Source organism: Silene latifolia, chromosome 7, assembly GCF_048544455.1.
Source record: "Silene latifolia isolate original U9 population chromosome 7, ASM4854445v1, whole genome shotgun sequence".
Classification (NCBI taxonomy): Eukaryota; Viridiplantae; Streptophyta; class Magnoliopsida; order Caryophyllales; family Caryophyllaceae; genus Silene; species Silene latifolia.
In genome coordinates, this window is record NC_133532.1 from 58,714,861 (window position 1) to 58,836,756 (window position 121,896).

Consider the following 121,896-nt stretch of genomic DNA (forward strand, 5'->3'; position numbering starts at 1 on the left):
GAGAACTTCTTTTTGAAAATGCAGGTCGCGCCGTCTCGGTTCGTGGCGTTATGGAGGGTGGCCAACCGGCTGCGAGCTACTGCCGTCGAGGCACTTATCGGCGGTCGAGGTCGTCAGGTATGAACCTTGTGCCTATTCTATTTTTGAATTTTGATTTTCCGATTTTTCTTGAAACGATTGACATGAGCCAATTTTGTTGTTTACAGGGTGACCGCGAGCTGGAGCGAGAGTTGACCCAGTCTCGGGAGGAGACAGCTCGCTTGTTGAGGGAGCTCGAGGTTCGAGATGCCGATATTGCTGCTCTTGCGGCAAGGGTTGCGGAGCTGGAGGGCGACCAGCAGTAGTTTTGTGTAGTTTTTTGTTTGTTTGTTGGCTGTATTTTACACAGTTGTACATTTGGACCTTCATTTTGAACATTCTGGACTTTGTTTGGGGCTCGAGCCCCCAGTTTGTTGTACATTTCCCTTTTTGTTGTATATACGATGGCCTGAGTGCCTTTGCTGCTGGGTTGCGTTGCTTGTACCTGCAGGTTAGCTTTGAACAGGTTTGGTAGATGACGGTTTACGCCGTCATGCTGCCGAAATTTACATAGAAATCACGCAAAACGTACGTTTGTATATACATATGGCCTTAATTAGCGCAAAATGGGTGACTCAAAAGAATGCAAAAAGCAAAAAAATCTGCCGGAAAATGACCGGACGGTAGGGAGGGTTACCCCCTAAAAAAAGGAAAAAACAGAAATCTATAAGTTAGAAGAAATGAAATAAATGTAAATCGAAATGAGAATTATTTCCTAAAATGAATTAATAAAAATGAAAATTATTTCCTAAAATGAAAATGAAAATTATTTCCTAAAATGAAAATGTGCAAGTGTGGTAAAATGACGAAAATGTCGACGTCGCCTCGAAATGCGTTTCCGCGGAATTAGGAAACCTGAAACATGGTAAATTTCGCGTATTTACCAAAATAATAACCCGTAGGAATAGGAAATTATTCGTCATGGAATTAGGAAAGATCCAACACGGAAAATCACAGAAGTTGAGCTGAGGAAGAGGCGCAGCATGAGCTGCGTCCCTTTGAAGAGGCGCAGCAGGTGCTGCGCCTGTTCCCAAGTTGTTCTATTCTGGCAGATTTTTGGAAACAGAAATTAGTATAAATAGAAACGTCGATAGAGCTTTATTCACACAATTCTTCCGTCTCTTCTTCGTCTTATTACATAAAATTCTCAAAATAAACTCTTCATCATGAATACTTTGGAGATTCGCTTGAAGGAATGGACCAATGAATTTTCGAACATGGAGAAATATGACATGGGCGCCTATAATCTTGGGTCGTTGTTGAGTTTAAAACTCATCAAGGTTGTCAAACCGTTCTTGGATGCTTGTCTTGATTATTTGGACCCGAATTACCATGTTTTTGCGTTTCCTGGAGGCGATATTTGCCCATTTCCTGAAGAAATTGCCGCTATTGGTGGGTAGGACCCTGAACACTTGCCTGCCATTCCTTCTACTTCGCAAGGGTACAAGAGCAAATTTAGAGACTTGCTTGGGTTGACTAGACTTGAGGTGGACCGTCTAGTGACTTCGAAGGGAGTGCGAATGTTGGACTTCATAGATCGATTCATCAACAGGGCCGACCCCACCGTTTCTTATGTTGCTAGGCGGAGGGCATTTGGTTTTTGCTTGTTGCATGTGCATGTCTTCCAAGGGCATGTTGATGAAGACTTGAGAGGTGATCCCCGTTTTCTGGGCCTTGTTGAGCAAATGGAGCTGCGCAGGAGCCCAGCTTGTTTATGCTTAGGAGAGATCCTGTTGGGTTTGGATAATAGGAAAGTCAATCGTGACCTACCGTATTTGGGAAGTCCCGTCATTCTGCAGGTAAAAGACATTTCTTTCTCTTTTTTTTTTCTTCGTTTTCATTTTTTTGTTTTTTTTTTCGTTTTTTTTTTTTCGCGTTTTTCTTCTTTTTTTTCGTTTTTCTCTTTTTTTTTTTTTGATGTCTAATACCCGCTTTTGGTAGGTTTGGCTTATGGAACGGCTCCGATTGATCGAGCCCCCAGTTCATGTTCCTTCCTATCATGCTCGTTCAATTGCAATGAGGACTAGGCTTTACATGGTGGATTTCACCCGAGTCTACAATTATTGGGAGAACAAACTGAAGAGCGATGATGGTCCCTTGATTAGGTGGATTGTGCCGTGGTGGCATCTCAAATCTGTCACTGGAGTGTCTTCTTTGGATCCTACTCGGTCCGTGCGCATTCCTGGTTTGGAGTTTATGGTGTGCATCTTCCCGGAGAGGCTGATGAGACAGGTGGGACTAAAACAGACAATCCCGAAGCTTGACACTTTCCCGCAGACTGCTGTGGCGCTTACTACAGAGAGCCGAAGGGAGTGGGCTATTAAATGGGCTCAAAGAAATGTATGGTTCTTGAACTCTTCTGCAAATGCCTTGTGGGTGTCGGATTCTTATCTGCGATGGAGGAAAGCTACTACTCCGGAAGAGCGCGAGAGATTGAGGAAGCGCGAGCCCGTTGACTACAAGGTGCGCGAGGTAGAGAAAGAAAAAGAGAAGCATTTGACTGAGGGAGAGGAAGAAGCCGGGTTTCGAGTCGTTCATCCTTTGAAGAAACAGAGGACCTCTCCTGTCATAGAGATGGTGATTGGCAAGAATGGAAAATCTAGGCCTCGAGAAAGACCTTTGGTGATTAGGTCCGAAGTGGCGCAAGAGCGTCCGGCTCGAGGTCGTGACAAGAAATATGACAAGAATGACAAGGGCAAAGGGAAGATGGAGGAATAGCCCGAGTCTTTATTTATTATTTGTTATTATTATTATTATTTATTGTTGTAATAAAAAGGTGGGGTTTTTAGAATCCTAGCCTATTCTATTTTTATTATGTAGCGTACTATTATTATTAGAATGAATGAAATAAAAAAGGTTAAATGGTTATGAAACCGTTGTGATTTTTTATTTATTATTCTTGTCGAATTCCAAATGCAATGCAAATGTCCTTCTATTTACATTTTAAATATAATGGGTTGTATCCTTGTGAAGGATTGCCTACGTATTCACTTAAAAAAATGAAATTAAACCCTTGCGCGTAGTTCGAGTAAATGTAAAAGAATAATTGTTCTAAGCAAGAGCTTGTAATGAACTTAGAAAATAAGCATGAGCTTTTTGCTTACTCTGAAGGTGCAAATTTAGTTTATTTGATGACATGAGGATGACAAATTTGTCAAAATACAAGAGCACAGTGACATTAGCTTATTTCAGCTTGGACAGGGGCCGTTTATTTAGTGCCACAAGAGCGACACGTGGGGTTACGCGAGGCGCGTTTTTGTTCCTATTCTAGGCATAGTACCGTTTTAGTTGGTCAAGATTTGTTGGGTTTGAAAACTCATTCCCGTCTAGGTCTGTGATTCTAACCGCACCCCCTGGAAGTATGGATTTGACTAGAAATGGCCCGACCCAATTAGGTTTGAATTTTTCCCGCGGGTCGACAGGTAGAAGAGCTCTAACCGATTTAAGTACTAAGTCTCCTTCCTTGATGTTTCTTGGCCTAACCCTTTTGTTGAAGGCTCGTTTGATACGTGCTTGATATGTTTGGACATTATGCAAGGCGCGTAGCCTACGTTCATCCAGGAGGATGAGTTCTTCATATCTATCCCTCTTCCAATCGGCTTCTGGGATTTGACTTTCGAGTAGGATACGCAAGGATGGTATCTCTAGCTCGACTGGTTGTACGGCTTCCATGTCGTAGGTCAAATAGAGAGGAGTAGCCCCAGTGGGCGTCCTAACAGATGTACGATACCCCCACAAAGCAAAGGGTATCTTGCTTGGCCAATCTCGATAGTTGTCAATCATTTTCTTGAGAATCGTGACAACATTCTTGTTTGCCGCCTCTACCGCGTCGTTAGTCTGTGGTCTATAGGGCGAAGAGTGGTGATGCCTAATCTTGTATTTGGCTAGCAATTGCTCAGTCTCAGCTTGGAAATGTGATCCATTATCACTAATGACCTCATGTGGGCAACCGTATCGACAGATGATATTGTTTTGTATGAACTTTGCCACATTTTTAGCCGTGAGACTGGTGTAGGAAGCTGCTTCTACCCATTTGGTGAAATAGTCGATTGCCACTAGGATGACACAGTGACCTCCTGTTCCGGCTGGGGTTATCTTCCCGATTATGTCAATTCCACAAGCAGAAAACGGCCAAGGAGATGTCATCGTATAGAGTAATGAAGGAGGGACATGTTGTACATTCCCGAAGATTTGGCAATTGTGGCAATGTCTTACGTATTTGATGCAATCGGATTCCATTGTGGTCTAATAATACCCCAAACGTGTGATTTTCTTTGCCATCATAGGCCCACTCATGTGAGGACCGCATTCTCCATCGTGGACCTCTTCCATCACTTTCCGCGCCTGTGAATGATCAAGGCAACGTAGGATTACACCAAGAGGTGTTCTTTTGTATAATTCTCCTTGCATGAGAACGTATTGGGAAGCTAGCAAGCGTATAGCACGTTGTCCCCTCTTGTCCATATCGGGTGGATAGGTACCATTGAGCTTGAAATTCAGGACTGCTTGGAACCAGGGTTCCTGCGCGACCTCCTCTTCATCGGTGATTTGGTGGACATAAGCCGGCTCTGACCGTCGTTCGATGCACAAAGGCATTTCCACCATGTGATCTGGCATATTAATCAAAGATGCAAGTTTCGCAAGAGCGTCTGCGAATTGATTTTCTTCCCGAGGTAGGTGTAGATACGTCACGTGATCAAAGAATTGGGCAACTTGGTCTATTCTGGCTTGATAAGGTGCTAGGCTTTCGCTTCGAATTTTCCAAGATCCCGTAACTTGGTTGATGATCAAGGATGAATCTCCATGTACTCGGAGGTTTTTAATGCCTAAGCTCACTGCCGCTTGTAGTCCAATGAGACAAGCTTTGTATTCTGCAGCGTTATTTGTCACCTCGAAGTCGAGTTTGACAGCAATTGGTGTATGCTCGCCTTCAGGAGAAATGAGCAACACTCCTATTCCAAATCCTCTTAAGTTTGATGCTCCATCAAAATAAAGGTCCCAGGAGTCTACTTCAGTTTGGAGTATATCCTCGTCTGGAAATGACCAAGTATCTATCGTTTGTGCGTCATTGATGGGATTTTCTGCGAAGAATTCGGCAACGGCGCGCCCTTTTATAACTTTCAGAGGCACGTATTTGAGGTCAAATTCTGAGAGCATCAGAGTCCATCTTGCTAGGCGTCCGTTGAGGACGGGTTTCTCGAAGAGGTATTTGACTGGATCCATTTTGAAGTATATTTTGACGGAGTAGCTAAGCATGTAATGGCGTAGCTTCTTCGTTGCCCACACAAGAACGAGGCATGTCTTTTCGAGTTGTGAGTATTTGCACTCGTACTCCAAGAACTTCTTACTAAGGTAGTAGATAGCTCTTTCTTCGCTTCCTACAGTTTGAGCTAGCATGGCACCTATGGCTGTTTCGGTTACTGTGAGATATAAACCAAGAGGTTGATCTTGTTGTGGTGGCATGAGCACTGGTGGTTTAGCCAATATCTCTTTGATTCGGTCAAATGCCTTCTGACAATCATCATCCCACATTGTGTGGTCCGTTTTCTTGAGCTTCTTGAAGATAGGCTCACAAATCATGGTGAGTTTCGATATGAATCGACTTATATATTGCACTTTTCCCAGGAATCCTCTGACTTCTTTTTCTGTTTGGGGTTGTGGCATTTCGATCAGAGCCTTGATCTTGGAAGGGTCTATTTCTATACCTCGTTGGCTAACGACGTATCCCAGGAGTTTGCCAGATGTTACTCCGAATGTGCATTTCTGAGGATTGAGCCTCATGTTATACTTTCGTAGCCTTGTGAAAAATTTGCGAAGGTTCGCAATATATCCTTCTCTATCCTTGGATTTGACAATCATGTCGTCAACGTATACCTCAACTTCTTTGTGCATCATGTCATGTAAGAGTGTAGTTGCGGTACATTGATATGTAGCTCCGGCATTGATCAATCTGAATGGCATGACCGTATAGTAATAGGTTCCCCATTGAGTGACAAAGGCGGTCTTATGCATGTCTTCTATGGCCATCTTAATTTGATTATAACACGCATACCCATCCATGAAGGATAGTAACGCGTGGTCTGCAGTGTTGTCCACCAATATATCGATGTGTGGTAGAGGAAAGTCATCGTTAGGACTTGCTTTGTTTAAGTCCCTAAAGTCAACACAAACGCGGATTCTCCCATCCTTTTTGGGTACGGGTACTATGTTGGCTACCCAGTCAGAATACTCGGAAACTTTAATGAACCCGGCTTTGAATTGCTTGTCAACTTCTTCCTTAATCTTGAGAGCCCATTCTGTCCTCATTCGTCGAAGCTTCTGTTTTACAGGTTTGAAACCTGGCTTAATCGGGATTCTATGTTTGCCGATATCCCTGTCGATCCCTGGCATGTCTTTATAGGATCAAGCGAAAACATCTTTGAACTCGTTTAGGAGGTCTATGAAATCGGCCCTTTCGGTAGAGCTCAAGGTAGTCCCTATCCTAAGTTCTTGGGGTTCTAGTTCGGTTCCTACATTGATGGGTTCGGTGTCCTCTATTACTGGTCCCCCTTCCCCTTCCTGTAGTATTTCTTTGGCTACGTAGGGAGGTATTTTAATTGAGTCTGGGTCTTGGTCATCCTCAGTATCATCGTAAATGCACTGCACTCAAGATAACACAAAGAGTAAGCAGAACCTGATTTATTCATATTAAAATTTGAGTAAAGTTGAAACAAAGAAGCCAACTGATCCATGTTCAGTGGCGGCAAAGGGACAGTGGTTGGGACATTTCCCGAACTACTGTGACTACTCGAGGCTAAGCTAGGAGAAACAAAGGGAGTGGGGATGACGACGGGAGGAGACTCTCTAATGACTTCTCTAGACTCCGACTCCGACTCGAACTCATCATCTTCTGGTTCTCCGTTGAACATCTCTCCTTCCCCAGTGGTGAGCTTGAAGAGTCTTCCTTGATTGTTGGTCCACTTGATTGATTTTCTCCATCCTTTCTGCTGACTTGCGTTGGTTTCTGTGATTAACGCGGTGGGGTTGAAACAATCGTCTTGAAGTATCATGGTAATGATCTCATCCTGCGCGGCTCTAACAAATCGATCTTCTCTAAACAATAGGCTAACAGCTTGTTCGTCTAAGCAAGGTGCTTGACGGGTTTTGATGGTAGGAACCGTTTCTGGAGGGATGAAGTAGCAATCGTGAAAGATCTCGATTCCGGCTAGCTTCCTCTCGAGATAATGCCAAGGCTCGGGAAATCCGTGAAAGAGTTCTAGACTTCCTTCTTCAACAAAGTACCCATTTAGGGTAGGGAGATAGAGTCGCATTTGGACTCCTACATGCTTACGGTTTTGAACTTGAGCAAGCATTTCGAGAACCTCTTCTTTAGTGGGTTTATACCCTAGTCCAAGTGGTATCCTCTTTGAGTTGCCTTCCTTATATGGTGCGAAGGTATTTCTTCGGGTAGGGTTCAAAGGCATTCTAGGGAAGTATCCCTGGGTTTTGAGCATGTGGTTGACCACCAAGTTGGAGTAGGGATCATAGTATAAGGGTGCCAACTCACTTTCTATGACACTTATGCTTTGGAAGCCCCCAAGTTCGTATACGGGATCTGCAAGGACTTGATTGTTTGACTGTTTTTCGATTATTGCCTTGATGGGCGACGAAGTGATCGTCACCACTTTGTCATTTAGTGGGATCTTGATCTTTTGATGGAGGGTGGATGTTACCGCTTTGGAAGCGTGAATCCAAGGTCTTCCTAGAAGTATGTTGAAGGAAGCTTCGATGTCCACTATTTGGAAATTAACCTTTCGCTCAATTGGCCCTGTGGCTATGGTTAGGTTAACAAGTCCTACCACCTTTCGTCGTGTACCATCATATGCACGCACACCTTGATTGGTAGGGGTCCAATCCGACTCTTTCATGCCTAATTTGTATGCCGTTTTGAGGGGTATGACGTTGACCGCGGAGCCATCATCTACCAAGGTCATTGGCACGTTCTTCTTTGATGTAAAGAGCTTAATTGTGACTAGCGCCAAAAGGTGGCAAATCTTCGTCTGAGAAAGTAATAGGATTACTTAGCTTTGGTGACTCTTGGAAGACCAAGGCCCTGTTCTTTCTGGCTTTTTAGAGCTGAACTGAACTGAACTGAACTGAATGGAGCTGAGTTGAACTGAACTGAGCTGAATCGAATCAATGGAGCTGAATCAATCAATCAATCAATCAAATGGAGCTAAACTGAATCGAATCGAATCGAATGGAGCTGAGCTGAATCGAATCGAATCGAATAGAGCTGAATTGATCTGAATTGAACTGAAATAATCATATTAATAATAATAATATTATTCAATATTATTGTTATTATCAACTATAATATATTAATATTCATAGTATAATAGTAATACTAAAATTAATATTTATAAGAAAAAAATTATAATATTATATATGAATAATCATAAATTATAATAATGAAAAAATAGTATTTTTCTACTAATAATATTTTTATTAACAATAATAAATAATAAGGTCATATTAATAATGATATTAGTAAAATAATTGTTTAGAATAAAAACACTCAAGTAAGCGTTGCTCGAATTCAGGTCGAGTCAACGCCCTACTCTCATATGGCATCTCGAGCCTATGCTTGCTTTTTTCGGATGGATCTTTCACGCGTAACAAAGGCCTCATAGGGTATGCAAAAGGTCCTTCTCTGATGCCTTACGGTAATGGTGGATAGTCGGGACCTTGCTTGAAGCTAAGGTCTTTGTGCCCTCTTGTAGTAGCTCGAGTAGTCTTACTTCTAGAGAGAGGAAGTTGTTGGTGAGAAGTTTTTACCATTGATTGGTGAATAGTGAGATATTTATAGGTTTTATGTGTACCTCAAATGATGGTTTGGCAAGCACGGTTACTATATTCGCTATGAATACGCCTTACCGATTCGCGATTCGCTTATAGAAAATGTGTTACATGTATTTTCAATAATCAACTTAATAGAATTCGCTTTTAACGATTTGTGATTCGTAGGGTACCAAGCGAATTTGTAACCGTGTTGGTAAGCGTGTTGACTTGTAAGACCCCGTATTGGCAAGTGAGTCAAGTCGGTTCGGTGTGCCTCATTAATAATATTAATAATAAATGTAATGAATTTTAATAATAATACCAATAAATGTTATGAATTTTAATAATAATACCAATAATAATTATAATAACAACGACAATAATAATAATAATAATAATAACAACAACAACAACAACAACAACAACAACAACAACAACAACAACAACAACAACAACAACAACAACAACAACAACAACAACAACAACAACAACAACAACAACAACAACAACAACAACAACAACAACAACAACAACAACAACAACAACAACAACAACAACAACAACAACAACAACAACAACAACAACAACAACAACAACAACAACAACAACAACAACAACAACAACAACAACAACAACAACAACAACAACAACAACAACAACAACAACAACAACAACAACAACAACAACAACAACAACAACAACAACAACAACAACAACAACAACAACAACAACAACAACAACAACAACAACAACAACAACAACAACAACAACAACAACAACAACAACAACAACAACAACAACAACAACAACAACAACAACAACAACAACAACAACAACAACAACAACAACAACAACAACAACAACAACATTATTATTCATTTTAATAATAATATTCATCATCATCATCATTATCATCATCATCATAATAATAATAATAATAATAATAATAATAATAGTAATAATAATAGTAATAATAATAAATAAATAAATAAATTATTAACAATATTATTAATTATAATTAGCGTTTTTTGTCAGATAGCACCTAACATTTACACTTTCTGTAAAAATAGTACCTAAAGTTTTTTTTTTGCCCAATAACACCTAACATTTTCTATTTTTTGTCTAATGACACCAAAATCACTTTTCCGTCAAAAAAGGTCAAGAAACCGTCTTGACTAACGGAGGAAAGTTAACAAAATTAATAATAACTATTATTTAAATTAGTAAAGCTGAAATGAGCTGAATTTAATGGAGCTGAGCGAATCAATCGAATCGAGCCGAATCGAATCGAATGGAGCTGAATCAATCGAATCGAATCGAATGGAGCTTAATCAATCGAATCGAATCGAATGGAGTGAATCAATCAATCGAGCCGAATCGAATCGAGCCGAATCGAATCGAATAGAGCTGAGCTGAACTGAAATGGGCTGAAAATAAGCCAGAAAGAACAGGGCCCAAGTTGACTACATCTTCAGGTGTCGAGTTATGTGCTACATTTATTTTGGCCAAAGCTTGCAGTAAAGCTTGGCGATGTGGGAATGAGCTCGCTATTAATTGCCAGACTGAAAGATCAGCCTTTGTCTTCTGTAATTGCTTGAGCAAATGGTCAGTGGAGTCCTCTTCGTTATCATTTGGTGTGACAACGTTGGTTGGACCATTTTGAGCAGTGCTTTGATATGGACGACCCGAACGAGTTAGGTGGTCCACATCTTGGTCTTCACCATTTTGGACTATTTCTTTGACCAGGGAGTTTTCGATGAGATACTCGTCTTCATCATCGTCGGCCCAAACCCCCATTGATTGTAGCTAGTTTCCTCATTCTCATGATTTCATCCTCTAGTCGTATGATTTGGTCGACTAGTTTATCTACCACGGCGACTATTTCTTGCATAGTAGCGTCTTGAGAGAAGATTAGTGGCATACGCTCCTTGGGTGTTGCATTGGGATCACGTAGAGTTATCACCACATCTTCTAATTCCCAAACTTGCCTATCCACACTCCTTGCCCATGTGATGAAGTCGGAAATGGTAGGGGAGATGGTAGAGTAGAACCCCTCACTCTCTATTGCGTGGATATTATCTTCGACTGGAGAAATGAGATGTGAAAAATCTAAGGTAGATTCGTCACTTGTAATCACTAGAACTCCAAGAGGATTCTGAGTGTTGTTAGGTTTGCCTCTTGGTGGTATTGGTAGTCGACCATCTTCAATCATGTCTTGAAGCACATTTTTCAACTTGTAGCATTTTTCTGTGTCATGCCCCTTACCCCTATGGTATTCACAGTACGAGCTCTCGTCCCAGAACTTGGATTTCCTTTCGGGTTCGGGAGTAGGTCCAATGGGTTGAAGTTTGCCTTGCTTCATTAACCTTTTTAGAGCGTTGGAGTAAGTGTCCCCAAAATTTGTGAATTTCCTTGGTGGGGTACTTTTCTTGGATGGCTCGAGAAGGTTAACTTCATCTGTCTTGCTAGTGGAGCCGTATGAACGACTTGTTGAGCCTTGATATCCTCGACCTACCGTTTTGGACAAGAGTCCTTTACGGATGTCATCTTCAATCCTTGTCCCTAGTACGGTTAAGTCCTTGAAACTTTTGATATTTTGGTATCTCAAATGACTGGCATAGATGGGTTTGAGATTGTCCACAAACTTCTCCACAAGGGTAGTCTCATCCGGGCGTTCAACTAGTTGGATACTAGTCTTCCTCCACCTACTTAGGAAGTCGGTGAATCCTTCTTTGTCGTTTCGGGTAAGAACCTCTAGAGTGCGCATGTTAACTTGGATCTCGGCATTATCCGCATATTGTTTAGAAAACTCGATTGCGGCATCTTCCCAAGTAGCGACCTTCTTGTGTTCTAAGGAGTAGAACCATTGCTTCGGGATGGTGTCAAGAGATGAAGGAAAGATCCTTAAGAACATCTCGGGTTTGATGCCTTTGATAGATATGTAATCCTTGAAGGCACGGATGTGGTTCAAAGGGTTCTCGTGCCCCTTGAATTTAGGGATATCCGTCATATTGAAGTTGGTTGGCAATTTGGAATTGACGGCTTCATACTTGCGATTGTTCTCCCTATAAATGTCATCCCCTTTAAGGTACATCAATTGCTCCTCTAAGTATTGGAGTCTTTTCTCGGCTACAGTTAGTCCCATGGGAGGATTTTCATCCCTGGATTCATCCGCAGAGTCACCTATTACTTCACTTTCATGGGGAGGCAATCTTCCCTCTACGGCATAGATCCGTCCCTCGATGGTCTCAAGGCGATCATGGACTTGGTCTTGGGTAATTTGGATTTGGGCTAGCGCGGCTAGGATTCGATCATTACCATCTTGAAGTTGGTGGAGGTTTGTTTCGCTGGATCCAGGCATCTTGAAAAACTGGATAAGAGATCGATGACGAATCAAAACACGATCGACCATTCTAACACACTTGCTAAAAGAAGAAATGTTTTGACTTGTGAAGTGGGTGTGTGCCACTTGTGTTGAGTGAGCTTTGAAGAAAGACAAGGATTTTGAAAATGTGTATCCCAGTCAACTATAGTGTAGTTGTAGGAGTGGACTCGAAGTGAGGTTTTGAAATGGGCTTGTGACCCAGATTTTGACTCGATAAACGGACAGAGTTTCGACTGGGTTTTGCGCTAATCAATGGCCTATTTTTTCGAAATTTTCATTAAAAGAGGGTTTTGATTTTTTGCAAAATCGTCATGGTTTTGTTTAGAAATGGTGATCACGTAAGGTACAAACATTCATACAAGCATTATAACGGGATGCTGAGTACATTTAAAAGAGTTTTGGTTTAAAGGGTGGGTTGCCATACCGAACCATCAAACCCAAAGTCTGTGGAGAGGCTCGTACCAAACAAGAGTAAGGCCGATTCCTAGTCAATTTCCTCAAGTAGTGAAGGCCCTTGATACAAACAAGAGTAAGCATCATGGTATGGATGACGTCAATCGCTATCCATCCTTAGGCCCAAATAAGAATTAGGACCGTTTAGACGGGACGATTGGTCGAATGGGTTGGGTTGGGCCTAGGAAGGCCGAATAAAACGGTCTAGGAAGACCGAGTTATGAAAACCGACAATTGTCTTGTACAAACTATTCCCTAACCTTGTTCAAGTTTCACCCTTTTGGCTACACGTAAGTGTATTATCCCCAGCGGAGTCGCCAAACTGTGGACAGCGGGGGGCCCACGGGGGCGCTTGGGAAGAAGAGAACAAGCGTTTGCATTTTTGTGGAGTCGCCACCAATTTTATGGGAAATTGGAACCGTTCGAATACCTCATGTCATGTCAAGACACAAAGTAGAGACATGAACACTAAGCCATCGTTACCCTTAGCATTCTATGTCTAGAATGACTCTCGTGGATGCCAATGAACACGGATGTTCACAGAGATCTGGAGTAAGGGGTGAGGGTACGTATTAGGAAGTTCTTTTGATCGAACACCTAATCCCGCCCGCCTCGATAGCGGACTCTACTAATGATTAGGGACATCATCTATACTCGATATATCGTCGGCTATATGCATGCAATGCAACATCCAAGTTTTAATCCTAACATGTGAAAATTAGGCTAAGTCGGTTGACACGTAATTAGCAAACAATTGGGTCGAAGTAGAATTTAATGTTCAATTACATGTGAAAACATACAAATGATACAATAAATATGACAAATACAATAAAGAAAATTGCAATAACGCAAAATTACAATAATTACATCGGATTAGGCAATTTAAGTCGAAAATACCTTTAAAACGGATAATTTGAGAAAACGAATAAAAGAAAGAATCAACGAACAAAACAGAAGGTGATAATACGGTTAATAGTCAATTATATGTAAGCTAATTAAACTAGGTCAAGCAAAAACGGAGTTCAGAGGCAGAATTCAACCCGGAACAGGCGCAGCAGAACTGCGTCCTTTGGAATAGGCGCAGCAGTTGCTGCGTCTGTTCCTGACCTGAATTCTGGCTGTGAAGCCGGAATTGCGTGTTGTTAATACTCGTCGGTAAATTTAATGATTGATTAAATTATCTACTCGGATGAAAGTGGTTAATAGGTCATTTACATGTGATTAAAGGTCATAAAACAATAAAACACAGATGAGACGGAATCAAACGAATTATACATGAACGAACGATGGATTAGCGACATGGGTGAATGAAATAAACTAAACAAGATGAATTAACGACAAATTAATGACGCATATGACAATAGACAGATGAAAATATATCAAAGAATCGAATTACAGAAACTCAATTTGAACAAATCGAATTTCTACAACCCGGATTGAGTTTAATGACGAAAACCCGCAAATATGAGATTATAAGGGATTTAATTCGGATTTTAATGACGAATTGAACATGTTAATGATGATGATTAATGTGAAATTATTATGCTATATCAAAGAATTAAAGAACAAATGAAAACAAAATAAAAGACGAACGAATTACGAGAGATTTAAGGAAGAAGAAAGGAAGCGAGAATCGCGGCCTCACGAAGAGGCGCAGCAGAATCGCGCTCCTTCAAGAGGCGCAGCGATTCTTTGCGTCCTTTCTCGACGGTTTGTCTTCTGGAAATCCGTAAAAAGAGTTTTAAACGAGGTTTTAGAAATTGGTTTTAATTGGTATTTTTGACATAAACCTTACAATTGATGATACAAAAAGTAAATAACAATAATAAAAGAGAGATTTACACCCTCAGACTTACATGTTTGACGAAACGAGAAGGACTAAGATATCGATTAGTGATGCTCGACGCGAATGTAAAGAAAGTGCCCTCGTAAGAGGAAAACGATTAGATTAATTAAGTTGATTGATTGTGGAGTTGGTCAAATTGGTCGGTCATGCAAACGAGGCTGGTACTCAGAAGGATCCGAGCTTACGTGGTCGAAAGTTCAAGTACGTAGACGCCAAAAAGTAATAACAAAGGTCTAGAATGCAAAGGGAGAAGAGAAGGGCGGACACTCGCGTGAGAAATATGAGGAGCGAAGGCTCCTATTTATACTAATCACGTGGAGGAATTAGGGTTTCGGAGACTCTTTGGAAGTGAATCTCGGAAAGATATGAAAAATATACGAGAAATACGCAGAAAAGAACCTGGGAAGAGGCGCAAAGAACCATCGCGTCTCTTGGAAAAGGCGCAAAGACTGCTGCGTCTCTGTTCCCAAGTGGTTTCCTCCTGCGGAAGAAAGATTTCCGTGTTTAAGTTATGGTAGGACGGAATAATTTGGTTTTCCTTAATATTTTGTGTGAATATTACGGGAAATTGTTTACCAAAGGATAAAGATTATGAAATATTTATAAAATATGGAATAAAAATATCCGGAACATTCCAGAACATTCTGACTCGGGATTTAACGGTTATCAGAAAATGAAGACGGTTTTAGGCCCGAACTCCAAATGTACTCTAATTACTGTCAAAACGACCGTATCGGCACGTAGATGACAACTAAGAGGTAGACATTAATATTTGGGAAATCACTTGACGATAAACTTACGAACTGTCACAAATCGTTCCGCGTAGCAAACATGCGGCCCAATCATCACCGGGTGGTTTGCGAGAGGTGCAGAAATGAGGTATCTACACAAATCCCGGCACCATTGTCGCAATGCATTCTCAAAAGCGTCCATGAAATATTTTTGTGGAAGAAGAAGAAGAAGCTTTGTAGAGATGTTTTTTGTGTTTCGGATGATAAAACAATGAAGCGCAAACATCACTATTTGTAAAAAATGATCAGCGCATTTTTTCAGAAAAAGGGGAGAGCCGTCATCCATCGCCAGGCTGCTCGCGCCTCTTTGGGCCTTCCCCAGGATTCCCGCTGTTGACTTGTCTCTTTCAACTTGTGTTTTCTCCTGACACCTCAAACCTCCCACCAGGACGCTCGCGCCTCTTCGGGATGATACAGGACATTTTTGTGTTTCCTTACACTCACATTTCCTTGTTTCCGCGTTTTACGAAATCCGACACAGTTTCCATGACGCAGCTTTAAACATACGGAATTTTCTTTCTTTTTTTAAGGGGGGAAGGGCTAGTCGCCCCGATCCGCGACGGATCGTTTCCATGTCAGTCGAAATTCCGAAAATTTTTCGCTTTTTCGCAATTTTCCACCAAAATAAAAATCGAAAATTGATAACACGCCTTCAATTTCCCTCAAAATTTCAAGCACTCACAAAGTCGAGTCTTGACCTCAAAAATCAAATACACTCGTGAAAATCTCTTCTGAAATTCATCCATGACGGTTTGAGTTTGAATTTCTCGAGTCACAAATCAATTATTTCAACGCAATTTAATTCACGACACGAGTTAATTGCTCAATTTTCAAATTAAATCCTTTTGGAATCCAAACGTGATGACTTGTCACGGAATTTTTAAAATTCATTTCAATTTTCAAAAATCAATTTTTAACTTCAAGTCATCTTGGTTAAAATTTGTTTTCAATCAAATGCTTTTACGTGTTTACGTTTATGTATATGTGCTATCTGTTGCCTGTTTTCTACACTAACAATGCACGAACTGGTGCCAAGCAAATGGAGAATTGACAGCCGACAGCGCTCCTCCGAAACACAACACAAAAAAGACGCCAAAAATTACAAAATGAACCACAATCCAAAAATATATACAAACCGCCTCACGCAAAATACATCGACACCCGTTTGATACGGACAACTGATCGTACAAACAGGATCCAGTACAGACATCTATCATACAGACACTGGCCTAAAACAACTATCTATCATACAGACATTGGCCTAAGACAACGAACTGGGGGCTATCCGCCACCTACCGAACTAAGCACTCTCTATCCTCTCAAACAGAAAAGACAGAGGAGCAACAACGGAAGCAGAGGTGGTTACCATGATGGTAATACCTCGTTCCTGCTCCACGACAAAAAAAAATGGTGTCTGGCAGATTTTGGACGACGCAATAACCAAGGATCGTAACTCAGCGCGCTAGCCCGGCGTTGGCCTCCAATCGTCAAAATTCAAGGGTGAAAAGGGACCAGGACAACGGATACTACCCCGATGTTGAACCCCAATCAGCTGAATTCAACGGCGATTGAAATCGGCAACATGGGATAACACGCCCGTATTGAACCCCACTCATCGGTCATCCGAACCTCTGCAAACAACGACCAACGATCGATACCCGATCATTGGTCGGGCAAAGGCCGCCAGGAAGAAACACAACCAAGCCTGTAACAAAAAACAGTCGTCTCTTCCCTTCCAGGATCATCCTCCTCCTCCAGTGCCTCCGCAACGGACCCCATAGGTCCCAAATGGTACCCTGCGATCAAAAGAATAAACAAAGAACGTCAGCCGAAATTTTGGCATTACGACGGCATAAAATGGACAAATCCAAAAAAACACAACCTGCAAAGCAAAACAAGGGCAATCCCGCCCAAACCCAACCAAACAAAACAAAAACAATTCACAAAAAAAAACGCACAAAAAACGACTCGCCCCTCTTTTCAAACAAAAGACGAGTCAAAACAACAAACAGAAATGGCACCCCAAGACCCACACAAGGTCCACCAACAAGCCAAAAATACATTCCCAATGCAATGGGAAATTTTTCTACGGCTCAAAAAGGCAATTCATACGCTAAGTTGAGCGCAAACCGGTCAAAAATTCAAAACGACCGCAAAAAGGCAAACGTGATTTTATCACACCTCAAGGTGACCTAAACTACCAATAGGGTCCATTTCAAGGCAAACTGGCTCAATTCAAGCTCAAACAGACGTTTATTTTGTCAGACATAAGACCGTCGCAAAAGGCAAAAAATCCAATTTTGCCCACAATACCCAACAAAGGTCCATAATGGCAAATATGGTCTTTCTCGACTACAATGCAACCTAGTGGGACCCATTATCCAAGCAAATAAACTTGGCATTACGAGATGAGACGGTTTCTCACCTCACTCACGTTTTTCGAGCATAGGGAGCGAGAACGGGGACCAAAATGCAAACTAAAAGCACCCCTATACTCCTAAACAGGTTTTTAACCTAATGCAATCATCAATTTCAGTCGAAATGGGCTCAATCAAAAACGCCCAAATCGATTTTCTAGGGTAAAATTTCGCCCTAATTCAATTAAGCCAAAAGGCCAACAAATTTAAATGGATTCGAGAGGAAATGCATACCTTGAGATGACATAATTGTTGATGGCACGAATGGAAGCTAGCAAAAGTCCAACAATGGCTATTTTTTACGGGTTTTTGTGTCGAAGGTTGAAGATGAATGAGGAATGAAATGCAGCCAAACCTCGCGTCTTTTTACAGAAAAAAGGGAAGCCCCTGTGGTTCGCCAGGTGGCTCGCGCCTCAATCAGGCGTCCCTTACTCTTTCAGCGAATTTTGGGCTTTGGCCCAATTTCCACATAACAAACTTCAAATTTTCATTGATGATATTAAAGATCGTCATTTTCTCAAAGACAAAAACAAATAGTGAAAATTTAAATTCGCTATTTTCGAAAATTTCAAACAAACGGCGATCAAAACCGCCAATTTCAAAAATAATAGTGAAAATTCAAAATTCACTATTTTCTTCAATTTTCAAAAATAATAGTGAAAATTCAAATTCGCTATTTCTTCAAATTTCAAACGACGGTAACTAAAATCATCAAATGTTAAAATAATAGTGAAAATTCAAAATTCGCTATTTCTTCAAATTTTCAAACGACGGCAATTAAAACCGTCATTTCCAAAATAATGGTTGGAAATTAAATTCCACTATTTTCACCACACATGTCAACGGCGGCACATAAACCGTCACTTCAATTAATAAGTGAAGATTCCAAATTCACTATTTCCATCAAATGTCAACGGCGGCACATAAACCGTCACTTCAATTAATAGTGAAGATTCCAAATTCACTATTTCCATCAAATGTCAACGGCGGCACATAAACCGTCACTCCAAGCGTGATAGCAAAATTTAAAATTTGCTATTTCCGTCAAAATTCAAACAAACGGCGATCAAAACCGCCACTTCAAAATTCAAAAAAGAACAACGAATGGTGAAAATTCCAAATTCACTATTCCTTCAAATACCAGCAGGGGGCTTCCTCGCGGAACCCGCTCATTTCAAAAACAGTGATAGTGAAAATTCGACGTCACTATTTCCACGGCGGCATCACGAGTTCGCTACTTTCAAAACAAGCCCATTTGACGCGGCTATTCTCACGGTCCATTAACCGACCGCACCATGGTTGGCGAGCCTTACTACGCACCATGGTTGGCGAGACTTACTACGCGCCATGGCTGGCGAGCCTTACTACGCACCATGGCTGGCGAGCCCTACTACGCATCGCGGCTGGCGAACCCTCCTCATATACGCACCACAGCTGGCGATCCTTTGTCCGGAAACGTGCAAAAACATATCCGAAGATGCCTCAGTATGACTCCTTCCTATGGCTGGCGAGCCTTTATACGTAGTCTAACGGACTTTAAACGACCCGCACGGATAGTCGACAGACTCTAAACTGTTCCCGACGACAGGTCCTTGTCTCGTACCCTCGAGTCGCCTTGGCGTTGCCCTTCCCGACGGCAGGTCCTTGGCCCGAATCCTTTCGAGCCGCCTCGACGTCGCTTGGGTCTCCAGGTTGTAATCTTCGATTGACCTGGGGGCTCTACTTTGACTTTCGCCCTGTCCAAGCCTCAATCAAAGTGGGGGCTCAGAGATAACCGATCTCTATTTGAGACTCCAACAAACACCCGATGATTATCGGACTATAACATGTTTTGGAATCGCGGCGTTTGATCGACAATTCGTGTACAACTTTACGTCGGAAAACTTAAAACGATTTCGAAAATGAAACATTTCAAAACATTTCAAAAATACCTGGAGTGTTTAGTGCATGACGACGGGGTCGCAATGACACTAACTAGAGTCAAAACCGACACCGGACCAAAAACCGACTCAAAAATTCAAATCCCGACTCCAACAACGAGTCAAACCGAGTCAAACACCAAAAACAAAACATTTCAAACCTTCTACCTTAAGTTTTCCCGGATTTATGTTTGGTCAAATACCAAACACATGACTACAAAACCTAAGATAGAACAAATCATGATTGTTTTTATGTGAAAGCGACAACACACCTCGAAGACCCGCGACGTGGCTCGCGCCTCTTTGAGCAGCCCAAGTGGCCACGTCGCTCAAAACTCACACAACCACTCATTTCCCTATAAATACCCCTTAAATGCCCCCCCATTTGAGACTTACACGAGTGTCCGCCCCCTCTTTTCTCCCTTAAAATTCTCGACTCGACTTCTTAAATCACAATCCGACGCGTATTTACGACCTACCGATCGTAAATACAAGCCTTACACATTGTTCGGTACCGTCATCGTGCATTAAATCACTTGACTGACCACTTCAACCACTACACCGTCACTAATCTTAAAACACTATTTTTACTTACCAAAATGGTTTTAAACCGAGTCTTTTCCGACCAAACGAGTTGTTACACTTACGTCGGTCACTCGCCATAACCAAACATGTAAGTATAAGGGTGTAAAAATCCTCTATTTATCATGTTTTAATTTGTTTCATGACTATAACATGCTAAAACGTGCATAACCTGAACCAAAACATGGGATAAACGAGCCAAAACTGATTTTTGGCCTGAGACAGAAGCCCCTTGGTTCGCCGGCTTACCCGCGCCTAAATGGGGTGTCCAGGTCAGAGATCAACCGTGTTTGTTCTCGTCTTTCCCCTTTAATCCATTTTCATATTTATAATCGGTTTTTACCATTTCAAATATTTTCAAACCCTTTTTATTTTATTTCATTTGTTTTAACCATAAAACATTTTTCACCCTTGGTTCCATATACCATGACGGTTAAATCCGTATTTCGGTGATAATATTTGGTTAATGACATTTAAAAGGTATTTTAAAGCCTTTTAGTTTATTTTTGGGAGGTATTTTAATGTCTTTCATCATTTCTTTACATTTTCCAAACAAACATATTAGTCACCAACACAAAGTCATCCTTGGTTCTACATACCATGCTGGATTTTAACCCGGGTACGATGATGAGTATTGACTAATTATATTCAAATGAACTTAAAATAAGTAGTTCATAATTATTTTCAGAACTATTCATGTCAAGTTTTTCAAGTCGAACCCGACACCGAATATTATCAAAATAATGATGATTACTCGAGTCTAGTTCTTCAAATCAACAAATGCGGTCTAAACGACCCTTTCAAACCAAACAGGGTTCAAACACCCATTTCTCAACACGTTTTATAACGTTTTCAAAAGGTCAGAACACGGCATATAACCGTAGGCTTACCCGCGCCTCAAGCAGGCCTTTCAATTCTCATTTTCAAAACCAGGGGGAGGCCTTTTGTATCGTCGGCTGGCTCACTCCTTATATAGCCGTCTGGTACAGTGCCTGTTCCCTTTCCAGCATTAGTCTAGGACGATCCGGACTCCGGTTAGCCCGGATATAAGACGGATCAGATGACTATCTGTTTATTTCAAAATCACATTTGCAAAATGCCTTACTAAGACAAATGGATCGCATTATGCACCCTAAACCTAATTTGGTAAATGGATGTTTAATTTCCGTCTTGCATGCAAATCAATCATTAATCCAACTCGACATCTTATACTTTTTACTTGGATTAAATCAACCGACTTAAAAAGCTCTCACATGTTAGGTTTAAATTATTGGATGCGCATTCATGCATTTAAACCGTTTTATCAACTTTTGCATTCAACCAATCAAGATCGATCGAAGAGAGGCCGCTACACGCGGCGGGATTGGGTGTCCGATTAAAGGGCTTCCCAATACGTACCTTCACCTCTTACTCAGAAACTTTGGATAGTGGACGACCTTATCCAGGGCGTACGAGAGTCATTCTAGAGATAGGATGCTAAAGAGGGACGATTTCCTTATCTTTAGTACCTATGTCAAACGCTGCTTTGTGCTTCAATTTGACTGAGGTATAAAGTGGATTTCGAACAGGTTCCAAGCATCCCACAAATGCTTGGTGGCGATTCCGAACATCTCTAATCGTTTCGAGACCCTTACCGAGACGAAACCGACCGATCTAAAACGATCCGGTCGAAAGCATTTTTACGCCGCCGAGCGTGGCTTTCAATAGACCGCTGCATGTCCAACAGATTGGCTTGGCGTGCAGGTGGCCCGTGACTACAGACCGGTAGGTGGCCCAAATCCACAGACCGAGACGTGGCCCATGTCCACAAGCTCCAAGAGGCGACTTAAGCTTAAGACGGTCTCCCAACCATCTTACGTCTCCTCAGTAACCAAGTAACACCACCAAACAATCACAATCGTCATATTCTCCAATATACATGACAAATACAATAATGCAAGATACCACATATTATGCCAATTACCGACTCATCAAGTCATCTTAACCAATATCATGTTATAATGCAATTCAACCGACATACTTATCTCCTTAATGATGCTATTACCCACTAAGCATGTTATAATGTAATTACTCTAATTATGTGACACTAATTACAACATTAACCACAACATATGTAATGACCACATTATTAAAACCGAGTAGGATTAACCTACCTTTTAGCATTCTTCATAAGAAATTCGAAACCACCAAGCATCCATATCATAAAACCGTCTCATCCTAAATAATTCCATAATAACTATCACAACACATTCTACAACAACTAATACTACTAATTAACCCTTCATTACTACCCATTAATTACTCTTAATACTAATTAAAACACTAATTAACAACATCCATACAAATCCCCCAAATTCTAGGGTTTGAGTCTTAAAACGAATTATCCAAATTAAAGGGAAAAAGGTAGTATAATACTCACCAAGTGATAAGGAACAAGAATATGTGAATGAATCTTTCAAATTCTTCACCCATAGTTGTAAATGTAATACTCCGTATTTATGAGTCTTGGGGTACTCTATCGAGTAGACCTTACTCTGTCGAGTAAGGAAGTTTTGCGAAATAAAATAGTTTCTGACTTGATACTCGATCGAGTAGGGGGGTACTCGATCGAGTACCTGGGCTACTCGATCGAGTAGCCGGTTTACGGGGGTTGTTTTCTCGGGTTTTGTTAATTATGCGATTAAGGTATATAATCTTTTCGTCATTCATTCTAATTACTTTTCTAAAACCTAAATCACTGAGAGAAGAGAAAGCAAACTACGTTCATCACCTTAATCGCATTGTTAACAAATCCCGGAGCTTGGAAGGTCGGATTTCACTTGTCTTTACACCGTTGTAATCCTTGCGTCGAGGGTAAGACCTTTATACCGTTTTTATTGTATTTCGTCAAAGTTAGTTAAACCCTAATATTGGGAATTGGGGGATTATGTTGTGTTATGTGCATAGTAGTAATTATGTGCTTGTATAATTAGGAGGAGGATTCGTAGAGGAAGCTTTTTTACTTCAGCTGTGAGATCGTCTGACAATTGTGCTTTCCAGGTAGGGTTTTCCCTACTCAGTATTACTTACATGTGGTGTGGTGTTGTGCTGTAATTAGTATAATTGGTTGATTCAGACGATGTAGTGATTGTGATTGTGATTGTTTGTTTGTGGTTCTCGAGATGCGTTCTCGGTTGAGTGGAGTCACTTGCGGGAGTGGCTTCACGCCCTAGTTTCGCCCTTCGTGGAACCCGCCACGGAAGGGGATGTGCACATTAATGGGACAGGGTTATCGCTCGGTATGATGAGCGGGGCTTAGGTGGGAACGGCTGCGGTCCCCCACTGGCAGGGCTGGTCCAGTGGACAGTCGGAGACGGAGATGGAGTGGAGTGCTTGATCAGATATGATTGTTTGAGTTGTATTGGTTACTGTATTGTTGATTATATCTCTTGTGTAAATAGTACTGACCCCGGTGAATGTTTTGAAAACCTGCGGTGATCCATTTGGGGATGGTGAGCAGGTATGACGTGAGTACTGGGATAGCTGGGATTGCCACGATCAGATGATAGAAGTCTTCCGCTGTAGCTTAGCAGTTTTCATATACATTTCGATTAGTTCAAGATGAAAATGCTTTTTTGAGAACATGTATTAGTATTTGGTTTGGTTTTTGGATTGTAACCTTTCGCTAAAGTATTACTATTTAAATATCGTTTCATTATTGTTTATTTGATTATCATTGCCTCGGGTAACCGAGATGGTAACGTCCTTATACCTGAGTGGTCCTGGTAAGGCACTTGGAGTATGGGGGTGTTACAAAATGGTATCGAGCGACGATCCCGAAACTCGTAACCAATGAACCTAATGAATATAGGGAGTCAATTAAAATGAACCCGGGGTAAAAGTTGTAGGAGCTAATGCAAAGGCTTGGGAGACGTCCTAAAGTCGCGAACTCGCCCTAAAATTTTGAACCGGACACCTGGGGGGGAATATCTGTTAAGTCATATGCGTTGTTTGTTCGCTCGTGTGTGGATGTGATGAGGTGTGTTGTAAATGTTGGATGTTTGAAGTACAAGTTAAGAATATGAAAGAAATTGAAGAGAAATATATATATATATAACTGTGTTGGAATGAGAAGCATGTTGAGTGATTACTATGTGGCATTAATAACATGATATAATTGTTTGTTAATCGCATGAGCAGTTGAGTTGCATAGTATGCATAATGAAGAAGTAATATCGTGTTTATAAGTTGTTTTACATGTTGGAATATGTCATAGCATGCGGGTAGCATATTTGAATTAGCATGACTCGATCGAGTGGGACTGACTTGATCGGGTGGGTTTTTGACGTTTTTACGACCAGAATCGAGTTTTAGGGTACTCGATCGAGTAACTAGGGGTACTCGATCGAGTAACTAGGGGTACTCGATCGAGTAGGGGGTCACTCGATCGAGTAGCCTGGCTACTCGGTCGAGTATGTTAGAAGTCAGAAAGTCTGTTTGTGTTCTGAAGTCGAGGTACTCGATCGAGTATGGGAGGCACTCGATCGAGTAGCCTCTTACTCGATCGAGTAGGTTGGGACACTCGATCGAGTAGCACCTGGGTAGCCTGTTTTCGTGTTTTGAGGTTTAGTACATGTGTTTATGTCTACCCTTTCTTATATATAGCTTCAAGATGCCGCCTAAGAGAAATGCTTACTATGCGAGAGCTGAGTCCATGAATACGGATGATATTGTTAAGATGTTGGAGCACCAGGATGCTCTTACGGAGGCCTTAAAGAAGGTGAATAAGAATAAGGAGGTTGATCACTCTAAGATCAGCCTTTACATAGCTAGGTTCAACCCAAAAGAGTACAAAGGGACCGGGGAACCAAACCTTCTTGACAACTGGCATCGTGAGATGGAGAATATACTGGACCTGGTTCATTGTCCTGATGAGATGAGGGTAGAGCAAGCTGCGTTCTATCTGAGAGAGGCAGCTGGTGAGTGGTGGGATAAGGTGAAAGTGAGTGCCAGAGAGATGTATGCTAACCAAGGCTTACCTGCTATACCTTGGGATGAGTTCCGTAGGGCTATGAGAAAAGAGTTTGTGCCAAAGCATGTGAGAAGCAAGCTGAGGGAGGAGTTCGATGGGTTCAAGATGACATCTGACATGTCTGTGGCTGAGTACTATAAGCAGTTTAATGAGAAGTTTAGGTATGCTGAGGACATGGGATTGAGTGATGAGAATATGGCGCTGAGGTTTGAGAGGGGGTTGACCCCTAGGATCATGGATAAGCTACCTGTAGGAGTCCTTACTGATGTTAAGGACGCTTATGAGAGAGCTGGGAGGGCTGAGAGGTTAGTGGAGATGGCTCGGGGAGAGGTCCGGTGTTGAGAAAAGAAAGGTTGAGAGTGAGGGTGGTGGCCAATCTAGTCATAAGAAAGGCAACCACAATCAAGCTAAGGGTTTTCTGGCATTGGGTCGGGGTTTAGTGTTGGGGCTTCCTTCGGGCGTGGCCGTGGGGTAGCGATAAGAATTGGGGTATGACTTGCTTTGGGCGTGGCGGTGTCGACCCACAAGAGACATGAGTGCACGAGTGTGCCCGGAGCTTTTCGGGGGACGGGTCGGGAAGTTATTCTCGGGGACCGGCACGAGTTATGCGAGCAACGGACCAAGTGGGTCATGGCCCAACCGGGAGCCAGAGCTATCGAGTGGAGGTAACCGCAACGGCGGTAATTCTTATCGAAACCAGCTACGAACAACAACAACAATCGTGGGTCGGGTGCTAAGCCGGCCACATCGGCCAGATCTTGTCCGGGAGGTGGACGGAAGACCGATGGAAAGTCGTTTCATGATGGACAAGAAAGCAAACGAGGAGGATGCACATGTTATCACCGGTACCTTTCTTGTTAACGGTATTCATACCTTTGTTTTGTTTGATTCGGGGCTTCCCGGTCGTTTGTATCATCGAGTCATGTTAAAAGGTTGGGTTTGAGAGTATATGAGTCTGTGAGTGAGAAAGTTTTCATACCTTCGGAGAGTCTCGTATCTTGTGGGAGGTTGTTTAGAGATGTGTCTATGATAGTTGGGCAAGTTGATTTACCTGTAGACTTGCTCGAGTTTCCTTTTAACGGTTTTGAGATGATAGTCGGGATGGATTGGCTGGGAAAGTATAAAGCTAAGATAGACTGTCATCAAAAGAAAGTGTCTTTGAGAGGGCCTAAGGGTGTTAGTGTGTCTTATCGTGGGTTTTTAGTCAAACCCAAAGTTAAGTTGATTGCAGACTATCACGTTGAAGTCTTATCGAGGAAGGATGTCCCTTGATCTTGTGCCATGTGAGAGATGACCGGATAGAGAGTCCGACAGTTGACGAGATACCAGTGGTGGGAGAGTTTGCCGATGTTTTTCCTGACGAGATTCCGGGGTTGCCACCGAAGAGGGAGATAGATTTCACCGTTGAGTTGAAAACGGGGACGGGGCCAATCTCTAAGGCACCGTACCGGATGGGTCCTAAAGCGATGGAGGAGCTCAGGAAGCAGTTAGATGATCGATAGAGAAGGGATACATTAGACCTAGTGTATCGCCGTGGGAGCACCAAAGTCTTTGTTCGTGAAGAAGAAGGATGGGAGTTTGAGGTTATGCATAGATTACAGAGAGCTGAACCGAGTGACGGTGAAGAACAAGTATCCTTTGCCAAGGATAGATGACCTGTTTGATCAGTTGAGCGGTGCATCAGTCTTTTCCAAGATTGATTTGAGGTCGGGGTACCATCAGGTGAAGATTAGAGAGGTGGACATACCAAAGACAGCTTTCACGTCGAGGTATAGTCACTATGAGTATGTGGTGATGGCGTTTGGGTTATCTAATGCACCGGCCGTGTTTATGGATTTGATGAACAGAATCTTCAGACAGTTTTTGGACAAGTTCGTGGTGGTGTTCATCGATGACATCTTAGTCTACTCTAAGACTAAGGAGGAGCATGAGGAGCATCTGAGGATCGTGTTGCAGACGTTGTGGGACCATGAGTTGTATGCTAAACTGTCCAAGTGTGAGTTCTGGTTGGAGAAAGTTGCTTTTCTGGGGCATGTGATCTCTAAGGAGGGAGTAGCTGTGGATCCGGCAAAGATTGAGGCAGTGACAAAGTGGGAAGCACCAAAGAATGTCGCTGAGGTTAGGAGTTTCTTGGGTTTAGCTGGATATTACAGATGGTTCGTGAAAGATTTCTCCAAGATAGCTAGACCTATGACAGCGTTGATGAGGAAAGAGAACAGGTTTCGTTGGGATGAGAGTTGTGAAAAGGCGTTTTAAACATTAAAGGAGCGTTTGACCACAGCTCCTATCTTAACATTGCCTGAAGGGATCGAGAACTTTGAGGTTTATACAGATGCCTCAAAGAATGGGTTGGGATGTGTGTTGATGCAGAACAGTAAGGTGATTGCCTATGCTTCTAGGCAATTGAGGCCGTATGAGGAGAACTACCCTACACATGATCTAGAGTTGGGTGCGGTGGTGTTTGCTCTCAAGATTTGGAGACATTACCTTTATGGGGCGACCTTTAAGGTATTTTCTGATCACAAGAGTCTCAAGTACATCTTCACTCAAAAGGAGTTGAACATGAGACAGAGGAGGTGGATGGAGCTGATTGGCGATTATGACATGGATATTATCTACCATGAAGGGAAAGCCAATGTCGTTGCAGATGCTTTGAGTAGGAAGAGTGTACACTCCCTGTGTACAGCTCTATCTTTGATGAGGTGGAGAGATGAGGTGGGGAAGTTTGGAATACATATGATTCAGAGAGGAGATGCTGTGGGAGATTTGACAGTGCAGCCTGATCTTTATGATGATAGTCGAGGTAAACAAGCTTTAGATCCTAAGATGGTTGAGTGGAGAGCTGGAGTAGAGAAAGGGACAGTGTCCCGATTTTCTATTCACACAGATGGTAGTTTGAGGTTTGATGGTAGATGGTGTGTCCCTAATGATGAGGAGCTGAAAAAGACAATCATGACAGAGGCACATTGTACACCATATTTAGTACATCCAGGCGGAGACAAGCTATACAAGTATTTGAAGAACACGTTTTGGTGGCCTGGGATGAAGAAGGAAACAGCTGAGTTTGTGGCCCGTTGTTTGACATGCCAGAGAGTTAAAGGGGAGCAGCGACGACCACAAGGTAAGATTCAGTCTTTGGAGGTACCTGAGTGGAAGTGGGAATCCATTTCTATGGATTTTATCGTGGGTTTACCGAAGAGTCAACAAGGTAATAACATGATATGGGTGATAGTGGATCGACTGACGAAGTCAGCTCACTTTGTTCCAATGAAAGATACATGGACTAAAGCACAATTGGCTATGGCTTATCGAAAGAATGTGCTTAAGTTACATGGAGTCCCTAAGGACATAGTGTCCGACGAGAGATGCGAGGTTTATATCACGGTTACGGAAAGAGTTGCAGGAATCTTTGGGTACAACTTTGAAGATGAGTACAGCTTTTCATCCTGCGACAGACGGTCAGACTGAGAGAACAATCAAAACTCTTGAGGATATGTTACGAGCTTGTGTGATGGACTTTGGTGGTAGCTGGGAACAGAGGTTGGATTTGATAGAGTTTTCTTACAACAACAGCTACCACACTAGTATAGGCATGGCACCGTTTGAGGCGTTATATGGAAGGAGATGCAGGAGTCCGATTTGTTGGGACGACAGTGCTGAGGCAGTGGTTCTAGGACCAGAGATGGTACATGAGATGGTGGAACAGATTAAGATGATCAGGGAACGCATGAGAGCAGCTCAGGATCGACAAAAGAGTTATGCAGATCTACATCGCCGGGATATAGAGTTTCAGGTTGGGGATAAGGTTCTTCTGAAAGTGTCTCCTATGCGTGGTGTTATGAGATTTGGGAAGAAAGGCAAGCTGAGTCAGAAGTTCATCGGTCCTTATGAGATCTTAGAGCGAGTTGGGAGGTTGCTTACCGTCGGGCTTTACCTTTGCTTTAGAGAGAGTGCATAATGTGTTTCATGTATCGCAGCTGCGGAAGTATGTGAGTGACCCGTCACATATGTTAGAGGCAGAGAGCATAGAACTAGATGAGTCTTTATCATATCTTGAGGTACCTAAGCAGATCCTTGACCGGAAGGTTAGGAAGACTAGGAGTGGTGAGACAGTGTTGCTTAAGATCCTTTGGTCTAACCACGAGACAGAGGAAGCTACATGGGAAGCAGAGGAGATCATGAGAGAGCGCTACCCTTTCCTTTTTGATCAGGTATGTTTGGTTACGAGGACGTAACCTTGTTTATTTTAGGGGGGTAGGAGATGATCGTAAAGAGTTTTTAAGAGTTTTATACCCTCTTTATGTTTTGTCGGTATAGTTGTTGTCGTTGAGTCGGGTTGAGTTTGAATTAGTAACAAGTTTTTATATTGAGTTTGTTTCGATTGTTGAGTCGGGAGTGTGGTAGTGTGAGCCTTTGTTTTGTGTTGGTTTGAACTTCGGGGACGAAGTTCTTTTTAAGGAGGGAAGACTGTAATACTCCGTATTTATGAGTCTTGGGGTACTCTATCGAGTAGGCCTTACTCTGTCGAGTAAGGGAGTTTTGCGAAATAAAATAGTTTCTGACCTGTTGGGTACTCGATCGAGTAACTGCGATACTCGATCGAGTAGGGGGGTACTCGATCGAGTACCTGGGCTACTCGATCGAGTAGCCGGTTTACGGGGGTTGTTTTCTCGGGTTTTGTTAATTATGCGATTAAGGTATATAATCTTTTCGTCATTCATTCTAATTACTTTCCTAAAACCTAAATCAATGTGAGAAGAGAAAGCAAACTACGTTAATCACCTTAATCGCATTGTTAACAAATCCCAGAGCTTGGAAGGTCGGATTTCACTTGTCTTTACACCGTTGTAATCCTTGCGTCGAGGGTAATACCTTTATACCGTTTTTATTGTATTTCGTCAAAGTTAGTTAAACCCTAATATTGGGAATTGGGGGATTTTGTTGTGTTATGTGCATAGTAGTAATTATGTGCTTGTATAATTAGGTGGAGGATTCGTAGAGGAAGCTTTTTTACTTCAGCTGTGAGATCGTCTGATAATTGTGCTTTCCAGGTAGGGTTTTCCCTACTCAGTATTACTTACATGTGGTGTGGTGTTGTGCTGTAATTAGTATAATTGGTTGATTCAGACGATGTAGTGATTGTGATTGTAATTGTTTGTCTGTGGTTCTCGAGATGCGTTCTCGGCTGAGTGGAGTCACTTGCGGGAGTGGCTTCACGCCCTAGTTTTGCCCTTCGTGGAACCCGCCGCGGAAGGGGATGTGCACATTAATGGGACAGGGTTATCGCTCGGTATGATGAGCGGGGCTTAGGTGGGAATGGCTGCGGTCCCCCACTGGCAGGGCTGGTCCAGTGGACAGTCGGAGACGGAGATGGAGTGGAGTGCTTGATCAGATATGATTGTTTGAGTTGTATTGGTTACTGTATTGTTGATTATACCTCTTGTGTAAATAGTACTGACCCCGGTGAATGTTTTGAAAACCTGCGGTGATCCATTTGGGGATGGTGAGCAGATATTGAGCAGGTATGACGTGAGTACTGGGATAGCTGGGATTGCCACGATCAGATGATAGAAGTCTTCCGCTGTAGCTTAGCAGTTTTCATATACATTTCAGTTAGTTCAGTAGACAGCCGTTTTGAGAACATGTATTAGTATTTGGTTTGGTTTTTGGATTGTAACATTTCGCTAAAGTATTACTATTTAAATATCGTTTCATTATTGTTTATTTGATTATCATTGCCTCGGGTAACCGAGATGGTAACGTCCTTAGACCTGAGTGGTCCTGGTAAGGCACTCGGAGTATGGGGGTGTTACAGTAAATCTAGGATTTAGAGAAGGAGAGATTGTAGAGAGAGATAGGAGGGTTTAGAGAGAAGAAATTAGGGTTTGGAAATGGGAAAAATCAGAAAAATAGGGTATATATATGTCAAGGCCCATCAATAGAAAAGTCCACGCGTGAAAACTCAGCGGTTCCCGCAGCACTCGGCCGAGTGCTCGGTTCACTCGGGCGAGTGACGGCTCTACTCGGTCGAGTGAACCTTCACTCGATCGAGCGACCTACAAATTAGGAGCTTTAACAAATTTGTAGACTCGCTCGGTCCCTCACTCGGTCGAGTGAGGTTTACTCGGTTGAGTACTCGGCCACTCGACCGAGTACTAGCTTTAGAATTTACGAGGTATTACACCCAACCCAGGTCTGGTCCCAAACGAGTCACGGCTAAGGTGCTAAACCCGCATAAACCCATTATACAAACACCCACACGAAAACCAACAAAAACACCCCTTCCCCACCGGTCACTAGTGGTCAAACGGAGGTCCGGTCATACCCTGGTGGTCCATGGTCACTGTTATGGTACTAGGTAGTCCTATGGTGGTCTAAATAACGAGTTATAATAAGATAAAGATGTATACATGAGACGGTCTTAAATTATTACCTTGAGATGATAAAAAACGATAAATTCCTTGCTTTTCTCCTTCTTATTCTCCCTCTTTCTCTTTTTGTGAATTTGTGAATTATAAGGGTGGGTGATGACGTTTATATAGTGGTCTAAGGGATACAATTAGGAAAGTACTAGGAAACTACCAATTCTATTATATTATTATTATACATTATATTAGTCTTGCCATAAGTAGGATTACCATAATACTACCATTACTAATATTATTACCGTAATATTATTATTATTATTACGTAAACTTTATAAATAAAATATAATTTTAACAAATAAGAAATAAGAATAAGAAATATATTTTATAAAACAATTATGAAAATGAACTATATTTATTAAATAGCTTAATAGAATATTTTTATTCTACAACTATACTTATCAAAATACTTTTATAAAATACATGGTATTACAATTGTAACTTGTAATACACGGTAATTAGTGGTGTTTTGAATATATGCACCTATTGGAAAGACAACCAAATTTTAATTAGCATAGAGATATTGGAAAGACACTGGTTTAGGTTCGACTTTATTAAATAAAAATATGCTTTTATTTCCTTTCATTAAAAAAAGAGTTTTTTGATACTGCTCACAGGTAACCCACTTTTTGAGAACTGCTACCAAGGTAAAAAAAAAAGTTCAAAAACTACTACCTTAATCCTTGGTTAAGTTAAAAATCAGTACCACTTAACACCGATGCTCAATTTTTCAGTTGAAAAGACTGAAATCCCCCTTCTTTAACCTTTTTCTCTTCTTACCCTGTAATACCCTCATTTATCTAAGAGCCATAACTGGGCATTCCTAGATAAAGGAGCTGTTAGCATCTCGGATTGCCCGAGGTAGTGAATAACAAAGTAAAACAAACCACAATACTTTTAAGTAATATAAATGTTTAATGGCCTTATTACAATCTATTTAACCAAATAACTGAATAGAAATATTAAATACAATCTTACAGCGGAAATTAAATAAGTGAGTTATATAAATAAACTGTCTAAGTGTGCTAGACAACTAAATGGTCCATCGTCATCCATCCTCACGCCCCAAGCTCCCAGTCAGCTAATCTCCATTATTAATTAGTTATAATTTATTAATTATTAGCAAGTATAATTTATCGAAATAACCCGTCTCAATAATTAACCCAAAGTCCCCAATTACATGGGTTTCAATCCGTGTACTCACTCCTTGACCCAACACTCAAAACCCACGTCAACCCTTTTCAAATACACCACAAAAACCCTTCCTAGCACCACCTATACATGGCCAACCACCCCTACCTCACCGTGGTCAGCCACTCAACACCACGGTGAGCTCTGCCAGCCACTGGTCCCTCCGTCGAGTCCCAACAACCGCTCCAACCACCATCCCCTAGGACCCACATGAGTACGGACTAGCTTCAACACACCCACAACCACCATAGTCAAATCCCAAAACCACAACCACCACGAAGACCCACACCTCCACTGGCCACCACCATAGCCACCTCTGACTCACGGCGGTTCCAGTGGTGGTGTCCCTTTCCTGTCGAGGCAACAACCACGGTCCAAACACCTACACCAAACCCCCACATGTGCGATTTTAAAACAACAACCCAAACTCCCTCCTTTTTAGCAAATTCCGGCAACCACCACCACCAAGGTCCCACCTTTAACCACCCAGCACCACCCCTGACAATGACTCACCCACCCATGACCAACCAACCCCAAACCCAGGTCAGACGTGTCCAAATAAAAGGGTTAAAACCCGTGTCCCTCTTCTCACCACAACCACACAACCGCCCTTTAAAACAACCCAATTACCGGTCAAGAGTAGGTCCTGCTAGGTCACAGTGGTCCACGACCATACTAGGATCAAAGTCACGGTTTCAAGGCGGTCGTATAGTGGTCAATTTACACGGTCAATGTTAATAGTTTAACAATTGATTAAATTGTGAGACGGTCTTACTTCTGAGTCGATAATCGATCTAAATTCGCTTCTTCTTTCTCTTAGATCTCTTGCTCTCCTCTTTTGTGAATTATTTGTGTTTATGAGTGAATAAAAACTAGGCTAAGGTACTCTATTCTATATTTATAAATTATACTAGATTTAGTGCCCGTGCGTTGCACGCTTACTAAAAATTGTTTTTTTTAAAGTGAATTTGTGAAAAATGTAATTATATTGTCGTAAGTAACTAATGACTTCAAAATTATGTATAATGTACTTTGTAAGATCAATATTGTACTTTCTCCAATTTTTTATTATCTTCCTCCTTTTCTTTTGGCACAAAAAATAAGAGAGGGAAAAAAGAAAAAATAAAGTATTGTAATAGAAAATTAATGAAACTTACCAAAAAAAGAAAAGACGAAAGATAATCAAACTTGTTTGAAAAGAGAAAGAGAGAAGATAATAAAAAATTGGAGGGATGTTATATGAGTATTATTAGGAGTTGTACTAAAATTTTATCCTCGTGTACTCATATATTCGTAGAAGTATTTAAACTTGCGGAAATTATAGTGCTCCGTACGCAAATGAGATTGCGCATTTCGTGTTCCCACACTATATTTACCCGATTAAAATAGAAAGTGAAAAATAATGAAAAGATATATACTCCTTGAGATTGAGATTAGATATATTACTTTATATAATATTAAAAAGAGATAAATCACCTAACTAATACCCAAAGCTCGCATTGTTGTACTGTAGACACCTCATTTCTGCACCTCCCGCAAACCAACCGGTGATGATTGGGCCGCATGTTTGGTACACGGAACGATTTGTGACAGTTCATAAGTTTATCGTCAAGTGATTGCTCAAACACTAATGTCTACCTCTTAGTTGTCATCTACGCGCCGATACGGTCGTTTTGACAGTAATTAGAGTACATTTGGAGTCCAGGCCTAAAACCGTCTTCATTTTCTGATAACCGCTAAATCCCGAGTCAGAATGTTCTGGAATGTTCCGGATATTTCTATTCCATATTTTATAAATCTTTCACAATGTTTTATTCTTTGGTAAACAATTTCCCGTAATATTCATACAAAATATTAAGGAAAATAAGATTATCCCGTCATTCCATAAACCAAACACGGAAATCTTTCTTCCACAGGAGGAAACCACTTGGGAACAGACGCAGCAGGTGCTGCGTCTCTTCCAAGAGACGCAGTGACTGCTGCGCCTCTTCCCAAGTCCTTTTCTGCGTATTTTTCGTATCTTTTTCATATCTTTTCGAGATTCACTTCCAAAGTCTCTCCGAAAACCCTATTCCTTCACGTGATTAGTATAAATAGAAGCCTTTGGCCTCTCATATTTCTCACGCGAGTGTCCGCCCTTCTCTTCTCCCTTTTCATTCTAGACCACGTTCTTACTTTTTGGCGTCTACGTGCTTGAACATTCGACCACGTAAGCTCGGATCTTTCTGAGTACCAGCCTCGTTTGCATGACCGACCAATTTGACCAACTCCACAATTAATCAACTTAATTAATCTGTTCGTTTTCCTCTTACGAGGGCACTTTCGTTACATTCGAGTCGAGCATCACTAATCATAAACATAGTTTATCTCGTTTCGTCAAACATGTAAGTCTGAGGGTGTAAATCTCTCTTTTATTTATTGTTATTTACTTTTGTATCATTAATGTAAGGTTTATGTCGAAAATACTCGTTAAAACCGATTTCTAAAACCGTGCTTTAAAACCCTTTTTACGGATTACCAGAAGATAACCGTCGAGAAAAGACGCAGCAACTGCTGCGCCTCTTCGAAGGAGCGCAGTACCTGCTGCGCCTCTTCGTGAGGCTGCCGGAGTTCCGGCTTCCTTTCTTCTTCCTTCGTCCTCTGTCAATTCGTTAACTTTTTGTTTGATTTCGTTTATTCTTCAATTCTTTGACGTACAATCATAATAATTTCACATGTATATTGTTTAACATCATTAATACGTTTATTCATCATTAAATTCGACTTAAATCCTTTATAATCCAATATTTGCGGGTTTTCGTCATTAAACTCAATCCGGGTTGTAGAAATTCGATTTGTTCATATTGAGTTTCTGGAATTCGACCTTTGATATATTTCCATCTGTCTATTATCGTATTCGTCGTTAATTCGTCATTAATTCATCATGTGTATCCTATTTAGTTCACCTATGTCACTAATCAATCTTTCATTCACGTAATTAATTCGTTTGCATCCGTCTCATCCGTGTTTTATTGCTTTTATGACTCTTTCATATGTAATTAATCCATTAAATCACTTTCATCCGAGTCGAATATCGTAATCAATCCTTAAATTCGCCAATTAACATTAACGATTTGCAGTTCCGGCTTCACAGCCAGAACTCACCCTTGGAACAGACGCAGCAACTGCTGCGCCTCTTCCAAAGGGCGATCTTCTTTGCCGCTGTTCCGGGGTTGATTTACCTCGAACTCCCTTTCTGCCTAGACCTGTTTAATTAGTCTACGTATAATTAACTATTAACCGTATTATCACCTACTGATTTGTTCGTTGATTTATTCCTTTGTTCGTTTTCTCAACTTATCCGTTTTAGGAGTATTTTCGACATAAATCGCTAAACCGATGTAATTATTGTAATTTCCTTTATTGTATTTATCATTGTATTTTGTATCATTTGTATGTTTTCACATGTAATTGAACCTTAATCCCGATTCGACCCAATTGTATGTTAAACTACGTGTTTACCAACTTAGTCTAATTCTTCACATGTTAGGATTAAAACTTGGATGTTGCATTGCATGCATATAATCGACGATATATCAAGTACGAATAACTTCCCTAATCATTAGTAGAGGCCTCTATCGAGGCGGGCGGGATTAGGTGTTCGATCAAAAGAGCTTCCTAATACGTACCCTCACCCCTTACTCCAAATCTCTGTGAACATCCGTGTTCATTGGCATCCACGAGAGTCATTCTAGACATAGAATGCTAAGGGTAATGAGTTCTTGGTGTTCATGTCACTACTTTGTGTCTTGACATGACACGAGGTATTCGAACGGTTCCAATTTCCCATAAAAATTGGTGGCGACTCCACAAATGCAAACGCTTGTTTCCCAAGCGCCCCCGTGGCCCCATGTCCACATATACACATTGTACCCATTATACTTTTCCATAAATTTCTAAGAGAGAGAGTTTTTCATTAATTTTTGTGAAAAACCCCTCTCATTATAGATAGTTATTATTTTTATTTTTATTTTTAATTTTTATCATTTAATTTTTAGTTTATTTATTGGTTGTCTCTTATTGTTATTTTTATTTAATTTTTATCTTTTATCTTTTTAGTTAGTTTTTAGTTTATTTATTGGTTGTCTCTTATTAATGTAGTCAGAGACGGTTTATCAGGAGATTTACTGTTTTGGGTAGCAGCAACTATCGTATTTGTATTGTATTATTATTTTTGTTTCTTTCCGTTGTTCATAATTTCCTATCCTTCTACTGGACATTAATTTATTTATGATTCAGTATGATTAAATATCAAATAACATTCGTATTTATGATTCAGTAATACGCTGATTGACAAACACAAGAGAAGATGACATAATCTTCCACTCTCGTCATATAATTCTCAACAATTCGCCTCAATAAATCAGCCGGAAGCCGAGACCAATCAACCATTACCATTGTTATTTTCCGTTCCTTCTCTTGATTTCTAAAAGAATAACCAAACGTTTAATTCACTACTAAGGAAATTAATAACTTTGCATGTTGCTAATATAATACTTCGGTTTATGAGGTTTTTACCAAAATTCAGAGATATATTTTATACAAACATTACCTAATACAGCATCATACCATATTTTAAATAGGGTATACATATTAAAGCATCATACATATATTTTTGGTAGTTAAAGAATATAGTACTACGTTTTATTAGTAAAGAGAAACTAAGTGCAAGCATTGACCTCTTATCATTAGGGTTCATCGTCTCCATTATCATTGTTCTCGCTTCTCTACCGTATAACTCTTCATATTGTTATTATTAGTAGTAGTAATATTCTTATTACTATTATTATTGTTATTTACATCTTCCTTGCCTATGAAATTCCATTTAATTATCTCTTTTGTTTCTCCCTTTGCCATATTTTTATTTTAAGAGATAAAGTTTCCCTGAAACAAAAGTTATCTTTTAAAATTAATATTTACGAATTCTGTTATTTTTTTAGATCAATATTATTATTATAATTAGAGTGTTCAAAAAACTTGGAGTCTCTAGAATTGCCTGAAAAAAACCTCTTATATATATATATATATATATATATATATATATATATATATATATATATATATATATATTGATTGATTGGTAGGTTGAGTGATAAGGAACAATTAGCAAACTTCCAAATACTCCCTCTTATTCACTCATTTCTTCCCCTTCCATTTTGTAGAAGAAATAAGAAAATAATTTTGGACCACACAAAACCCTCTACCCCACATACAATTGAATTTGGACCACACAAAACCTTCCACAAAAGGAATGAAGGAAGAAAATCCGACTATCATGAAAACGGAAAGAGGGAAGGAATGAGTGAATATGAGGGAGTATATTATTATTATTATTATTCTTTTTTTTTTTGTAAGAAGTCAGAAGTTCTCATTAGAAAATAAAGAAAACTCGGATCTTACAAATAAAGAACAACTAGACTAAATGCGCAAAAAAACATTAGACCCAAAACCCAGAAGTTATCCTAAAAGCATTGAGAGCATTGGAGAGTTGTCTATCCCTCTGCTCCAAGCATACATCTGTTGGAAAATGTGTCCTCAACAATAGTGTGATCACATGATTTAATATCATAATTAAATCTCATATAAAGAATACGTAAGGGATGATTCAATTATATAGTCAATTGATCAACATTAATCGGTAACGATTGGCTTGCTAGAGTTTGACGTTACTGTCGTAGGACGGTGCTAGTCAGTTGATCCCTTAAGGTCACACCTAAAGGTTGATGCCCTTATCTGTAAAGTTGATTAATTGTATGACGATACAAGTTAATCAATTCCTTAAAATTGAACAATTCATTTGTGAGAGAGAATATATTTATCTTATTGTAATGGGATTAAATAAGATTTATTTTAGTAATAAAAATGCTTTATTACTGAAATTGTTTGAGAAACAATAGAGATAAGAATGAATTGTTAATTATAATTACAAGATGTTGTGAATTATAATTATATGACCCATTTTATATATGTGATCAAGTATCACTAGTCAATTTGTTGTATGTAATTTAATTAATTTATAAAATGATATTTATGTGATAAATATGCATTAAATTAATTAATAACATGTAACATACTACATGTGACATATTGTGTGACAAATGACAATTTGACAAAATAAAATGGTAGTCCATTTTATGTGATATGGACCGAAATATAGAGGGACAAGTGATGGATTGTGTTTGTTTTATTTTATAAAATAAAGTAGGTGTAATCATGCCTATGCATGATAGCCTTACACATCTACTCCTTGTGAAGACAAAAAGCATAAAGAAAAGATGTCATCCCTTGGCATATGCTCCCCCTCCCACCGGTTTTCATGTATAAAAAGAGGAGTTTTTCTTCTCTTATTTGTATTATTCATTTTTATTATTTCATTTACATGCAAATACCTTATCTCTCTCACTTAGTTCATCTTTTCTCTATCAAAACTTGAGAAATTTTGATTCAAATTTTTCATAAAGATTACTAATATTATTAGTATAATATATGAGTATTAGTAATTAATTTTAGGGTAGACAAATATCTAGCAAATATTATTTAGTAGAGATAAAGGCTAATCTTGGGTGCAATCAAGAGGAGTGGCTTCTATACTTGGAGTCTTTGGAGGATCATCCTAATACTCATCATAGCTCAAGAACAAGTGAAGGTAGGAGACCTTACTTGTGCCCACAAAACCGAAATTAACAATGTAAGGGACATTGTTTTCTTATAAATCTCTTATTTTGTTATGCATGCACTAGATCTAAAGAACAAATAATTAAGAAGTTAATTAGGTCATTTATTAGAGGAGTCTAATAAGAGGTAAACAAACCTAACAACATCCGCACACAAACATCATATTTAAGCTTATCCAAAAGGTGATCCACCCTCAGACTACCTCCATCAAATACTCGCTTGTTTCTCTCCTGCCAAATATAGTAAACAGCAGCAGCAAGAGAACAACAGGCAACCTTCCTTCTCCACCTGGTCCCTCGACAAAGATCAATCTTATAAAGCTCATGTTTGAGGCTCAGAACACCCTTAGTAATACCCTGCCAGACTAGGACCTACTGCATCAGACTCTTAGAGAAAGGGCATTGAAAAAAAGATGTTGGGCAGTTTCAGCAGCATTACAACACAAAACGCATCTATTGACAATGAGGAAACCCCTCCTACAGAGGTTATCAATAGTGGCAAGAGCCTGCTGGGAAGCAAGTGTGGCAACAACGGCATGCTTATTATTATTATTATTATTACTATTATTATTACTATTATTATTATTACTATTATTATTATTATTATTATTATTATTATTATTATTATTTAAATAATAATAATAATTATTATTATTATTTAAAAAAACGCAAACTTTTATTAATCAATCAAAAGTTTACAAGAAATTGGTGGGCAACCGAGATACAATTTGGGCAACCACTCCCTTATTATTATTATTATTATTATTATTATTATTATTATTATTATTATTATTATTATTATTATTATTATTATTATTATTATTATCATCATCATTGTTATAACAGAAGCAAGAAAGAACTGATAAAAACAATAAAGAGACAAACGCACAGATTTACGTGGTTCACTAACGGTGTGTTAGCTACGTCCACAGGGCAGAAGGGAGAGAGTTTTATTGATATGTGAGGAGTTTTCAGATTACAGATTCAGACGGTATGATAAGCATAACTGCTAGGTAGAGGCTTAGAGAGTTTATATAATACTCTCTAAGACCTAATACAGAATGACCTAATAAAGGCCCAAGACAGACTCTTTCATTATTCTATTTTATTATTCTGACTTACTCACGATTAGTAACTATAAATGTCATTATTACTTCATTAAAATGCTCAAGTTGAAATTATAAATGCCATCAAAATATGGGGTATCACATACCAAGTCATAAAACACATTTAACCTAACTTTTCAACTTAACATTCATACTCACTCTATCAAATCCACCTTTATCACCCCACTTTTCATCTTCATCACTTATACTCAATCAAATTAACATACTCATTTGAAGAATTTAACCTAACAAAATTCACCTTCATGTTAGAAATTTAGACCAGATTAATACTCATCTTATGATATCAAAATTACAAGTTAATTTTTGTGGTCTAAATTTACATGCATGCAAAGAAAAGTATTAAAGAGATGGTATAAAACCATCTTAAGACAAAAATTCCTTACAATGGTTTAAGGCAAATTTTGGGCACAACTCAAGGACTCCTTCCTTGAAGTTGTTCTTGAGCTATGGAAAATAGATGATCCTCCAAGATAACAAACCACCAAAAAGATGGTCTGCTAAGGATACACCCAAGAATCAACCCAAAATCTACTAAATTACTAACTAGGTAAATTTAGTAGTAAACCTTGTTTATTATATATTTGATGTACTAATAAATATTATTACTTTGATAATATTATTAGTTGATAATTATATTTGTTTTTAGATGAATAAGATGAACAAAATAAGAAGGAAAATTGGTCTCTAAAAGAGATGAAGGCAACCGGTTTTAGAGCTTAGAAATTGACCAATTTTACTTCAAATTTTTTCAACTTAAGAAATGAGGTGAATAGTGGGATATTTATAGCAAAATATGGGGAACAATTTTTAGTGGAAAATCCACTTAAATGGACACATGTATGCCCTCAAAAAAACCGGAACATGTGGACTACTTTTGGTCCATTTCGATTTTCGACATTTGCCCCACAAATGCTTATAAGTCTTATATTTAATTATCTTACATAATTAAATATTAATTTAATTATTTAACCCTTAAATAATATAAATTAAGTACCAATGACTACTTAACTATTAAGTAATCATAAGACCATTTTATCAACATACAATGTGTCAATATTAACCCATTTAGCTAATTTTACAACCTCTTGTAAAATTTAATTGCTAATTGATTCTACCTCAAAACATATACACATATCGTATAAAATTAATTAATTAATAAATTCTAATCATTTATTATTTAAACATCACATAATTAAATAATAAATCTCCTTAGCCCGAGTTCGTAACCCGTCATCAAATAATACATTTATGTGACTAACTAAAAGTCAAATAATACAAGGAATTAATTATCTCGTATCTCATAAAAATAATTAATTTATTCTATTTGGGCGTCATCCTATAGGTGTGACCTAAAGGGATCAGCTGATCACCGCCGTCACACGACAGTAATGTCAAACTCTAATCAGCCAATCATTACCGATTAACGATGACCAGTTGACAAATAAAAAGATAAATCCCTGATATTCCTTTTACGAGATTTAATATGTAAACGCACTCATTGTGGAGGACACTACTCCAACAATCTCCCACTTGTCTGACATAAGTGTGCGTTACCAATTCTCTTGTCCAATAATATCTCCCACTCAATGCAAGATGTCTTTCAGGTCGTTCTTGCACGTGATCATATCATAAAGTGGTTTACTCGATCAGGAGAATGACTGTCTGACCGGATAATCTACTATAGATCGCATCCGAGCATGGCCACGCATTCACAGTCATCTCTCCTCGAGTGGCCTTAAAATATGACTTAAAAGGACAATCCCGTTGACCTATTTTCTTCATTCGATACAGATCACAATGACCCAGTAAATGCTCATCGGCCTCCTTTTACGGTGCGACCTAGAACAAAAACCAAAGCCACCGGAAAATCGTACCAACTCAGACAAATAGTCACCAGTCTAAAGAATTGACTCAAAGGAATAAATAGAAATCCTTGCCACGACCTAGCAACAAAAGGACTCTATAAACGGTCACTGTCCGACAAATTGTTTCACAATATGCCTATGTAATCGACCAGTCATCACTATGACCATATGACAGTCGAACCTGTCATTTATCGCCTTACAATCTAGTCACTCCGTGACGTCACCTCATTAAGTAACTAGGGACAAAATACAATGTTAATCCAGTTCACTTAATAGGGTTCGACATTGTCTTTACAACCTATTTGGAGAAAATAAAGTATATAAATTCAGACATTAAACTGAATATAACGATAAATGCAACTTATCATATATGAAATAATAAATACAATATTTTGATTATTACATAATATCATGTAATTTACAACAGTTCTGGCATTCGTCTCAACCCCATCGAAACTATATGACTATCATGTTTAGCTGGAGACAAAGGTTTGGTTAAAGGATCAGCGATGTTGTCAGCTGTCCCAACCTTACAAACTGTAATTTCTTTCCTTTCGATTAAATCTCTAATTACATGAAATTTCCTAAGTACATGTCTAGATTTGTTACTAGACTTGGGCTTTTTTGCTTGAAAAATAGCCCCACTGTTATCACAATACAAAGTGATAGGATCCTCGACGGTTGGAACTACCTTCAGTCCCTCTAAAAATTGCCTAATCCAAATAGCTTCTTTTGCAACTTCAGAGGCTGCAATGTACTCAACTTCTGTTGTAGAATCAGCAGTCACAGACTCCTTGAAACTTCTCCAGCAAACCGCCCCTCCTTTCAACAAAAAGACAAAACCAGCCTGGGATTTTAAATCATCCCTATCGGTTTGGAAACTGGCATCCGTATAACCTCTTATACGTAATTCAGATTCTCCTCCAAACACTAAGAATGAATCTTTAGTCCTTCTCAAGTACTTTAGAATATTCTTGACAGCTATCCAGTGACTCTCACCTGGATTTTTCTGAAAACGACTCGTCATACTCAAAGTATACGAGATGTCAGGACGAGAACACATCATAGCATACATGATCGATCCAACAGCGGAAGCATAGGGAATCGATTTCATGCGTTCAATATCTTTAGGCTCAATAGGACAGTGTGACTTACTCAAAGTGATCCCACTGCCCATAGGTAGAAAACCTCTCTTGGAGTTTTTCATATTGAATCGGTCAAGAATCTTATCGATATAGGCTTCTTGACTCAATGCTAATATCCTTTTGGATCTATCCCTATAGATCCGGATACCCAAGATGCGCTGAGCTTCTCCCAAATCTTTTATTTGGAAGTGATTTCCCAACCACTTCTTAACAGAAGCAAGCATATCAACATCATTCCCAATGAGTAATATGTCGTCCACATAAAGAAGTAAGAAAACAACTCCACTCCCACTAAACTTCATGTATAAACATGGTTCCTCAACACTTCGAGAAAAACCATTATGTTTAATAACATGATCAAAACGATGATTCCAACTCCTTAACGCTTGCTTAAGACCATAAATGGATCTCTTAAGTTTGCATACTTTGTTAGGATTTTAGGATCCACAAAACCCTCGGGTTGTGTCATGAACACTTCCTCTTCCAGAAACCCGTTCAGGAAAGCGGTTTTGACATCCATTTGCCATATCTCATAATCATGAAATGCAGCAATCGCTAACATTATCCGAACATATCTAAGCATAGCAACTGGTGCAAAAGTTTCATCATAGTGTAAACCATGAACTTGAGTGAAACCTTTTGCAACCAATCTAGCTTTGTAGACATCTTTATGTCCATCCATTCCGATTTTAATCTTGATTATCCACTTACACTAAAGAGGTCGAACATCTTTAGGTAAGTCAACCAGGTCCCATACCTGATTATCGTACATGGAATCCATTTCGGATTGCATGGCCTCGAGCCATAGCTTAGAGTCAGAACTCGTAATAGCTGCTTTATAGGTCTTGGGTTCATCACTTTCTAAAATTAAAACCTCATAGTCACCATCTTCCTCGATAATACCAAGGTATCTATCAGGCTGGCGACTAACCCTTTTTGACCTCCTAGGTTCAGCAGGAACAATAACCGATTCTGACGTAGAAGGAACATCTTCCTGCACTGTCACATTAATTTGTGGCTCTTGAACTTCATCAAGTTCAAATTTTCTCCCACTCTGTCTTCTAGAAATAAACTCCTTTTCTAGAAAGACAGCTTCACGAGCAACAAACACTTTATTCTCGTTACTATTGTAGAAGTAAGATCCACAAGTTTCCTTAGGGTAGCCTACAAAAATACATTTTTCATAACGAGGTGCAAGTTTATCGTCAGACTTGCTCTTGACATAAGCATCACAACCCCATACTTTCATGTATCGCAGATTTGGGACTTTCTCTTTCCATATCTCATATGGAGTTTTGTCAGTTGCTTTAGTGGGACTTTTATTAAGTGATTGTACAGCAGATAAAATGGCAAAACCCCAGAATGACTTAGGTAACTCTGTTTGACTCATCATCGATCGAACCATATCTAATAAAGTTCAATTCCTCCTTTTAGCCACACCATATAATTGTGGAGTGCCAGGAGGAGTTAACTGAGATACAATACCTCAGTTTTTAAGGTGATCTTTGAAGTCATTGCTTAAATACTCCCCACCACGATCTGATCGTAATGTTTTAATCTTCTTATTTAATTGGTTTTGTACTTCATTTTAAAACTCTTTGAACTTGTCAAAGGCTTCACTTTTATACCTCATTAAGTAGATATACCCATATCTACTCATGTCATCGGTAAAAGTAATGAAATAGTCATAATTACCTCTAGCAGTGACTGTCATTGGACCACATACATCAGTATGTGTTAAACCCAATAACTCACTAGCTCGAGATCCTTTTCCTAGAAAAGGTGAACGAGTCATCTTGCCAAGAAGACAAGATTCGCATGTACCAAATGATTCGAAATCAAAAGGTTTAATTATACCAGTCGACACTAGTCTTTTAATGCGTTTCTCGTTAATGTGTCCTAATCGACAATTTCATAAATAAGATTGATCGGGATCACCTGTTTTGAGTCTTTTATTATCTAAATGATAAACATCATTGTAAGTGTCCAGAATATAAATACCGTTGATTGAAATAACTTGGCTATATACAATCCCATTAAGGGAAAAAGTACAACACTTTTCTTTAATTACAAAGGAAAACCCTTCTCTGTCTAACACAGATACGGATATTATATTTCTAGATAGCGTTGGTACAAAATAACAATTATTAAGATGCAACTCCAACCCCGAAGCTAAACTAAGTACATAAGTTCCTACTGAGACGGCAGCTACTTTAGACCCGTTTCCCATTCGGAGATCGACTTCACCCTTGTTTAGCTTTCTTATGCTTTTTAGGCCCTGCAAATGATTACACAAGTGAGAACCACAACCAGTATCTAATATCCAAGTTGTATTTGAAGCATAATTTATGTCTATCATAAAAGATTCGGTTGAGAAATTACATGTCGGTTTCATAATGCCAGCTTTTATGTCATCTAGGTACTTTGTACAATTACGTCTCCAATGTCCCTTGTTATTACAATAATTACAAGTATCTTTAAGAGGATTACCCTTTATAGGTTTAGGCTTGGTAGAGCAATTCGCAATTTCTTTACCTTTGCCCTCTACCTGAACGGGCTTCTTACCTGCGTTCCTCTTAAACTGCTTCTTCCCCTTCACGTTAATCGCAAGCACATCTTTCCTTGTACTCCCACTCAATCCGATGTCCTTCTCTGCTTACACAAGCAGAGAATGGAGCTCATGTAAACTCTTTCTCATGTTTGTCATATTATAATTTACCCTAAATTGGGTAAATCCTTTGACGTGAGAGAGAGAGAGAGAGAGTGGAGCACTCGGTCCACCACTAGTTCGTCATGGATCTTACATCCCAACCCCTCTAAAATTTCCACGTACTCAATCATTTTAAGTACGTGTGAACTTACAGGTTGACCATCTTTTAAGTTAGCCTCAAAGAAACGAACTGCGGTGTCATATTGAATTATTCTTGGGGCTTGAGAAAACATAGTTGAAAGCCTCGAGAATACTTCATGTGCATCACGAAACTTGACACATTGCCTTTGTAAAGCAGTATCCATTGAAAAAATCAAAACATTTTTTACTGCAGCGGATTCCTTTTGATAATTTGAAAAAGCCTCCCTTACATCGGCAGTGGCCCTAGTACTAGGCGAAGGGGGAGAGGGATCGACAAAGTAGCGTAATTTGCCATCACCTGCGGCAGCTAATTGAAGTTGTTCCTCCCAATCTTTAAAATTAATACCGTCGGATTTTAATACATATTTGTCCATAAAAGAACGTAGCCATGAATCTCTAGCTATGGTGCCGGTTTCACTAGTAGAAGTCATCGTGATTACTACAAAGGAAATAAAGGAAAGATTAACATTTATCGTCTAAAAAATTTTAACTTGTGAAACTATTTTAATAAGTTCCCATTTATATAATGATCTCCCACTGAATTATATAAATGATTCCAAGATCCAATTTTATATAAACACGGGCACGGTGGACCGATTCAACCCACTTTTATATAAATTTGGTGAGTCAACATTTTGACTGATTCTACTACTAGAACTCTTGGTTGACGGATTTTCTTAAAATCTATCTTTTTGCCCCAGAATAAATATTGGCACGGTGGACCGATTCAACCCATATTTATCCCGTTGAAGCAGGATCCATTGAAAAAATCAAAACATTTTTTATTGCAGCGGATTCCTTTTGATAATTTGAAAAAGCCCCCCTTACATCGGCAGTGGCCCTAGTACTAGGCGAAGGGGAAGAGGGATCGACAAGGTAGCGTAATTTGCCATCACCTGCGGCAGCTAATTGAAGTTGTTCCTCCCAATCTTTAAAATTAATACCGTCGATTTTTAATACATATTTGTCCATAAAAGAACGTAGCCATGAATCTCTAGCTATGGTGCCGGTTTCACTAGTAGAAGTCATCGTGATTACTACAAAGGAAATAAAGGAAAGATTAACATTTATCGTCTAAAAAATTTTAACTTGTGAAACTATTTTAATAAGTTCCCATTTATATAATGATCTCCCACTAAATTATATAAATGATTCCAAGATCCAATTTTATATAAACACGGGCACGGTGGACCGATTCAACCCACTTTTATATAAATTTGGTGAGTCAACATTTTGACTGATTCTACTACTAGAACTCTTGGTTGACGGATTTTCTTAAAATCTATCTTTTTGAACCAGAATAAATATTGGCACGGTGGACCGATTCAACCCATATTTATCCCGTTGAGTCCAACCAATTTTCACGCGTAATAACTTTTATTACCCTACTTACCCAACGTAAAAAGAGTGTACCTCGGTGATCCGAACCTACCTCTAATGAAGAAGGGATTCATAGGTGCTATTATTTGGTAAGGCTTAATCTCAATTTTAAACAAATGTGAGAGATCTTATCAATTTAATTGTCTATCACCTTTAAGTGAACAAAATTAGTGAATGCTAGACGATTAAATCGATAACAACAAAAAAATAAATATGTAGTGACGATTTGGCATGAATGCATAAATGTAAACAAGTAAGTGCTAATATGGCCACCTAGTTAATCTAATTAACTAAAATTATTACATATCGGAAACCAACTCCTTGGTCCCTTGAGTCTTCATAAATTGGCCTCCTTCTTTAGGATTTCGGAACGCCTTTCCGAAAACACCGTCTTCATGAAAGCTCCGTCTTTAGATGCTTCATCTAATTACTAATAATTAAATTACATAACAATACCCTATTATACAATTTGTAATAAAATTAAAATAAAAACTATTAATTAATTACAAATTAGGCGATACGAAATCGCAATTAATTACAAAACAAGTCGATATTCCCTTACATTACGGGAAATATCAACTTCTACCTATGGCCATATTAGGAAAATTACATAATTATAATGCTAAAAACCATTCATCTAAATGAATAATAAAATGCATTATGTAAAAAATGACATGCCAAATCGTCTTACTTACCAACAATGATCATTGAGCTTGCCTTGGCGGAATTTTTATCAATAAAAATTCATAATCAATTCTTAAAATAATTTTAAGACTTACTCATCATACTAATCTGGTCTAATATTAAAATAATCATTCTCAACAATTATCTTGAAGTTATATGGGATATGAAGCATAAATTATTACAAAAAGATATAATAATTCACAATTATTATGGAAAAATTCCATTTAATTATAAAATTTATGGAAAAATAAATTTTAAATTTTGTACATTCTGGTCTTTCACCAAAATGACATGCATGTGAAAATTTTTTATTTTAAAATTTATTTAAAACAATTTCATAATTTACTCGATAAAACCACAATTTTTATGATTTAATTCTAAATCAAACCATAAAAATTGAAATGACTTAAAATAAAAAATTTTACATTTTGGAATAATTTCCAGGAGCTAAAAATTCAAAAATTTCGAGCCCAAAAATTAAATCAATATTTATTTATAAAATAACCATTATTTACCAATTTTTATCAAATAAAAAATCAATAAACTACCTAAATTAATCACATTAATCTAAAGTATCTACTTATCTCATAAATAGAATATGTATGTAGTTATTTATAAATAAATATGCATAAAATTAACATGCAACCAAATTTAATTAACTCTTAATTAATTTTAATGCATTTTTACTCAATTTTATGCCATTTTAAGTTATAAAAAGTGGAAAAGACATCATGAGAGAGGAATTAGAGAGAGAAACCCTCTCTTTTACGTGAGTTTCTTCATCTTTACGCAATGGCTAAAGTAAATAAATCTACGATTAATCAACAAAATAATAGTAAATCAACTAATAATAGTAAACAAAAAAATCAAAAAACGTCAGATATTCAATCTGCTAGTACTAGTAAGCATAATAATAATAGTCTGAATTCGCCAAAATCGAATGGAAGACCTAGTCTTAGGGTTTCTCCGTTGCGTTTTGAGGCGGAATTAGAACCAATAGTAGAAGATGTGGAATCGGAAGAGGATGAAGTGAGTGCTGTTGCGGTACCTAACTCCAAACCAGTGCTGTAATTGCTTAAGGAGGATGTGGAAGGTGAGATTCAGTTTTGGTCAACTTCTGTGTTCTGTTATATTCTAGGAGCCAATCCGCCTAGTACGGTGGTGTCGGGGTTTGTGAATAGAGTTTGGCAGGCTAATGGTGTTGATAGAATCTATTTCTTACCTAATGGAATTTTTATGGTACGATTTAAGACTAAGGAGCAACAACAGATGGTTCTTAACAATGGGCACCTGTTGTTTGATAATAAGCCTGTAATTATCAAAGAGTGGGGGCCTGATGTTGCTCTAATAAAACATGATGTAAAGAAGGTCCCTATTTGGATGAAGTTGTATGGCTTAGAGGTGAAATTTTGGGGTTCTGGTAGTTTAAGGAAGATCAGTGAAGAGGTGGGAAGGTTCATCAGATGTGATGATGCGACGCCAATCGCATTCTTTGGATTTGCCGAGTGTTAATTGAGGTGACAATTGGGCGGGAGTTCCCTAAGGAAATCGTTTTTCGGGATGAATTGGGGTTACACAGAAGGTGAGGGTGGACTATGATTGGTTGCCCCTACCTTGCTCTAAATGTAAGGGTATTGGCCATGAAGAAGCTTTGTGCAGGAAATCTGATGCTCCTAAACCAGTTAAGAAGGTTTGGAGGGCAAAAAGACCTGCACCAGTGCCTGTGAGGCCACAAGTTCCTCAGAAACCAAAGGGTGCTGGACCTGTTAGGCAGACTAGTCCTCCTGTAGTGAGTACACCAGCTACTCAGGCTGTACCACTGCAGACACCTGTGGTGCCTGTGGCAAACGTGGTTGAAGGACCTTCTATGCCACGAAGGATTTTAACCAGGATGTTGAGGAGGGAAATACTTGAGAGTAAACAATACTCCCCTCAGGGTATTACTTTCCTGGATGCTTTAAACATGACTATATCCAAGAGTGTGAGTGCGGGCAAAAGGGGATTAAGGAGCCTGCAACTGGAGAATGGATAACATTGGGTTTTGGAACTGTTCCGGGTATAATTCCAGAGCAGTATTGTTTACCACGTAAGCTTGGTGAAATGATGTCTTTCCTTGTCTTGACTCTTCCTTTCGGTCTCTCCTGAAATGATGAACAAACTGAGGGCTCGGCTTTGCACCGAGCGTACTCACTCCGACGCTCAAGTCAGTAAACTTAAAGGGATTAAGTTGTGTGTTACTTGACAAAGTATATTGTAGAGAGATAAGGGAGTTTATACCAGATGAATAGTGAGCTTTTAGGTTAGATTGTGGATCCCCTTCTCAATGAGAGAAGTGGAGTATTTATAGACTTTCACCTTTTGTCACGTAGTGGCCAAGTGGGCCAAGTGGCGTAGCAGGTGGAAAGTCTGTTCTACCCTCGGCCGAGGGACCCATGGCAGGCCGGCGGGCCCTGTTGACTCCGTGCCGAGGGGTCTTGGATGTGAGTACGCGGATATGTCTCCCGGCTGGCTAGTTGTCAGGCCGAGACCCAAGGGACATGCCGACAGGCTGCGTCGGCTAGGCTGTCCAAGGTGTTGACTTGCTTTGGATATATTTGACCTTGCTCAATATGTTGACTCGGTCAGCGGGTGCAGAATATGCCCCATCAATTTGCCCCCAACGTAGTCTATGCCGTGGTATGGATCTTCGATGAGTGTTGAGCGTATTCTGCGCAAGTAAAAATTTCTGCCCCGGCTTCTTCGACCTCGGCTTGGTTCTGCTTAGGCCATACCGTATCCCCCCTCCACATGGATGTGTAAAGGGCATCAAATGTGGAAAAGAAAGTGGCGTTGGCCGAGACCGAGGTTGTGAGTGTCGTGTGCTTTTGATTGCCCCCAGCCGGTGCTGCCAAGCTTGGTTGAGTCAGCGGGCCGTTTGGCAAGTAGATACCAAGGAGCGTGTTGAAGAAGATACGTCGATTGGCATTCCGCCAAGTAGCGTGTCAAAGAAGATTGGTAACTGTTGTGACGATTGACATTCCGTGGCTGCATGCTTGACACGTGTCTCGGTTTTGATTGGTTGACTCTTCATGGGCTTTGCCCTGATTGGTCGGATTGAGTGGGCTTTGCCCTATAAATAGGGCAGTTAGCCCCTGAATTTGGCCTTCCAAATTCATTCTCTCAAAAAAATTTCTTCTTTTCGCTTGGTTTTCTTTGACGAAACTTCTCTCTAGTCTTTGAAGCGTTACTCGGCGTAACACTCTTCCCAAGGTAAACAAACAAATTTTCCAACTTTTAATTGTTAAGTTTTTGTTGTGAACATGTCTTCTCGATGCTTGGACCTAGTAATCCTGCGCCGGGGGGTTCCCCGTCGCGCCTTGATGAGGAGGAGGCACTGGCCGCCATCCCGATAAGGTCCGGGGGCCCTAGGTCTCCTTCTCCTGAGGTTGATGATCATTACTTGGAGGATTTCTCGGATGATGATGATGATGTTGATGATGACGGTGATGATGAGGAAAGTACTCATTCCGATGAGAGGCCGCATCTCTTGGATCACGGCGAAGCCTGTAAGATCAGTCCTGATCGTGCTTGGACCAACAAGTTCGCCAGTTGTTCTGGTCCTGATTTTTTCGAACATCATTTCTCCTTCGGCAGGGAGTATAGGATTGTTATCCCCAAGGAGGGTCAAGCGGTCTGTTGCCCTCCCAAGGGCTGTATCGGCGTATACATCAGACACCTGGAGTATGGGCTCCGGTTTCCTCTGAATGCATACGTCGCAGCCATCCTTAAAGCCATGAATGTCGCCGTGGCTCAACTGCATCCGTTGGCCATTAGGACTATAGTTGGCTTTGTGTGGCTCTGTCTCTTTAAAAAGGAGGCCCCAACGGTTAACTTATTCCGCCGGCTTCATCACCTTCGGCCGTCAGCCCCTGGTGGCGTGGGGTGGTACAGCGTGCAGACAGAGCCGGGTTACGTCTCCGTCTCTAAGCTTACTTCCTGCAAGGACTGGAAGGCGTGGTGGGTGTACATCGAGGTTCCGGAGGATTATCCACTGCCTCGGTCCTTTGAGCACCGTGTCAATTTGCGGTGTGAGAGCCGGGGGGAGCGTAAGAAATATGTCTCCCGGAGTAAGCTTAAGATGGATGCCATCAAGGTCCATCTTAATGAGGACGAAAAACGGGCAATGAAGCTGTTTGAGACTGAGAAGGATGGGACGCCAAAGGGATGGATGCCCCCGACGCAGATCATTCTTCAAGATGAGCCGCTCTGCCACGTCGGCCTCATACCGGCCCTAGCACAGGGTGAGTGGGGTCGGTGTGAGGCCCATCTCTGCTTTTAATGTTTCTGTTTTTGAACCTTGATTTATTTCTTTTATTTAACTCTTGCTTCGTTTCTTTTACAGACCGTTTTGGCCCGGATCTGTCTGAGGAAATCCTCAAGAAGATGGGACTTGACAAGGACAAGAATGTTGTTGAGTTGCGTCCGAAGGCCGATACACGTGATCGCAGACCGGCGCCGAACGACCTTATGGATCAGCAGTTGAAGGCCCTAGATGTGATGGCGGCCCAGGCGAAGGTTGCCGGTAACATTCCGCGCCGGAAGCGAAAAGCAACGTCTTCGGGGGCGACGGCGTCAACTTCAGTTCCACCTCCAATCCCTGCAGTCCAAAAGGAGACGGTGGTGGTCGTCGATATTACCGACGAGGAGACCACCGTGGCAGAGGAATCTCCTCTCTTACGTAAGAGAAAAGAGACTGCTGCTGCCGCTACTACTGCTATTGCCGGCAAAGAAATGGGGCCAGCCGGCCCTCTGTCTAAGAAGCCCGGGACTGGTACGGATCTAACCTGTGGCTCATATTTAGCTGGTTCATTAGGTGTTCCTGATGACAGGCTCTCCGGTATGTCAATGAATGTTGACATGGATGCTTTGTCCGCATTTTTTGTAGATCAACCGCCGCCGTCCACCGGTCCTACTGAACGGCGTATTGAGAAGCGACCTGCGCAGACGGGTGGTAAAGATGCCACCGTCGTCTCCTCCTCCCCGAAACCTTCCCCCGCTCAGATTAGGTCGGAGGGCATAAGGTTGTCCAAGATGATGGCGAAGTGGGCTGACGTGGCCGGTGCTCATATTATGGAGCAAGAAAAGGTCATGGCTGAAGCTGCCCCACAGCTTGAGCGACTCAGGCTCGAGCTCGCTGCTGCGAAGGAGGAAACTGAGAGGGCCAAGGCTGAGGCTGAAAAGGCGGTCCTTGCTAAGCGAAAACTTAGGGAGGACACTGAAAAGGCGGTCCTTGCTGAGAGAGCCAAGGTTGAGGCTGCGGGGGCTGAAGCCGCTAAGCTGCTGGAGGAGCGTGACAAGCTTCAGGCTGTCGTCGACTTCACTACTAAGAAGAGGGACGAATGGAAGTCCCTGTTTAAGGCCCAGGGGAAGGTGCTTCGGAATATGAAGGCTATCATCGCCCAGAGGGAGTTGGACATTGAGACGCTCCAAAGCGTCATCCTCCCTAACATGTGCGCCCAATACCGGGACCTGGCCGAAGAAGCCGCCAGGGAAGTGATCGAGGAGCTCTTTCCTGAAGGCTCCTTCCCGTGGCAGAGATTTGACGAGCTGTTTGATGACAAGCTTGATGCTAAGGCAAAGGCCGCGGAGGAGAAGGCTGCGGAGGAGGCAAGGGTGAAGAAGGAGGAAGAGGAGGCCGCGGAGAAGGCGGCCCATGCTGAAAAGGCGAAGGCGGCCAAGGAGGAAGCTGAGAAGGCAAGGGCAGCTGAAGCTGAAGCTGCCAAGTTGGATTCTGGGTCGCCCCCCGACGGTGATGCCATTGCTGCTGCTGATGTCGCCGGTGACGAGCAGCAATAGGCATAGGGAGACGGGCGGTCGTCACCAGATTCACCCGGCATCTCGGATAGCTCCAGCTGTTCGGGGGCCAATTATTAAGCCTTTCCTCCCTGCCATCTTTTGGCACTTCATGTCATATGTCTGTACCCTTTTGCTGTTCCTTCTTTTTTTGTAAACTTTGGTAGGTAGTGTTTAGGTTATCCCTATGGGGACGGCCGTCGACTTCTTCCTTGTAACCTGTAAACATTTTTAATAAGAGTTTGTTTACTTTGCCTCTGGCTTGGCCGAGGTCTTTTTCTCATTTTTGTCTGAGTTGTCTTCTTACGTTATTAATTGAGTGCTTCTTTTCTGTTTCTACCCTCGGCTTTGCCGGGGCAGTTAGAATGCGTATCTCAATTGTACTTAACGTTTTTAAACATGTTGGCTTGTCGGATGCTTCCTCCACCGCCCGAGGCGGTCAGATTTGCGTTTCCCAACCGCCGCTGTGAACATGTTAGCGTATCGGTCGTTGTGTCCCCGCTGCTTCCCGGCCTTGGCCGAGGGAATCGGGGTTACGGCGCGACAGCGTTCGTATCTATAGACGATATTGATCGCGTCCTCGTTCACGCTCGGTCTTAATTTGCCGAGGTGTCAGATTTGCGTCTCAACTGTACTTATACGTTCTTAAGCTCGGTCTTAATTAGCCGAGGGCAAGCCGTGGTTCCCTCGTTTCTTCCCGGCTTTGGCCGGGGCAACTGAGTTAACGTTTTGACTGTTGTTGCATATATGTTAGCATTTTGGCTCGTTCCCCCATCACTCCCGGTTAGCGGCCGAGGTGATCGAGGTTTTGGCGCTGTCTGCTGTGTACATATGTCTTCTTTTGTAGGACTATGAGAGGGACACTCCATTTTGATGGAAAACTTGGAACACTCTTTATTAGAAATAATCATGCGTTGGGGTGCCCACAACGGTCTCGGACACCTCCGCCGCTATATGAAGTATTTTCTAAGGTTGTCTGTGTTCCAGTGGCTCATTAGAGGCACTCCCTCCATGTCGGTTAGCCGGTATGTACCCGGCCTCATTTCCTCAACCACTTTGTAGGGTCCTTCCCAGTTGGCCGTCATTTTGCCATGGATGTTTCCTTTGTTGGTGGCGGCTGACTTTCTAAGGACTAGATCTCCTACTTTTAAGTCCCTTTTGTGGACCCTTCGGTTGTATGCTCTTCTCATTCTGTTTTGGTAAACGGCCAAGTTGAGCCGTGCCGTATCTCGACTTTCTTCAACCAGGTCTAGGGAGGCTTCGTGCCTTCCTCATTTTGGACTGGGTTAAAGGTTTGCGTTCTGAATGTAGGCACCGTTGCTTCAATTGGCAGGACGGCCTCAGACCCATAGACAAGGTGGAATGGACTGTACCCCGTTGCTTCTTTCTCTGTGGTTCGTAGTGACCATAGGACGCCGGGTAGTTCATCAGCCCATCTTCCCTTTAGATCTTCAACCTTCTTTTTCAAACCGTTCAAAATTGTCTTGTTAGCTGCCTCCGCCTGCCCGTTACTCTGAGGGTGGCAGACGGAGGAGTATGCGAACTTGATACCGAGCTCTTCTAGCCAGTTTGTAGATACCCGTATCCGTCGATATTGGAATTTATAGAGAACCCGACAAACACCCGATGATGATAGGACACATGTATTTATTAGTTGTCATTGTAATTATTTGGGTTCGTTTTACGATGTAGAATGAGCGTTGTCGACGGAGTATTTTATTAATTAAAATGATATTTAAATTAAATGTTTTTTTTAAAATGAATTCATTTTATTGCTTTATTTTGAATTTATTTTCTTAAGTTTATTTTATTGAAAATAAAATAAATATTTGATTTGAAAAATCATTTTTATGAGTATATTTGATTTGAAAAATCATTTATTTTAATATGTTAATCGATTTGAAAAATCGATTTTTAAAAGCGAAGAAAACTCGTTTTAAACATGTGTTTTGAAGCTCGGTTATAGCTCGGTTTTTGAGCCCGTTTTCTTTACGAGTTGGCATGAATCTCGAGTACACTAACCAACTTAAGCCTCTACCCATCCAACCCCAGTTCGAACCCCATAACCACGGCCCAAATCCCGTCCCAAATCACCCCCAAACAGCCCGCATACACAAAGCAGCCCCCCCCCCCCCCTGTTTTGCAGCTCAAACCCGAGTCCAAAACCCGCTCCAAACACCACCAAAACCCGTGCCCATTAACCCTAACCCATACCCTAATATCCTACCCATATTACTTTACCTTAACCGCCAAGAAAACCTCCCATACGAACCCTAGAAAACCCCCCAAAAGCTGCTGGACAGCAGCTATGCTCAGCCGAGCCCGTCTGCCTCTCCTCCCTTTTACCCTACTTTAACTCCTTATAAATACCCTCCCTTCACCATACATTCATTCCTCTAAGTTATCCACACATCCTACCGTAACTCACAAGCTTTAAACCCCAGAAACAAACCCTAATTGCCTCTCAAAAACCCTTCACAAAACCGACTTGCAAACTGGAACAGTTTGTGTGTCCTCTTCGAAATACAATTCGTTCCTCCTTCAAACATCCATTAAAATTCGAGTTTCTTGTTCCTAATTAACCATACAACATCCATCTACACATTAGACAAAGATTTACGAGCCAAATTGCCCTTGAGAGTACACGAATTCCCTCGAAAAACAGAGTGTTATACACTCTGTTTTCGCGGCTTTTCCTGTCTGTCCAGTTCTGTTTGTGCTCGTTTTTCGTGCCCAATAATTCAAAACGAGCAGGGTTTGTTTTAAGATCTCTGTTATCCTCTCTTTCTAGTTTTCAAAACATCTTTTAAATCGAATTTTCACCGTGAAACGAGAGAGAAATCGCTGTTTGAAAGTTGCTGTCCAGATTCGATAAAAACGTGTTGTTTGCTTTGTTTCTTCGTCGACGACGGCCTCTCGAGATAAAATCTACCATCGATTACGACCCAAGACGGTGTCAACGATACATGTAGGTTGAGGGTACATCAAATCCTCTTCTTTCTCCCTTTTATTTCGTTTTTTATGTTTGTTTTTTATAGTTTGTTTTTGTTTGTTTATCGTTTTTTTGTTTATCGATTGTTCTAATTAACTACGAAACTAGTTTAGTCCGAGTATGAGTTAAAGTACCACCATGAACACCCGCGTTGACTTGAGATGGGAAAGAAACCGCTACATCAGTCGGTCGTACACCCCCGTCTCATTTACATATCCTCGTGTTCAAGGTAGGGCATAAATAAAACGGATCTTTGACTTCGCTTTTCGCTTTTGACCCCTCTCTTCTCTCGTGTGATTCGACCTACCCCTGGACAATTTACATGTTAATACGACCTCTGATTGTTAACATATGACTTATTTAGACGACATTCGATCATTTAAATAACCTAATTAGACATGTTAGGGTGCTTCGACATAGCTTTTAAAATCAATCGACAATTCTGTAACTTAATGAACGCATCTCTCTCTTTCACCTAATTTCTCGCTAGTATAAGAGTGCGTGACTAGCACCTTCTTATTAAAATTCGACGAGTTAATTTAATTAGCGAACTTGACCTAATTTGACCCCTTAGGCCGTGTAGAACACCCGGTTTTAGGCGAAGCCTTCTGACCTCTTTTTGTCATCGATTTCTAATGTATTTTCCGCATCGCTTTGCAAATCCATCTAACCTAATGAATCTAACCTAGAAACTAGGATAGCCGTGTATGAGGTCGTGTTTGGCCGTGTCTTTTGTATCCCTTTTCTTGTTTTTTTATCTTAGTCTCATTGTTTGTATCTTGTAATCAATTTGTGTTTATCGAGTCGCGTTTTGTAACTTGTTTATAATTAGTTCTCCTTTATCGAGTCAAACGATTTCTAAAAACCTTAGTTTTGTTTAGTTAGATGGTTGTGCCCCAATGCTAGTGAGAGCGTAGTAAATCGCATGTTGTTTAAAGCAACATGGCCCGATTTATGTTAATGCATGCTTTGGTGTGTGACCCAATGTCTAATTCGATAAGATTAAGTGGAAGCACGCATTACGAGGAGTGACCCAAGGCCGTGAGTCATGTAGGCCGTGAGTCACCCCTTTGTGCACGTTTTCCTGGGCCGAATGGCCATGTGTCGTGTATGGTGTCGTATATAGCAATTGTATTTAGATCGAGTTGTATCTTTAATTTCTTGTTGTGTCGGCATGAAATGCCTGAGTTGTAATAGGGTAGATCCCAACGGCTCCCCCATTCCCATCAAGCCTTGTTTGTTTGCTTTACATGTTGTTAGATCAATCAACCCACATGCTAAATTACAACTTTGACAAAGTTAGTTTAGTTGCATCTAAAACGACATAGAAATTGTTGTCACATGTTAGGGTTTAAAACGATGTTTGCATATCATATATCGTAGTAGCTATGACCTTGTTTGAAATCCGACACTTGACTTAGTAGAGGCCGTTATTGACGGGCGGGGTTAGGTGTCCTTATGGGCTTCCTAACACGTACTCTCACCCCTTACTCAAGATCTATGGTTTGTGGATCCGCCTAAATACCATTGGATTACGAGAGTCATTCAAATCGAGTGATATAGGGTACAAGTCTTTATCTTTAATCACTCGTAGTCGATTGGCTTTATGCTTTTCGATGAAAGGTGTAAAGTTGACTTGAACGGTTCCAAGTTCCCAAAAAACTTGGTGGCGACTCTAATTTGTCTTAATTCGATTCGAAAGAACCTCGAGTCAATTATGCCTAGTGTGGATCCCGCGGACGCAGCCTTCCCGAGGGCCTTGTCCACGATTTGGCGACTCCACTGGGAAAAGAGGACTAGTTACACTTTGTTTCTAGGGTCTTTTCCTCCGAGGTGAAACTTGAAAAGAAAGTGTTGGAAAGTAAAACATTACTCATAGTGCTACGATTCATGCATAAACCCTTAAGGACTTTCCCGGGCCGTCCCAGCGTTTCTTTGTGATGCGTGGGGGGCGACGTCCCACTATGCTAGGAAGCTGCACATTGCTCGCTTCCACTTCACCTCGCGTGGTTCTTGATGGTGGGGACGCTCTTCTAGGTACTTTACCTTAAGGCCCTTGCTCTATAAGACCGCAAAAGGACGGAGGGCATAGACCTTCTTGTAGAAGACTTGCCGAGACTTAGAGATGTCTAGGAGCATACATCCTTATAACATGAGAATGACAATGTGCAAGGTGTTTTCCCGAGTCTTTTCAAAATTTTCCATGTCAATTTCAAAACCGAACTTTTGAACAACTTACTTTCAAATAGCGTGATTTTCAAAACGCGGAATGCTGCCCAAATAAGACTAGAATTTTCGGCCAAAATAAGCTTTTATAGCGGCATGCTTGCCCATTTCAAATCTCATTTTCAAATCGATCCTTCGTTTTTTTCAAATTCAATCCAAAATATTTCTCGAACCTTAACCAAGCATGAAATGCGTCGAGTCGTGTCCGGGTCATGGCCGTGTTAGGCCAGGCGTTTTTTCGTTCCAAGAGTCTAGAACACGACCCTGTTGGGTCACCCAAGCTCACCTCTTGGGCTTTGAGTCATGTTGGTCGACCGTTTGGTCTAGGATAGTCCACAGAAACGTCCAAGCTAGGCCCTTTAGGACGTTTCACTCGAACCTAAGGACTATGTTGGTTCAATCACGGGTTTAGTCACACCGAGTCCAGTTTAGAATCGAGCTATGACAACTTGAGTCATGTCGTTTGTCGAGTCTAAAATGAATCGAGGTCTAAATCCAACCGTGAGTCGAACCTTTGGTTAGTCAGTCTTAAGTCGAGTCTTGACTTGAGTCAAGTTGGTGTCGTGTCCTTAAGTGTGCAGGGGCTCTTACTTTAAATATTGACTCGGTTCGGGGTTTTCTTGTAGAGAGGTCGCCAAAAACCCGACTTTAAGCAATGGAAGATGTTGTTAACAAACTCACTGAGGTTGTGAACCTCATGATGACCAGAATGGATGCGATGGAATCCAAGCTGGGTGAAGATTCCTCTTCATCTACCCCACCTCTGACTGATCTGGAGAAACGGTTCAAATTCATTGAAGACCGTCTGAAACTCTCCCAGGGGAAGAACATCCACTACGAAAATGCTAGGGCCTATGCCCCAGTTTAGGATAAGTTGCCCACAAACATGGTACTCACTGATATCCCAAAGTTTAAGGGCACAGAAGATCCAATCCACCATGTTAAGGCCTATAAGGGGTACTTAGCACTGAAGGGAGTACCTGCTGACATGCTCTCGGAAATTTTCGCTCAATCTCTGAATGAACACCCGAAGGCGTGGTTCTACAATCTGGACCTTAAGAACTTCCCTACTTTCGAAGATATCACGGTGGAGTTTTGTAAGCACTATGCTGACAATGTCGAGATACGAACCAATATAAGAACGCTAGAGGTTATGACACAGAAAGAAAAGGAAGGCTTTACTGAGTTCCTTGCAAGATGGCGCGCTGAAAGCGTGAAGTTAGCCAAAAAGCCTGATGAAGTCGAAATGGTAGATAAGTTCGTAAAGAATCTACGACCTGTTTACCGCAATGCTCTGAAATACCAGAATTTCGGTTCTTTCAAAGAATTGATAAGAATTGGGATAAAGGTAGAAGATGACGTCCGAATGGCAGAAGCTGAGAAGCCAAAAGGATACCAAGGGGCCTCGTCATCTAAAGCAAAGGCCCCAGCAACGGCCCATATTGATGAAGCCATCAATCTCTTAGAAGGGCAATCGAAGAAACCGCAGCGCCAAGCTCCGAGGGCATTCACCGATATCGGATGCACTTATACATACGTTCTCCAAAGGCTCATAGCCCAAGGAAAGCTGAAGCCTATTGGTCCAACTCCGGACCCACCCGCTGAGCAACAAGGTAAATGGTATAAACCAAATGCCTATTGTGCCTTTCATCAAGGGAAAGGCCATGATACTGAACAGTGTTATCGACTGAAGCACGAAATTCAAGACATGATTGAGAGTGGAACACTCCCGATCCCAACTGTTAAACCCAATAACATCACCAATCCATTTGGCGATCACGCCAACTTTGTTTCTGTCGAAGACAATGTCGATTATTCCCATCTTATCCGCCTATGTCACTTTAAAGGGGTGTTTATCGGGAAGATATTTGTGGATTGCTTTGAATTCTTGCCAAACCCGAAGAATGAAATTCAAGTCGGGAGTCTTGCTCCAGAATGTACTCCTCTCATTAACGAAGTTAATAAAAGACAATTCGATTCACCAACCTTCATCACTGGCGTAGATCCTCAGAGGACTACCTCGGGATGGAGGCATACCATCAAAGGGATCAAGGATCAGAGCCGAGCATCTAAGCTGACAGCTGAACAAGAGAAAGCTCATGACCAGATTTGAAAATTATGAGTCGGGATCTGTTTCCTAATCTTAGTTGAGTCGAGTCTAGGACTTTCCTTTCTTGAATTTGAGTCGTTTGTTCCGCGATGTCCTAGGGTGTGTCCTAGGAATCGTTCCTTCGAGTCTGTTAAGCATTTGTCATTCCAATAAAAGTCGCAGTTTCGTTTCCAAATATGTCTTGTTTTCAATCCTCAATCATTCTGAAAGCATGATAAAATGCACAACACACTCAAAGAGATCCGTGGGGTAGAAATATGTCCCGTTTCATAATGTAAGGTGCACTAGGATCCTGTGTTTGATTCCTTTACCTATTCCATGTCTGGCGGTAGAAAACCTCCATCAAAACCAATGCTCAAGAAGAGCTTTTAGATGATTCTATGACGAACCCGGACTAGCTCCTTGTTTCCCCTATCGATGATGGAAGGCAAACCTTTTCCCCAACAAAATCATCCCATCTCGAAGAGAGAAGATATCAACCCGTTCTAACAAGGAATTGTTAGTTCCTACCCAAATTAGTTGGCGAAGCCCAGTTTTCAAGGTGTATCCATTTATGACTAAGAGAATGAATAGAAGATCATTTTCAAAGAGAAAAAAAAAAAGATGAAAAGGAATGAAAAGATGAAAAGATGAAAAAAGAATGAAAAATGAGAAAAAGAGAAAAATTGGAAAAATGAAAAAAAATGAAAAAAGAAAAGTGATGAAAGAAGAAAAGAAAAAAAAGGAAAAAAGATGTTATTGCGGAATGTTTTTTGGTTGGATGTCGAAGTTACGGAAGCCATAAGTCAAGTCAAGTACCCATAGTTGAAGTTCAATGGGCGAAGCCCAAAAGCTTAAGTAGTAACCTCTTTACCCTAAGTCCTTCCTGAGACAGTTACGAGGGAATAGTTAGGGATTCTGAGAATCAGTCTGCTTGTGTTAGTACACCCAAGCCTTTAGGGTCCAGACATGGAAATTTGAACCCACATCATTTTTCAACCCATTTGCACTCGTGGTTCATCAAACCCGAGACACCCATTCCAACCACATCAACAGCCATAGCCCTTGGCCTTAGCACCACAAAACAAACCTTCAGAATGATGGTTAACCATTCCAACTTGTTATTACCAAGCTCCACATCCCAAAAGATCCAAGCCTTTTACACCTAACCCCAAAGACAGGATTTAACGGTACCTTACAGGCTAGAATGGGATATGACATGATACCTTAGGTGAAACCTTCGAGTGTGTACACACAATTAAAATGCCAAGTTTATGCACCATGATCGAACTACGTCGGATTTGATTTCGCTCCACGCGAATACGTAGGCAGTCCTTCGGAATAAGGGATTCAATCCACTCATCAACCAAGTTGCCATCTTGTCGGTTTCTTACGGGTCTTAACCAAGTCCAAATGAAGCCACCTTTGTTTGAGTCGGTCTTAGCACTCGATGTAGGCTAGGATGAGGATATAGGTTCAGACGAATAGTATCAAGTCTCAGAATGAGCTTTATCGAACGGTGTAGGCAAAGATGCTGAGCCATATAGATGTGAGTTTGTGTTGGGAACAGAAAATATGAAAAACCCGCTAAAAAGAAAGAAGGCGTGGAAGAAAAATAGTAAAAGTCCGCTGAAAAGAAAGAAGGCGGTGGCAAGAAATGATGAATACTCGCTGAAAAGAAAGGAGGCGAGGAGAAGAGTGACAGAATGTTCCCAACAAGAGTGATGTGTGATGTCTAAGTGTTCTCATAAAGTCAGTCTGTGTTTAGTGTCTGGGCGAAGCCAACGTTTTTGCTCTGTGAGTTTAATCCACCCTGTCAATGCCAAGTGATCTTGATTCCCATGTGCCCTTGGGAGTACGCCCATGCCATACGGTATCTCCGTCTCAAGTCCGATGGCCTTGTGATTCCCATTTGCCATCTTTTGGCGCCAGAACGGCCAATTTACATTTCTACCCCCAACAAGTCCATAATTGAATTAAAACCCGTGCACACTTACGGTTTTATTTTCCTTTTTTGTTTTACGGTAGCGGGCTACGCCCACGTTGTTTACGAGTCATACAGAGTGTCTGAGTCGTATTTCCTGCTCACCCGTCAAGGTTCGATTTCAAAATGCCAAAGATTTCAGAATTCCGAAATTTCAAAAACTTTTTGCGAATTATGGATAGATGATCCAAGTAATGGTGCATATCAAGTCAAGGTTCAAATCTCAAAGTTCAAAATCAAATTTTGGGTCGACGACCCAACATCCAAATGATTCGTTTCAAATTCAAATTTCGGGTCGATGGCCCAACATCCAAGGGATTCATTTCAAATTCAAAATTTGGGTTGATGGCCCAATTATTCAAAATCTTCAACAGGTTCAAATTTCGGGTCGATGACCCAGTCTTTCAAATTCAATTTCAGGTCGACGACCCCACATTCCAATACTTCAGCTTCAAACCTCGGGTCGATGGCCCAACATACTAAATGATGTCAAAATTCAAAATTCGGGTCGATGACCCAATTATTCAAAATTTTCAAATTCAATTTTCGGATCGATGACCCAGTATTTCAAATGATCCAATTTTAAGATCGATGATCCAAATGTGCTTATGTGATGATTATTGCTAGTACATTTTCTATGTTTCAAATGTAGCAGGATATGCTTCAACTGGGGGCTCTAAAGTCTTCGACTTTAGAGCCATTGCAAACTGGGGGCTATGAAGCCGTTGGCTTCAGAGACCATTATCAAGATGTAAAGGATGACATCCACCAAGAATTCAATTCAATACAAGAGTATAAATTGGAAGAATTCCGTAGCTGAAAGCAAATGATGAAAAGCGGCGGCAACCTCCTTGGAAAGTCCCGTCCCATTCGGACAAGTGCCAGCAGATGATAAGCTTTGGGCAAGTGTCAACAGATGAACTTTGGACAAACGCCAGCAGATGATAAACTTTGGGCATGTGTCAGCAGTTGCCGAACTACGACGCGGGTTTGATTCCGTCAGAAACGGATACGTAGGCGCCTAAGGATAAGGCTCAACCCACCATATATGCAATTTATGGGTCGACGACCAATGATGATAATTTGACACAACAGAAGCAGAGTCAATCCCAGGCGAAGTTTCGGGTATGATCTCTTCTTATGGTCAAGTAGCTTATATACGCAAGTCTAATGGACTATAAACGACCCGCAGAATCCTCAGGTCGAGAGGGACCTGGGGTATACTTTGACTTTCGCCTTGTCCAAGCCTCAGTCAAAGTGGGGGCTCTGTAGATACCCGTATCCGTCGATATTGGAATTTATAGAGAACCCGACAAACACCCGATGATGATAGGACACATGTATTTATTAGTTGTCATTGTCATTATTTGTGTTCGTTTTACGATGTAGAATGAGCGTTGTCGACGGAGTATTTTATTAATTTAAATGATATTTAAATTAAATGTTTTTTTAAAGTGAATTCATATTATTGCTTTATTTTGAATTTATTTTCTTAAGTTTATTTTATTGAAAATAAAATAAATATTTGATTTGAAAAATCATTTTTATGAGTATATTTGATTTGAAAAATCATTTATTTTAATATGTTAATCGATTTGAAAAATCGATTTTTAAAAGCGAAGAAAACTCGTTTTAAACATGTGTTTTGAAGCTCGGTTATAGCTCGGTTTTTTAGCCCGTTTTCTTTACGAGTTGGCACGAATCTCGAGTACACTAACTAACCTAAGCCTCTACCCATCCAACCCCAGTTCGAACCCTATAACCACAGCCCAAATCCCGTCCCAAATCACCCCCAAACAGCCCGCATACACAAAGCAGCCCCCCCTGTTTTGCAGCTCAAACCCGAGTCCAAAACCCGCTCCAAACACCACCAAAACCCGTGCCCATTAACCCTAACCCATACCCTAATATCCTACCCATATTACCTTACCTTAAACACCAAGAAAACCCCCCATACGAACCCTAGAAAACCCCCCAAAAGCTGCTGGACAGCAGCTATGCTCAGCCGAGCCCGTCTGCCTCTCCTCCCTTTTACCCTACTTTAACTCCTTATAAATACCCTCCCTTCACCATACATTCATTCCTCTAAGTTCTTCACACATCCTACCATCACTCACAAGCTTTAAACCCCAGAAACAAACCCTAATTACCTCTCAAAAACCCTTCACAAAACCGACTTGCAAACTGGAACAGTTTGTGTATCCTCTTCGAAATACAATTCGTTCCTCCTTCAAACATCCATTAAAATTCGAGTTTCTTGTTCCTAATTAACCATACAACATCCATCTACACATTAGAAAAAGATTTACGAGCCAAATTGCCCTTGAGAGTACACGAATTCCCTCGAAAAACAGAGTGTTATACACTCTGTTTTCGCGGCTTTTCCTGTCTGCCCAGTTCTGTTTGTGCTCGTTTTTCGTGACCAATAATTCAAAACGAGCAGGGTTTGTTTTAAGATCTTTGTTCTCCTCTCTTTCTAGTTTTCAAAACATCTTTTAAATCGAATTTTCACCGTGAAACGAGAGAGAAATCGCTGTTTGAAAGTTGCTGTCCAGATTCGATAAAAACGTGTTGTTTGATTTGTTTCTTCGTCGACGACGGCCTCTCGAGATAAAATCTACCATCGATTACGACCCAATACGGTGTCAACGATACATGTAGGTTGAGGGTGCATCAAATCCTCTTCTTTCTCCCTTTTATTTCGTTTTTTATGTTTGTTTTTTATAGTTTGTTTTTGTTTGTTTATCGTTTTTTTGTTTATCGATTGTTCTAATTAACTACGAAACTAGTTTAGTCCGAGTATGAGTTAAAGTACCACCATGAACACCCGCGTTGACTTGAGATGGGAAAGAAACCGCTACATCAGTCGGTCGTACACCCCCGTCTCATTTACATATCCTCGTGTTCAAGGTAGGGCATAAATAAAACGGATCTTTGACTTCGCTTTTCGCTTTTGACCCCTCTCTTCTCTCGTGTGATTCGACCTACCCCTGGACCATTTACATGTTAATACGACCTCTGATTGTTAACATATGACTTATTTAGACGACATTCGATCATTTAAATAACCTAATTAGACATGTTAGGGTGCTTCGACATAGCTTTTAAAATCAATCGACAATTACAGTCAGAACTTAATGAACGCATCTCTCTCTTTCACCTAATTTCTCGCTAGTATAAGAGTGTGTGACTAGCACCTTCTTATTAACATTCGACGAGTTAATTTAATTAGCGAACTTGACCTAATTTGACCCCTTAGGCCGTGTAGAACACCCGGTTTTAGGCGAAGCCTTCTGACCTCTTTTTGTCATCGATTTCTAATGTATTTTCCGCATCGCTTTGCAAATCCATCTAACCTAATGAATCTAACCTAGGAACTAGGATAGCCGTGTATGAGGTCGTGTTTGGCCGTGTCTTTTGTATCCCTTTTCTCGTTTTTTTATCTTAGTCTCATTGTTTGTATCTTGTAATCAATTTGTGTTTATCGAGTCGCGTTTTGTAACTTGTTTATAATTAGTTCTCCTTTATCGAGTCAAACGATTTCTAAAAATCTTAGTTTTGTTTAGTTAGATGGTTGTGCCCCAATGCAAGTGAGAGCGTAGTAAATCGCATGTTGTTTAAAGCAACATGGCCCGATTTATGTTAATGCATGCTTTGGTGTGTGACCCAATGTCTAATTCGATAAGATTAAGTGGAAGCACGCATTACGAGGAGTGACCCAAGGCCGTGAGTCATGTAGGCCGTGAGTCACCCCTTTGTGCACGTTTTCCTGGGCCGAATGGCCATGTGTCGTGTATGGTATCGTATATAGCAATTGTATTTAGATCGAGTTGTATCTTTAATTTCTTGTTGTGTCGGCATGAAATGCCTGGGTTGTAATAGGGTAGATCCCACCGGCTCCCCCATTCCCATCAAGCCTTGTTTATTTGCTTTACATGTTGTTAGATCAATCAACCCACATGCTAAATTACAACTTTGACAAAGTTAGTTTAGTTGCATCTAAAACGACATAGAAATTGTTGTCACATGTTAGGGTTTAAAACGATGTTTGCATATCATATATCGTAGTAGCTATGACCTTGTTTGAAATCCGACACTTGACTTAGTAGAGGCCGTTATTGACGGGCGGGGTTAGGTGTCCTTATGGGCTTCCTAACACGTACCCTCACCCCTTACTCAAGATCTATGGTTTGTGGATCCGTCTAAATACCATTGGATTACGAGAGTCATTCAAATCGAGTGATATAGGGTACAAGTCTTTATCTTTAATAACTCGTAGTCGATTGGCTTTATGCTTTTCGATGAAAGGTGTAAAGTTGACTTGAACGGTTCCAAGTTCCCAAAAAACTTGGTGGCGACTCTAATTTGTCTTAATTCGATTCGAAAGAACCTCGAGTCGATTATGCCTAGTGTGGATCCCGCGGACGCAGCTCCCGAGGGCCTTGTCCACACAGTTCATCACCAAGTCACTCCAAAATTCTCGGCCATGGTCAAATACCATGACTTGGGGTAACCCAAAACGAGTTATGATGTTTTCCCAGATTACCTTTCTCAAGGCCGCCGTGGTCTTGGCGAGTGCTATGACGACTTCGACCCATTTGGTGAAGTAGTCAACGGCGACAATTAGGTACTTTCTTCCTCCGGAGGCCGTCGGAAATGGCCCCGATAAATCCATCCCCCATTGTGCAAATGGTAACGGATCGAAATCTTGGTTGCGGGTCTCGGGAAGGTGCATGTATCACCGGAGCATGCATCTGACAGTTCTTGCATTTTTTGGTCTTAGTTCTGGAATCTTCCAGCATGGTAGGCCAGAAGTAGCCGGCTCGGAGAGCTTTGTGGGCTAGCATTCTTGCCCCCATGTGGTGTCCGCAGATGCCTTCGTGAATCTCTGTCAGAATAAGCTCCGCGTCGGCTGGGCCGACACATTTCAAAAGTGGTCTTATCACAGACCTTCTGTATAGCTCTCCTTCGAACACCAGGTACCTTGAGGGGAACCTTTTTATCTTCTGGGAGAGACTGCGGTTTTCCGGCAACTCTTTTGTAAGTTTGTACTTCATTATCGGAGTCATCCACGTCGTCTCGGCTTCTATGTCGCCCACCATGCCAACGGTCTCGGTGATGCTTTTAGCATTCCTGATATCCACCAGCACGGTTCGACTGACATTCTTGATGGTTGAACTGGCAAGTTTTGAGAGAGCGTCGGCTCGGTTGTTCTCGGACCTGGGGATGCATTGGATCTGGAAAGATTTCAATTTTGCTGTGTCAGCTTTTACCTTTTCCAGGTATCTCACCATCCCGTCGTCTCGAGCCTCAAACTCTCCTCTGACTTGGTTAGCGGGTGCAGAATATGCCCCATCAATTGTTCCGGGTATAATTCTAGAGCAGTATTGTTTACCACGTAAGCTTGGTGAAATGATGTCTTTCCTTGTCTTGACTCTTCCTTTCGGTCTCTCCTGAAACGATGAACAAACTGAGGGCTCGGCTTTGCACCGAGCGTACTCACTCCGACGCTCAAGTCAGTAAACTTAAAGGGATTAAGTTGTGTGTTACTTGACAAAGTATATTGTAGAGAGATAAGGGAGTTTATACCAGATGAATAGTGAGTTTTTAGGTTAGATTGTGGATCCCCTTCTCAATGAGGGAAGTGGAGTATTTATAGACTTTCACCTTTTGTCACGTAGTGGCCAAGTGGGCCAAGTGGCGTAGCAGGTGGAAAGTCAGTTCTACCCTCGGCCGAGGGACCCATGGCGGCCGGCGGGCCTGTTGACTCTGTGCCGAGGGTCTTGGATGTGAGTACGCGGATATGTCTCCCGGGGCTAGTTGCCGTAGCCGAGACCCAAGGGACAGAAGACAGTGCTGCGTCGGCTAAGTTTGTCAAGGTGTTAACTTGCTTTGGATATCTTTAACCTTGCTCAATATGTTGACTCGGTCAGCGGGTGCAGAATATGCCCCATCAGGAACATAAGGGGCCTGAATAAGCTGCATAAGCAAACTGAAATAAAGAGGTTCCTGTTTCAGAATAATGTAGGTTTGTTTGGACTATTAGAAACTAAAGTTAAAAGTAGGAATTGGGTAAAAGTTAAGAATAATGTGTGTGATAGTTGGTCTATTTGCACAAATAACAGTCATCATAAAGGGGGGAGGATTTGGCTCATTTGGCAACCTCACCAGTATGTGGTGGATGTGAGGTGCATTACTGATCAGCTCATTCATTCTAAGGTTTTTGATAAGCTAAGAAATATTAGTTATTATTTCACTATGGTGTATGGTTTGAATAAAGATAAGGAGAGGGAATCTCTTTGGGATTCTCTGATTCATATAAGCAGGGGTATTGACACTGCCTGGATGGTTGGGGGGGATTTTAATAGTTTACTTCACCTAAATAAGAGAATTGGTGGTGCAGAGGTTACATGGTCTGACATTACACCTATGAGGCAAATGGTGGACCAGTGTGAGTTGATGGAGTTGAAGTCCACTGGATCCTTTTTCATATGGAACAACAAACAGGAGGTGGGGACTAAAGTGTATAGTAAGCTTGATAGGGTTTTGGTTAATGGTGAATGGCTGGATGATTTCCCTGAATGCCTTTCTCACTTTCTCCCTGAAGGGCTCTTTGACCATTGCCCTTGTCTTATTAAATTTCAGACAAGAGGTAATAGAAAGGGGTCCCTTTTAAGTACTTTAACATGTGGGCAATATCTGAGGACTTCCAGCATACTGTTGGTCAGGTGTGGTCTCAGAATGTTGAAGGAACCCCTATGTTCAGGGTGGTTCAGAAACTAAAGATGCTGAAGAAAGAGTTGAAGAAGTTAGATAAGGAGAACTTCAGTGATATTGAGAACCTAACTCAAGTGTCTGAGGTGTCCTTGAAGGAAGTTCAGAAGCGGCTTATTAAGGATCCTCTCAACAAGGTCCTTTGTGAGTCTGAATCAGCTTTGGCTAAAGAGGTGTTGATACTTAAAAGGGCAAGGTTACGATTCTTGCTTGAGAAATCTAAGGAGAGGTGGATGGAAGAAGGGGATGAGAATTGACTTACTATCATCGAGTATCAAAAAAAGGAGAATGAGAAACCGAGTGTATCGATTAAGAATATGGAGGGGATCCTGTGTACTCGGTCTAATGACATTCGATGACTTTTGAATGTTTCTACAAAGAGTCTGCTGGTACTTCTAAAAAGGTAGTGCCTGTCAATGAGGGAATTGTTAGAGCTGGGAATTGTCTTTCCCATCAACAAAGCAGAGGAATTACTTGCCCCGTGGTGATGAGGAGGTCAAGAGAGCCATGTTCTCCATACCAAGTACCAAAGCCCCGGGGCCTGATGGCTATAGCAGTCAGTTTTACAAGGATGCGTGGTCAATTGTTGGGAAGGAGGTGACTGTAGCGATGCGTAATGTGATCCATCTGGGCAACTTACGAAGGAATGTAATGCTCTTGTTCTTACCTTGATACCTAAGGTGGAAGTGCACGAGAGTGTCTGACGATTCGGGCCCATAGCTTGTTGTAACACTCTCTATAAATGTGTCACTAAGGTCTTGTGCAATAGACTTAGTACCATTATGCCTAGTATCATCAACCCTTCTCAGAGTGCATTTGTGAAAGGTATGGACATAGTGGGAAATATTTTGATTTGTCAGGACCTCATCAAGTTGTATAAAAGAAAAGCTTGTTCTCCTCGTGTCATGATGAAAATTGATCTTCAAAAGGCATATGATTCAGTTGAGTGGAGCTTTCTGAATGACATGCTTCTTGCTCTCAAATTCCCTGATCCTATCATCAAGATCCTGATGCAATGTGTGACCACCCCTAGTTATTCACTATCTCTGAATGGGGATTTATTTGGGTTTTTCAAAGGTAAGAAGGTGCGAGGCGGGGGATCCTTTGTCCCCTCTGTCACAACTGTCTTAAATACTTGAGTAGGATTCTCTGCTGGGTTCAGAACCAGAGAGAATTCAGATTTCACCCTCTCTGCAAAAGAGTCAAGCTGAATCACCTTTGTTTTGCGGATGATTTGCTCATGTTTTGTAGAGGGGATATTAATTCTGTGGTTATGATGTTAAGAGCTTTCCTCTCATTTTCTCAAGCATCTGGACTGCAAATGAATAAAGGGAAGTCAAATATCTACAGCAATGGTGTGGATGAAGGGACTATGTATCAGATGGTAAAGGCCTTAGGAATGAAGAAAGGGAACATACCATTTAGATATTTGGGGGTAAATATTTCACCTAAAAGATTGAGTGTTGAGGACTGTAATTGCCTTATTGACAAGATCACTAATAGGATTAAAGGGATACGAGCTAGGAGACTATCCTATGCAGGAAGGGTTGTCCTTATAAAGGCAGTTTATAGCACTCTACATAATTATTGGGCGAGAATTTTTATCATCCCTAAGACAGTTCTTCAGAAAATTGAGAGTCTCTGCAGGCGGTTTCTCTGGTATGGGAATGATAATAGGGAGAGTCCAGCACTGGTGTCATGAGAGAATATCTGTAAACCCAAAAAGAAAGGGGGGCTTGGCATCAAGCAGCTGATCTGGTGGAATGTTGCAGCTATAGTGAAGTATGCTTGGTGGGTTTCCAACAAGACGGATCATTTGTGGGTAAGGTGGGTTCACTCAATTTATATCAAAGACCAAGACTGGACTGATTATACACCTGGACAAGGCTCAAGTTGGGCATGGAGGAAGGTTTGCTGGGCAAAGGATTTGGTCAAACAACAATTGTTTGCTACTGACACTTACTCTATCAAGCTGGGGTATTCATGGCTGACAGATGATGGCCCTGATATATCCTGGCACCCTTGGACTTCCACTCGTTTAATTATTCCAAGGCATGGTTTTATTGTGTGGTTGACTGCTCATAAACGTCTACTGACATAGGATAGGTTGATAAGAATGGGTATCATTCAGACGAATGTATGCTTTTTGTGTGGGAGTAATGCTGAAACTGTGGAGCATTTGTTCTTCCTATGCCCTTTCAGTAATAGGTGCTTGGAGATGGTTGCTGACTGGTTGAAGATTTCTCTGCCTAACCAGGGAGTAATTGAATGGTGGGTCAAGCAGAGAGCCCGTTCTTTGCTACTGAAGCAGGTTCTTGCTGTTGCTATAGCAAGTCTGATTTCCCATGTATGGATGTGCAGGAACAAATGTCGGGTTGAGGGTTCTGTTCCTCATCCTAAACAGGTGGCCAAGCAATGCAAGGATGAAACACTGATGCGTCTAAAATGTTCTCGCGTAGAATCAAAAATTTTAGGAGCTAATGTTTGGTTAAATTCAATTGTTAAGTAGTTGTGTGGTGATCCTGATGGCTTAGTTTATAGCCTTAGGGAATTGTATGGGTGACTTTTTATTATCAATGATAACTTACACTTTCCCAAAAAAAAAAAATAAGTTATAAAAAGTGGAAAATTTTAACAAAAATCAAACTTTCATTCCATATCATCCTAAGACCAGATTATTTACATGTAAGACCATATTATGTGATAAAACTAATTTTAGTAACATAATATCAATTTTATTAATTTATCTCATAAATTATTAAAATCGTCTTAAGACAACATGCATGTATTTAACAATGCTCTGATACCACTTGTTAGAAATTTAGACCAAATTAATACTCATCTTATGATATCAAAATTACAAGTTAATTTTTGTGGTCTAAATTTACATGCATGCAAAGAAAAGTATTAAAGAGATGGTATAAAACCATCTTAAGACAAAAATTCTTTACAATGGTTCAAGGCAAATTTTGGGCACAACTCAAGGACTCCTTCCTTGAAGTTGTTCTTGAGCTATGGAATATAGATGATCCTCCAAGATAACAAACCACCAAAAAGATGGTCTCCTAAGGATACACCCAAGAATCAACCCAAAATCTACTAAATTACTAACCAGGTAAATTTAGTAGTAAACCTTGTTTATTATATATTTGATGTACTAATAAATATTATTACTTTGATAATATTATTAGTTGATAATTATATTTGTTTTTAGATGAATAAGATGAACAAAATAAGAAGGAAAATTGGTCTCTAAAAGAGATGAAGGCAACCGGTTTTAGAGCTTAGAAATAGACCAATTTTACTTCAAATTTTTTCAACTTAAGAAATTAGGTGAATAGTGGGACATTTATAGCAAAATATGGGGAACAATTCTTAGTGGAAAATCCACTTAAATGAACACATGTATGCCCTCAAAAAAACCGGAACATGTGGACTACTTTTGGTCCATTTCGGTTTTCGACATTTGCCCCACAAATGCTTATAAGTCTTATATTTAATTATCTTACATAATTATATATTAATTTAATTATTTAACCCTTAAATAATATAAATTAAGTACCAATGACTACTTAACTATTAAGTAATCATAAGACCATTTTATCAACATACAATGTGTCAATATTAACCCATTTAGCTAATTTTACAACCTCTTGTAAAATTTAATAGCTAATTGATTCTACCTCAAAACATATACACATATCGTATAAAATTAATTAATTAACAATTAATTAATAAATTGTAATCATTTATTATTTAAACATCACATAATTAATTAAATAATTAATCTCCTTGTCCCGAGTCCGTAACCCGTCATCAAATAATACATTTATGTGACTAACTAAAAGTCAAATAATACAAGGAATTAATTATCTCGTATCTCATACAAATAATTAATTTATTCTATTTGGGCGTCATCCTATAGGTGTGACCTAAAGGGATCAGCTGATCACCGCCGTCATACGACAGTAATATCAAACTCTAGTCAGTCAATCATTATCGATTGACGATGCCCACCTGACAAATAAAAAGATAAATCCCTGATATTCCTTTTACGAGATTTAATATGTAAACGCACTCATTGTGGAGGACACTACTCCAACACTTCATCACTTAACTTGATTTACCTGGAAAATCCCTTTGTCGGCATTTTCTATTCATTGTCATGTTTGTTATTCATCCTTATACACTTTATTCTTAACTAGTGTAGAGCCTATGCGAATGCACGGTATTTTAGATGGTCATGTGTAGAGAACTTAATAATTAGAGCTAATAATAATATATAAATGAACTTTTAATTTTATTTTTAATTATCTACAATTGTTAATGTGTAAAAATACTATGAATTAAAATAAAGCGAATCTTACATTTTTACTCAGGGATAAGTTTATGATTAAAAAAAATAAGATTGTTAGTTTAATTACAAAACTTATGCATTTTTACGCATTTGAAGCATATAACTATTTTTGTAATTTTTGTTACTATATACGGAGTAAAAAATTTAAAGAACAAAAAAGTGAAAAACACACAATGATTTTAATAATATGAGTAAAATCTGCATACGTTTTAAATATAATATTTACGACATTTAAGATACATACATTGGGCTAATGAGATAATAATGAATAAAATACATTTAGCCCAACTATAAAACCTGCGGTGTTTGATAAGATAATGTGAGTCTGTGACACATAAAGGCCATATATTAGGTCCAATACTTATCTAGATAAAGTTAGGTCCAATTTCTAGCTAAAAGCATTTAGGCGGAAAAATTTTCAGTTTTCTTATTCTTTTAGTATAAGGGGGATTTACCTTGAATTTAGTAGTGCAAATTTCAGAAAGTTCATTGATTTCCTGAATTATTTTATATTAGATTGCATGATTGAATTGTTTATTAGATTTCATAAACCCTAATTTTCGAATTTTAATTTCATTGAAAGTTGTTTCATTGATTTGTTTACTTAACCCCTTGTAATTGGACTCAAAATAGGAGCCCGAAAACATTGCTGCACGATTCAAATAACCAAAACCCAGATTTACCACCTTAATTTGAAAACAAAGGATATATTTAACATAAATTAATGGAGTATAAGGAGAGATAATGAATGAATTGAAGGCAATGTTACCTGATATGATAGATTCAAAGAGAGGGGAATGAATGAATAGATTTAAAGAGAGGGAATGAATGAAGAGATTTGAAGAGGGATTAATGGAGTTGAAAGGTGTAAGAAATTAGGATGGGTAATGTTTTAAAGAGGAAGGGAAGGATAAAATAAGAATAATAATTATGACTTAATCTAAGGATTTGAAATGAATGGTTGAGATTCATCTTAATTGAGTTTAGGTGTTGATTGGTACTGATTTTTAACCGAATCAAGGATTAACGTAGTAGTTTTTAAACTTTTTTTTTGTTACCTTGGTAGCAATTCTCAAAAAGTGGGTTACTTGTTGGTAGCAGTTATAAAAAACTCTTAAAAAAATCGTTATTTATAATATAAAACAATTAACATACACAAATAAATTGAAAATTTATTCTTATATTTTTAGTGGGCTTGGCGGGTTGGCCCGTCTGGAAAAGCTCGTGTCCATGTCCGGCCCATTTACTTAATCGGGTCGGGCTTGTCCAGCCCACGACCCATTTGTTAGAAAATTTTGTGTCCAAACCCGCTAAAAATAAGGACCGGATGGGTAGGGTTATCGGGCGATATGACCCAAGAACAATTCTAGATAAATTACCACTTTCGCAAAAGAATAAATAAATATACGGTAGTTTTTATCCGACTCGTCTAATTCAAAAATGGCGAGCTCAAGTGAAAAAATTCGAAGCTGCAAATGAGTTATTCTATTAAACTGCTTCCGCACAATTTTCGTATCATCGTCTCATACTTACAGTAGGTAGCACAGACAATTTTTTTAATCTGCAGTCCCGTGTCCGACATCATGTCGGACACCAACCTTCGTCGGACACACGTCTAAACGTGTCGGACACCTATAAAGCCGTGTCTAACTTTCTACTTTTATTTGGGCACATGTCCGGCGCGTGTTCATGGTATTTGGGCACGTGTCCGACTCGTGTCCTTGGTATTTGGACATCATTTGGGGTGAATGATATTCTTTAGACGAAAAATGAGCTGTCGAAAGAGATTGATTAGAATATGAGTTTGGCTGGGAAATAAAAATGAGTTATAATCAAGGCCAAATTTACCTTCACTTATTTAAAATTTCTAAATTTAATACTATCAAATACTTTTACAAAACTAAAATCGAACGTTTATAACTAAAAAATATATATTTTATTAAATTTAAATAACGTGTTCCGTGTTCTAAATTTCATGGGATATCGTGTCACGTGTCCGTGTCCGTTTTGGTGCTAGCTAGTACTGCATACTTAATGACTTAATGAGTTTTTGAGTTTTTGTGTATTTATTTCGAGTACTATAGAAGTTATAAATTACATTTTAGTTTTATGATGTCAAAAGTCAATTTTTTTTGAGCTTATATGTAATTTTTTTGAGTTATAATATAACTTTTTGAGATTAAAGTTTAAGTAAATAAACTCAAAAACTTTATAATAAAATTCAAAAATTTTAAATTAAAACTCAAAAACTTTATATCAATGCTCAAAAACTATACCATCTGATGTACTACATCAGATGTATAATCCACTTGCTGTTCGTCATAGCTCTCTTAACCAAGAGTTATTGAATTGGAAGTTGTCATTTATAATCCCTCCTTGGAGTCGTTCCCAACTAGCACCCTAAATAATCCAGAGGCTTCAGAAAATAGCGAAAATTAGGTGCTAAGGAGCAATCCAGAAATCCCAGTACAATTGAGTAGCCTATCAATTAGTGAAATCACAAGTTTATATATAGAAAAACAAGGAAAAAATGGCAGATGCTAACTTGATTTCTCAGAAAAGAGACCCCATTAAATCCTCAGGCATGTCTTCTTAAACCCCTTCATCTTCTTCTTTTAGCAAATTACATTATTTCAAGGTTTATTTTGTTCCATGTTAGGCATCAATGTAATTTACACCCTTGTTGACCTTAATATATGTTACTCCGACTCGTCATATTATGTTTTGTGCCCGTGTTCAGACTTGACACTCGGAAATGGTATGACACTTCATTTCTAAGTCAATGTTATGACCATTTTTTTTATAAAGTAGCTGGATTTGAGGACGGGGGCGTTGGACGCGCTTGAGTCGGATACTTCATTTCTAAGTCTGACTAAGATAGGACTTAACTTGAGTCGGATACTTCTGTCCGAGTCTGAGTAAGATAGGCCTTAACATTCTGGTGGTTGTGTGTTATTGGCTCAGTTGGGAATTTGGCTACTCAGCGAAGGCGACAAAATGCTGTTAGTGTTGCAAAAGAAAGGAGAGAGGCGCTCATGCGAACAAAGAGGCTTTGTAGGGTAGGAATTGGCAGCGAGGATGCCACTGAGCTTAACAGTGATATGATGCTTGATCAAGAGCAGTCCCTTTTGGATACGCAGACCACTTCAGCTGTTGAAGCGTTGAAAGCTGCTATTGCATTTCAGTATGTGTGTTTTCTTCCCCTTTGTTTCTTGCTCAATCTTTGGTTACAAGTATATGACACGGGCGTGTCTACGGAATCGGCTATGTCATGAAATTCCTCTTGATTTTATTTGGCTTAAAATGAAATGCTCAAATAACACATATGTCGAAGTGTTGAGTATCATGCCGGTCCACAATTTATTATGAAGAGTTGTAGTAACAGAAGCCCTTTTACTAATATGATCTGAGCTTTTATGTGTGTATGTGTTGTAGTGTGCTTTGGCCCTTGTGAGGCTATGGCAATGATGACTCGTTTAATTTTCTGCTCGCTCTACTCATGGACTGTGGAATAGTGTATAAGTGCTGTGATTTATAATCAGGAAAGTCTCTTTGCTATGACGGGTAAAATTGTGTCCAAATGTCCATTGTCTGCGTAGGAGTTCTTATAAAGGAATTGCATTAATGTTGTTGTTGTGGTATGTGAACAAAACAACAGATGACCTGCTTAACATTGTGACATTTTGCTTATTGTGTATGAAATATAGAGGGGCACGAGTATCTTATTTGGATTATGTAACTTTTTTTATTTTTTTCATTTTTTTTCGTTTACTTCCATGGGGTATAGACGTATAGTGAATGTGTTATTCCTTGTGAGCTGATTACTTGAATTGCAGTATCTTGTTCTTTCTTCTTATTGATCGTAAATCTGAACAGGTTTTCTCAAATTTGTCTGTTTATTTCTTAATTTTCCTTGAATAACAGAGGAAAGGGTGCTCAACAGAAGAAGATAAATGCCCTACGCCAGCTAAGACATCTATTATCCAGATCTGAACTACCCCCAGTTGATGTGGCACTTGAAGCTGGGGCCGTACAAGTTCTTGTGGAGTGTCTATCTTTTGGCTCTCCAGATGAGCAGGTTGTCTCACACATTTTTTTTTGCTCATTTTTTTTTGTTGGTTCCTGGTTTTATCCTTGAGCCATGATAATTTGATTCGTCGGATTGATACACACATTATGGTGAAATGCTCAATTATATGTTCCATGTTTGGTGATTTTGATTTCTTGATATTCCCTTGGAATATAATGTTGAGAATTATATATGCGTTTGACATATAAAATAATTCTCCTGGCTATGTGGTATTTGTGCAATGGCAAAAATTTGTTAGAAATCTTTATCTCTATACTAAACATATTCAAATATGTGTTGATATAATTTAGTCATAAAATTAAAAGATGATCTTATGCATGCAAACAATAAAAGATTTAAAGAAGAAATCATCATCATACATTGAGGATTTCGGATTTTATGGGCACAAGTGAGTTCTCCTACTCACTTGTTCTTGAGCTTCCTTAAGTGGATGAACAAGGATTCAAGTAGAGAATCCCTCCCAAGGATTTATACCCAAAGTAACAATTTAATAAAATTAATATTATTATTACTAGAACAATATTAATTTAGTATAAACTCAATAATTTCGGTTGAGAGAAAGGGAGAAGGAGGAAGATTTTTCTCTCTCTAAAAACCTTATTTTTAGATGTTAAATGAATGATAATACACTAATCTTTTGATGTAGTGTATGAGATAAATTATAGAGCAAAAGACCCTTGGCCTTGCTCTTTGAAAAACCGGGTAAGGGGGAAGAAAAGGGACCAATGCATGCACAAGGTGGTCTTCACAAGAGCAAGTAGGGTTGCATGGCTAGGTTTAGGAGGAAATGATTATGTTTACCACTAACATAATCAACACAATATATTCCTAATACTCCCCTTAATTTCGGTCATTAGAGATAAAATGGACTCCATTTTATCTTTGTCAATTTGTCATTTTGTCACATGTCACATAAAATTGTTATGTATTTTTAACGATATGTGTGGACCAGTAAAATATTACTTCCCAATTGTATTCTTTAAAATGAGACTTAAACATGTGATCATCATGATCGACAGTTGTGATCGCATTATTGTCGGAGGACACATATTCCAACAAAATTATCCCTTACGAGTATTGGAGAACATGCCCTTGTTTTCTGGATTATCGCTCTTCCTACCTGGATTATTCCTACTTGTATTTCTTAAAATCACTTTTTCGCACCTCAGTCATCTGAGCGGCATTTACTTATGTGGCAACTGTATCTATTTTGTGAACCACTTATTCCCTACATGCTCCCTCATGTTCTTTGTGTTTTCTTTTGGATTGGTTTTTAGTGGAGCGAATGGAAGGTGTTTGGAGACTACCTAGTACTTAATATTCTTTGATTTTGGATTATGATGGAATAAATCAAATGACTCTCTAAGCTGATTGCGCTTATTTCTATAGTTAAATTGCGGTCATTGGATGCATTTTTCCATTATGAGTCATCCGAAAAAAGTGACTCTGTGTTCTTACTTCTTAGCAATGGGTAAGATTGTGTACAAGAGCCTCGAGGCATTAGAGTGATGTTGTTGTTGAATACAAGTGGGGTTTGGGTTGTTTATTCCAACATTACACTTACACTGAATGATTTTGCTAACCAACTCATCCATCTCCATCCCGCCAAACCAACTCCACCCTTCTACCTGGCCATCCCATTATCCTATTTCAACCCAAACCACCGAACACCTACTCCACCCTCCTCTCTCACGCTCGAAACTTATCCCCATCCCGAATCCCCCTTCCGCCACTCTCGATAACCCGTACGACCCTACCACTACCCTATCCCCAAAATCCTTTTCCTCACCCCTCATTGAAAACTCCTCATCCAAGGACCAAGGTTTTTGAGGGTAGGAAAGTGAATTGAGGGGAGTGGTTGGGGGGGAAGGGATTTTCAGGGTGGGGTAGGGAATTTTGCTTGCAGGGAGGGGATTTCAGGAATGTTAATGGGGGTTCGTTGTTGGGGGAAGAGTTTGAGGGATGTGGGTCCTTAATTACTATTTCGCGTCAATGCTAAGCTGCTGTAAATTTAAATCTTTTCCATATTTCTTAACCAAGTTCTGTACTATTCAGAGTGAATGGTGTAAAAAGCTTTTCTAGGATCTATTAACTGGATAGTCAAGACTTTGTATTAGAATCATCGACTCTGCTATATAATCTTACTTTCTTACACCTTGAGCTGTTTTATCTGCTATATTATCCTTTACAAAGTGAAAATACTCAACTGTATTCCCCTACAAGAATGCCATAAAAAGTTTATTCTGAGTGGTAGCGTACCTTTTTCACAAAAGGTGATTCTGTAATTACTTTAACACTGTTGAGGTACTCATTGCCAAATTTTATGTCGCAGTTACTTGAGGCAGCTTGGTGTCTCACAAACATTGCCGCAGGACAGCCAGAGGAAACGAAATCTCTGCTTCCTGCATTGCCATTGCTCGTTGCGCATCTTGGAGGTCGGTACATTGCATCAATATGCTATTATGCTCCACCTTTCAGTTTCTTTCACCTGCTTATTATGTGCTGTGTATTATCTCTTTCTCATACTTTGGGCTTTGGCCATCTATTTGTATATTTATTCTTCATATTTTATTCACTGAGGGAATGACGATTGAGGGGCCATCATACTTCCAATCTAGCATAGTTACTGATATACTTCATAAATTGTTATGAGGCCTGAAGATTGAAGTCACCAACTTGTATTATGCCATAGTCAATTTCCAATCTTTATAGTGGCCGGATAAAATTGATAAAGATCTTTCATCGTGATTCATGAAACTAAATGTCTTTGTTGCACAGTGGAGCTGTTTGTTCTGCACAATTTTTGCTACTTAATTTTCAATCTGAAAGAAATTTGGGTACAGGTATTTTTGGGATATCTCAATGAATTTACCATTATTGGCATGCTATCTTTCATCTTGTTATTTTCTTTCTGCACAAATTTTGGTACTTCATTTTTAATCTGAAAGAGGAGTGAAATTTGGGTACAAGTATTTTTGGGATATCTCAATGAATATACCATTATTGGGATGCTATCTTTTGTCTTGTTATTTCCTTTGAAAAATTCTGTAATTCAGTCGGTGTAAAATCTTTTACTATAATATCATGATTACCTAGTGTTTCAAAGGCTCCCGCTTACGGCAAGTACATGTGTGTGTGTGTGTGTGTGTGTGCGTGCGTGCGTGCGTGCGTGTGTGTGTGCGTGCGTGCGTGCGTGTGTGTGTGTGTGTGTGTGTGTGTGTGTGTGTGATGGACATGCAAAATCCTTTATCATCGCTAAAAAAGTTTCCATGCCTGAAAATCCTTGTCCTCTATAAAGTCATAAAGATGATATCACTCTTTTGTTTGTGTATGTACGTATGAGCTGATGAGGCTCACTCGTACCATCTTTTTATTTGAGATATAGGGTGCACAATAATACTGTTGTTGTTGTTGTTGTATAGGGTGCACAATAATACTATCATGTCAACCTTAGAAGGTGCTAAGTTGACCAAACTACCCTTAAAAGAACAGTACTTTTATAAGATACGCCATTGATATCCTTGTAGGGTAATTTGCGCCATTCGTGGACGCCTATTGCATTTTTACATTGGGATCCTAAAGTGATAGATAATGTTCAACTAGAGATCTTATTCTCAATGGTAGAATAACATGGATGGAGGGAGTACACTTGAAATGATATGAACTCCTTGAGACCTTGGGGCAAGCATCTCTCAGATTTAAAAAATTAATCTACCCAAATATTTGCAATCTTTAAACATCTATATCTATATTATTAGCTTCTTATCCATACTTTCTCTTCGTAAAGGTTCCAATTGGAAGCCTTCCTCTTGATTTTGATCGTTTCTTATTCTCAAGAAACCTACTCCCTTCCATTTTTTTTGTTTCTTCCCATTTCCTTCCATTTTTTTTTATTTCTTTGACCATGAATAACTCAAAAAAAAAAACAAAAATTGTTACTAAATAAAATTACAATATTTACATTTATCATCAAAAAATATTTCACAATATTTTATTTTCGACAAAAAAGGTTCTATATTCATGTCGGAATCTACGGTCAAAATACCGTCTTGGAGACCACGTAAGGGAAGAAATAAAAAATGGGAGTATTAGCTACATCAATCTTATGGAGATTTCGCTTGCTACGCTTTCTCTCAATTTCTTCCTTTTGTATATCTTCCACCGTTTCCGTTTCTTGCTAAAGTTCATGTAAGCCAACAACTGATTATGTTGGGAGTTGGGGCTAGGGCTTCTTGTTGTATGGAGTTCTGTTACATACATCTTTTCCCATGTGATCCCTCTTCTTTTTTCTCCTCTACTCAGCACACCTGATATGGTATCAAATGTCAGCCAATATGCGTATTCACAATTCACAAATATGTAAGGTTTTCAACTTACCCTGTCATGATTTCCAATACGTAAATTTCCTTTCAAAAGTAATCAATATATGGCTATTAAGGCCTATATTTAACTGTTCAGGTACTTATTTGATATTTGACCAATCATGCTAAACTGTTCCATTATCTAACCACTGTGTCATAGCATGATTATTTAATACCACGACGTGACCTCTTCTATGTGGTCCTCGTTTCTGATGGCGGGTGATCTTAGTTTAAAAAAGCGCGCCTTGAGTGCGCCTAAGTTGCGCCTTGGATGAGGCACTAGCCAAAATGCCTCGGTGCATTTAGGTGCACCTTTTAACAAGGCTCACCTAAGACGCTAACTTGTACGGACTTTCCTTATCTTTTTCTTCTAGACCTTAATTATGCCATTTCTCTTCCCCCTTATTCCTAAATTTTACTCCTTTACACATTAGCCAACTTATAAACTCCAAAAAGGGTATTGTTACCCAAAATTTTATTTGGAAAATGCAAATTTGTTATATAAAATTTGGAAAATTTAGGGTGCCTCTTGTCCAAAAGGCGCATGCCTTCGCCTTGCGCTTTGCGCCTAATCGCCTCGGTCCCTTAGCGCCTCGGTGTGCCTTGTGCCTTTTTAAACTAAGCTGGTGATTCCAGTGATGTATTTGCTCATCCTTGCGCTTCTGGGTCCATGAGGAGGCACAAATGCATAGGAGTTTTGGGACTAAGGGTAGTGTAAAATTTCAGCCACCTGACAAGAATTGTAAACTTTGGATTTTGAGTCATCCTCCAACGACTGGCTGTTAATGCTATGCAGAGAAAAGTTCTTTATCAGTAGCTGAGCAGTGCGCATGGGCTTTGGGAAATGTCGCGGGTGAAGGTGAGGACCTTAGAAATGTTCTATTATCTCAAGGGGCATTATTACCTCTTGCCAGAATGATACTCCCAGACAAGGGTTCTACTGTGAGGACAGCTGCTTGGGCGCTCTCAAATCTTATTAAGGTACTACGGGATATTTCACTGTTAAGTCACATTCAAAAGCTAATAAATGAATCTGTATAACAGACGGTTTCTAATTCCTCTTGTTATATGTTGCTGTTAAGAAGGGTGTGTGTGGTCTGAAATCCTCTAAATGCAAACCTTTTCTATGTGGGGGGTATTCTAATGAATTTTACTTGGGTGCCTATGGTTCCCCCTTATTTTCTTTCTGACTGAAAACTTCTGTTATTTATCTCTGTGAGATAATGCTTAGAGTTAGTGGGCTACCACAATCAAGTTATTAAATCTAGGGCATGAGCCCAAATTATCGAAGTTTTGAAGGTTGTCGCAATCCGCTTTGTGAGGCAGTATCATCTGCATATATGCCACAATGACCAAGATCAGGTCGCGACGACTCTAAGATCACGTCTCAAAATTCATATATGATGCCATGACCATATTTGCTTTAGCAAGCACATTCTATTCAAACTTTAATAGTCCTACGGATATTTTTTGGTTAGACAAGTTCTTGACGTGGGTGTAATGTCGGAGGCTTATGACTTATGAGAACCATTGAAACTTGAAATGTTGTTTGATTGGTCAAAGCGACATTCTTTTTGTCCTACCAAATCTTGCATGCATTATATTTTCATGCGTGCCATACTCTTGTCATTTTTCCCTAGAAAATATTCGTTCAACCTTTTTTTTTGTCATTTTTTGTTGTCGAAAGCAACCTTGATTTAGAAGTTTAAACGTAAGCTGTTTATAAGTTATAAGTTACCGCTTTCATTTCCACAACCATATGCACTTTGTCTTCACTTCCTATGAACGGGGCATACTACTCTTGACATACTAATGATCTACTTAATACTTCCTAGCTTATGAAGTTAATTACATATTTACATGTGTTAATGAACTAAGGAAACTCAGTTTATCGTTTTGGTGTTATGTAGGGACCACATCCTAGAGCTGCATCCGAACTCATTAGAATCGATGGTGTACTCAATGCAATCAGTCGGCACTTGAGGAAATCGTAAGTGAGGCACTTGTCTTTGTTGCAGGTTTTTGATACTCTAACTGACTTGTGGTGTTCTTTTTCCCTGTAACTGTTATAGGATATCAAGCATTCAGATAGTCAATAGATTTTCATTTATTTAGTTATCATTATGCCTTCGGCGCTTGCTTATAGAGTAATTGGATGCCTCAATATCCTGTGTTAGGGTAGATGAACTATGCATAGATAATGCATATCAGATTATCAGCTTCTGTGTAATTGATGGCACATATGCAGCACTACCTGAGTGCCTATATGGCTTATGCTTATGATGGGGTAATGGGCAATCTACAATATGCTTGTTACCCCTGCATTCAAAACATGTTTCAAGGTTACATACTTGTCAAAAGATTCAAGTTCCTAGATCTCATATGCATAGCACAATCACCTACCACCAAATTTAGGATTTGAATTTTCAAGAGTTGTTTTTTGTTCAAATCTGCCCAGCGACAGACAAACAATAATTATAATCATTTGTAATGACTAGTGAGTTATAGGCTATCTGACTCAAGTACTCACCTAGTCACCTTCACATTTTGTTTGAAGTTTTGGATATCTTCAGTTTGTTTGGACTAGTGGTGGGTGGGGTGGTTTTATTGGTTGATTATATCCATTGTTCAAACTGTTGGGAGGGTGGTAATTTAGAAGTGTTGTGCCTAAAACATTTGTTCTGCTCTTGGAGAGTCCACTTATTTGGTTTCTTTTTGTGCTTCGTTTCCCCTTTTTGTATACCTACAATTGTTTGCTATGGCTGCATCTAGAAATAGTATTAATGGCTCGCTGTATGCTGTTTTCAGGGATGATGAAATAGCAACTGAAGTTGCTTGGGTGGTTGTGTATCTTTCAGCTCTTTCAGACATTGCGTCAAGTATGATGGTGAAGAATAACTTTTTGCAGCTTCTTGTGGAAAGATTGGCATCATCAAATAGTTTGCAACTGCTTATTCCGGTAATTTGATTATAAATATATTCTACATACAAAGCAGTTGAACTCAATTTGTTTGGCTCTCAAGCATTGTCCTGTACTGTTTTTAGACTTGTAATATGGTAACATTTTACAGCAGACAAGTTTTATTAAATTAAATTTAGACAAGTTTGATTAAATTAAATTAAATTATAAGTAGCTATTCAAAGCAATGAAAGCTTTGTTTTTGATGTATTGAGAAGAAGACGGCTTACTATGATCCAGTGTGGTGTTTTAGGTTGCACATAGGTTACTTATCTGCAACATTAACATGGTATAATGCGGTATTGGTGGGGGAAAGTGGTAATGGATGCAAAATATGCGTATTGGGATATTGCAGACGTACGTTAAGGTGCTGCGGCCAATGCGTGGCTGTGTGGGTAATTTCAAAACTGTTTTCCCAATGTGTTAAATCTTCACTTTAATACCAAGTTTACGAAATCATTATCTTGTTGCCCGTTCATGTAACTTTAGTCTTCATGTTATTGAGGGGCTATAATTGTCAATGCCAAATATGTAATGATTGCGATTGTGGGATTTTAACACTATAGAAATCATTATGGCTTCAAAATCTGCTCCTCTTCTAATGATTCAAGTCATTCAACGGATATGCACATATGGTTATAAATTGTTGAACCATTCATGAAATTCTCCTCCTGCACCTCAATTTAATTTATGGTTTAGGTGCTGAGGAGTTTAGGTAATCTTATAGCTGGTGATACACGAACAACTTCTGCTGTCCTTGTTGCTGGAAGTGAAGATACAGGTTTGTATATTTCCCCCCCTTTTTGGTTATAAGGTTTTCTTTTTCTCCTGCTTTTGACAATTTTCTGGCCGATGTATTGATTTCTTGACACATTACAGATCAAGTTGTTGCAGCACTTGTTAGATGCCTGAAAAGTGAACACCGTGTGCTAAAAAAGGTATCTTAGCACACTTGTTCTTTAAATGTCACGGACTCAAAAAAAATAGTAGGAAACCTGACAAGAAACTAATCTGTCTACTGCTCCAGCTTATTTTTTGATAAAAGTTTGCATTTGTTTTAGGAGGCTGCGTGGGTGTTATCTAACATTGCAGCAGGCTCCATTGATCACAAGAAATTAATATTCTCAACAGAAGCAGTGTCATTGCTATTGCGTCTTATGGTAACTGCACCTATTGATATAAGGAAAGAGGTAGCGTATGTACTAGGCAACATGTGTGTGGCCCCCACTGAAGGTTCTGGAAAGCCATGTGTGATTGTGGAGCACCTGCTTTTGTTGGTTCGTGGAGGATGCCTTAGCAGCTTCATTGAACTTGTCAGGTCTGCAGACATAGAGGCTGCAAGATTGGGACTTCAATTTTTAGAGCTGGTGAGTTTATCTTCTGATTAAACTTTTAGAATTATGTTATGTAGTGAAGGATGAAGGGAGGGAGGGAGGAAGGAAGGGAAGGGGAGGGGAGAGACAATGGTGGCATCTTCTCCCTTAATCTTAACTTACGAACCAAACTGTGGAAATTGCCGCCTCCAAATCCTTCCATCCAAACAATGTTTCATAACCACATGCCTTGGAGAAAAAAGTCTTTTTTTATTCAACATCCCTTTCGGAAAATTTGTTCACGCTACATTTCATGTTAACGTATGCTCTCATCTAGTAGAGCAAATTGCTTGTCTGCACTTCCTTTATTGAAATGAGTCTGTTGATGCAAGCAATGGCCGACACGTTCGACAATTCAATAGAAAACAGCCCATCATCCAACCCCTTAGATAAATGCAATGTTACTGTTGTATATGTTCAGTGCATATATATTGTGAAGTATGCGTGAAGAGATTCAATAGCCGCAGTGTGCAATGACCCTAGAAAGATATAAGCAGTGACGCAGGTTATGTGACAGTGATTTTCTCAAGGTTGTCTAATCTGCTATCGGCTTTGGTAGGTTATGAGAGGAATGCCGAATGGGGAGGGGCCAAAGCTAGTGGAAAGGGAGGACGGTATTGAAGCCATGGAAAGATTCCAGTTTCATGAAAATGAAGACCTCAGAAATATGGCTAATGGTTTGGTTGACACTTATTTTGGTGAAGATTATGGGATTGACGAGTAAGGTACTAAAGACCTAGAGATATATGTCGTTTTTTTTTGTAGCAGAATTTGTTTATCATAATTTTCTGTTTTTTTACACAGTTAAAGTGTGTAGGTCCAGTTCTGGTTTCTTTGTGAGTATGACCTCTATGTGGCTTGCCGCTTGCTCGTGCAGTAATCCCAAATTACTCGTGGAATCTCTTACAATTCCATGAGGTGCATCTGGCAGTGCTTTGAGCAATGCTACATACGTACCCTTTTCTTCTTCTGGCCTAAGACCTAAGAGTAATGCAGTGTGCTTTTTTTTTTTCCATGTCGATTCTTCAAACCCTCTCCTCTCGCAATCAAATAAACGAGTACATATGTAATGCTTAGATGGATGTCAAGTGGCTCATGTAAATATATAGTAGTTCAAGTAATTGTGAGGAAAAAAGTGGACTAGCAAGCCTATTCTTAAAGAGTTGTGACCTCCAATTTGTGTACACCAACATTAGTACCTTGGTATATAGAATTGCTAGTAATTGTTGCGGTTTGATCTTCGTTAGTATCATAAATGCGGATAGAGATTGCACCATAAATCTAAACCCAAAAAAACCTATCGGAAATATCTGAATTGATAACCGATCAAACACCGAGTCGATCCAACACTGTATTGAATTCAATAATAACCGAATGATATTTGAACTTGAATGTATCTGACTCGTTAAGAACTAAACCGATTGACTTGAATTTAAATTATTTATTTCCTCGTAAAAACGCTCATATTTTAGAAAACTTTCCTTTTTTTTTTTTTTTTTTTTTTTTGACAATGAGGAAACTTTTATTTATTTGTCAATGGTAGGATGATTATTACATTCAAACTAAATATAAGGTACATTTAAGCTAACTTTTCTTATTCTCGGCTCAAGAAAATTATGACATGAAAGCTAACTGAATTGACATTGTAATGACCTTGAACCGTAATCAACTCGAAATAGCACAAATTGAGTAAAATGGCTAATCGAAGTGTTGTATCTTTTGTAATGGCTGCGAGATCCATTGTGACTGAAGCCCATTATTTGTAGGAGAATTAGACAAATGTATGCAGAGAGTATGATATACTCTCACCGTCTCAATCATTTGTTTTTTTTTTTTTTTTTTGGTGTTGACTAACCAGGAGTATTCCCTACCGACAGCTGGGGCAATCTCCTTCGGGATACTGAAGGCAATTTAATGGGTTGACCCCTCCCAAGTTTGGCTTTTTCATTCGCAGGAGTCAGGAATCGAACCTCTGACCACTTGTTTAAGAGATGAGAGCCCTTACCACTCACACCAACCAACTTTGGTACCGTCCCAATCATTTGTAAACCTTTGAATAAATAATCTCACAATAAAAAAAAGGAGAATAAATGAACGTGACGGAGGCGGGAAGGAGTATATTCAGAATAATGTTGTAGACAAAGAGTCTCTTTTAAAGGAGACGTTTTCCATTCATCAGAAAAACTCACATACAATGTTTCTACGATAGGAAGTCACATGTCTACCATTTACAAGACTTGTGATTATTTTCGTCCATAGTGAAATTCACGTTCGAGTTCTCGAACTTGAGATCCTCACAATCAAAATGGTAGAAATGTGAGTTTCTATCCTCACAACCTTCTTTGCTCACCTTACATTTGATAGGAAGGGTTCCAAACACGCTCTCTCAAGTAATCCCATCAATTTTCCACAACTTTGTTGCATAGCACCATCAACAGAAGCACGAGTAGTTAATTCAATGGCTCGACATCTCTCTTGTGCATGCTTCCTTAACGAAATTGCAATTTTGATTCATACATGCTCTTCATATAATCGCGCTAGTTCAAAGAAGACGTGATTTGTACATTCAGCTAAAATAAATGCATTCACTTCTCCAGTTTCTCATACCATACATATACAATTGTTAATTGTTATCATCGTAAATGCACATATTCCATAGAAACGAATCATAACACAATCTACAGCCCCAACTCACAGACTATCTAGGAGCCCAGCTGGCGTTACCCTACTAGCGGTTCAACTGGCACGACCCAACTGACAACACAAGTGTCTCGGTGGGGCTTGGACCCGGGCAATTTCGGGAATTGAGCAGGAAGCATAGAACAATTTGTGGCCAGTCCAGTTTCGAACTTAACTACGAGTATGCAGTGAATATGAAACCACCCAAAATGTCGAGTACACAGTGGGAATGTTAAAACCCCAGTACTCATCAGACATCGATTTTTTCCAAAAACGAATGTTTTCTAACTTAATTAGGCGGTAGTAGTTCAGAAGGCGTTGTACGAACATGGTGTGAAAAACAAGCCCAAGAACTTTGACATACATGTGCACTTGACCAAGCCAAAATTTACATCCCCAACCCTTTGATCATGCATGAAAGTCGAAAGACATGTATCACAACCTAGATGCCCTCTTCTGAACTTGAGAAAAAATGTCAAACCATAAAAGAAACCTTGACTCTCCTAAAAAAGAAGGATAATGAAGAGCTACCGTGCCATAGGCCGAGCAATGGACTCGTCTATCGACAAATAACTATCGGTGGGGCCCAAGTCCAAGGAACCCATGTGGATGGAGGAATGAAAGGAATGTTTTGATATGTCATCGGAATTTCCGTGTCGAACTGATTGAGCTTCCTTTTCAATCATGATAGCATCTTGGACTTCCTTGAGTACTTCTGACATAGACGGCCTCATGTGACCATGGGCTTGAACACACATCAAGGCTTTTTCTGCAATTTTCCACATAGATTGTATGTCGTACTCGTCTCTTAATGAAGGATCTATAATGCCTTGTATGTCACCACTTTCAATATGTAGCTTTGCCTGTGCATGGGATAATAAACATTATCTGTACAGCCATATACAACGAGACCAAATATAACCCAACAAGTCTACAAACAGACTTGGCAAACAGGTCATCAGATGGGGTACACAGGCTGGGCCAGTTTGGTCCAGGCATTTCGGTGTGTTTGCATTTGGGTCGGGCCAGTTCGACTTTTATTTGCAGCTTTGCCTATGCATGGGGTAGCAAACATAGTGACATGAGACCAACATTAACCTAACAAGTCTTCATATAGACCTGGTAAACCGGTCCTTTGGATGAGATAGGCATCAGGACAATTGGGTCTGGCCATTTTGAGTACGTTTCCATTTGCATTGGGTCAGTTTGTGTATATATTAGTAGTGTTATTATAACCATCTATGGCTACGAGTAACGCTCAATTCGGGCCAGCAACATTCAGGTTGGTTTTGATCAGACGGGTCAATGTAAGCTTTGTAATTTCGCAGGTTGGCCTATTTTGGTATGGCCGTAAGCCCGTAAGGGTGATGCTAAGCATGGAGTCACAAAAGCAAACAAAATCTACAAATTTGGGCAGCTCATACATTGAGGGGCCTAATATTAGAATATTAGATGCTAGATCTCTATACTTCCTTACGAAAATAGGAACCAAATGCCACTTAACATATAATATCGGCTATATAAGACTCCCAAAATCCATGCAAATGTATCAAACAGATGCCAAAAGAGATCAAAATGACTTAGAACTTGAAAGTTGAAACAAGGAGTTTTTAAGGAAGCATACCCATTGGACTATATTCCGGCAGTTAGCTCCAAAGTTTTCATTGGAAATTGCTTCCTGGCCAGAAATCAGTTCAAGCAGAATGACACCAAAACTATAGACATCACTTTTGTCAGTCAGTTGTTGAGAGATATAATACCTGCAATCAGTAGAGAAGAGTTGAAGCCATGACACAGTCAATTGTCAAGAGGAAAGGGTGGACAAATTACAATCAGTAACAAAGAATAAGAACGGGTAATAATGAGGGAAACAAAATTGATGATGACAGTGGAACAGGCAACAGTATTACTAGCCTAATACTACAGCAAAGGCGTGTAAATTTCAGTTCATATTTAACACCCAAGCCCAAAACCTCAAACATACTTTCCTTTTCATGAAGCTTCAAAATATATTATGAATTACATAGCTCGAAGTTGGTTAGAAGAGACGAGGCAAGTATATTAACCAGTAGACTACAAATGGGCCAACAAGATGCTATACTTTGCTTCTATAACACACGCAGTATCTAAATATCATTCTTACTTTTCGGGCACTCTTGAAGCACTCTTTAAAGTTTTTGTATTCATTCCGAGGCAAGGAAGAAAAATATGGTAGACAATGCTGAGGGGAAGCTGCCCGAAGATATGGACTTTTGTAATTAGATTAAGCTTCACTAGTTTGTACTTAGCAGCATGACGTTCTGAAAACAATTTCTCCTATACCTTTGTAACCTCTTAACTTTACAAACTACGTTCTTTATGAGAACGTGGCAAATAGAACTCAATATAAGCCCTTAAATTTTTTGGGAACTAATGAGATTCGGCTATTTTAAATAATGTGCAATAAAAGTTCAATTTATCAGTTCTTTATCTCTTCCTCCTCCTCCTCCTCCTTCTCCTCCTCCTCCTCAATTCACTTCACTTCTCAATATACAATTGCTATTGCCGTAAAATAATAAAAAGTGATTCAAAAGTATGATTTGATATAACCACTTGAATAGTAAGACAAATTATGTTAAAATTTTAACAAGATAAGTACAACTAGATTAATACAAAACGCGAGTTAATATATGAACTATGAAGTACTTCATTGACATTTTTTATTTTTGGATTTCAACCAAGGAAAAAAATTGAACATTGTAGAAAAAGTATTTGGTTTGTTTTACTATAACAGAAAAACGAAGTTAGTCCTTAAAAAGATGAAAAACATTCAACTGAGTTTAATTGTGTAATCAAAACTTGTGGAGTGATTTGCTCCAGGGAAAGTAAAGGGGCTAAATTGCAGTATTGCACCTCATGACAAACCTTTGGAACTCATTTTGACACTTATGCTTTTTCATTGTATGAAAATAGGTTTAGAAAATCGTAACTAGTCTTTTTCCTCCTTGAAAGTCTTTTGGAATCTCAGTACTCCAAACACGTAATATTTCTTTGTTGTTGCGGCAGAATTCCAGTATGCAGTAAAATTTACTACATACTTGTGACTTCCTAAGCGTCCAATTCTGGCAACTCGGTTATGGAAGGGTCAAATCATAAAAAAATACTTACTCTGGATCAAGATATCCAACAGTGCCTCTTACGATGCTTGATACATGAGATGTTCCATCTACTGCAAGTTTAGAAAGACCGAAATCTGAAACTTTAGCCCTCATGTTCTTGTCCAGTAGGATGTTGCTGGTTTTCAAATCTCTATGGATGATAGATGGAACGCAGCCTGTGTGAAGGTATTCGATTCCTGAAAGAAGCATGAAAGCGCCATCATCATTTCCATACTACGATCACAATGTTATGAAACCTTGATAAGTCACACTATGGACAACTTAACCAACCTTTTGCAGCATCTTCAGCTATCTCAAGGCGCTGGATCCAATTAGTACCACGGCCTCGTGTTAGAGGACCTACCATAATCAAAGCAAATTAGCGAAATCTACATTTATCTTATCACAAATGAAGCCGAAGATTACAATTCTTGGGCTTTGGGGTATGATATAGAAAAGCAAAGTAGCTTACTAATGGTGAGTATACTTCTTATATTGTGAAATAGAATTCATTCAACAGAACTGCCAACACTTTTCAAAGCAGGTCATCCAGAAACAACCTCAAGGTAAAAACATAAGGGAAAGGCTATGTATATGCCACCCCCTTACGTCCCTAAGGCGCTACATGGGGTCATATTGTTGCAATGAAATCTAAATCAAAAGTGGACGATGCAATTTTTTTGATAATGCAGATACTTACCGTAAAGATGCTCTTTGAGCGTTCCATGGTGCATGAACTCGTAAACAAGGATGCTTTTGCCATCTTCTTGGCAATATCCCAAAAACTGCACTAGATTCCTGTGATGAATTCTTGAAAGGAGAGTTACCTGTGTCACATATGAATAGACAAACATTTTTCCATCAGCAATAAAGTTGGGTCTCATGCCTATTTTATTGGGCATAAAAACAATGGTGTTTTATTAAGACTGACAAAATTGCACTGCTGTTAAAATGATATACCTCATTTGAGAATTCACGTTTCCCTTGGAAGGAATTACTAGTTAAGACTTTAACAGCAATCTCTCTTCCATCTTTAAGCTTACCATAGTATACCACCCCATAACCTCCCGAGCCAATTTTCTTCTCGAATTCTTTTGTAGCTTCTTCCAGTTCGGAAAATGTGAAGCAATGGGCAGCTTCGTTTGGAGTGTTTTCGAAAGAAGACGACTGTAACTTGTGAGATGGCAGTACATGTCCCAGGCGGGCTGATACAAGTGAAGACATAATAACATAGTCAAAGATACAACTTTTTCATAAGAGAATATTAGGGAAATCAAAAGCTGATATTTAACAACAAACCTTGGTCAACAAATTTTTTCTTAGGATTCTTTCGTTTGCAAAGAAATAGGCAACAAACAATTGCTGCTACAATAAGAACAGCTGCACCAATTACTGCTCCGATAATAATACCAATCTGGCTCTCTGTACTTCCTTTATGAATATTGACATTTCCAGTGTAGCTGATTGATGGCAAAAGGTCATGAAATTCAAATTTGAGAACCAAAACGATTTAAGAGAAAATTGTCGGGAAAGGGTAGCCAAATAACGACGAGTTTTTCTCTCATAAAAAAAGGAGTTAATGAGCAAGATGATGACAATGAAGGAAAGAAAGACATAAGGCAGAGATATGTGATCTTGTCTAGCACCAAGAACTAGTAGTTATCAAAGCAGTAAATACAAGAGTACAGGTCTAGGGTTTAGCTATAATCAAGAAAACGATATAACAAACTGATAAACCAAATATTACAAGAAGATTATTTACCTAAGCTATCACTACGAGCTAAAAGGTCATTCACTAAGAAACTTGGAGGGATGCAATGCACTTTAAAATTAGGATTGAACTGGTCGTGAATATTTGGGTTTCTGACAGCAATACCCAAAACAAATGTTTCTCATTAGTTGAAAATACACGTTTGAGTTTGAAACAATTAAAACTGAAGGCACCAATGCAGATAGCGGATTTTTTGCGCCTGGTTTCAGTAACAAGAGGGACTGTTCCCCAAAATTGTTTTTGTCAGGTGTATAGTACAGCAGGTTTAATTGAGATCCAAGTCTTTATCCATATGTTTAAAATATGAGGTTGGGCCGTTTGGACAAACAGACATTAGAAAATATTACTTGACTAACATATAATAACATAATAAAAGATTTTTTGGTTTCACTTACTTCAACACAAGGTCACTTCCGAACCCTGATGGTAATGTTCCTGATAATAAATTATTTTGCAAGTACCTGCAGTAGTCAGGTTATTGCATTGTTAAAGGTCAAAGGATTGGCGCAAGAAAGAACTTTACAATAGATCTAGGGGCATTCACTTATCACGGTCACAATTTATTATTACTGATAAAACCAAAAAACTCACAGTTCTTTTAGATTCTCTAGCTGAGCGAGGGTCGATGGAATTGAACCTGTCAACTGGTTATTCTCCAGATGGCTGCAATAAGGAAGGACATCAGCAAATTGCCACTTATAAACTTTAATCAAGAGACAATTCATCAGGCAAGTAGATATACATGATTTTCAAGTTTGAGCAGCCACTAAAGTCGGGAATATCTCCGGTCAATGAGTTCCCGTCAAGCCATCTGCAAGCATGATAAAAGCGAGTAAAGAGTTAGTGAAACGAGAGCTTTCTCTATATAGGATAGTAGCCTACTCATCAATCAAAAGAGATAGGATACGACGAGGTGTCTTGTCAGTTAACCTATTGTGTGTTACAGAAGAAGAGAGAATTAGAACTTACAGCTCTACTAAACCATTCAAGTTTGTAAGCTCGGAAGGGATATCTCCTGTCAAGTTTTTTCTTGATAAACGACTGCCAGAAAGGATAAATCAGATTCAATAACACATGGCAAACAAATTACAAAGGGCTGCTACTATCTATGTTGCTCAATCTCGAGTACGAGTGTCGGACTCTCGACTAATATGAGGATACGGTTCGAAGATACATCTTTAGAGCATAATCTATATATCTATATCTATCTATCTATATTATTAAAGGAAGCTTTTTTCGAGCGATTATAGAGAGATCCTATTTATTAGAGGAAGGAAAAGAACATTACATACTAGCAGTAGTAGTGTAGTACATACGTAAATATTTGTCCCACGATGAAGTGTAGACGATTTACTTTTTGTAGCGTGTGCATGGATGAGTTTAGTCAACGGTGACAATAATACGATATACACAATAATTCTTTTTAAATAAGTGGTGTACTGTGCACATTTACATAATGCTTCCTCACAAAAATTGTCTAAAAGATTATAATACGATATACACAATAATTCTTTTTTATGCTAACATTGTTTGAAGCTGTATCAACTTCAATCTCTTAAAATTGTAACCAGACTAATAAAAGTAAAAGTGATCCATAATAATTTAAATGGAAATTCATGATGATAACGTAAATGTGCCGATTTTTCTTATGGATATCGTGTTCAAAGCTCAAATCTCATTAGTAAATAGTTACTGTGCGTAGAAACTAAGAAAACGTAAGTAGTGGCATATGGGATCAATGGAATTTTACATCTAAAATATGTAGTCGTGAAACACATTATTAATGTCGGCTTCTACGTAATGTTTGGGAATTGGAGGTTAGTACGTAAAACAACACAAATTACGCAAAATTCAATTTAAATGTTATCAATCTTTTTTCTACCAATCGTCTTAAGAAACACAATATAGATAACTTAGATTTGGTCAAATATAGGACTTTAATATGTAATTTCAAAAAACCAACCTAATATAAAAAACATAGTTTGATCAGCAATGTAATATAGATAAACGTTTTGTAATGGTTGTTGTATAACTATTACCTACCGGGTATAATGAAATAGGAATTTAAATAGAATCCATGGCATCTCATATTTCCTACGTTCCGATCATTTTTTTTAACTTTGTCTTTGACATAAAAAACCAAAGAGAGGAAAGGGGATCATTTGGGAGTATATTCTATTGCAAGTCCTTGAAGGGAAAATTAATGAGAAAACATAATTCTATTAGGCTCGAGCATCGCATACTACTTATACAAAGGAGAATTAATTCGAGCGATAACAAATAATCCAACAATTGCAAATTTATATTAATCTTCGAGTGGTTTCATTTAAAGTTCAAGTGATATGACCAGTCTGATTTTTAAGAGAATTATTGTGAGAGATTACTCTTATTTAAATTCCAAATTTCAGAAGAGTGATTTATTAGAGAAAAAAAAACAGACCGAAAGTGTGTCTCCGCCTTATTGACTTTAAAATTTGAACGTATACATATATTATCTATATTTTTATTAGATAAGCATAAGAATTTGATCTGAGGTTGAAATATTCAATTGCATTGTCAAAATAAATTAAAGTACACAATTACAATAGCCTTTACAAGATGGCCCGTGCATCGCACGGGCATTAAATCTAGTATATATATAAAAGAGAGTTTTTTCGAGCGATTCAAGAGCGTCCACATCATCAAAAATTAATTTAGGAAAATTTTATAAATAATATTTTCCACATAAAAATAAAGTAGAGAATCTTTTAATTATTATAATATCTATATTTCCTATTTTATATTCATGAGAAGTTTTTAATTTTTATATAAAAAATTTGACCTTTCATTTGGCAAAAAAATGTTATAAAAATTATGAAGATAATATAATTAGATTCGTGGTAAAAAATGCTTTCATTAGACTATAGATTTCATATGATTTGCACATACGGGTATTAAAGATGGTGTACTTCTTTTAATATGTTATATGTCCCACATTGAAAAACAATGTTAGTGTAGTGATTATAATACGTATAATAAATTATAGAATTGTCCCACATCGAAAGATTAACATAAGGTGGGTGATCCTATGATTATAAATAGGAGTCATCATTGGAACTTATATAACAACCAAAAACCTTTTGAGTCTCTTTAGTATTGTTTTGGAGAGCTCTTAAGAGTTTATATCACTATCTTCACAGTATGATATATTAGTATTTTTCTATATTATGTATTATATTTAAATGATGTTTATAATCTTTATACAAAAACTTGGCAAGACACAAATACAACATTTTCATTTACACACTTGCCAAGACACAAATTACAACGTAAATATCTTTAAGTTTACATTATAAAAAATTTTAAAATTTGATATTCTCATTGTACTTTATAGGTGAAGCAAATAAGATCCCACATGACCATATTTTTGCAAGGAGTCATAAAGATTCTATTCGTTAGTGTAAAAAAAGGAATGTTGTATTTGGTCTTGAATCGAGGGAGTATAGTATTTGCTCATTATTATTAACCCAAGTTAGATGTCGAATTATGTGTGAAAAAGATGGTGTATTTCTAAGTATGTTATTTGTCCCACATTGAAAAATATGTTGGTGCGGTGAATATATTACGTATAAATAATAGAATTGTCCCACATCGAAAGTTTAGCATAAGGTGGGTGATCATATGATTATAAATAGAAGAAATCCTTAGAACCTAAATACCAACCAAGAACCTTCTGAGTATCTTAAGCATTGTCTTGGAGAGTTCTTAAGAGTTTATATCATTATCTCCACGATATGATATATATATATATATTTTTTATATTATGTCCAAGTGATGTTTACAATTTTTGTATAAAAACTTATACATCTCATTTAACAAATTAAAGTAACATAATTTTTTTTTTTTTTGAAAAATTATATAATTAGATCCGTGTTAAATAAATGCTAGCATTATAATATAGTATCATATTATTTGCACATATTTTAATTACGATAGGAAGTTAAAAAAATGTACTATATGAATATTAATAAATAGTATAATATTTTCTTATTATTATTATTATTAAACTGGGTTAGATGTCGAATTAAGTGCGAAAAAGATAGTGTATTTCTAAGTATATTGTTTATCCTACATTGAAAAATAATGTAAGTGTGGTAAATATACTACATATAAATAGTTGAATTGTCCCACATAAGAAGATTATCATGAGGTGACGTATCACATGATTATAAATATGAGTCATATTTAAAACTTAGGAGTATCAACCAAAAATCTTTTGAATCGCTTGAAAATTATCTTAGAGAGTTCTTATAAGAGTTTGTATTATCGGCAAACCTTAGTTACAACAATACTATACAGATATTAATCACGTAGATATTTATAAAAGCGATTATATATTACTATATTAGTGATATTATAATGTTTATTTTAAGACAATCGATAGTATAATAACTTTATTTAAGACAAACTCATAATTAAAAAATAAAATGGATGCTAAATATACATAAATTGGTTATTAATGTGTCATATAATGATAATCTCGGCAATAAAATAGAAAATTTATGAATTATAATACAATCAAGTGTTGCATAAAAAGATCTTGAATCAACAAACAAATCAATAACGAGCTTTTTTACTTTGATAAATAGTAGAATTAAATATTTTTAACTTACAAATATAGGTAATTATTATGCCTCATTACATTTGAGTAACTAAAACACATCATAATCTTTAACCAATAATCAAAATCGCACCAGAAAAAGAAAATATTTTGTATTTGTTTATACATTTGATTGCTCCCTCAATTACACCTTAAAAGTCGTGTTAGAAAAAAAAATGTAATTTAAATCATATCATTTGTACATATTTTAATATGACAAAAAATGGAAAAAAACGTACGAATATAAATAGATGGTATAATATTTTCTTATTATTAAATCGGGGTGGATATCGAAATAAGTGCAAAAAAGATGGTGTACTTTTTCGTGTGTTATTTGTCCCACATTGAAAAATAACGTAGGTGTGGTAAATATACTACATATAAATAGTTGAATTGTCCCACATCAGAAAATTATCATAAGGTGGGTGATGTTAAAAATTAATTTAGGAAAGTATCATAAATAATATTTTTTGATGTAAAAAATAAATTGAGAATCTTTTAATTATTGTAATATTAATTTCCTTATATTCAACTATTCAAGTGATATTTCTAATTTTTATATAAAAAAAATTTTACATTTCATTTGGAAAAAAATATCATTAAGAAAATTATGAAAATAATATAATTTGATTCGTGGTAAAAATGATATCATTAGCGTGTCATATAATTTGTACATATATAAAATTGTGTACTTCTTAGTATGTTGTTATATGTGTCATATTGAAAAATAATGTAGGATTATATAAAAATAATAGAATTGTCCCACATCGAAATATTAACATAAGATATAGTGGTCTTATGATTATAAATATGAGGCATCCTTGGAACTTAGTTATCCTAACTGCGAAAATCATCACCCCTAAATAAATGATTAGACATTTTTTTTTTGCTAGGGCATCCAAACTAGTTTATTCATAAAGTAGAGATATTTAGTTCTATAAGCTGAAATTAAGCTTTAGAGCATAATTTATTCATAAAGTAGAGATATTTAGTTCTATAAGCTGAAATTAAGAGATTTTTGAGAAAGGTGGAGTAAGATGTAAAGTCATTAAACGTCATACAAATGTTTCATACAAAGACTCTTCCTTCAATTTTGTCGTGAGGCTGCAATGTTGTCAGATGTCTGCTTAAATAACTATAATCTCCATTCATATGATCATCACTCGTACTCCATAAGAAATAATGCAGTAATGCACTACCCCAAGTATCCCAAAAGCAATTAAAATGAAAAGAAAACCTGGGTGTAAGCAAAGTAAAAGAAAGAAAGAAAAGAAGACAAAAACCACATACACTTTAGTTATAAGAGGGTGAGGGTCTGAATTGCATTCCAACCATGACCACGGAACAGGTAAGCATGGATCACCCCCTTCATGAGCCCAATCAGCAGATGGGTAATGTGTAACTAAAGAGGCCATTGTCCTTCCTGCAATCAGTCCCAAAATCACATTAAGAACCAAAGAAAAAATATTGCATGGTCTCCAGACATTAACATGAACGACCATTTTAAGCCTTCTGGTTAGATCAGTGGCGGACCAAAAAAAATATCCAGACCCCCCCTTACTAATATTGAATCTATTATTATACAAATAGTTTTCAGTAGTCTGGGCACCCCAGATTCTTAATCATAGCTCTGCCAGTGTGTGAAATATTAGGTTCAAACTAAGCAATTACTTCACTGATGACTGACCCAAAAGAAAAATAAATTTAACTAAATACATTAGTAATAGAGTTTCACCAAATTCACAGTCCCAAGCAGAAAGACATACAAGCACCAAAATGGCACTCACCATCCAAGGCACCACTATTTCTCTGCACATACTTATTGATCTCCATAGCATTCAAGAGAGGTCCTAAGGTAGAATCGGGAGTCTTCATAAATTTAAATGATAGCACGAAAGGGAGTGTCAAATTCATAAAGCCAGGCTCATAAAGGCGATATTTCCCTTGAGCATTTTCAATGATATTTACGGCTGCTTTAGTGACTTGAGGAGCATCAGGAACCATAAGCCTAAATTTCCTCAAATCATTAGGAGTTATGTCTTCAATTTCTGCAAAGTACGTAAAAGCCCAGCCAGCACCAGGAAATCCATCCAAATTCAATCGGTATGATAATGTTCCATTTCTGCCAACAACAGCTGTCTGCATTACTTTCTGAGGTGGTCTATCATTTCTGTTAATATCGATAGGCATCTTTGTCGAAATTTTGTCAGTTCCAGCAGCAACATCTACCAGGAAATTTGGTCTCTTCACTGAGTCAGATTCCCATATTCTATCATATGGGTCATCAGGATACCTGAAAGAAACAAAATTCCATTACCATAGTTTAATTACCAAAATGTACTCACCGCTCTTGTTTCTCTAGATTGTTTTCACTTTCCAGTTGTGATATTTAAAAGACTATTATACCTCACAGGGTCAATACTGTCAGCACCAAAGTTTATCCTTGCAGATACACTCAGATAGTATTGATCTTCGAAATCAGTAATATACATTGAACCGTTGAATATACGGAGCTCAAGGGTAGAGATAAATGGCTGTCCAGTTGTAGCATTCGATAAACAAACACTAACTGTTGAATCCCCGGCAAGAAAAATCATTTCTATCTTCTCTATGGTATTAGCATCACTGATCACAATGGTGGACCAGGGAGTTGCCCCTAGTGAAACGTCAAACTTTGGATAAACATTTTGGTTGTCGAAGTTACCATATAAAAAAGTTGCCCTCACTAGGTATCTCCTTCTACTTGTAACATTTAAGGTGTAGCAATACTTTCTGTTATCAAGAGGGAAATATCTCAAGGTCATATATTGTTTCCTTGTTTCATCGGGAATGGATATATTAGCGGTCTGTCCAAATTTGAATTGGTTATCCGGAACCCATTGAAGACCAAGCTCGTCTGTGTGACCTTCAGTAGCACCACAATCCAGGCTCACAAAATCTGGTTTGAATATTCAAAAATTAGTCACGCACCAAAACTAAAAATAGTTAGCTTTATTCTCAACAGCAACTATTATTTATTTGATCAAACTAGGGATTACAAGAGCTATAATATCATGGTTACCGAATTCGCTATGAATACGTCCTTACCAATTATTGTACTAGGGATTACAAGAGCTATATTATTGTAAAAAGATAAAGCACTCTACATCTGAAAGTGAACTTAGAACAGTCTTCAATTGGATTTTCAGAAGTAAGTCTCGGTGGCAATGACGAATTTGACGACAATAAGATAACTGGCGCTACGTTTGCCTTGGATAGAAACTTCTACACAGCATATAATCTTACACCCCTAGATGCCTAAAAACTGTAAACTAGTAGAAATGATGTTCAAAAAGGAATTAAAAAGTGAGCTTCACCCTTCAAGTGATAAATCACACTTAATTCCTTCATTGGGATGAATTAGTCACAATTCGAACTCGACAAACTAATCTAATTAGAAAGCAGTCTTGTTCGTAAAATAGAGATTCATAAGCTATCAATGCGCCTTTGACATACATTAAATTATTTCTCTATTCAAATCAAACACCAGTGAAACTGCAGTCAATCAGCATTAAATACAATTGCTTGCACTAAAACAACACCAGTGAAACTGCAGTCAATCAGCAAGTAAGATGCAATAACAAGGTAAACATTCTACACAAAGATCACCAAACCCATGTATGTAAATTTGACACAAAACTGACAATAAAGTCTCACAAATAATAAAAATGAGAACTTTAAATACAAAACAAAGATCACTTGTACAGTTATATCTCCCCAGAGCTTAGAATTACCCAAAAATTCAAACTTGTGTACAAATAAGGCAAAAAAAAAGAGAAACAAAATATATGGGCTAATTACATAATTACACTAAAATCTCCAACATATGTAAATTAATAAAGCCACAAACTTTAAATGATACCATACATAGATTACACTACTGAACAACAAAATAGCAGACATATGTACAAAATCTAACCTAAATTTGTGCACAAATTCTTGTTTAAGACGGAGTAACTTAAAACGGGTCAAATAGATAAACGGGAGAAGATAGTAAATGACATACCAGGCATCTGGGCATGGCAAAATTTGACATGGGAGAAGAAAAGAGTAAAGATTAAGGAAACCCAAACAACCCAAATCTCCATTTTTTTCACTCTTCAATCTCCCTAACAACAAAACTATGGAACCCAACTGGAAAAAAAGATGGGAAAAAGAAAAGATGATGAAAAAAGAAAAAGGAAGTGAAGAGAGAAAAAGGGAAAGTGGGAAAAACTTAAGAGAATAACTCAAATAAAAAAAAGTTCACATTTTTAATAAAACAGAAATAGATAAAAGCCACAATGTTTGAGGTTTGAAACACTCAATTTGTGATACAGTAGCATGTAGAATGCCAGATAGAGAGAAAGTGGGTTTCACTTTCACAGCACACCATTCATACTACCTTTTTCATATGAAAAAAACTATATATATATATATATATATATATATATATATTAAATGATTAAAGTTGGTGTAATTAGTGAAATGTAACATGGAGTTAATGTTGTTGTACAGATTGTAGATTTGTGAAGAAGAACAAAGGATGTGTGTTACTGTGTTAGGTTAATTATTTTAGTTTCCAAGTGGAGTGGGCTTACTATTATTAAAAGGAAACATTCGTTCTGGCTGCTGCTAACTGATTAGCAAAAGACCAGAGTCAAACTCATTTATTGTAGAATAAGACTTGTTCTAATGCTTTGTTAACGAGTTTGGTGGGATGGGATTACTTTTAGGAACTGCTAAATCGCGTGTGTCGTGCATTATTTATACGTACTTAATTAGTTGCTCAATTACATACTTTCGGTACTTTCAATTCTAAATGAAACGATCTTTCTTATTTTTTCAACACAAATTCGCATTAAAGACGGACATTATACGTTACAAGCTGAAGACAGATAGTATTTCTCTCACAAAATGCAAATAAATAGTGCAAGTGGGGTGAAATGGATACCCCCACTTGCCCTCCCACTTGCATTTTGTGAGAGAGTCACTCCATCTTCTGCTTGTGACGGATAGTGGCCGTCTTTAATAAGACTTATGGTTTTTTCAATCCAAAATTTATAATGACCAAATTTTTTCAGACGGCCATTTTTCATCTGAGGTTTTAGACGGGCATATGAGTATTTTATGGTTAAATGTAACACAATGATACAGCTAGTGTTACAGCTTATGATAACTTGTTTTTCAATTTACATTTTGCGGTAAAATGGTTATAAAATTCTGTTTTATTATTTCAGATCAAAATGGTCCGTTTGAAGAGAGACCAGTTATAATGATGTTTCACCTTTTTTTGGTGTCTTTATTAACTTGTGATTCCATAGTCTTTCAATTTTTTTTTTTTGAAATAATATTTTAAAAAATAAAATAATTTTCGTTTTTGTTTGGTTTAGAAAGTATTTATCAAATTGGTGTCCACTTAGGTTTGAGATTTGAAATCTTAGACACGGAGTAAACACACCGTCATTCTTAATGGCATGTTTACTGTTAGTAGGGAAATTTTGATGTAGCAGTTATAAAATAAACACGCCACTTGTTGTGGCGCGTCTTTTGAAGAACACACGCCACTGGCAATGGCCTGCCTATAAAACAAAATGAAACCGAAGACATTAGATTACTGGCCTATAGAGAATAAGAATACATCATTGTCAGTGGCGAGTCTATTTATGGTAACACGCCACAAATAGTGGTGTGGTGTAATACCCCTGATTTTCTAGCTGTGTACTCGGCCGAGTACAACAGAGTACTCGACCGAGTGAATGGACCGAACGTTTTTTGGGTTTTAACCCATGTCTTGTTTATGTGCCACTTGGCCGAGTGGCTGGTGCACTCGACTGAGTGCCTTCGTACACTTGACCGAGTGTACGGGTCGAAGCCTAGTTTTGCGTAATGGGCTTCGTGTTGTTAGGCCTTGGTATATAAGCTTCCTGATAGGCTTATCGCGTACCTATGCAAAGATAATTACCCTAGACAACAAGTTAATGTAGCAATAGGGGTCGAACACAAGGAAACGGGAATTACGTCGTGAATTGCTATGGGTAGATTTTTATCAAGGTCGATTACGATTTGGTTTGGTTTGGTTGTTTGATGATTAATAACAATAATGATGTAAATTATTTATATAATAAAAGAGAGTCTAAGGGGTTCGGGTCACACGTGCAAAGATAAACATATGATCATGATAAACTTGGTACTAACAACATTGTCAATTGCTTAGGCTTAAAGATACCCACCTTGCGGCATTAGCATCAACCATAGACCGGGTCCTAGAGAAACTCTCGTCCATGACTAGGTCGTCCTACTATACATGCTTAGTCTAATTCAATTCTGTGCCTCTCGACTTATAGAACGAATGAACAAACTTAATCATTTGAATAAGGTCTTAAACAACGATTAAACGTGACGATGCAAGCATGTGATAGAAGCAATATGAACAATATTATTATTAACTTATTTTATCATGTTTATATATTAGATTTATGCATGGCTCCCCTAGCCCTTAGACTAAGAGATTTAGCTACTCATACTAAAATGTAAATTGCAAACTATATTGTAAGAAATATTAAACATGGTTATAAGATTTATATTAATTAGATGATATAACATGAGAAAAGAACAATGCTAATGTAAAATGGAATACTTGATTATAAACTATGTGGTAACTAAAATAGAAATGTAAAATTGCAAACCAGAAATAGAAATACCTTAATAATAGAGAACTTATATGGAAGAACAATGTATAACCAAAAGCTTGAAATAACTTAGAACCAAATGTTTGAACAACTACAAGATTAACTAATTTGTAAACTAATATGAAAACTATTGAGAGAATTATAATGCTTAAGGCTATTGTAAACTAAAACTTGGACGTAAAATTGGATGATAAAGACCTCGGAACACCTCTCCTATTTATAGGAGAGGAAGAAGAAACGTAAACAATCAAGACGACTGCGGCCCCGATCGGGATCGTGTGTTTCTCGGTTAATTCCCTTAATTCTCCTCTTAATTGCAAAGGGTATCCAATGTTGGTGATTAATTGTGCGATTAATCACCCGGTTAATGCTAGCATTTGACTTCTTAGGAACTTTAGAATCCCATGCTTTCCCATTGACTTAGACTTTGAAGTTGGGCTTGATTTTGGTTGTTGACAACATTTGAATTACACAATTTGATCCACCAATTTCTTCATGCAAACCCATGTCAATACTCCATGCTAGTCCAAAACTTGGTTTCATTTAGCCATAGTACTCTAGTAGCTCATCTTGTAGTATTTTAGCTCCAAAAAGCTTAAGTATCCTACAAAACATGTTAAGACAAGCAAACACACTAGAATAACAAATATTAGCTCACAACACTATGATAAGTGCCAAATGACATGTAAAATGAAGCTAATATAGGGGGTGAACGTATATAAAATATGCACTTATCAAACTCTCCCAAGCTAAACCCTTGCTTGTCCCCAAGCAAGAAACCAAATCCCATCAAATGCAATATCCCAAACAAGCTAAGCATAATGATTTAGAAACCCGAAACGACATGGGCAAGGAATAAAGCAAGACATGGATGAGATTTACACGACGGCGTAGCATAGAAAACTTTGAATGAACCTTTAAGCTCTTGCGTGATCTTTTGACTTATGGACTCTCACGGGGCACTCAACTTTTTTTTATGTGAAAGGACAATTATGCGAATGATCACTCAACTATCCTCGACTTATAAATATGTGTCCGCAATCTAATATGGTAAACAATCAAGACTAGCAAGCCAAAACAATCAAATGAAAGCATGATAAAGAAGCCAAATGGGTAGGAAGAAGGCAAATAAACATGGGTAGGAAGGGGGAACAAATGAATTATGGTAATGTGGAGCTAAGTCAAGCTAGCAACTACCAAATTGTAAAGGATGCTCAATCCCAATTCTAACTCAATTTTGCAATTCAAATAAAAAAAAACTCTCCAAAATATGTAAATAATGCATGAGAGTTTCTTACATCAACTTCTTCTTCTCTTTTTCTTTTCAATTCATACTTCTTTTTTTTCATTTCACTTTCATGCTTTTTTCCTCATTCATTCATTTTTCTCATCTTTTTTCATTTTTTTCTTTCATCTCTTTTTTTCATTTTCCTCTTTTTTATCTCTTGAGCATTAAGACCAAGCTCACATGATTTTCATAACTTTGAAATAAATCCCAATTGAGCACCCAAACAAGACCAAACAAGCTACTAGCTCAACAAGGTAGGCAATTTATAATGTAGCTAGGGAAAATTGTTTGTGAAGGGGTCAAGAAGGCAATTATATTCATGTGAATGGCTCCAAAATGCTATAACAAATGAATGCATGCTTACCAAGAGATGACATGAAACCATACTTGTGCGTATTTATGAAACACACATCATAAGGAGACACCTACACTCACCTAAGAGAGACCGAATATGAATGCATCGGTCAAAAGAGGCTCTACCTTACCAATTTGTAGCTTGCCAAAAGTCAAGATCAAGCCATTTGGTTCATTCTTCATCTCCCACCTACTATGTCAAGACATCCCCATGTAGCTAATATCCCATCATTAAGGAATAAATCATTAGCAACAAGCTATTATTAGGATAAGCAAAGAGGAAAGTAGGCAACAAACAAGCACAAAGCAAAAATTTCTCTCAAAAATTTTCAAAATTTCTAACCTACATGCAAACTATTCTATATGCAAATGCAATATCTCCCCCCAAGCTAAACATCACATTGTCCTCAATGTGCCAACTAATCAAATCACCCACTCAAACCATAAAAATGGCTCAAAGCACAAAACAAGAAGGACAAGAGATCATGTTTAATGGGATGCAAGATCTAAACTAAAATGCAAAGCAATTAAAAACTTACTCGACTTGCTAATCTCCCCCAAGCTAGCATGAATTCGGGGGGATGCAGATGTTTCTTTGTGATCTTTAGTGAAGAAATGTGAAGAAACGAGAGAGAAAGGAGGAAATGAGTACCGTCGGGTATGCTTGAATGATAGAAAGAAATCTATCTTTTTTTTTTTTACCCGTATCAAGCAATGGCCAGGGAGTCACAGAACCACGGCCCTGATCGGGGCTATAAACCCCGATCGGGGTTGACCTCCTCTTCGGGTTTTGACTCTTTTCCGCATTGATTTAATTCCCTTCTTGTTTCTCGAAAACCACGTCCCCGAACGGGGATCTTGCATGGGGCTGCGTGCTAGATTTTCTTCCAATTCTTCTTCCTTCATTTTCACCTAGAAATCACAAAAAGAAACATCGTCAAGTCGAGTATTTTATTTCTAAACTACGAAAAACAACAAATTGCAGAAAAATAAATAAAAACAAATAAAAAGCTTGGGTTGCCTCCCAAGAAGCGCTGGTTTAACGTCTCGCACGACGTAAGAAGCTATTTGATTCAAGTTGTGTTGATAGGTCCATTTTATATACATTTTAACCCCCTATTTTACCTCTATTTTACATGTCATTTGCACTAATGTTAGTGTTTGTGAGCTAATTCCGTGTTCTAGTTGTGCTTGCTTGTTTTCTATTGTGTTTTGTAAGAAATTAAGCTTTTAGTAGCTTTTTCCCGTCAAAGTAGCAAGTACAAGAGTTCACGAGGCTAATGAGAGCAAGTCTTGATCATGCAAAGGAGTTTCGGGAAGCATAGGGGCATTTTGGGAAGAAATTGGAAAACCCGAGCAAGAGGAAACCAATCTTAGTTGGTGGATATGTAAATGAAATCCAAATGAAAGCCCATGATAAGAGTTTGCATTGGATGCCAAAGGATGCTTAAGATACCTTAGACGGACGCATTAAGACATAAGCATCGGATTCTGCATCAACATTAAGTGCAAAGTTAAGACGGAATTAAGAGAAATTTGAGAAATACCACGACCCCGATCGGGGTTGGGTGGCCCCGATCGGGGTTAGCCCCCTGTAGCTTATTTCCGTTACTCCCTTCACTCCTATAAATAGAAGCTTTGGTCGACACTTCTTGGACACCTCTTACACATATTTTTCTTCCTAAATTCTCTCTAAATATTAGTGGGTAGTTTAGTTTAGTTTAGTTTAGTTTAGTTTTAGTTTATATTAGTTTGTTACAACATCTCTATTATCAAGTTCAAGTTATATTCAAGCTTCATTTCAAGTTATTTCCATTTGTATTTGTTCTTCATTTCCATTTCCTACTTCAAGGTAATTCTATTTCTTATTTGCACTATGTTATCTATCATTCTAATTAACAGTAGTTTAGTTTACAACTCCAACTTGTTAGAGTAATTTCCTTTGTCTAGGGAATAAAGGAAGCCATGCATGATTAAGTAATATGTAAATGTCAAAATAAGGATAAGTTAATATTGTATAGTTGTTTCTATCACATGTTTGCACCATAATGTTTAATCTATGTTTAAAGGCCTTATTCATCGATTAAGTTTGTTCATTCGTTCTAAAAGTCGAGAGGCATGGAATTGAATTAGACTAAGCATGTGTAGTAGGACGACCTAGTCATGGACGAGAGTTTCTTTAGGGCCCGTTCTATGGTTGGGACACTAATGCCGAGAGGTGGGTGTCTAATGACCTAAACAATTAGTTAACGTTACCTAATCCGAGTTTAATATGAAACATTTATAAATATGCATGTGTGACCCGATTTCCCTAGACAATCTTTTAATCATATTGTTTTTGCATATTTTAATATATTGTTTTATTCACAGTTTTTACATCATTATTTATAAACCAACTCAATCCTACCAACCATTTTCTACTAGGATAAAACTCATTTCATAACAACTAAATAATAACCACCGAGCTCTCTGTGGAATTCGACCCCTTAAATACTACATTCATTTGTTGTACCAAAGGGTATTTTTGCATAGGTGTGCGATAGCCTATCAAATTTTGGCGCCGTTGCCGGGGAGCACGGTTTTGTTTGTTATTTAGTTGTTGAGTATTATCTTATTTTGTCCTAGGGAACACTTGTTCCTAGGATTCATCTCACCGTTTTCTTGTAGTTTTAGTGCCTATTCTTGTAGGTGATAAAGCTATTGGCCTTTCATAATGAGTTACGAATTCATCCCACAACTCCAAGATGAGCCTTTTCCTGACTATCTTGACCGATTCTACTACTTTTGCGATAGTCTCATCTCCTTTGGACATGTCATTGATGGGGATTACTTGGGTCATTTCGTGCTTGGCGGCATGGATTCTGAGACCCGTGGATTGGCTCTAAAATTGAGTAATGGGAGTCTCTACTACATGATTGGGCCGGAACTTTGGAATTTCTTAGATTTCATGGCTTCCGAATGTCGGGAATTAGCACGCCAATTCCATTATTGGCGCATCGAAGAGGAGCTTAAAGTGTTACAAGCTCGTTTGGGAAAAAATTCTCAAGAGAAACCGAGACGACGTGAGCCTATCTTCTCTCATTTTGCTTTTTCACCTCCCCAATGTGAGTCTTTTCAATCTAATGATTTTGATTTATTGGATGATGATGATGGTCCGATTTTATCTTTTAAAATCTCCCCTAGTGTCATTCAAATAGAAAATGCAGAGACTCATGTTGATGACATTAACCCCATAGCAGATGAGTCACCTTCTATAAATGAATTTGTCGAGATTCTTTGTAATTCTAATGAGGTTTCTCCCGAGTCTTTTGACCCCATTGACAATTTATTTGTAGAAGATATTGTTGATCCATTTGAGGAAGATAGAGGTCTAAGCACTTTCGACTTAGAAATTAAGTGGGATAAACCTCCCATTTTTGATGATCCTCTCCTCTTTCATTCTACTTACCACCCATTTGAGACCATTTATGATTATAATTTGTGCTCTAACGATTTATTTTGTGGTCTTAAGAATGATACTCTATTTCTTGCTGACGAGTGGAGTGATATGGTGGTATTATTTGAAGTCTCTCACGCGCCCATTGATAAGATATCCTATTTCTTACCTTTGATCATTCATGCTAATATCTTGTCAATTGCGTATATATGCTTCCATGTTGCTCATGTGCAGGTATATATGATAGACTTCTAAGGGCTTTGACGAGCTTTTTAAGCAACAAAAGTCTTTTGTTCGCAAGGCCCTTCTTAAGCTAGCTTGGGGGAAGTTTTTAAAATTTAGTATGCATTTATTTTTCTTTATTTTCCGCATGTGTCATTTCCATTTCCTCTTGTTGGCTTTACTTGTCTTCCTTTATGGTTTTTTGCGGTTAACCCCGTTTTCACATTGTGGACAATGTGATGTTCTAGCTTGAGGGAGGGATTTAGTGTGGGAAATAATCTGTATACTTCCCTTAATTTAGAAGGATTATAACGATTTAACAATGATGATTGAAGGTCATAAAATAAAATACATAAACAAAGGTAAAAGATTCAGAAATATCTTTTGGTCCTAGCAAATATGGCCTAAGAACAATATCAAAATAGATATTCGCCTATTAGTTGCACCCAAGACGATCTGAGATATGCCCTTTGATTATGCTAGAAATCAATCTAAAATTTTCTGTAAAATTTAATTGTCTTTGTGTTCTTGTGATGAGAAAGAGGAGGCAAGGTCAGAAAAAGCATTAGGGTAGAAATAATTCTCTCCCTTTCTTTTTAGTCAATTAGGAAAAGAAAAACTTTTCCTAATTTCGGCCAAGTGAACCGAAATAAGGAGTATTTTTCTCCTTATTTTTGGTCTTCCCAAAAATATATAAAGTGTGTTAAATTGTCATCTAGTGAGGATCGAACCCATGACCTCTTGGCTTGTGTACCCTCACTATTACCACTATGACACATTCAACTTGTTGATATTAAATACAACTGATTATATTTAACTACGAATTAACAGATTAATTCGTCCAAACTAACCTTATATATATATTTAATTAAATATAACTTATTATATTTAATTTATATTTATTTTACGAATTGACAGTCCCATGACCTCTTGGCTTGTGTACCCTCACTATTACCACTATGACACATTCAACTTGTTGATATTAAATACAACTGATTATATTTAACTACGAATTAATAGATTAATTCGTCCAAACTAACCTTATATATATATTTAATTAAATATAACTTATTATATTTAATTTATATTTATTTTACGAATTGACAGTTAATTCGTCTCAACTTAATATTATTTAATTTTCATTAAATAATTATCTCATCAACACATTGACTAACTTTTTAGTCATTTTGGGCATCAATGTAATTATATTTCTATAACCACATTTCTCAAACACGTCCTATAGGTGTGACCTTTAGGGACCAGTTGATCACCGCCATCTTTATGATAATAACGTCAAACTTTCTAGCAAGCCAACCGTTATTAGGTAAACGTTAATCAACTGATTAAATATACGAAGTATACCCTTGTGAATCTGTAAGAGATTTACAAATGTTATCACACTAATTTGTGGAGGACACAAGCTCCAACAAACTCCCACTTGTCCTCATAAGTGTATGTGCGATAACCGATTCTCATGTCCTATAAAATTTCTCCCACTCAATGTAAAACAATTTGCAAATCCGAATTTACAAAGGTCGTATTTTACAAGCGATCTGTATCAAGAGTGGTTTCCCCGACTAGAGAGTAACTTAACTGATAAACGAATCAACATTCGAGCATGGCCATGCATTTCAGTTACAACTCCTCGAGTGGCCCTGAGAAATAACTATACCTGATAAGGGATGGATAATTTTCCTCAACTCGAATCCTGCAAACGTAAGCACAGTATGAAATGACCCAGAAAAAATCTACTTAGCCCCGATTCACGGTGAGACCGTGAGAAAGAAACCAAAGTCACCCAAAAACTGCCTTAATCTCAAGAGACAGTTGATAGTCAAAAGAATCGACTCTAGGAACACAATGGATGTCCTATCCACGACCTGGCACCGAATGTTATTAAACATTTAGGATTCCATTACGTTGTCACAAAAAGTTGTCCTACGAGGTATCGTCATAATCTCGCATCTGTGATCGATCAGTCAACCGTTTGACTTATGGCTCGTTGAACCCACCATCAATCGACTGCACAATATAATAGCCGGAGTTATTAGCTCACATTGGCGATTACGGACCAAAACAAATATAATGTAATTCAGTTCACTTTGTGGGGTTCAATGTTGTCAGTACAATCCACATGAAAAACAAAATATTATATATAAAACGATGAAGTTGTAAATAGTATATGAAAAATATAATGTATTAAATCCATAATCAAGTACTACAACTCGGGAACACGTTTAATTCCCATGGAATTAACATGCCCTACATGCTTATCATAATTCAACGGTTTGGTGAGAGGATCCGCGATGTTATCATCCGTCGCAATCTTGTCAACCACTATCTCTTCTTGCTCCACGTAATCACGGATCAGGTGAGCCTTCCGAAGTACATGTCTAGATTTGTTACTAGACTTTGGCTCCTTAGCCTGGAAGATGGCACCTCTATTGTCACAATAGATGGTGATCGGGTCATTCGAACTAGGAACTACCGAAAGCCCTTGTAAGAATTGACACATCCATATAGCTTCCTTTACTGCCTCCGAAGCGGCATAGTACTCGGATTCAGTAGTAGAATCTGCTACAACACTTTGTTTGGATCTCTTCCAGCTGACCGCAGCACCATTAAGAGTGAAGACGAACCCGGACTGAGATTTTGAATCATCTCGATCCGTTTGGAAGCTAGCATCTGCGTAACCGGTTGCGCATACCTTAGTATTGCCTCCATAAGTGAATACCCAATCCTTAGTCCTCCGTAGGTACTTGAGGATATTTTTGACTGCTATCCAGTGTGTTTCACCTGGAGTCTTTTGGTACCGACTCGTCATACTCAATGCATATGTCACGTCTGGACGTGTGCATATCATGGCATACATGATCGATCCTATTGCAGATGCATAAGGAACACGACTCATGCGCTCTATCCCTTCAGGCGTCGTGGGTGACTGAGACTTGCTCAACTGCATCCCAGTCATCATAGGAAGGTTCCCCTTCTTGGAGTTGGTCATGCTGAACCTCTCAAGAACCTTATCCAAATAAGACTCCTGACTAAGTGATAACGTCCGTCGTGATCTATCTCGGTAGATACGGATTCCCAAAATACGCTGTGCCTCACCCAGATCTTTCATCTGGAAATGGTTCCTTAACCATTCTTTAACCGAAGATAGGAGAGGAATGTCATTCCCAATCAAGAGTATGTCATCGACATACAATATCAAGAATACAATCTTGCTCCCACTCGACTTGATATATAAGCATGGTTCTTCGACCGATCGAGTGAAACCATACTCTTTTATCACTTGGTCGAAACGATGATTCCAACTCCGAGAAGCTTGCTTAAGTCCATAAATGGAATGCTTAAGCTTGCATACCTTCTTAGGATATTTAGGATCTATGAAACCTTCAGGTTGCACCATGTACAACTCTTCCTCCAAATAACCGTTTAAGAAGGCGGTTTTTACATCCATTTGCCAAATCTCATAATCATGAAATGCGGCAATCGCTAAGATTATCCGAATGGAACGTAGCATGACTACAGGTACAAAAATCTCATCATAATGCAATCCTTGCACTTGAGTGAAACCTTTTGCCACAAGTCGTGCCTTATAGATATCTGGTTGCGCGTCTACAGAAAGCTTTATTTTGTAAAGCCATTTGCACTGTAGAGGTTTTACCTTATTAGGTAAATCAACTAGATCCCATACGTTATTCTCATACATAGAGTCCATCTCGGATTGCATGGCTTCGTGCCATAGCTTTGAGTCGTAACAGGCCATAGCACCTTTATAGGTTGCGGGTTCATTACTTTCTAGAAGTAAAACGTCATTCTCCTCGACCATACGAATGTATCTGTCCGGAGGATGAGGGTCTCTACCCGACCTCCTAGGTTCCTCAGGAATATTAACCATATCATCAGTTGGAGGTACAGCTTCCTCCATCTGTTCCTCGGTAGTTGGTTCTAGAATCTCCGACAGCTCGAAGGTTCTATTACTCGTCTTGTTCTCGAGAAATTCTTTCTCTAAGAACGTCGCACTAGCCGCAACAAAAACTCGATGTTCGGTAGGCGAATAGAAGTAATGACCAAATTTTCCTTTTGGATAACCTATAAAGTATGTCTTAACCGATCGCGGGCCGAGCATATCCTCGTGTCTCCACTTGACATAAGCCTCGCAGCCCCAAACCCGAATAAAGGACAAGTTAGGTACTGTTCCCTTCCACATTTCATATGGAGTCTTGTCGACAGCTTTAGACGGACTTCGGTTAAGTATAAGAGCAGCTGACAAAAGAGCATAACCCCATAATGAATCAGGCACTACGGTGTGACTCATCATGGATCGAACCATGTCTAGTAAGGTTCGATTTCTCCGTTCGGACACACCATTCAATTGAGGTGTTCCAGGTGGAGTTAACTGCAAAACGATTCCACAGTCTTATGCAGAAAATCCGAATGAGGGAATGGTCCCATTATCGACGAGTTTCTTTACGCGTTTCTCATTTATGTGTCCCATTCGACAATGCCATAGATAAGTTTGATCTTTGTCACCAACCTTTAATTTCTTATTATTCATGTGTAATACTTCCGTGGTTTGATCTAAGATATAAATTCCATTCATGGAAACTGCTTTGCCATAAATCATTTCATTAAAAGAGAAAATACAACTATTATCCTTTATTGAAAATGTAAAACCGTCTTTAGCAAGTACGGTAACAGAAATAATGTTCTTAGATAAACTGGGGTACATAGTAATGATTATTTAATGATAACTCAAAACCACTAGGGAGTTGGATTACATATGTTCCCTTGAGGCGTGACTACTCGTGCTCCATTCCCGACTCGCAGGTCCACATCACCTTTTTCGAGAGGTATGATGTTCTTTAGGCCCTGCAAATGATTACACAGATGAGAACCACAACCAGTATCTAGTACCCAAGTTCCGAAACTTGCATGGTTAATCTCAATCATATGAATATAAGATGACATACCAACAGGAACGACGCGGCCTGTCTTGATGTCCTCACGGTAGACGGGACAGTTCCTCCTCCAATGTCCAGTCTTGTGACAATGGTGGCACTCTATGTCACCGCCCTTGCTCTTTGTCTTGCCCTGTGAGCCACTAGTCTCACCAGGCACACTCTTCTTGTTTCTGGCTTCTTAAACTTTGGCTTACCTACAGCTAGGTCGCCATGAGCCTTGCCCTTACCTTTACTCTTGTTGTGAATCGTGAGAACATCCTGCTTCATGCTCCCACTCAATTTCATATCCTTCTCGGTCTGTACGAGAAGGGAGTGTAGCTCATGAGGACTCTTTTTCAAGTCATTCATGTAGTAGTTCGCCCTGAAAAGGGCAAAACCATCGTGAAGAGAATGAAGCATTCGGTCAATGACAATGCTCTCATCGATTTTAAATTCGATGCCTCCAGACTTCTCGACATTCTCAATCATGTGAAGAATGTGTGGGCTAACCGGTTGGCCCTTCTGGAGTTTCGCATCAAAGAAGCGACAGGTATGCTCATATGTAACAATTCTCGGTGCTTTTGAGAACTCGTTAGTGAGCGTGGTGAAAATCTTGTTTGCACCTTGGGCAATGAAGCGTCTCTGCAACTTGGTTTCCATTACAAAGATGAGTACGTTCTTTATCGCACCCGCTTCCATAACGAAATCACTATAAGCGAGTGACTCGTTGACTCCTGCATTTGGAGTGCAGGTTGACCGGCAATGGCTCGATTAAATACACGAGCTTACCGTCGGCCGATGCCAACATTCCGTAGTGCCGCCTCCCGATCCATAAAATTGGACCCATCATTCTTGATCGAGTGGACTGATTCATTTGGTCCATGAATATTTTAAGCCAGGACGAACGATCTAGTGTGGCACTAGGCATTGGGATTGCGTTATTTCCAGCCATTTGTTGTAACAATATTATTGATAATAAGCGTGTTCTACACTGCGAAAGAAGAATAAAATAATAAGCATGTGCATCGTTTTTATTTTAAGTCTAATGAACTAATGTCATAACGCGAAGACTCAAAAACATTTATACAATTGACCTCCCTCAAGAATTATATAAATGACCCCAAGACTCAATTTTCTGTAAATTGATAAGCTAACCTTTTAGCTAATTCTACCGTTAGAATTCTGGTCGATAAATTTACGTAAATTCTATCTTTAGTCCATCATAATCACGAGAAACTCTTCGGACTATGATGTTGAGGTAAACTAAGTCAACACAACTACTTACCCAACGTAGAAGGGGTCATATTAGGCCTCTCACGACGAAGAAGGGACTCATAGATGTTTGCCCTTATAAAGACTAATCTCAATTTCCGTTTTAGAGGAAGATCCCATCAACTTTTTAATTCATTTTAAGTGAACTATAATCTAGTATGCGAGAATGATTTAAACTAAAGTGATGACTTATAGACTGTGACATCTGCATGTCCATGAAAACTAACATACAACTATATGAGTCAATTTTCATGCATTTTAGTAGTAGGTGGTTTGGTTTTAGGCGGAATATGATACAATTACTAACATGAAAAACGTAAAAAAAATACAGTAAAAGTCCTAGTGTGGCCTATCCTATCAAAATGAACAATAAATACAAGTTTGGAATCCATCCTTGGACCCGAGAAGCTTGTCTTGATGTTCCATCTTGATTCATGTAGCGGGAGTGAGCTTGAATCTTCATCTTTAGTCTTCTTTGAAATTACCATAAATAAAATTACATAATTGACCTATTAGTTACATTCTAATTTCAAAATCCAAAACTAAAATAAAGGAGATTCGAGATCTCATAATTACATAAAAAATCATGTTTCCTTCATTACGAAAACATAATTTGACTAAAGCCACACTAAGTATTACAAATTACAACCGATTGCAAAATTAAATACGTAAATAAAATTCATTCATTCGATTCATTCAACAAAATTAAAAGCATCAACTAAAAATAAATTAAACATACATTACACAATTCATTAATTATGTTGATTAATTTATCCAAACCACCTATTTAAATTAAATTAAGTGACAATTCCGCAATTTAATCACATTAATTTCATTTCAATCCATATTAAACTTGTAATATGAATTCTATCCGTCAAAATTTTAAACCGCTTTAAAATAACTCGGTATCTTTAAATTGTGAACCGATTCACAATAACTAATTGGCCAAAAAAAAACAAAAAAACAAAATCCAATTGTTTTAAATTGGTCACGGCTAAAAAAAACAAATTTTTTTTTTTTTTTATATATCAGTTGTCACGGCTGAACTTTAAAAAAACAGCCTACTTTTTTTTTAATATTATACACGGCAATTAGGAAAACAAAAGGGAAAACTTTCCAAATTTTATTTTCTTTCGGCAATTAGGAAAACCTTCCAATTTTTTTTTTTTTTTTTTTTTAATTATTGTTGTACGTGAACAGTACAGAAACGAAAAATAAAAAAAATTCCACGGTTTAAAAAACAGGAACCCTAATGCCCTTTTTTTCTTTTTGCGGCAAACATGCCCTAAACAAAAACATTAAGATGAACAAAAATCGTTTATAGATGCTATTAGAACGAGATTAGCATATGGATTAATGAAACATGATTAACTGTATATGCCAAAACTATATAGCAAAAACGAATTTTTATATCATCAACAAGACGATTCCATTTAAGCTTAATTTAATCCGAATTAAAACAAAGCATCTACCAATTCTTCATATAATCATTCTTACTGATTAAAACAACAATATGAAAAATCAAAATGGAAATATCGCATCAAAAGAAGAACAAAAACACGACTGCCAATATTTTCATCTTGGCAAAAAAACCAGACGGCAAACAAAAATTTTTTCACGGCTGGAAATTTTTTTTCGATCCTTCAAATTTTATTGTTTAAATTCAATTTTATGAAAATCATCAAAATAAAAATCGTGGCCTTGGCTCTGATACCACTTGTGGGAAATAATCTGTATACTTCCCTTAATTTAGAAGGATTATAATGATTTAACAATGATGATTGAAGGTCATAAAATAAAATACATAAACAAAGGTAAAAGATTCAGAAATAACCTTTGGTCCTAGCAAATATGGCCTAAGAACAATATCAAAATAGATATTCGCCTATTAGTTGCACCCAAGACGATCTGAGATATGCCCTTTGATTATGCTAGAAATCAATCTAAAATTTTCTGTAAAATTTAATTGTCTTTGTGTTCTTGTGATGAGAAAGAGGAGGCAAGGTCAGAAAAAGCATTAGGGTAGAAATAATTCTCTCCCTTTCTTTTTATACAGACCAAAACTTGGAGTCAATTAGGAAAAGTTTCGGCCAAGTGAACCGAAATAAGGAGTATTTTTCTCCTTATTTTTGGTCTTTCCAAAAATATATAAAGTGTGTTAAATTGTCATCTAGTGAGGATCGAACCCATGACCTCTTGTCTTGTGTACCCTCACTATTACCACTATGACACATTCAACTTGTTGATATTAAATACAACTGATTATATTTAACTACGAATTAACAGATTAATTCGTCCAAACTAACCTTATATATATTTAATTAAATATAACTTATTATATTTAATTTATATTTATTTTCTAATTGTGATTAATTAAGTCTCAACTTAATATTATTTAATTTTCATTAAATAATTATCTCATCAACACATTGACTAACTTTTTAGTCATTTTGGGCATCAATGTAATTATATTTCTATAACCACATTTCTCAAACACGTCCTATAGGTGTGACCTTTAGGGACCAGTTGATCACCGCCATCTGTATGATAATAACGTCAAACTTTCTAGCAAGCCAACCGTTATTAGGTAAACGTTAATCAACTTATTAAATATACGAAGTATACTGTAACACCCCCATACTCCAAGTGCCTTACCAGGACCACTCAGGTATAAGAGTACTACCATCTCGGTTGCCCGAGGCAATGAATATCATAAAACAATAAAGAAACGTACTTTTAAAGTAATTATAGTTTAAGTGATTACATGTTCAAAACCAACACTAATAAAAGAAATTACAAGCTTCTCATACGGTCTACAGCTAAAACTATCAAAGCTACTAGACTTCGCCTGACACAACGGAAGACCTCTAACTGCCATGTGATGACTCATCCCAGCTATCCCATACGCGTCATATCACACCTGCTCAATAACTGCTCACCACCCCCGAATGGATCACCACAGTTTTTAAAACATTTAAACGGGGTCAGTACTAATCACACAATTCAATACATATATCAACAATAAGATAAACAGACAGACTTAACTCAATCACACACACACAACCAACCAATTCCAATCATCTCAATCATTGATCCCACCTTTGGACCCGCCATTACGCCGATGGGGGACCGCACCGTTCCCACCTAAGCCCCGCTCATCATACCGAGCGATAACCCTGTCCATTAATGTGCACATCCCCTTCCGTGGCGGGTTCCACGAAGGGCGAAACTAGGGCGTGAAGCCACTCCCGCAAGTGACTCCACTCAGCCGAGAACGCATCTCGAGAACCATAGACAACCAATCACAATCACAATCACAGCCGTCACAATACAATCACTATATCAAACAATCAATCTCAACACATCAACAATCATCCCATTATGGGACTAATACTGAGTAGGAAATCCTACCTGGAAAGCACAACAGTCAGACGGTATCAACAATTTTGTATCAAAAAGTCTCTTCTACGAACCCTCCTCCTATCATATAACACATAGAGGCTACACATCACAAACTACACACAAAACCCCCAATCTCTAAATTAGGGTTTAACCAAACTTAACAAAACATTATAAAAATTACATTAAAAGCCTACCCTCGACGCAGATGAACTCAACGATACGAATAACGACAAGAACGACCGTCCGTCGAGCTCAGGAATTGCTAAGGATGCGATTAGGAAGATGAAGTGGTTGCTTTCTCTCTTAAACAGGTTTTT

The 121,896-nt window shown here is 38.7% G+C and overlaps 3 protein-coding genes across 5 annotated transcripts; 2 read left to right on the forward strand and 1 right to left on the reverse strand.

The window, feature by feature from the left end:
• Positions 1–53,105: 53,105 nt before the first annotated feature.
• On the forward strand, positions 53,106–70,837 carry LOC141590131 (uncharacterized). The gene is made up of 4 exons (XM_074410741.1): positions 53,106–53,244; positions 53,608–53,743; positions 69,932–70,458; positions 70,557–70,837. The coding sequence occupies exons 1-4, from the start codon at positions 53,106–53,108 to the stop codon at positions 70,835–70,837; spliced, it is 1,083 nt and encodes a 360-aa protein (XP_074266842.1).
• Positions 70,838–77,273: 6,436 nt separating this feature from the next.
• LOC141592201 (importin subunit alpha-9) lies at positions 77,274–88,957 on the forward strand. Of its 2 annotated transcripts, none has more exons than XM_074412798.1 (12): positions 77,274–77,519; positions 77,902–78,121; positions 78,862–79,015; positions 81,360–81,462; positions 84,185–84,369; positions 85,299–85,378; positions 86,197–86,347; positions 87,047–87,128; positions 87,227–87,285; positions 87,409–87,714; positions 88,280–88,445; positions 88,525–88,957. In XM_074412798.1, exons 1-11 carry the CDS (start codon positions 77,468–77,470, stop codon positions 88,442–88,444), a joined length of 1,557 nt encoding a protein of 518 aa, XP_074268899.1. In that variant the 5' UTR covers positions 77,274–77,467; the 3' UTR covers position 88,445; positions 88,525–88,957. The 2 variants fall into 2 exon arrangements, with proteins under 2 accessions (XP_074268899.1, XP_074268900.1); XM_074412799.1 differs by having other exon boundaries at positions 88,538–88,957.
• A 1,304-nt stretch (positions 88,958–90,261) lies between these two features.
• LOC141592202 (putative LRR receptor-like serine/threonine-protein kinase At1g67720) lies at positions 90,262–104,692 on the reverse strand. 2 transcript variants are annotated; one of them, XM_074412800.1, is made up of 15 exons: positions 103,992–104,692; positions 102,353–102,884; positions 101,734–102,239; positions 101,237–101,369; positions 96,277–96,348; positions 96,050–96,118; positions 95,899–95,970; positions 95,703–95,768; positions 94,836–94,996; positions 94,497–94,741; positions 94,237–94,363; positions 93,828–93,896; positions 93,547–93,733; positions 92,024–92,159; positions 90,262–91,262 (listed from the first exon to the last, which is right to left on the reverse strand). In XM_074412800.1, exons 1-15 carry the CDS (start codon positions 104,071–104,073, stop codon positions 90,927–90,929), a joined length of 2,793 nt encoding a protein of 930 aa, XP_074268901.1. In that variant the 5' UTR covers positions 104,074–104,692; the 3' UTR covers positions 90,262–90,926. The 2 variants fall into 2 exon arrangements, with proteins under 2 accessions (XP_074268901.1, XP_074268902.1); XM_074412801.1 differs by having other exon boundaries at positions 102,353–103,515; positions 103,568–104,541.
• Positions 104,693–121,896: the final 17,204 nt, after the last annotated feature.

Excerpts from the sequence above, each read along its gene's own strand:
- LOC141592202 (XM_074412800.1), bottom strand. The coding sequence starts at position 104,073 with ATGGAGATTTGGGTTGTTTGGGTTTCCTTAATCTTTACTCTTTTCTTC. Across the intron at positions 102,885-103,991 it reads TTGCCATGCCCAGATGCCTG|ATTTTGTGAGCCTGGATTGT; the intron begins GTATGTCATTTA and ends TATTCAAACCAG. Across the intron at positions 93,897-94,236 it reads GCTCAAAGAGCATCTTTACG|GTCCTCTAACACGAGGCCGT; the intron begins GTAAGTATCTGC and ends TGATTATGGTAG.
- LOC141590131 (XM_074410741.1), top strand. The coding sequence starts at position 53,106 with ATGGGACTTGACAAGGACAAGAATGTTGTTGAGTTGCGTCCGAAGGCC. Across the intron at positions 53,245-53,607 it reads GGCCCAGGCGAAGGTTGCCG|ATCAACCGCCGCCGTCCACC; the intron begins GTAACATTCCGC and ends CATTTTTTGTAG. Across the intron at positions 53,744-69,931 it reads ATTAGGTCGGAGGGCATAAG|TCATCATAAAGGGGGGAGGA; the intron begins GTTGTCCAAGAT and ends CACAAATAACAG.
- LOC141592201 (XM_074412798.1), top strand. The coding sequence starts at position 77,468 with ATGGCAGATGCTAACTTGATTTCTCAGAAAAGAGACCCCATTAAATCC. Across the intron at positions 79,016-81,359 it reads TTGGCTCTCCAGATGAGCAG|TTACTTGAGGCAGCTTGGTG; the intron begins GTTGTCTCACAC and ends TTTATGTCGCAG. Across the intron at positions 87,715-88,279 it reads GACTTCAATTTTTAGAGCTG|GTTATGAGAGGAATGCCGAA; the intron begins GTGAGTTTATCT and ends CGGCTTTGGTAG.